General features: G+C 42.8%; 2 protein-coding genes across 3 annotated transcripts in view; both read left to right on the top strand.

Annotated features, from left to right (window-relative positions):
* The first annotated feature begins 5,449 nt into the window (after positions 1-5,449).
* GLG1 (golgi glycoprotein 1) lies at positions 5,450-84,025 on the top strand. Its single transcript, XM_054296284.1, has 26 exons — positions 5,450-5,761; positions 44,115-44,147; positions 46,851-46,937; positions 50,384-50,599; positions 57,201-57,404; positions 58,027-58,098; positions 60,254-60,437; positions 62,193-62,407; positions 67,431-67,552; positions 68,194-68,295; positions 70,162-70,315; positions 71,993-72,130; positions 72,916-73,002; positions 73,904-73,966; positions 74,641-74,754; positions 75,166-75,254; positions 76,092-76,209; positions 77,184-77,276; positions 77,814-77,951; positions 79,233-79,356; positions 79,701-79,843; positions 80,066-80,167; positions 80,810-80,917; positions 81,536-81,656; positions 82,567-82,673; positions 83,157-84,025. Exons 1-26 carry the CDS (start codon positions 5,450-5,452, stop codon positions 83,322-83,324), a joined length of 3,414 nt encoding a protein of 1,137 aa, XP_054152259.1. The 3' UTR covers positions 83,325-84,025.
* Positions 84,026-88,891: 4,866 nt separating this feature from the next.
* PDPR (pyruvate dehydrogenase phosphatase regulatory subunit) overlaps positions 88,892-103,897 on the top strand; it is a 22,424-nt gene continuing 7,418 nt past the window's right edge. The window contains exons 1-11 of one of the 2 annotated variants that reach the window (XM_054296126.1): positions 88,892-89,075; positions 89,466-89,762; positions 92,020-92,153; positions 93,158-93,239; positions 93,331-93,494; positions 94,471-94,592; positions 95,394-95,511; positions 96,908-97,057; positions 99,989-100,181; positions 101,963-102,087; positions 103,737-103,892. In XM_054296126.1, coding sequence (XP_054152101.1) covers positions 89,536-89,762; positions 92,020-92,153; positions 93,158-93,239; positions 93,331-93,494; positions 94,471-94,592; positions 95,394-95,511; positions 96,908-97,057; positions 99,989-100,181; positions 101,963-102,087; positions 103,737-103,892 — 1,471 coding nt within the window. In that variant the 5' untranslated portion in view covers positions 88,892-89,075; positions 89,466-89,535. Of the gene's footprint in view, positions 89,076-89,462; positions 89,763-92,019; positions 92,154-93,157; positions 93,240-93,330; positions 93,495-94,470; positions 94,593-95,393; positions 95,512-96,907; positions 97,058-99,988; positions 100,182-101,962; positions 102,088-103,736; positions 103,893-103,897 lie in introns of both variants that reach the window. The other variant, XM_054296125.1, reaches the window with a different exon arrangement.

Raw genomic sequence — 103,897 nt, 5'->3', positions numbered from 1 at the left:
GTGTGTGTGTGTGTCTGTGCCCATCAGGCAGGACGGGCCAGTGCTTTGCTCTGCTCTGGCTGTACCTGCTGCTTCCTGGAGGGTGAAAAAGCAGCTACTTTGTGTCCCAAATCAAATTGGATTGAACCATGGCAATGTAGCAAGTGAAACCAGCAGCTTAAACTGAACCTTGTTACACTGAGGGAGACAGAGCGTCCCTGTGGGATTTCGTTTAGTTCTCCTTTTCCGTTTGTGAGGAGACGTGACAAGATTTTCTGCTTTTGTAGATTTGCGGATTTTCTACCAAGGCAGTAAATTCCTTAAAAGAATCACCTTTCTGCTGGTTTGTGAAAGGGAGAATATGGGGGAAAACCAGTTCAGCTGCCTTGCAGAGTCACCTGGAAAATGGAGCAGAGGGGTCACAATGCCTCAGCAGCAGGACTGCCCTCAGCTGAGCTGCTCTTGGCCCCTGTGGGCACGCAGGCATGTTGATGTCAGCAGCCTCCCTCACTTATGATAACGATATTTATCATTGTTTATTTGCTTTTATGATAGTTAGAGATATTTAGACATACTGCTGAGGAGGCAGAAATGCCTCCTGCTCATGTTACTTTGTTTAAAGAGGTGTGCTGTGCTCAGATGGCAGCTGGAGCTGTGGGTGCCCTGGTGTTACAGAGCACTGTAACAGGGTTCTGTGGCCTGTGGGAAACTGTGCTGGGGTGCATCAGGCATGGGGTCACCAGCCAGGGATTGTTCTGTTCTGCCCTGCTCTGCTGCAGCCTCAGCCTGAGTCCTGTGTGCAGCTTTGCTCATTGCAGTGTAAAAAAGCTTTTAAATTGTTAGAGAGTGTCCAAAGGAAGGTGAGGAAGGAAAATGAAGGGCTTTGAGGGGAAGGCATATGAGTGGCTGAGGTCACTTGGTCTGTTCAGCCTGGAAGAGACTGGGGGGAAACCTCATTGCAGTTGCAGCTTCCTCATCAGGGGAACAGAAGGGGCACTGATCTCTTTTCTGTGGTGACCAGTGACAGAACCCATGAAAATGGCCTGAAAGTGTTTCATGGGAGGTTTAGGTTGGATGTCAGAAAAAGATGCTTCACCCAGAGGGTGATTGGGCACTGGAACAGGCTGCCCAAGAAAGTGTCACATCACCAACAGTGACAGAGTTCAAGAAGTGTTTGGCAATGGTCTCAGGCACATAGCGTGTCTCTAGGGCATGGTCCTGTGCAGGCCTAAGACTTGGACTTGATTCTTGTGGGTCACTTCCACCCCTGCATGTTCTGTGGTTCTGTGAAAATAGGGCCTTTAAGTGCAAAAGAAAAAGGAATTTGGGGATCTATGTCCTAGAAAGCTGATCTAATCCTTGGGACAAACTCTACAGGTAACGTGCTCTCTCCAGCATGTGCTGGTCAAGAGAAAAGAAATGTCTCAAACTAATTTCAGTAATTATCCCACCCTCTGAGGCGTAATTAATTTGAGGGTCCAGGGGCTTTGGTCTTGTATCAAGTCCAATTTGGTTCTTCCACCAGCAGCAGAGGCCACAGAACAGGGAGTGAGCCCCTTGTGCTTCAGATGGCATCAAGCTGGCAGCAGCACTGAGTGCTTGGGAAAGCATAAGTGGAATTGGGAAAGAATTGTGGCAGGTTGGAGGAGGGGCTGGAAAATTGCTAATATATATTTTCCTGATGGTAGGTGCTAACTGCAACCCAGATCTGCATCAGTATCGGGGGCAACCATCTCTGCAGCTATGGGCTGGGGCTTCTGAAGGTTTGTGAGGCAAAGATGTGTCAACAACATCACTCTTTGGGGAAAAACAAAGGTCATGCCAGGCTGAAACTTTGTGCCTGAGAGGCACAAAGCTCTCCTTGCGCTCAACACTCACAGGGTTGTAGCTGAAATATTGTCTCCTCTTTGTCCACAGCTTCCTTGGAAGTTGAGTATTTCCATAGTCTTCTTCTTATTTCCAAATGTGGATGAGCAGCAGGACTGCAGGACTCTGACCTACAAGAAAACCTGAAACAGTGGGACTGAACCTGTGTGTGTCCTGCAAATAAACCACAAAATACCAGACTGGGGCTGTTACCTTAGCCAGCAAGAAATAGCATTGAATGTCAGCTCAGCTCGGCTCTCTGCAGCAGGATTTCTTTGTGGAGAGGATTGTTCACTGGGAAAGGCAGTGCTGAAGTTTTGGGGGATGCAGCTGAGCTAGGCTGCATGCAAAGGAGAGGGCCTCAGGGCACGGCGTGGAGGCTGAGCTGGGATTCAGAACTGCCACATGGAGCAAGCAGTCTGTGTCCAATTAAAACTTGGAGCAGCTCCTTTGCATGGACTGAGGAAGAACTTTTGTTCTCCCTGAAGTGGTGAGCTGGAGAGAAGGACACTGCTGGGAAGGAGTGAGGGGTGTCCCAGCAGCTCAGCTCACCCTGGGCTCGCTCTGTAAAGCTGGAGCCATATAAATGGGGTTTATTATTTAAGGTAATGAGACTGAAAAGTGCTGCCCAATACAAAAGCAGGGAACTAAAATGCTTAAAATGAAGCAATAAGGGAGTTTCTGCCAAAGGAGAGAGGCTGTAGATGCGAGGAGCCACTGGGGTTAACACACAGGCAGAGATGTTGCTGTGCCCAAAGAAAAACTTCCTCCTTGTTTAACTTAGTGTGTGGACATGGTAAGCATAGGACTCTTTTATGAAATGCCTGTTTAACAGTGAGCAACACAGGATTAGAATAATCTAAGTAAAATCTCAGTAAAACCTTAGTAAAATCTAAAGTTGGGAGAAGGTGTTCCTTGAGGAAAAAAGTAGTCTCTGGAGACCTCCCAAAGGTGGAAAGAAGTGAGCTGTAACCCAGCTCCACTGCTCTGTTCTGTCTTCATCCTGTGATGGATGAAGGAGCAGAGCCAGCTCTAGCACTGGGCTAACTCTTCAAATAATCCTCACTAAACCAAATAGGCTGCCAAGCGCGGGCTGGATTTTGCTGGCTTTTGTTTTCAAGTGTTCCCAGCTGCACAGCCCCTGGGTGCCAGCACAAAGCCACTCTCCCAAGCGCCGTGTCCTAGTGTGACATTCAAACACAACAGCACGGACACTCTGCTCCTCCCTCTCGTGCCCTTGTCCTCACCTGGATGACATGGCTGCAGGTTGGTGGCCACACCAGGCTCAGGGTGTTCTGGTAGCTCCTGGGTTGGGTGAGACATTCCCAAGGGAAGGGTTTGTTCCAAGCAGGATGAGGCAGCCTGGGGCAGGAAGGGAGCAGCCCTGCAGCTCTGCTTCACCTCACCCAGCCAGGGCACACCCTGGGGCATCCTGGCATGCAGGCAAAGGCCTCTGACTTTGGCCTGATGCCAGCTGGTGCTGGGAAAACTGCTCCTGGAGTCACCAAGGAGTGAAATTAAGGTGAGATTCACCCTGTAGCCCATTTCCATCTGCTGTTGGAAGCAAATCTGAGATTTGGGGGCAAACCCACCCTAGGAAGATGCTGTGAGCTGGCCCAGTGAGATGCTGGCAGGAGCTGTGGTTGCTGAGCTGGTGCTGGACTTGTGTCCCACTGCTGCCACTGCCCCAGCACTTGGACAGGCACATTTCTACTGTGAAATGTTGGGTCTGGCTGGCTGCTCGGGCAAAGTGGGCTGCAGCATTCCCAAAACTCTGCTCTGAGGGGGCTGTGTGGCTGCAAACACTGCTTTTAAATCATCCATCGCCAAATTCAGCATCCAACCCCCACTTATTGCTCTAGGAGGAACTTGTCCCACCTACAATGGGATCAGCCCTTGAGGACCCTGTTTTGGAGACCTGATCACACCTACAGCCTATTTCTCTCCATTCCCATGGACAAAGCCCAGAGCCACTATGGGGTGTGACATGCCAAATCCCAGCCCACAGAGTGCCTGGCACTGGCAGCGCAGGGGGTGCAGCCAACCCACCAACCTCAAAAATGAGCTATCTCATGGCAACCCCAAAATGTGTTTTTCTGCTCCCTGCAGCTACCCCAGGGCTGGCCCAAGCTCTTGGGTTTGTCCCATCCCCTCCAGCCAGCCCAGGAGAGGGCAGGCCCTGCAGAAGATCATATAGGCAGAAGATCAATCCAGTTGATAATTTGGCACTCAGCACGGAGAAATGACAGCAGGAAAGTTGAATGTCAGCATTTTATTAAAGATTTCCAGTGTTTTAGCAGCCAGTCAATTTTTTGTCTTAATTCTTCCGTAGTTTCCCTTTAGTCTTCCGCATTTTTTCTTCATTCTTCATCAGTATTTTTTCTTTGGCGTCCTCTGGTTTGCTCTTCTGCATTTCATCTCGTATCTCCTGTATTTTTTCTTTGATGTTCTGTATTTTTTTGTTGATGTCCTGTACTTTGTCTTTGTTGTTGCGTACTTTTAGTTCACACTCTGCTTTTTCTTCATATCTCAGTATTTTTTCTGGATTCCTCGGTATTTTTAATTTGTTTTGCTGTATTTTTTCTTTGTTCTTGTGTATTTTATCTTTGAGCTCCTGTATTTTTTCTTTGTTTGTCCATATTTTTGTTACATTATCTCTTTGTATTTCATTGTTCCTTCTTTCCTCTTCGATCTCCCCATGTCTTCCTTTCTTCATCCGTATTTTCATTTCATTCTTCCATATATTTTCCTTGATCTTCTCTATTTTTGATTTGTACTCCAGTATTTTTATTTCATTCTTCTCTATTTTTTCTTTAATCTCCTGCATTTCTTCTTCAGTGTTCTTAATTTTTGCTTTGATCGCCTGCATCTTCTGCTCGTTCTTCTGTAACTCCTCTTTGTATTTCTGTATTTGTCCATCCTTGTCCAGACTCGGTTCCTCGTTCAGCTCACTAGCACTGTCATCCGCAAAGTTCAGTTTCCCCATTACGTCTCCTACCTCCTCAGCTCCCGGGCAGCCGAAGTGCGAGTGGGAAATGAGATTTCGGGCACAACCTCACCTCAGCTATCGGACACCTGAGGGAGATGCGGGACCGGCTGCAGCCTTCCCGGCAGGCTGAGCACGCCCAGGCTCGGTTCCTCGCCTCCCGGCACCGCCGCTGGTTCGGCAGCGTCGCCCTGCCCGGCTGTGGGGTCGCGGAGGCCGCTGAGGGGATCCGGGAGCCGTTGCGGGAACCGTTGAGGGGCTGCGGAGCGGCTGAGGGGGTGCGGGGCTGCTGGGAGGTGCCGGGGTCCCCTGAAAGGCTGCGGGACCGCCGAGGGGCACCGGGGCCGCTAGAGAGGTGCTGGAGGCCGGCGGGGCGGCGAGGGCCGTCGGGGCCGCAGAGCCGCGGTGGTTCCTGAGGTGGCGCCTCGTCCTCCTGAGGCGACAACGGCCGAGGCGGGGCCACCGCGCGTGCTGGAGGAGGGGCCAGAACGGACCACGCCCCCTCACCACGAAAGGGGCGCGTCCCGCTGAGGCGACGTCACGGGCGCGCTGATTTGCATACGCCGTGCGTGCCGCGGGGTGGGCGGGCGGACGGACGCCGGAGGTGGCGGATCCAAGATGGCGCCGTGCGGACGTGTCCGGAGCCGCTGCCCGGGCCCGGCGCTGCTCCTGCTGCTGGCGCTGGCGGCGCGGCCGGCGGCGCCCAGCCCTGCTGCCGGCGTTGCCGGTCCCGGCGGCGCTCTGCCCGCAGCGGGGCAGCCGGGGGGGCCGGGAGTGGCTGCCCCGCGGAGTGCCCGCGGCGGCGGGTCGGGCAGCGGGTGGAAGCTGTCGGAGGAGGCGGTGTGCCGGGAAGACGTGGTGCGGCTCTGCTCCAAGCACAGCTGGGCCAACAACCTCGCCGTGCTCGAGTGCCTGCAGGATGTCCGCGAGGTGAGGGTCGGGCCCCGGGCCGGGCCGGGCCTGCCCGCGGCGGCGAACAAAGAGCCGGGTCCGCGCCCCGCCGCGCCGCCGCCCCGCGTTCCCCTCATGGTTTGTGTTTTAAAGATCGGAGTTTGCGCCGCGGAGCTCCGCGGGAGGAGCGAGCTGCCTGCGGGGTGGCCGTGAGGACTCCGGAGAGCAGCTCCTGTTCATCCGCACCTCGGGGCTCCGCGCTGCCGCCCGCGCAGCGCCCTCCGGGCAGGGAGCGCTCTCGGGGGATGGCTTTGTGCTCTGCCTCCGGTGCCTTGCGGGGTCATTCGTTCCTGGAGGTCTGGGAGAGCCCAGCCCGCGTAGTGCGGAGTGGAGGAGCCGTGCTCGCAGCAGCAGTGACCTGAGATGTTTTTTTCACGTTCAGGTTCCCACCTTCGCCGAGAACTCGGCTGCAGAGGCGGCTGCTTTCCAGTCCTCGGTTGTGCGTGTATGAAACTCGCTATATAATCGTTAGACGTAGCTGACTCTATGGGGAGGTTAACGGGGCAATCTGTGTTGTTCCCAAACATCTGTCGTGAGTAGTGTTAAGTCCAGTTCAAGAAAAAACTGAGTTGCTTCCTCCGAGTCTTCCAGCTCCATCTTTTCATTCATTCCTGGGCTCATTTTGAAGCAGCCTGTGGGGGACGTGCCTTTAGTGAGCCGTCGTGGTCTCGAGGTCTGTGTATTCTTGGCTTCCCTGCTGCGGAGTCCGGGAATGCCAGGATGGGTCAGTTTTAATGGTGTTTTGCCCAATAGGGAACACGATTAGGAAACAACCTGGGCTTGTTTCTCATCCGTTTTTATGGGGACAGCAGATGGCAGTGGCAATGGTTACTCTAATCAAAGGGAGTCTTGAACCAGTAAGTGTCAGTGATTACTTCTGGCTTTAAATGCAAAGCTAATTCTGATTTTAATCTAACTTCATGTTTTAATTTTGGTTGGGTAGTTAGTAAGACACTCGTGGTAGGTGTTTTCAGTGCGTCCTGCTGCAACATCTGTCACAGGTATGAAATGCTCCCATTTGTGCTTTATGAATAACTTGCCCCTTGCTGCTCCTTTCCCCTGTGTGGGATCTTTTGGCCCCCTTTTAGGTAGGCATCCTGTCTGAGAGGATCTTGGAAGCTGACCTCACAGGCAGTGCCTCACAGGCTGCCAGCCTGCCAAAAAGGCAAGCTCTTGTTGTTCCTTTCTTTCCAGTTGCATGGCCCCTCCCTACTCTCTTCACAGTTCCAGTGCTTGTTGGTTTTCTGCCATTTTAGCGAGGTGAACCCTTTTGTGGTCTAGTTTATCGTTTTTCTGCTGGAATAGTTTTGTCATTTTCCTGAGTTACAGCACAGAGGGGGGTGAGTGCAGGGCTGGTACACAGGGCTGTGCAGGGAGAGGGATAAGATCAAATCCAAGGTGAAGGAATGTTTTGCATCACGCTTTATTTTCAGCAAGTACAAACCCTTATGTTGGCTCTGCATATCTCCTGAGAACTCCCCTCTTTGAATGTTATGTCTGCTTGTGGTTTTCCTTTTCCCATTCCCAAGCCTGCCTTGATGTCAGTAGTTTGCTGGCTGTTGGTCTTGTCTAGCTGAAGTGCTGCCTGGTGCCCAGTGCTGAAGGTGAGTTTTTTTCTGGGTGACATCCCAGGCATCAACAGGACATCTCAGGACTCTTTTGGATTGAGTTTTTTCTCTGAAGGTGCCACTCTGTCTTATTTGTCTGTCAGCCTGCAAAGAGCACTCTCAGCTGGTGTTAACTCTCAGCAGTTTGCCCAGTAACACCGATGTGCTGGGCTGCATCCTGACGTAGAAATGACTTCACAGGGTGCTGCTCTGAGAAATTAATGAAAATAGCTGACTTCTGTGTATCTCTACTGTTTAACACTTGATATTTAGACTGTGAATAAAAGTCATCAGTTGTAAACATTGGGTAGCATTTCAGCTGACTGGGAATGGGGTCAGATATTGTCTCAGACGTTTCCTTTGCATTGGAGGTGACGGCAGAGGAAATAAGTGACAATAAGTGACATATGGGCTGTTGTTGATATAACTTTTACTTTTGACTCCAGAGCATCTGACTGCTTGTTTGGACAATACCAGAAAAGTGCCAATTACGTTTTAAAATGGGTGAGGATCTATTCTGAGTCATACAGCCCACTTAAAACCAGTCAGGCTATAGCAAGTGGAGATCTGGGGAGTTATTTTGTGTGATGCTTTCAGTGAGGGCAGTGTGTGGACACTGCTGCAAGGAGCAGGTAAGATTTTTAGATGCAGTTAGGCTGCAGAAGCAGCCTTTTTTTCTCTAGGTGTTTAAGGTAATCTTATTTTTATCATAAGAAATGTTTCTCTCAAGTGGAGAAAATTCACTTTGAAACTGGGAATGTTACTATAAGGATTATCCATTGATTTTCCTTAGTGTGATACAAGCAGGCTAGGACACTTCTAAATATGAATAACTAGGAGAAACAATTATTTGGAACATTCTTTTTCAGTCCATAAAATATAGAGAAAAGAGGTGGTGTGCTTCTTTTGTTATTCAGTGTGAGTGCTATCTCATGGTTTCAGTATCTGGTGATTTCTAGGAGTGCCTGTCTTTGAAGTACATCTTCCCTTGCTTTCACTGAGTAGTTTTGAATCTAAAGGAGCAGGAGTGTTGAGTCAGTGGAGCCCAACTTGTAAGGCAAATGTTGTAAGAAGCAGTGTAACACAAATATTCAGTAAAGAACAGTCTGACACAAAGTAAATAGTAAAAAAACTCCAAACTCCATACCCAAAACTCTACACAAATGAAAAAAACCCACCTAAGCCAAACCCCCAAACAGAAAATTTTAAAGTGTTGGTTTTGGGAGGTTATTGGTAGGATGTCACTTTAAAGTGTTATCAAAAGAGTTATCTTAGCACTAAGCACTGTGTATTTTTAGAATTCTTGAAGAAAAAATAGTCAGATCCCCAGACTGATATCAAATACTTTTTACCACTGATTTTTCCACTGAGTCAAAGAAATGTTTAATTAATGTAGTGCAGAGTCCTCTTTCCTTTAGTAGTAGAAGGATGCTCCTTGATTGGAGAAGGAAATGGTCATGGTCAGAGCTACTCAGCTTAAACATTTTTGGCCATAATCAGAAAATAGAGTAAACTCCAATTTTTTGATGCATTTTGCAGATGAATTAACTTCCTTCTTGTCAGAAGTATTCATGCACTGGATATATTACAGTTTTGAGTGACTTAAATTTTGTCATCAAGATTTTAATTATTATTCATATAATTCTATGTCGTGGTATAAAAAGAGTAGAAAGGGGTAGTGTATGTGTATATTTTTAAAATTTGTGTTCCAAAGTGCTTTTTTTTCCTGGAAGGATTCAGGTTGCAAGCCTGTTTCTGGAAAGACTTCAGAGCTTGCATTTCACTGAACATAGACTGCAGCCTTTAAGCCCTTTTTTTGTGGGTTGCCTGTTAAACTGATTTGCATGGTGGTTCAAGTATAAATACACCCATGAAATATTAATATATTTGCTAGGTAACGATTTTTGCTTGATTAATGATGATTTGCATTTGAAGCATGACCAAGTTGTTGAATTTGAGGTGGGAAACATTAAAAGGGATGAAAATAATCTTATCCAATGTGAGTCTCTTATCTGGTTTACTAGTGTAGCATGATTTTACTTTTAGAACCTACATTACATCTGGTTAATTGGTGAGTGAACTTGATACCATAATTGTTGAGCATTGCCCTTAGAAAGATTGTGCAGTATTTATAGCATGATATTGTTCTGTATCATGTTAATGCATTAAAGGCTAAGTATTTTTTCTGGATCAAACAGTTGTGGTTAAAATGGGATTAGAGATCAAAGTTTTGGCCTCCTGCTACTTTCTTCATCCTGAGTGGTTCTGTTTCTTTGGTAACACCTTTATGGCAAAGACAGTGTAATTGAGCCTTAATGCTCTGCCTCCTGGAAAAAATAGGACTCTCCTGGTGCTGCAGATTGTATTAAGAACAAAACAAGTTATGAAGGCTGTGCATTTCAAGAATATTTCAAGAATAGTATTTTTCCTGTTATTTCACTGTTGTAGTTGGTCTAAAAGGCCAGAAAATTCATTTGATGTGACTTAATGGAGTGAGGAGTGTGTACCATTTGACAGGGTTGGGAATTGTCATATTTCTTCCATTTAAATGTTTTATTCCTCACTCTGTGTACCTGAGCTCCTTAAGTGATCTGATAAAACAGTGTCAGTGAAATTACTTGTTTTAAAATTATAGATGGAGAATAGAAACCAGACAGTAATGCATGCTTGGGGTCTTCATCTCTCTGGGTTATACTGTAATGGTAGGAAAAATTGTGTGTTCCCAGTCCTTGTCCTGGTTCTCTAGTGTTTCTACCTTTTTGGTAAATGGATTGGAAATGTAAAGGCTTCCCTTAATCTTTTTGCTCGCACTGAGGTAGATGAGTGTGATCTGTCACAGTAGCTCATTTTACTTTATTTTTCCTCTTTTTTCTCTCCCTAATTTATTGAATTCCAAGTGAAAGGTTCTGTTTGACTCAACGTGTGACATTATGTTATATTTGAGCACGTCCTCCTGTTGTTCCATCTCTCTGTTTTCCTGTGCACAGGTGGAGGCTGGCATTTAAAGTTCCCTTTTTGAGATGTCTCATTTGTGGCAGCAAATGACTGGTTACCTGTCCAGAGCTCTGACTAATTGAGGGCTGTGGGTTAAACAAGGAGTGAGGTTGGGCTGGATCTTAGGAAATGCAAGTGCTGAACACATTCCTGGCAGGGCTGACCATCTCTTTCAGCACTTGTGGGGTTTTTTCCCCAAAATCCCCAGGCATTCTCCCTGGCCTTCAGGTGAGCTGTTTTAAGAAACAGCCTGTTTAAGTTGTGGGAAGCTGCCTGTTCCTTGGGTTGATATGTCTGTGCTTGTGGGATGGAGGCTGTTCTGGTTCTCTAATCATGATTATTGCAAAGGAGCAGGCAGTTAGTATTCCAGAGGTACTCTTGCAGTGCCTACAGCATTACCATTGGTTCAGATAGCAACACTCAAAGGGTTGGGTTTTTTTAAAGGCAATGATCAGAAACCTGAAAGATGTACCTTAAGCCTTGCCAAGAGCTTTGCTTACATTTTCCCTTCTTTCTAAAGGATATTGACCTGGTGATCATTCACAATCTGAAAAGGACACAGGAGTTTAAGAACTGCTACTTTCCTGTGAAAAATAAAAGGAGAATTCTTACCAGTATAGTTGGAGTTGAGCTAACTTAAAGGAAAAATGTGTTGCAATTTTAAGAGATTGAGTTAAGTATTGCTCTGTAATTTGGCTCTATGAGTTGAAGCCTGTGACATCTGAATTAGAAATTTTCAGATACAGTTCTATCTTAAATGGAATTTAATGAAGAATTTACAATGCTTTGTGGTAGATGCAAATTAATTTGAATAGTGAATATAGTCCCTCCTGCTTTTAAAATTCATGAAATGGAAGATGGACTATCCAAATCAATGGAAGAGAATCGCTGGACCTAGGAGAAATGAATGAGATGATTAAGTTTTGAAAAACACATGAGCAACAGGAAGGCAAGGAGCACTAAAGGTTTTTCTCCTGAGGCTTGGCTTCTTACCCCAGATCAGCTGCATTTTTATTCTGAGGTTCTCTTTTTCCCTTGTGTTTGGATAGTGTAAGCCCAGTTTCCTCCTGGCTTTTGTAGTTAAGTCTTAAAGTAAAATACTAAATATACTTTAAAAGTTTGATTTGTTGTTAGGTTGGTTACTTTGGCATCAGCCTCTGGCTTCATCTCAGGATGTAGCAATATTTAAAAGTATTCTTTTCTTCTTGCTGAAGCCATGTGTGAGCTGAATAGAGGGGAAGATGGTCTCTCTCATTCCAGATGCTGGACTGAATGTCTTGTGAACAGAGCACTGAGCACAGGTTTAGTCCTCCATATCCTTTTTCTTATCAAAGAGAGTTATTTTTGTGAGGTTTTTGTAGGGGGTGGATTTGTTTTTCTTAATTCTGTGCTGTCCTTGGCAGGCTGCTACTTGTGGTAGCTGGTTGTTGTGTATCAGTTTGGCCTGGGATGTTTGGCTCAGGAAAAGAGATTATCTTACAGGTCTGCTTCCTCCAGCGAGCTGGCACTGCTGCCCTGCTGCAGCTCTGCATACCAAGGAGAAAGGAGGGGAAATACAGGGCAAGAATAAAGTTCCATGCAGGCTGTGCAGCCTGGGCTTGGCTCAGGGTGCACTGAGAAAGCCTTGAGGGGGGAGGTGATTTCCTGAGCCAGGCAGCTGAATGGATTGCAAAGCAAAGCTTGGTCAGTTGTTAGTACAGACAGGTACAGCTAGGCTGTGTTTTGCATGCACTCTGTCCCTCCCTTGTGCTGGAGGAAAGGAGATCTCTCTGGTGCTGCTTTGGGTTGTCATGGTTGGAACAGAATGTTTTGAAAAGGGATTATTCTTGGCAAATAAAGAGCTGGATTTGTTTTCCTGTGCAGAGATGACTAGGTGTTCTTTATAGTGGAGCTTTCCTGCATGCAGGCACCACTTTTCCAGTGGATTCTGCTGCTTTGGTCTTGGCAAAGTGCACACTTGCTTTGGAAAAAGCTTTGCAGTTATTCCTCCTAATAATGTACCCCAAAGAATTAGATGAATAAAAGGGCTAGGTAATTGCCTTTTTATTTGAAATCTTGCTTTAAAATAGTTTTTTTCTTTTTGATCTTCTGACTAATTCAGTTTTAAAGTCTGTGAAGTTGGTTGCTATGGCACTAAAATTTTTCAATTCTGTTAGCTGATAATTTTCTGTTATCATGGGATACCTTGATTTTCTGGATGCTCAGTTTATCAGTATCCATCACAGTGCATTAAGTGAAGAGCAGAGATCCTCTTTTCCCTGGGTGCTAGCTTGTGGCATAATTGCAACCTTTTTTCATCAAGACAAGAGATAAAAACCCATCCTGTTTCACTTCTGAGCAGGGGTGACACTCATAAAAACTGCCCTGGAATGCTGGTGTCTGAGTGTCTGCAGCTCTGAGCTGAGGAGTCTCCTTCAGCAGTTAGAGGTGTCTTTTTTCTCTATGCTGTCTTTAAGGAGTTTGTGCATGAGTTTATTTAATTTTTTTTCCTTTCCATAAGTGTGTCTTGTAGATCTTACAGCTTTGTGAGCTTAGGTTTCACCTGTTAGCATTAGAGTGCATTTCTTGTTTGCAATGTCTACAATTTTGCCTTGAGCTGAGCACCTGCTGCCTTTAGTAACAGTACCTAAAGCCTAATGGTACTCATGGAATGTCCCTTTTCCCAAATAACACCATAGAGAAAAATGGCCATCATCATGCAGGACAGAAATAACTGCATGCTGCATTTGGGGTTTTTTTTTGCATCTTTACCTGAAGCAATGCATTGCTGAGTATTGCTGATGTGGCAAATGGTAGTTAATGTAATGTTTTCCTGGCTTCTCTACATACCTGGAGTATTTTAGTCCTTTCTTAGTGGTAGAACTGTGTGCTCTTTTGTGAAAAACTTCTTTTAGTTTCCTTAGTTGATTCTCAGGAGTTTTGACTCTCTTTTTGAGAATGTAAGTGGTTATGCTGATGTAATTAAGTAATTATATGTAACAGTGTGGGTTAATACCAAATAGCTCTTATAGCCCTGCTATGCAAAATCAATCAGGCACATGTGCAGTCTTTTGTTTAAAAAATAATGACTAGCTTAATCTGGTAGCAAGTTTGCTGTCTAGATCTTTTGAATCTTAATAGGAAGCTCACCAGCCTTCATCATGCTCAGTAGTTTGCTAATTGAGGCTTTCTTTTCTACACTGTTCTGTTATTGCAGGGTAAAATACTTTGCACCAAGTGAACTGCAAAACAAACTCAGCAGAGCATGCATTCTTCTGAGTGTTGAAGTAATTGCCCTACAAAAAGGTTTTGATGGAATTAAACAAAAGTCAACAAACCCAAACCTGCTTGGCTTATAGACTTTCTGTGACAGTCCAGACTTGATTTGAGCTGAGTCAGCTTTTGTTAGGCTGTTCTCAGCTGAGTTGAAATAACATCTGGAAGAAGCTTGCAGTAAAGATCTTTCCTTATCAAGTTGATATTTAGGATTATATTGTCTCTGTGGCCTGTGTATGTTGCAAAGTCAGAAAAATTAACTACTTTCAAAGAAAACCACTGCAGCTCTGCAGTTGTCATAATTTGCAACAGGAATTGTTCATGAGACTGCAGTTCTTCAGCTGTGTTCATGGTGGTCTAAACAAATCAATATTAGTGTGATCCTCTTGTAAAATTCAGACAGGCTAGTCCAAATTGTCTCCATCTATATGAGGCCCCGATTAACTGCAGGTGCAGAGAAGTGTTGATTCTAGTTTTATGGGTTAGTCAGTCTTTGTTTTGTCATTCACTTATGACATTGTGTTGACTTGGATGCTCTTTTGGTGATAGAATTGTACAACCATAGGATGGTTGGAAGGGAGCTTAAAGCTTGTCTCATGGACACAGACACCCTCCACTAGATCAGGTTGCTCCAAGTCCCTGCACAATTCCAGGGATGAGGCATCCACAAATTCCCTTCAACCAACAGCCTCAATTCCTTTCTTGACTTTCCTTTTGAGCACATTATGGTTTTTGCTTCAGCATCTGAGGTGTGTGAGGGGTGGATCTCTGTGTGACACAGGTATTCAAATTTGGGTTGACATCTGTCTGTACCTTCTGAAGCCTATAGAATTGACTCTGCAGCAGAGGTCAAAGATTTTGTGAATTTAGTAACATTGCTTGGTTTTTAACTGGAAGCTTCCAGGCAGTGATCAACAGCCATCTTCAGTTGTTTCTGATCAGTTGTGTGAAGCAGCACCAGGTTTTAAAGCTAAAAAAAAGAAAGGGCTGAAACAGTTTTTTATGTTGTAAATCTTTCCTGCATTTTTATGAAACACAGTACTGGAATGGGACTCCCATGGTGAATGCCTGTCCTGTCTCTAGGAACCACCTGGGAGGGGATGCTTCTAGGGAGCATTTCCCTCTACTCATTCACATCTCTAAAGATGTACACTCATTTTAATGTTCCTGTTAATAGCCTTAATTAGATGTGTATGTCCTGCTAGCTGTAGGAGTGATGGGATTCTGTACTTCCCTCACAGAATACAAAGCTTTGCAGTGTTTGATGTTTTTGCTTTGTGGTCTGTGCTGTTGCAGACATACACATATGGTGAACCATCACTGATAATGCTCTCACCTCTGACTCCAGAAATAGCAGGACTGTCTTGGGCAGAGCTGCCTGGAATAATGCAGGGTTTGTTCCAGCTCAGGCACTCAGCAGTGTGGCTTGAGCTTGTCCACATCAAATCCTTCTCACGTGCTCTGGGGCTATGTTGGCTTCCTTTCCATGAGCAACTCACAGGTAATGCTTACACAAAGTGGAAAAACATACAGCAAACCACAAACTGCAGGGTTTTTGGTTTCCCTCCCCTCCTCCAGGCACTTGTGAAGACTTCCAGCATCCTCTTGTATGAAACCATAGTCTAAACTTGTTCTGCTAGGGAGGGTGCTGATGGAATTTAAATGCTTCTCTTTGTATGTCAGGTCTTCCCAAAGTAATTTCCCCAAATACTTTCCTCCCTCGAGGCTTTCCAGTGAAACCTATCATAACTTTGTGATGCTCTCCAAGATTATTTAGTAAATGTTATCCTCTAATGTCAATTTTACTCACTGGGGTTCACAGTATCTTAGAATACTTGAAAAAGACATTTTCTGAAAACTTTCTAAGAATGCTGGAGAGCTCAGGTAGGCTGTGTGGTGCTGGCATGAAGCCAGGAGGAGGATTCAACTTGAATTTCTCTGTTGTGTAGGGAAGAGAAGATGAGAATCAGTGCTCTGGTCACTTCACCTGCTGGGTTTTATCCTACCACAGCTGTGCTATCCAGTGTGGTGTCTGGATTGGTTTAGGGAAAATTGAATATCCAAAACTTTTCTATTGCTTAGAGTTGTACATCATGAATAACTTTAAATAATATGGCAGCATATTGTTGCCACCTTCAAGTGATCATTTGTCAGCTGAGAGATGGAGTCTGATCTCTGACTGTAAACATGTCTGCTTTGCCTGCTGGGATCTCAGATTTGGAATTAGGATCTTGCCTAGGAGATCAAAGTTTTAGGTTTAAAAAAAATCCCCTCTGTGAACCTAGTATGAAGCTATTTAAGCAAGAATGGTAAAAAAGGAAGATGTTAAGGGAAGATAGCAGAGTAGCTTAGGGGCTGTTAGGCCATTACAATATCGGAGAATCTTTGTATATCCTAAAATCTTTGTCTCAAGTTTTAAGGCAGAGTATTATTTCATACACTGTGATTGTTATGATTTTAAATTGGATCAGAAGAGTCTTTCTGAACTGAGCTTTTTTCCTCAGGAGCCATTTAAAATAAACTTGTGGAGGCTGCCTTATGTTATGATCCACTACTTTAGAAGCCAATGCTTCTAAAAGTACTCCTAAATAGCCCTTTTGGGCTTTGGTATGGTTTTCTAAGTTCTTTCTTTGTATGTTACACACTTCTTTTAGCATTAAAAGCTGTAAAATATGTCAAGAGATCATATTTGAAGAGTATCTGAAATATTGCCTCAAAACCATCACAACACTGCACATGAGTAAAATGTGGGCAGTGTGAGTACAGTGCTGTTTGCTCTCACATTTGTAGAGCTCATTGCTTTGTTCTGCCTTTGGATCAAACCATCTGCCAATGGGTCATGTCCCGTTCCTTGGCTGTTCTAATGGCCTGGAAAGGCTCGGGATGGCCTTGGGGCAGCCCGCGCTCCAAAGGACGAGAAGAGTCTTCAGGTTTTTTCTTGGTCTTCAGTGTTTATTAATTCTTATCTACAATATTTTCTCCCGGCCCGACAGAGGTCTGCACAGCACGTCAGCCATGAGCACACTGAGAGCCCCCGGGGCGGTCACTTATCTTTATACCCAAAACTACGTATAAGATATTTACCTTTTCTCCCCAATACCTTTCACCCCTATTGACAAGTGCACATTCAGTAAGAACCAATCCCAAAGTGCCACCGCCACCACAGAAGATGGACGACAAGAAGAAGAAGAAGAAGGAGGACAGGACATGCCCTAATTCCTCCATCTTGTCTCCCTAGAACCCCCCTGTACCGAGATTCTAAAACCTGTGTTTCACACTATAATTAATCTATCTCTTCACCATGAGATCCTCCCATCCTCATACAGGTGTCGTCTCCTGTGCAGGATCAAAGTCTAACCACCAAACACTTCTGGCAACGTTCCAGGACCTCCGAGCCCCCCAAGGGTTGTCTTGGTGACTCTGCACATCAGGACTGCTGTGCTGAGATCCCACAGGTCACACCTCTCTGGGGTTTGATCCATTGGTGGCACTTCAGACCTGGATCCAGGCCTTCAGCAGTGAGCTTCCTCCTGGTGAATCTGAAGCCCTGTGGACAGGGAATCTGCATGGGTTGTCAGGAGAGGAGAATCTTTGTCTGAGGAGGTTTGGGCAGATGGAGAATTGAACAGCACAGCCACTTCCCCTGTCATGAAGCCCCCTTGAAGCAGAGGGAAGGACAATGTCAGGGTTTTCTCTTCTAGAAACTGCTGTGCAGAGGCTGAGAGGATGCAGCCACAGGCAGACAATGCTCTTTGCCATTGTTTTCCAGCTGGGACTCCTGCTTTTCATGGGATACTAGAGCAGTGGGCTTGTGTTGAGCATCTGAGCCTGTAGCCATCATTAACAGCCGAGGTGGGCACTGTTCTTGTTTGGTTGTTGTTTGTTTTAGCTTGGAAATTTTCATATCCTTCAAATGAACAATCCAAAGCTATGCTAGTCAAGTCATCTAATTAAGGCTTTCCAGAGCAAAGTACAGGAACAATCATTCCAGCTTGTTCTTATCTGTAAAGTACATATTTTCAGAGAAATAGACTGTAATATTCCTGATAACACTGATAAAATCACAGAATTGGTGGTGATGGTGAAAGCAGTAGCTGGGAAAAATACTCATTTTGCAGAGAAACAAACAAGAGACTTTGATTTTAATTTCTTGGATCTCATAGCATATTGCTGGGATTTTGACCATGGAAGGATTTATCTTGAAGTTCCAAGCTTTTAAGTTGGACATGGTAACAACAGAAAGATGTTGCTTTTCTTTGGAAGAGGAACACAATCAGGTGAAACTTCCAGAATAACAGTGACTTGGAGAATACAGAAATTCCTTTCTGTCCTGCTGTTCCAGGCAGTGGTAGTTGTTAGCTGCTCCCTTACTAAAGCACATCTTGCACCTTGAGCAAGGTGTGTGAGCAGGAGAGCAGCTTCCACATCAGTTACCATTTCTGTGGAGTTTCCTGTGGAGCCATCCAGTTTGCCTGGGTGAGAGGTGTGTTAGGATCCTGTGGCACTTTGGGAGCTGCTGGTTCAAATAACTGTGCTTGGGTTTCCTGAGCTCCAGCACTTGGCAGCCCTGGAATGGTGTGCAGGCTGGGAGCGTGGGCTGGCAGTGTCTGTCTCCCTGCCATGAGCAGAGGTGAGGTTTGGTTGAGTTTGTTCTTGCTTTTCAGTGTGATATGTTCTGAAACAGTTGAGCTTTGCCCCTGCAGTCCTGGGAATGAGTGGTATCTCTTCTTAATCATGAGCAGACTGCATTGGGGTTTTTTTATTAGTCTCTCACCTGAATGATTTTATAATTCTTTGTTTGTTCTTCCTTACAGTAAAAGATATGAACATGTTTAACATTTTCTTGCAAGACTTTCTGTATCGAAAGATAACAGGACACTGTGTGTCAGTCTGAGTTACTTGTTGTTCCATATCCTTTCTCACAGTCTGTTGCTAGCTTTAATCCATGGAAATGCTTTGTAAAAATATGGAACAATTTCTTTTGCCTGCAGCATCTCAGAGTCTTAAAAACATTGTGGGATTGAAATGGTGCTTCATCCTTCTTTTAGAACAAATGTGCTGTGTATTTTAGTCCAAAAGAAATTTGAGGACTAAAAGAGTAGTAATATACTATTTCTCTACGAAAATGCCTGAGGCTCTCATGAAACAGCAGTGTGGAGGAATGTATTTGTTCTTAGTTTTGATACTCACATGCCTGGTAAATATTTAGGATTTGATTGCCATAGGCATTCTTCTTCCCTGAAAACTGCAGCTCCTCCTTTTAATGCGACAGAGATACCCTGGGAATAGTTGTGGAGGAGGGAAGGGGCACAGGCAGCTTGTCCTCAAATTCTCCAGACGATGTGTCTTGCCAAGTTTCTGGCAAATGTTGATGAAGTTGCTTGTAACCTGCAGCAGTCAGTGCATCTACTTGGGAGTGTAAGAGCCTGAGGTACATGTGTGATGAATATGCTCATGACTTTGGGAATTCTGCAGTGCTCCCTTGGCTGTAACACTCTGGATGTATTTGGGTAGTTTTATCAATGAAACTCCCTGTTGAGAAGAAAGTGCTTGCTGAGGAAAACAACAGATAAAGTTACCAAAATAACCCTTGCTCCCTGGAGAGCTGCTGGAGGAGGGAAGAGTCTTGTCAGTCACACTTGGATTTGAATAACATGACATAACATCCTATCAAATGGTTTAGGGTGAGTGGAGCAGGGGGGCTGCACTCCCAGTCCCTCAGGCTTGCTTTGTGTTCAGAGATTGGTTGCTTGGGTAGGATGTGTGGGATTGAAATGTTAAATTAAGTGTAAGAGTTTTAAATCTTGGCATGTGTCAGGCTTGTCCAAGTTTAAATAAATTGAGTGCAGAACTAAAATGATGTGCATCTCTTATGTGGATGAGAGATGCTGTAGTTGACTAATTGGTACATGTGTGAGTGGGGCTCAGCTTTACATAAGGTGTTTGATTTTTTGCAGAATACCCTTGTGAACCTGAGTATATTTTCTTCCTCTGAGCTATTAAACAAGTTGTGAGTTATCTGTTCTTTTTTATTGCTTAAAAACAAAAAGACTCCTCAGTTGATTTTATGCTGTTTGACCATTTACTTTTTTTTGAGGAAAGTGTATCCTAAATGTTGATTTTGGTGGGTGTTTCAAATAGTTTATCATGAAAATCTGAGGCAGTACTCTTGTAGAGAGCAGAGGCAATTGGCTCTGTCTGCAGAATGACATGAAGGACCATATTGGACCTTCCAATTCAGTAGTGAGTTCTGTGGCAGGTGGGGAATGTATTCTAGAGATGTGTCAGCAGTTAGAGCTAAAATTGCCCTGTGAGGATTTGGGATTTCCCTATTCCCAGAAGGAGAAACAGCTTTAGCTGGGATATCTTTAGTAACAGTCTTTCTTTTGTTTGTTTAGGGAGTGAGCTGACCTGTCTGGTCACTCATCCAGAAATGTTTCAACGAGTTTCTGAATGAGGTGATCCGCTCTTCTCCTGGGAGTGATTCCTCTGGATAAAATGGTGCATGTTTGGTACAGCTTTCAAGTAGGAGATGCAGCTCTTGCAGCCTCAGATCTTGCTGCAGTGGTTTGGAAACAAATGAGGCAAATCTGTTTGGTCACAGAGCTTTTCTCTGTTCTAATGCTCATTCTTCAAGAAGGGATGGTCTCAAAGATGTATTTTGCTGTTTTGGGGAAGCAGTGGATAGTGCTGTGTTTCAGCTGGTAGAAAATTAAATTTGTCCACTTCTAACACTGCACACTGTGGCATTCAGTAGTGCCAGTAATAATATGGGCCAATTATATATTTATTTTAGGCTTTTCCCTTCTGAACCAAGTATTTATTTATCCTGTATCAGGGCAAGATGATTAAAAGCTTATAATGAACTTTTACTGTAGGTTTTTTCTCCTTTTACTAGTTCCCTGTTTGTAAGGTCAGCATTCCCTGGAGGTTTTCATGCTTCAGCCAGCCCTTGATACACATTTGTTGCTCTTGTCCCGCTTTTTATGCTGTCTTTGTGATGTGTTAAAACCTCTGCAGAGTGGAGAGAGAGAGCATTCCTGGGAAAGCCATGTCTGGCTTTATTCTGTCATGCCTTGTGACACTCCCAGGAAGAATGTTTTCAGGAGAAGCTGAGGTGTGATGGCTTACTGGGTAAGCCAGGCTGCTTCAGGTGTTCACCTCTCTTAAGGTGAGGTTAAGAGTCTTGGAGCTGAGTGGATAGAGAAAAATCCTCTAAAAAAGGATTTATGGGTGCTCATGCTCATGTTAGCATGAGCACCAAACTCTGGAGGGGAAGTGGGGCATTGGTGTTAGGATTAGGCATTGCATGTTCCCATCATAAGCCATGGTGATGGGTAACAGTTGGAGTCTGGGCCTCTGATGGAGTGGGCACTGATCTGACTCAGAAGCAGATTAAATCCAGGAGTAATAAATTTCTAACAGTTTTCTGCTTCACTGCTCAAGGCTGCTGCTCCCCTGGCCAGGGCAACTGAACAGAACAACAGCTTTTGTTCAGGGAGAATGGGAGGGAGTTCAGTGCACGTGAATGTGAGTGCCAGTGCTTAGGAGTGGCTTCAGGTGGTTCAGCAGTCCCTGCTCCAGATAAACTCATCCTTGGAGAGGTTTGAACAGTGTCACCTCATCCAGGTAAAACCTGGGTGACTGAGGTTGCAAGTCCAGACCATGTGGGAGGAGTGTGGTAGTAAAGTCAAGGAGGAGATTTTTCATTTCCAGTGGAATGGAAATAGGGCAAAGACTTGGTGAAGCCTTGATAGGAAAAGATGTCCATGCTATAGGAAATTGGGCTTAAGGGGGTTAAAATTTGTACCTGGGGCACGTGGCTGGGTAAATTAATTCAGATTAAATATCTAGGGAAGCTAATGAAAACATGTTTTAATGAACCCTGGCTAATTACTCTATTTAAAGTTCTTGATCAATACCCAGGAGATCTCAGACTGCTTGCAGATTGTTTTTTAAAAAAACCCTGCACATATATGTATTTTAAATCTTCTGCATAAAATCAAAACAACTGGAGTCATTTGCTTTGTAGACTTCTGATTCACCAGGGCTGTGTAATATTTGGAGATGGTCTGTAAATTAAAGCTGAAGACTTCAGCATTTTCAAAAGTATTAACTGTGAATCTTCAGTGGGAAGTGGAAAGGAATAAATGGGTTTAAGGGAGCAGATACTAGGACAGAACAGAATTTCTGGAATAATCTGTGGTGTAAGAGTGTGACAAAGCAGCTGGGTGTGGTTTTTTAAGAGAGGAAAGAGCTCTTGTCAATACTTGCTGGTGCAAGTGACCTAAATAAAGACCACCTCTTACTCAGAACCTTCATTTTCTTCAGAATACTGTGTATGAATTTCAGTGGACTCAACATTAATATTAAACAGAAATGTCAGGCAGGCAGCCTTACCCTGAAGGGATAAACTACTGTCTTTGAATTGGTTCATATTAAGGAAGTGGGGATATGTTTAGTCTTTTCTGATTGAGCTAATTAGCAAAACTGCATTGTGTGTTCATAGTTAATACATCCCCTTGTGTGCAAGTGGATAATGAATGCATAACCAAGCTCAGGAAAGGTAACTCTTCAGCAAACAACCTGCAGCACTGTCTCCTTGAGGCTGCTTTGTGCAGTCTCCTGGTGTTGTGTGACAACTGCCAAGTCTGTCAGACAGAAGGATTTTATTCCTGCCTGTGTTCAACCCAGTGCAGCTTTTGGTCCCCCCTTGGTAGCAACACTGATTTTTATCAATGTTAAAGTATCTTTGCCCCCTGCTTTGACTGGCTGTGCACAGGAAGGCTTCAGCAGCTGTCACATGCACTAATGCTGTACCACTTAAAGCCTTGCCCTCTTGCTGTGCTTTGGTGGCACAGGGGCCCAAGGAGCAGCATGGTCCTTGAAAAAGGAAGTTAGGAGTGATCTCATTAAGGGAATCCCAGGTACTGTTCTCTGTATTGATGAAGGTCAGGTCACACTAACTTAAAACCACCCACAAACTCCACACTCTAGGTCTTGATGCAGGCTGTAAACCCTCACAGGCTCCCACTGAAATAATTTAGTGGTTATTGGGCTGACTGAGTGGATTCTTTGCCTGGGAGCTTTTCAGAACTGAAACTGGCAATTAGTTTGAGGAGCCATTTCTGAGGTATGAACAGCGTGCTCAAAAGCTTTTTAATTACATCCCAAAATTTGTTATATGGTAAAAAAACTTGAGATGGAAGTTGTCACTTGCAGCCAGAGAAACCAGAGCTTGGCTGGGTCTTGAACTTTGCAAGAGGGAAATTCCTGGAGCAGGCAGTGAGCAAACAGAGGCAAGGGATAACACAGAAATCATGGGACTTTGTGGCAGAATCCTGTTTTTCCCCCTTTTACAGAAAATCAAACACACCCTTCTCATAAATTTCAGATCCCCCACTCTGTGCTATCTGAAAGCTGCAGTTGTGTAATGTTGTGTTAGCAACTGTTTCCTTGAAGTTCTTGGAAAGATCACAAGATTGAAAAATAGCCAATAAACATGGTTCTCCATATTTCTCAGGAAAAGAGTGGGAAAGTTGGAATGTTATACTTTAGTGTCATTGTAGAGCTGGTTTTCCATGTTCTCTTATCTGCCATTTAATGTTGTTGCTTTTGTGCCTAACTCTTGTCTGCTTTGTTTCATTACTGATACATCTCTTGTTTAAAGAAGGAAAAAACCCCTGTTACATTATCAAGAGATTGCTCAAGCATGACTAGAGATAAAATTAACTAACAAGTCAGTTCTCTGTGAGGAGTGGCTTCAGATGATGGCTCACATTCCCGTGCTGAAAATGACCTGAGGCAGTGATATAAAAAGACAGGGGTGGGCAGGGGATATCAGCTGGAGTGAAACCTTTCATCCAGTGGTGGGTATGAAGGGACAAGATCTAACCTTAACCAGAAGATGTCTTTGTATGCAGAAGTTTAACAATTCTTTCACAATTATCATTCTTCAGGGCTTTCTGTGCTCATGCAATTCAAAGCCAGTCTGCCTTGTGGCCTTTATGGGGCCTTTATGAGCAGCCTCAGTAAATGATTGTAATCACAGTGATTGTTTCCTGCAATCTTGTTAGTCTCCAGCAAGAAGGTGGGGATCAGATACAGGCAGGTTTTCTAGCTGCTGGGTTTTCTGATTTTCTTTTTTTCTTTTTATTAATACCCTTTTCACCTCAATTCTCCTGGAATTTCTGAAGGCAAAGAAGCTGCTGTACAGCTGTGATCACATCAAAGCCTTCAAGTATACGAACAAATCTTTTGAGAACAAGCAAATCTGCTCAGTAGTTTTACTGCAGTGAATTCCTAGTGTAGATCCCAAGTACTGGCTGAAGGATTTTCTCTCTGTGTGATTTGGTATCTGCTTGGATTTCCAATGGCAGCTGCTGTGCTGGTGAAAAATCATGTTTCTTCCTAGGAAACATGTAGAAAAGGCCATAGCCATTCAGACTTCCTAGGAACAGAAGTGATGAGTTAGCACAGTAGCAGTACCTGGTTTTCATCCTTTACTGCTTAATTTTATGTAGATTTTATGTTTTTCCTCAACCTCTTAGGTAGTTGAAACAAATGTTTGGGTTTTTTTATTAATGGGTAATCTACTGGCAGTTGTATTCATTGATGTAAGTATTATTAAAGAGGCAACACAGCTGGTGTTCCACAGGTTGGTATATTGATGGTTGTGTTCAGATATGTGCTTAATTCAATGTTAAAACCAGATGTCAGGATGTGTCACTGTATGCAGACTCCTTTTGCAGATTGTCTGCAAGTAGTTCAAAAGTTAGTGCTTCTTAAAATCAACCTTGCAGTCAGCTCAGGTGGTATAAAATTATTTTCTTGAATCTCACAGCAGCTTTACATTCTCTTGCAAGGTTATTGTGGATCACATCTTTGAGTTTTAGTTTATTCAACTAGTTTGTGTTTGCATGCAATATTTCCTTTGCTGGATTTTGAGGCCCTCTTGTGCCATGTCTTGTTGCTGTGCTCAGTTAAGCCAGTTGAGCTGCTGGCAGGACCAAGCTTTGAACTGAACTCCTGGTGGACCCGGAGGTTGTAGGGTGGACCCAAAACTCTGATTGACCTTTAACTTGAACAGCCCAGCTCCTCAGGCAGTGGCACTGGTGATGGTGCTCAGGATGAACAAAGATGGGGATTTGTAAAGAGTGGAGCAGAGTGGATCCTGGAGCCTGGTTTGAGCTGCTGTGCTTCAGTGGGTTTGGTCTCCAAGCAGCATCTGAGCCCCACAGGCAAAATGGGCAAGGAGCTGGGAAAGACTTCTTAGATCAGTCTTAAACACTTGAGAGTGCCTGTTAGAAGCACAAAAGTTGTACATGAACCTCATTATCTGGAAGTCTTTATTCAAGTCCATCAGCTTATGGATGTCCTGAAAATTTAAGATAACAGTCGTGCTAAGATGAGGTAGGGCCTTGTAGTAGTATTTCTGTCTATTTTGAAATAAATTGAAAGTTATTGTCTGATAATGTTAAGTGACCAGTCTTGGAAGTTCTGGAGAAAATGAAATGATTTCTCAGAAGCTGAGGTGCCAGTGAGTCTAATGTATGACAAACAGCAGCGGTAATTCAGTTTTATTAGGCTTGGCAACATAACACCTCTACAACTAAGCTGAAGGGGCATTTGATTTAAGCATAGTACTCTTAAGTATTAGCATTTAAAAGAAGATTCAAAGAGAGAGGATGCTATAGAATGTGTTTCCAGAAAGTTAAAATGTCCATAACACCTTCTTTCCTTGCTGCCTCCTGTCTTCTTAATCCTGCCACTGCCAGTGAATGTGACTGCTGGGCAGAGCTGTGCAGGCTTGAGAGCTGCATAGACCTAACCAGTTGCCAAGCTTTCTCTCTGGCATACTCTAACAATGCTTTTCTTTCAGGCTTACTCTGTTTAATTTTGTACTGTCGTAAAAGGAGGCTTTCTGGTTAGACTAATTTACCATCATTTTCTCTAGCATTGCACAGACTTGCATATTTGTTTTGCTCATCTCATAAGATGTCTGATATTAAACCAGTTTTAGTTTTTCCAGATCTGAGATAGGCAGGTATTGAAATGCTTGCTCAGTCAGTGAAAGGATCACCCTGATATACTGTAAACTTCTGGATGGGAAAATGTCCTTAAAAGAAGGATATAGACTTTATGGAAATGTGTCGTTGTCCTTTCCAGTCAGTACAGAAAGGTTGTCTGGTGCAATTTTCTGGTGACCTGTTTCTAATTAACATGCAAATGAACTGCTTGGTGCTGGAAATCAGGATTGCAAATACAAAGTGCTAATATGGGTTAGGCTGGGAAATCCCCAGCATCTGTTAAAGCTCCAGCTCTGTCTGCCTTGTGTTTGCAGCTGCCTGCAGAGCAGTTCCCTCTGGAGAAAGCTACTGCAACCTGCTGTCAGACGGCTCCTTTGTCTCACTTTAAAGAGAACAGGTTTTAATTTTGTGATGTTGATGTTATTGCCTCACACAGGGAGTCGTTTGAGTGTACTTAGAGCCCTGGTTCACCAAAACTGGCTGTCGTGAAAACAGTCAAGATGAGCTACTTCAGTTATTTCCCCAGAGGAATTGCAGTGTTTAATGAAATAACTTACTTCTTTTGTACTAGTGTTACACGTGCCAACTAAACGAAGAAATTTGCATATTTATTAGTGCTTGTCATCACTTAAAATTTGGGTTTTCATTAAATGCAGCTGTATGATTTTATACTTAGAAAGTGACTTTGATCTAACAGGTAGAGATGATTAATTTAGTAAGGGTCTGGTCAAAAGTGGGGTTGTACATTTTTCCTTGAAGCATCTGTTTATTTGCATGCTGCAAAACATCTTATTTTTCCTCTTCAGCATCTTTGTGCCAACATTACCTACTACCAACGATTGTAACAGCTGATTTAGTAACACATTTTGGCACAAGCTGTATAAGGTACAATAAAACTCCACTTGATTTTTGCATCACAGCTTGTTTCTATGCTGGCAGTTGAGAGAAACCTTTTGTGCAAAGTGGGCAAATTTCAAGTGAAAAAAATGAAGCAAAAAAGTGCTTAAAACCCCTTTTCTTCATCAAAATGCAGCTGAAACTTGAGCTTTGTAGGAGAATTATGTTGAACCATCAAACTGTCCACAAAATTTGGTCTATTTTTAGGTGGAGGAAAAAATCACTTTGAGTTGTGCAAGTCAGTTCAAAGAGTTAAGAAATGTTTTGTTTGCAGACTCAGCTCTCTGAATTCCCCCAGAGCAGGTTGTCATCCTGTTTCCTGTGAGCTGGCTCTGGCAGGAACAGTGGGAGTGTGTGTGGTCAGTCCCAATCTGCCCCATCCCAAGTATCCCTAAACTGCACCAGTAAAGGTGTCTGGAAGTGAATCTGTCTGAAATTTTGTACTAACAAGGTGGGGTGAAGCAGTAACAAAATTACTTTTGTAAAAAAAAATGTAGCTCAGATTAGCATGGAGGCTGTTAATGAGCCTAAGTAAAAAGAAAGACTTCTGAAAATACCAGCATGAATTACTTTTTAATTCAGGGGTGTTCTTGCCTAGACTGTACTTTTTTTCAGGAGATGCTGTAAATCAGCCTGAGAAGAGTTAAAGCATTTCAGCAAACTGCCTGTCTGCACTTTGCACTGTGCTGCTGCTGTGTACAGCAGGAACACCCCACACCTTTTCTGCCTCTCCTGTCTTCACAGTGCAAAGCCTCACTCTGCTAATCCTGCTTCCTCTGAAACTTTAAATAGAAGGTGAGGAAGAGGGATCAAGTCTTCAGTTCAAATAATTGATGGATTAACTCTGATTTGCTTATCTCAGAGGGCAGTAAGAACTGGCTTCCAGTGGTGAGCCCCACCTGCATTAGGAGGATCTTGCTTGTCCTGACAAGGTTTCCTGCTGCACACTCATGGAAGGAGGCAGGCTTCCAGAAATGTGTGGGAAACTACCTGGGTGTTTAGAGGGTGTCTTAGTCCAAAAAGTCAGCAAATTTAGTGCCAGGACTGTGCAATTGGTTTTGTAGGGAAATTTCCTATCCCAGATGTGTGATAATTCCATGCTGAATCTTGTCCTCCAGCTCTGAAGTTGAACTGGGTACTTGTGGTAACTTGCTGTGTTAAAAATACACAGCTAGTGTTTCCCCTTAGACCAGGCAAAGCCTCTTGCATCCACCTCCTCCTTTCCTAAAAGCAAGCCACAATTAATCTTGGTTTCCAGAAGCAATTTTTATTTATGGAGTTGCAGAGCTCTCATTTGCTTACTGCTGGTTGCATGTTCATCAGGTTATCCTTGTTCAGCACTTCACTAGGAATGGGAGGCCTTGGAGCAGTGAAGGACAGATCACTGGAAAGCATGGGAGAAAAAGATATGTTTCAATTATTCTTTATCTTTCCAATTTTGTGTTGCAAGAACAAGAGGAGCAGCTTGATTTTCTGTCAGCAGTTATTTTCTTGTGCAGTAGCAATTGGTTACTGGAGGAGGTAGGACCATAGATTCTACAACAGGGTAGCACTGCTTGTACTCAGAGAAGCAGCTTTGCAAGTTGCAATGATCTGAATCCTCTGATATCTTAAATTACTTGCAAATGTGTGAATCTGTGGGAAACTACAGATCTAGTGCTTGTGGTAACAAGCCTGGGAGCTTAGTCAGAGCAGAACAGCCTTTCTGGCAGTGGTTTAAGTTGGATTTGGTGCAGGGGCTCCTTTGTGGTTGTTCTTTTTTTACAACTTGGTGGTTACCTGCAAAATGCTGGATTTGCAAGTCTTGTGCCCTAAAATGTAATGACAAATATAACTGATGAGGAACAAACCAGCTTTTTGGCCGTGCAGTACATTTAGCACAGGAAGGTGAGTTCAGAGCACAGAAGACTTCAGAATAAGTCCTGAAACACATTAATCCACAATTCACTCTCATTTCTCATCCAATTTGCCTGAAGAATTGGCAGTCACTTTGGCACACTGGGCCTTTTAAAAAAAAATTATTTATTTATTTACAAAAATTACTCTAGAGTCAGACAAGCTGTTCTGTCAGCCTGTAAGTGTAACTTCCTCACAGGTTTGTGGTCTTTGGTTTCTTAGGGTAAGAGCTGCTCCCAAGGCTTGAGATGGATCATAAGGATTTTTCTTGCTGGATTCTAGCCTGCTTTCAGGTTGAGCTGGGCCTGGGGATTGTTTTTGAGGGAGCAGGTTCATGATGGCTCAGGCTGATCCAAGTTAATGCTGCACTTACCCTGTGTCATTGTCTCCCCCAGCAGCACTGACCCTGGAGGCTGTTGTGCGTGAAATCATCCTGGTGGAAAGCAGGAAATAAAAACTCCTTACAGAAGTTTGTGAGGAGAAGCAAGGAGAGTGGTTTGAGGATTTTTTTGATCCTCCCTCACCAAGTGCTGCATGTTACAATTCACCAACTATTAATTTGTTTCCTGAGTTCTGACAGATTTCACTTAAAAGCACCAGAGACCTTTTGCTTTGTAACACAGATGCAGAGGAAAGCTCTGTGTCACTGGGCAGGGTTAGATGGACATTTAATTGTATTGCACCTCTGTGCATTGTGAGCCTTCTGTTGCTGCTTGCCCAGTGTGGGTGACACTGGGATGTCAGTGCTTCAGCAGCTGGAGAGGTGTGAGTGAAGATGATGGGCTTGTGAAGTGCTCTGCCAAGCAGTCGTACCACCTTAGTTGTGTAATACTCTTGAGTGTTTTACTTTGAATTTAATTGTTTTGAGGTTTGTCTGGGAAAAAAATAAAGATCATTTCTTGTGCATAAATAGGTGAAAATCAAAGTTATTTCACAGTCTTCTGTTCTTGACCTCAGTGTGTAGGCTGGTTTGGTAATTTCCTAGATTATCCATTATAAAAATATCCTTGTTAATCTGGTTGCCTCAGGTAATCTGGTAAATGCTATGTGATAGTCAGAAATGTAAACCTGAATCTCCTAAATTCAATTTTGCAGGCTTCAGGAAGCCTGAAAATGTTACTTTTGGAATGCCTGGGTTGTGATTAAATGAAAATTGTCTGATCATGGCAGTTCTTAATTTGCTCTAAGGCTTTTCTGTCCTTGCCTCTTGTTTTGGAGGGCAGAGAGGATGGAGGTAATGTATTGCTGTGTGCTGTATTCTGGGCAAAGAGCACCAAACCATGTCTGTTGATGCCAAGCCTGGCACTCACCAGGAGCTGCATATTTAAAAATCTAGCTGATAAAAATGCATACAAAGGAAAAGAAAAATCTTTAAATGACCTTTACAAGCCCAGACTATTCCATGATCCTGTAATCTTGCTCTCACTGTGTAAGTCATCTCTCTTCCTTATTGTGCCATTTGAGTTCAAAGTGAGTTTGTATAAGATTTTGTGTGATAACTTCGTAATTATTGGAGGATTGGAAAACCCCTAAGGGCTGTCTCTGAATGCTGAATAGGTGCTGGAGAAGATTTTGCTCTTGAATTCCTTCTCCATCTGCTCTTGTTCTTTTTAAGTTGCCTCAAACTCTTGTTGTGTCTCATTGGGATTCTTACCCAAGTGATTCCCTTGGACTGTTGAATGCTCACTTTTAGTACATATTTTGCTAAGACTTTTCACTAAAAACATAAAAGTAAAATCAAAAGTGTCTCCTAAGAGGTGATATCCATTCTTGTTGTGCCAGATATTCTTTCTTCATACACATTTATCAGGCATGCTCCTACGTCTTGATGTCATTTGGAAATATCTGACTTCTTCCTGAAGGAGATCTGTTTGATAAATGTTGTACCTCTGGTGTTCTGGGGTTTCTCTCTCCTTAAAAACTGCCTTGGGAGAATTGTGTGTCCATCCTCTACTTTGTATTGTGTGATAATCCAAAAATGGAGAGATAAATTAATAATCTGATGGGTACATTTTAAAATTTTATTTTGCTTTTGCATGGAGATTGACAAGGTTTTTCAGGCAACGGATTTGATTCTCACCCTGAACAAGAACTCCTCAAGGCTATTTAGAGAGATCTCAGGAGACCAAAGCAGGTGGTTCTGGTCTCAATGTTGGCCTGTTCTTACAACATTCAGATCTCACCTTGCTCTGAAAGTTGTGCTATCCCAACAGGCTTTCTTATCATGCAGATAGGGATCTGCATGCAAGGGATATGAAGGCCCACATGGGGTGGAAACCTGCTTACCTGAGAGTACTGCTGTCACCTCTGCCCCTGAATGTCCCCAGAAATTTGCCACTGCCTTTTTGTGGGTGTGCAAACCACGTCAGCTCCCTGTGCCACTTGGATAAGAACAGATCAAATTCTTTAAGTCCCATTCTCAAGCATTATCTGTTGGGGAAACATCTTTATCCTGCTTATTGGTTAGGACAAAATCATTTTCCCACATTACCAGGCTCTTCAGTGAGGATTGTCTGAGCTTTACCACCAGCTTACTGGAACTAATCCTGAAAACTCAGTATTGCCTGTTGGGCATTTCTGTGCCTTTAGAGATCAGAGATTTGCAGTTGTGTTTATTTCTTCAGCCACCACCAGGCCTCAGAAGTTCTGTACCTTGCTTGGATGTGTCTCTTCAGGTAGTTTAATAGTGTGTGACTATTGAAACCATCACCATTGACCAGAGTTTAGAATGAAGTGTTTTAATGCTGTTAAATGTTAATTGTTGCTGACTGAATCCTTAAACTTTGAAGTTCTCTTTTGGGCAGAATAGAAAATTCTCTTACAGCAAGAAGACAGCATAGTACTGCCTGAGTACTTGCCTGCAGCCCTTCCAGCCTGCCCCAGATTTTAGGTCTTTATTCCTGAGCTTTGTAATTGATTTTATTGTTTGTCAGGAATAATGGTGAGAAGGAATAACCAGCTGTTTCTAGAGCAGTTGAATTGTTGATTTAATTCCTGTGTTTTGACAGGTGAGGATTGTTCAGCAGTGATGTTGGTGGTGGTCCTGTGCAGAGCATTGTGCCTTGTGTTGGTACAGAGCTGTGGCAGTGATGAGCTTATTGCTGTTCTCCCCTCTGCCTCTCTCCCCCATTATTTTCTTTCTGTCGTTATTAGCAGAAAAGCTGTAGGTGTGCTCAGTCTTTTTAATTGCAGCTTGTCTTTATTCATAGCTTTTTAAGTAGGAGTTATGGAAACAGTAATTGGGGAGGATTTGCAGGCAGGTGTCTGGCTCTCCTGTGTCCCAGTAAGACATTTTTCTACTAACGTTGCTTTCCAGAATGCTCTTCAAGCTCTTTTCTAAAATCCAGCATCAAATGTGGCTTTTTCTTTTTTTTTTTTTTATTATTTTATTTTATGAAGTTGCTCATCAGTGCAAAGCTAGTCAGCTATAATTTCTTTGGCTTGAGGGGAACTGATACTGACCTGGCTGCTTACCATGGTATCATTTTAAATCCCTTGAATTACCATTACAGTTCAGAATTTTCAAGCGAAGTGCTTGGTTTTATGGCTCTATCTAACTATTGAGATGAGCAGTTCAAGCTGAAAAACCCTAGTGCTTTTTGGAAAGGAGCCCTCAAAACCACAAAATACATTTAAAGCCAAGCTTCTATGGCAGAGTAGACCATAGACCAAGTACCTATGGAGAAGTGTGCTGCACTCAGTGCTCTGGGCTTCTTCTGGGAGCAAGGTTAACAACTTAAATATGTATCTAACTTTGTAAGAAACTGCAGAGCTTTAAATAAGAAGATTTATGTACAATTTTCTTTATTTTTATCCTTTATTCCATGCAGAGAACTGAATAGAGGTACTTGGTTTGGTCCTGTAACAGGGCTTTTGTTTGCATATTCTGAAGGCAGGCAGAATTTTTATTTGGTAGTTTGTTACTAATCCCATGGAAGCCTTGCCTTAGCACTGGCTGTAAAGACTTATTAATCTTCATTTTTCTGTTGAACAATATTGAAGCAGTTTTATCCAGGGTTTGCTTTTCTTCTAGTTATATAAAGAAAATATTATGATTTATCCAGGTGAAAAGTTCTGCAGCTGTATACAGCACCATGCTGGTCCTGTGCTTTTGAGGAAATTATACCCAAGCAAAGGTGGGGAAAAAATACATTTAGTTGGCATTTCAAAAGTAGTCTCTTAAAATGCCTCATGGATTGCATCTGCCTTTCCCCTGTATTCCATACCCAGATTCCTAAATAGCTGAAGTGTGCCCTGTGCTGTGAATCAGGCCTGCCAGTGGGTTGATGACTCATTTCCTTATTGGTGCAGATGTGTATAGTAAACGTTTCTGGATAACTCTTTTCATATGAAATGTGTCTCCCCTGTGGGAAATGAACACACAGCAATGGCTTTCATTGGGTGTGCACAAAAACTTCATCCTGAAAAAAAAGCTCAAATGGCTTTTCTTGGTGAAGGAAAGGTTATCTTGGAAACTTCTGTGATCCCGCTTGATGGTTTTGGTTTTTTTAAATCTTTTTTCTCTGTCCATCTTCAAAACAAGCTGCCATTTATACCAGCACAAATCTTTAGGTAAATGCTATAAGCATTTATTTTAGTTTCAATAAGACTCCTTTTGAGTGGCATGTTCTACCTTTTGGCCAAGAAGGAATGAAGCCCCACTGTATTTTTCACGTCAGTAAAGGCATTGGCCCAGCAGGCTGGCTGAAAATTGTTTTAGATAAAATCTAGGTGTGTATTGCTGAAGCATAGCAGAAATTAGGTAGTAAAGTAAAATAAAGTGCATTAGCCATGTGGCACTGCTGGAGTCTCCAAGAAGAAAAATGGCATTTGTGGTTTGGTGCTGAAGTGAGTGACTGAGCCCTGCACCTGTGAGTCACCGAGCCCGGCCGCCTTCTCTCGCCAAGACATTTATAACTTGGGCTGGTGTTGTGATGTATAATCTGTCTGAATGCAGAATGCCTGATGATGTTGTGAATCAGCTGGTTTCATCTTGTCTTTCTGGTCTTTTTCTTGTCATGGCTCATGTGAAAGGAGAACCAGACACTAGGGAAATCAATTTACCACAACAATTTGTGTGGCTCCCAGGCAGATTGATTTAAATAAGCAAGGAGCTTAGATTTGAATAATTTCAGTCTTGCTTGAACACTCTAGTAATCTTTCTAGAGCTTTCTAGTTTGGTGATACTATTTTGCAGCTAATCTTAGCTTTTATTGCCAAGCTTGGTATGTTTCCTGACTAAATTGATATGATCTGTAATTATTTAAATGCTTGCATGTTAATGTTTCTATTTTTTTTAATAATGTTTTAAAATGGCAAGCCATTATCTACTGAATTACTTCTCCATGCGTTAAGCTGCTTTTGGATAGAAATGGGAAACTTAATTAAAATGCAGAAGATGACTATTGTTGAAGTAGAACTAAAAGTACTCAAATACTGGATCAGAATAGTTGTTTTACATGGAAAAATGCTTAATACATCAGTCTAGCTTTCCTGGTCATTGTGACCTTTGAGACTTGGGAACAAGGATTAAAAAAAAAATTCTTAATTATTAGAAAGGATTACTCTCTTAGTTCCTGTTCAGAGCCTCATCCTCAAAGAATTGATGTGAATGCAGTTGTACTTGAGAATCTATTTTGTCTGTACCTGTGGAAAGGGCTCATTTGTCAGAAGCTGGCAATGAGCTCACAGAGCAGAAGGGTTTCCCTCAAAGTGTGTTAGCAGGTTCCCAAGTGGTGCATTTATGGCTTCAAGAGCAGATTTACCCTCTGTGAGTCCCTTGTCACAGAGCAATCCTCCAACATCCTCATGAGTTTTGAATGTGGTAGACCTTGCCCAGTCTAGTGGATTGATGGGACCATGGGATGGACTTGGTGGTTGTTTTGGTTCTCCAGTGCAAGGAGAAAGGACTCCAATTCTGGTTGCTTGTGCTTCCTTGAATTTCATGTTTCTTGGTCAGAGGCAGGGGGCAAGTACCTCTCTATGACTAAGGCTTCAGTTGGCTTCTCCTCACCAGTGGTTTTTTGCCTGATCCAGAATGCTTATATCTAAAATTCGTTTTACTGAGGATGATGGCAAAAATGGTAACTAGAGCTGTTAAATTGTGGGTACAACAGGATGGACACTCTGCCTGACTGCCTTAAAGAGAGTTTCAGAACTTTCTGTTGAGTGCCTTCTAATTTTATTTATAAAGGATGGTAGGTTGCAAAATTGATGGTAGGTTGTTTTCAGCTTTTATATGGGAAATGCAGCTCAGTAGTGCCTTCTGAAGTGCAGGGTAGCATAGGGAGCAGCCTTTATCAGCTCTCTGGCCTCCTCCTTAGATGCCTCTGGGTTTATTTTAGATGTGCATCTCATGGGCAGCCCTTCCTGTATGGGAAGAACTTGGAGTGGAGGGGGGGGGCATTGTGCTCTTTCTAGGACTCCCTAAAAATAGCCTTCAGATCTTTCCTGCTGAGTTCAGCAGGCAATGGTGAGAATCCAGCAGAACAGATCTCATGGGAGAAACTCATCCAGGGTTGGAGAAATCCTGTGGACTGCTAAGGCAATGTCCTAATTCTCTGTTGCAGAGTGATGCTGCTTGCAAGCTGCTGTTGTGGGCTGTGCTGTGGACCTTAATATGTGTTAGCCCTTTGTGCTTATTTGCTTATTCCCCCTGTGTACAAGTGCAGTGTTGTTCCTTAAGTGAATTTATCTTGGCCTCTCCAGTTTAATGGACTGCTTTCTTTTGAATAACCAGAGAAGTTGCTTTGGAGGAATTGGAGAATGAATAACAGAGCAAGTCAGGCTTTTTCCTGGCATGGGGTGGTCTCTTAAAGTATTTTAAATCCCTGGCTTCTGGCCATTATTAGTGGTGTCAAGTCAAGAGCGTGTGTGGCTTTTGACTTGACATGGCTCTTCTCAGCTCCCATATTATGTCTGTCATGGTGAACTTACCCTGGGACGTGTCCTATCAGTGTTTTCATTGCTGTCACCACAGCCTTGGGGAGCCTCAGGCTGCCATTGGAGTCTCTGGGCAGCTGTGCAATCCCTACAGCTTTTCCAGTGAGCTTGTGGATGTTGTCATAAAGAGAAGATAGGCTCAGCTGAGGGGAGGGGTGGTGGCTGGCCCTGGTCATTGAGCATTTGTCAGATTTTTTTTTGGTGTTTGAATAGCACTGTGATCAAATTGCTACACACAGGGGATGATAAAGTCAGTGACTGTAGTTGGTGTTTAAGAGAGAGAAGAACTGAAACAGTTTATTTTAACAGCAGGGAGTTTCCCTGCTCAGGACTCTTGTTCTTCACCTGCTTCTCACTGCAGTGAAGTGAGTGATGTGCTGGGCCCCTGCAGATCTTCTGAAGAAAATTCCAGTGTTATATTTCAAATCCAGCTGCTAGGGGTGTCTGCCCTGGCTGTACTCAGGGTGCTCCTGCTTTTGAGGGAGACTTCCCCATCACACTTCATCTCACAGGCAGGACCAGGGGACTTTCCACTTTCAGGAAGTCTCTTGCAGTGTAATAGCACTGGAAAGCTGGTGTGTGGGGTCCCTTGTAAATCCTCTCCCTCTTGTTGACATTGCCAGATAACAAAACTGATGTTGAATACTGCATGGGAATTCTGGGTGACATACACCATGCAGAAGGTTAAAATAGTCCTGTTCTTGTGACAGCCAGGGACTAGTGCTGGGTGTTGTGTAAGAACCTCTACAGGCCTGTTCATCCATGTGTAATGTAATACCCATCATGTTTTGGGAGTAGTGATGTTAAATGTAATTGTTCCTCTCACCACTGTCCTGAAGGAAGAAAGGAAGACTTCAAATTAAAATTATTCTTCTTGTGGTTTGTGGTTAAGGCTGAAGTGGCTTTTCTGAGGCTTTTGATTTTTATTGCCTCTAAACAGAATAGCTGGCAGGAGTTAAAAATAGCAGAGTCTGCTTCCCACCTGTTTGGATGCTCGTCTTATTTTGGTTTGGAAGTGGAATGCATGAATGTAAATCATTAGGATTAAAGCAGTGCTGTTCATGCCCTGAGCACGGGCAGGAGATGCAGGAGATGCTTATTGTGCCTTGGTGAGGGTGGGTTCCTGATTGATGTGACACATGTGCCTTGGTGCAGGAGGGGGAGGAAAATGCTCCTGGGGAGGGATCCTTGGGAGCACTGTGCGGCTTTCAGTGTGGAAAATTGGAGTCACGAGCCTGCATGTTGAATAACAAAGACAAATATGAATATTGGCTGGTGGAGTGTTGAGAGCATTGTTCACTCTGCTGAATGAAGCAACAGCCCTTGGCAGGGGAGCCTGGTGCTGGTTAGAGGTGCTCTCCAGCAGTGGTGGTGGAATGGAGCTGTGGGCAAGGGGGGATGTCAGTGCTTCTTGGCTTTTCTCTGCAGCACAGAACTCCCTCCCCTGGCTGTGGGAGTGGGGTGATGAGTAAGCAGCCTTTGCTCTGAAACCTGCACTTCTCTGCTTTGGTACATGGAGCTTTTGGTGTGCACTGTTTTCTTGGCTCCTGTACAAAGCTAGTTTACAAAGCATTTCTCTGGTTCCAGGCCATGTGCAGCCAAAACATGATTCTCTGAAGAACAAAGCATGGTTAGAACACCATTTTCATCTTAGGAGACAGGGGCTTTACCCTTCCATGTACAACAGCTTTCTATTTTGTGTAAAACTGAATATTGCTTGTGAACTTTTAGTGGCTTTTTGGAAGCTTTCTATAAAGTTAAGTGCAACTTGAAGTTCTATGGGTACATACTGTCAAAAGATGTGGAGTCTCTGTATTGAGAGTAAGTCACAGAATTTGACTTAGATTATGAACGTATTTGATAAAAGCTCTTCGTTAGCTGCTGCACTGGAATTATTTTTTGAGGCCTCCATTTCTTTTTTGGCTTGTTTGTCCTCTGCATCACCAGTGGATGCTGTGCAGTACTGTCAGTGCTCATGCTATTGATTTTGCCTCTACTGGAATACTCTGAAGTTTACCTGGGATGTTTCTGGTTGGGGTTAAGGCAGAATGCCATCCAAAAAGGTTTGAAAGTAAAGTTGTCTCACCATAGCTTGTGGACTGCTTGATGCTGCAGATGGAGATGCCACTGTGTTCCCAGTAAGCTCAGTGGTACTGGGAGGACTCTTCCATAACCCCATTTGTACTAACCTGACAGAAAACTCTAAAATGAAAAACAGTTTTCTGTTGATTTGCTGAGTTTTGGATGGTGTGATGGGCTTGAGTCAACAATGGATGAGGAGGAGAGCGGTCTCCCTGTCACCTTGGTTGGTGGGATAACAGCTCTCCTTCCTTCTTTTATCCTCTCTTGTGGCTCTGCCAGCATCCTTGCATGCCTTTTGGTCTCTGAAGCTTTTTGCTGGCATTGTGAGAGAGCTTTCCAGGAGCAAATCCTGAAACCTCCTGGCAGGATCTGCAGCTCAGTGTCGGTGCTATGCTTAGCAGAGAGCTCTGTTGTGGAGGAGTGTTGTGGGAAACATTATATCTGGTAGCAGTGCTGCCAAACTTAGGTGGCAAACCCATAATTTCAAGGTCTGTCTTGTTCCACAACTCATTAGGACTGCCTGGAAAGCCTTTGAGAGGAGGAAGAGAGGGGACTAAGAGAAGAACAACCAAACATCTGGGGCAAATTTGCTTTGATTGTGCTGGCTGTTGGAATATGCTCTGATGTGTGGATCTGCGTTGAAAGGAGAAAGGCTGAGAGGGCTCAGGGGCTTTAGAGTCCCCTGTGCAGGGAGGCAGAAGCAGCAGGGACAAGCATAGCTGGTGTGAGAGGGCTGTGACACTTCCAGCACGGAGCAGCTGTGCAGCCTCTGAGCACCCACCCTGCAGCTTTGCAGGGGTGGCAACAGCCAGCTCAGAGAAAGTGATTTGCTGGTAGGAGTCAGCAAAGATATTTGCCCAGTCAGGCAAATGGAATCTGTGTTCCCTTAAAATTGCACCTTGGTCTGTGGTCACTTCTGATGCACCAGAATTAAAGCTTGACCATTTTCTGTGCTTTTCCTGCCTTTGGTATTTGGCCATGGAAGGGTCTCTGCTGTGCAGGAAAGGTGCACAACCTGCTGAGGACCTTGCTCAACGTCAAATGTGAAACAAGTAAAGCCACTTTTGACTTCTATCAAAGCTACAACAGAAAGAGTAGGACTTGCTGAGCTTTCTTGGTGTTTGAAGCAGATACTGAATAGTGGATCCTCAAAGTATGAGGGGACAAGGCCTGCTTCATCCTTGTCTCCTTTTTACGTGGCTGCTGAGCCAGAAGGACACACATGTTGTGCTGGGGTTTTTTGATGTTGCTTTGTGCTGTTTTTTCTGAATAAGCATACTTAGCTTAATAGTGTCATACCCCTGGAGGATATAAAATGTCAGCAAAGGTGGAAAAGTTTGTGGAATGCAGAATTCAGTTAAAACAGCTTTAAAAAGTAGCAGAATTTGATGTTTGTGGTGAAGTGCCAGTTGTGCTGTGTGTGTGCCAGATGACTAAAGAAATTGCTGCTGGTCCTGATAGTTTATTTTTTATGCACAAAGTCCTGTGTATGTTTTGGTGTTTTTGTATAACTTGGGCTAATACATTTACATAAACTAGGAACACCTAACCAATGTGGACATAATTATTTGGGTAAATGATTTGCTGCATTGCAGACTTTAGCTCTGTTTGTAACTGGGAAAAATTATTTATATGAAATAAGCAAAGTATATGGAAGCTAGGAGGGTACAGCTTTGGTGCATGGTATATCCACAGTTACCGTGCTTCAAAGTGACTCCTTTCAAAGCATGGATGGTAAATATAAAGTGTTTTTGCTGACATGACAACATGGGGTTTGTTTTTAGTACTAAGAGTTCACTGGCATTAGAGAGTATTTCAAGCTTGGCTTAACAAGTTTAACTTTCATTGCTCGCTAAATGTGTAATTAAGTTACAACATCTTCTCATCTGTTTTGAACTTAAATTATCACTGGTTTTAACTTTCCTGTCACACATGACTTTTTCAGGATTGCAGGATGTGTGAAAATGGTTTACTGTAGCCATATGCTTCTTGGCTCAGAACTCCAGGATGTTTCAGTAGGTTTGAAGCATGGGTGGTTGTGTGATGTGTGGTTTTTCCTTTACAAAAGCTGTGTTGATTCTTGCCTAGACTACTCTATCTCCTCATGTTTCCCGAAATTCTCCTGCAGAATATTTCCAAGTGGTTGCATTGGAAAGGAATCAGGTTTGCAAGAGGGTGACTCCACCAGATGTCTCCTTGATCCCTACCTTGCATCTGGCCTGTGCTGTTTCCAGGTGTCCAGCAAGTCTACCTAGCTTGGTACCTGAGGATTGAATCACTTTATTGTGAGTTTGCTGTCCTGGCTGGGTGTGTTTGCTGAAGAGATGGCTCTTATCTGTGGGAAGGACACAGCTAAGAAGCCAATTGTCCCTTTATCAGCTCTCTGGCCTCCTCCTTAGATGCCTCTGGGTCAGCAGGCCCATTCTACCATTTCTCTACAGATCCTGGCGATAAATGTATTTGTTTAGATCAAAGTGTAAAAACCAGAAGATGGGCTGCCTGCCCTGTGTGTCTGTGTGCACCATCCTCTGTGCCATAACTGACTGTGTGACCGTGCAGCAAACTGGGGACCACCTGCAGCCTGGCTGGGCTTCTGTCTACCCTCTCTCTCATATGAATGCAGCTACTTTCAGTAACATCATTTCCTAATTGACTTGTTTGAGGTTTTTGCAATCTTCCTGAATTTAGGAAGAGAACATCTGCTGGGTTCTTCCCATCCATAAGCCAATTGCTTTTTTTATTTTGCTGTCTTGATCCATGTTGGTTCTCGATGGCTTTTGCCTGAGCAGGTCCAAAGTCTGTTGTCTTCAATGTCTGAAGATTATCCATAGTTAGTATTTGAGATATGCCTGGTTCTTGCTTTTCAACAAGTTCACTGTTATTCTTGCCTTAAAATAATATTGGAAATGTCTGCCATCATCCCCATAAGAGTAGTGGAAATGTCTGTTGTTATCCCATCTTCTGCTCTCAGGAGAGATAAAATTCTGGACATCAAGGCACTTGAGCAGTTCACTTCAGACTCTTTCATTTGCATGACTTTTGCAAGGAAGCAAAGGAATCTTAGTGCTGGAGATCTGAAATAATTCCTGCAGAGTTTTCCCAAGACCTTGACTTCCACAGAGCTGTAGAACAGTTTGGGTTGGAAGGGACCTTAAAGGTCATCTCATTCCAACCTCCTGTCATGGGAAGGGACACCTTCTACTAGACCAGGTTGCTCCAAGCCTCATCCAGCCTTGAGCACTTCCAGAGACAGGTCATCCTCAGCTTCTTTGGCCAACCAACCTCACCATTCTCATCCACATCAGTTGATCAGGGTACTTAGTTTGCTTCTCAAAATCCCATGGTGTGAATTATTTTTCCTTAGGATGTGATGCAGTAAGACCAAATCGAGTGTGTTTTGTACACCCAGCTGGAAGGGGCTCTGGCTGTCCCTGAGGCAGTGGCTGTAGCTGCACCCCAGGCAGTGTGCTGAGCACTGGGTGGTGATGCATGACCCTGCTTCAGTCACCATTTCCTGTTCCTGTGGCTCCCAGCATGATGATGATCCATTTCTGCTGCTGAAGCACCAACACCTGGTGGCCCTTTGGGCCTGGGTAGTGGTGCTGGGCTGCTCACCTTGCTGTATAGTTCTGACCTATTTTATACTGCTGCCAAAGCAGAGAGTTTAGAGAGGGATGGATGACTGTCATGGTTTTCTTCAGTGAGTTCAGATCTGGTGGATGGGAAAAGGCACTTTTAAACACAACAGTGCCTTTGAATTTTTCTGTGGCGTTCATAACACTAATGCAATGTGATTTGTGGCTGTTGTTTGTGGTTGTATGGAAGAAAATGCTTTTTCTGCTCAGGTTTTCTTATATGTGGTACTTGTTCTAATCTCTGCTTTCCCAGGGAGGTAGGAAGTGGTGTTTGTGCTCTGGAATGTGAGTGTTAGTGCGTGAAGGAGCTTGGAGGACTTCTTAGAGAACTGTAAAGGGAGGCAATATATTCCCACTGAAGCTGCTAAACAGCAAAGGCTTCTGTGAGCCCAGAGGCACACACATTTTCTGTAAAGGCTGTTTTTAATCCTTCAGTTTGGAGATGTATGAGGAGTCCTTCTCTCTTGCTAATCAGTGGAATGTCCTTGCCATCAGCTTTCTCTCCTAAAATGCCTTGACTATCATGTGGTGCTGGTTTAGGCTGCTCTCTTCCTTCCCCTTGCCCTGGGGGTCTTCTGAGCATCCGTGTTCCACAAGCTCACCATGTGGGACTGACACAATGCAGCTTTTCTTGCTCTTCAACTTCCCTTAGTGGTAATTTGAAACTTGCTTTTTTTTCATGACTCTTACTGCATATAGTTCTGAAACTGCTCCCTTGGAAGGTTTCTTGGGTGGATGTAGTGCAGAGAGGGCCACAGGCAGAACGTGTATGGGTTGCGCTGGGGATATTTTTCTTCCCTTTCTTCAAACTCTCCCCTTCAGTTTATCAGACAGAAACTGAAAGGATTGTTTTTCTCATGTTGCTTCACTGAAATAGGGAGAAGCAGGTCAGCATTGCATGGACCCACCTCTCCAACACTTACAGTGGTAAGAAGGAAGAAAGATCACAGTTCTTAGCTAGCAGGGGGTCATGTTGTTCCACACTGAACGGATTATTGGCTAGATAATACACTTTGCATATTTAAGTACTGAGCTGTGAATGAATTCAGTACTAAAGCTTAGTGAAGGTCCCAGTTAAGTTCCATTACTCTTCTCAAAAGAATAAGGCTAGATTTTGTCTCACAGAGCTGAGTTTTGCTACAGAGCACAGGAAAATCTGGTATTTCAATGTGTAACATTTTATTGTTGTGTATTTCAAGAAAAGCTTGTATAGGCTTCTCAAGTCAGTGAGAACACCTGTGTTATATTTTTGGGCTCATCCTTCCAGAAAAAAAACCCTGAGCTTTAATCTTTGGTGGATCTGAAGCAAAGGTTACCAGCTTGGAGGGTGCAAAAATAATTGAAGTGACCCTGAAGAGTTTTGTGGGAGTGCTCTCTGACCCTTACAAATTCTCTTGCCTGCAAATGTGTTAGGAAGTCCTGTCCTCTATAGCAGAATTCCAGTGCTAGCCTAGATATTTTTATAGAGAAACTATCCTTGACTAAAAGACTGAGACAGCAGTTTCAGTGGGGGGCACTCTGCCTCCCAGCTTTTTGTAGTCTAAAACCTTCATCTGTTGCTGAAGGATGTGGGATGAGGGCAGAAAATTAAAGAAAGTACACTTTGTAAGTCACAATAGTGTTGGTCTTAGAGGCTGCTGTAAAATAAAGCAATTTGGGTGGCATCTTAGTTTTCAGTTGAAAGAATCAGTTCTGCAGACTGAGGATAACTAGCAGACATCTGCTAGTCTTTTAAAAAAAGTTGATATCCAAATTTCCAAATTTATAATTACTTTGGGAGATACAGTTTTAGATCATGTCAGTCTGACCAAAATGCAATTAATTGCTGTAATCTTTCAGGTACCATTTTTTATGTTCAAAGTGGAGAGGTGATTTCTGCCATTTACTGCTATGAAAAATCAAAGTCCTTTAGTTAATAATGGCTGTAATCAAGAGCTTGAAAACGTTTTCCAGGCTTGCTTTTTTCCTCATAAATTTGTGTTCATGTTCCCCAAAGCACCAATGGTACAAGTGTTGGTGTAGCAGATTGTGCAGCAGCAAATGTTGCACTGAAAAGCTTTGCTTGCTTCAAAACTGCTGAAATGCTGGTTCTCTGATGTCAGATCCCTGAGGTCTAACTCTGTAGTGTCAATGATGTGTTTAAGCTTAGAGTGGTTTTGTGTCTTGTGGCTCTTAAAGCGTGTCTGGCATCTTAAGTATCAGTAGAAGCAGAGACTTTGTGAGTCAGGGTTGACTTTGCTGTGGGTGTGACAGCCAGGTGATTTTGTCCTGCCTTTGTGCTCTTCTGCTGTGGAGAGGAGATAGGAGTTTGTGTGATTAACTTTTTTCAAGGAACTCTTCATTGTGAGAGCTACTCAGGCTGAAAGGAGAATGGGATGGTTTGCACTCAGAGTTCTTTCCCAGGAACTCCCCAGGAGAATACAGTGAATATTTTGAAATGATGTATGAATATTGGATGTCACCAGTTCTCACAGTTGAAAGTATAAATCTTGGGGCTGCTTTGAACCAGCCCTTTTATGTACAAGTGAAAGAAAAGATGTTACTTCTCAAATGGGGAATGTGAACCTTTCAGTCTGGGGGAGGGGAGTGAGTCCTGCCATTCTCCTTCAGTTGTATGCACCAAAATAAATTTTTCTTTAAAATCCTGCTCATACTTCTTTGTTTTCCCTCAGGTACTTTTTTGCCTTCTTAGTCTGGGCAATTGTGGCAGATGCCAGTGCATTCATTATGTTTTTGTAGTGTCTACATAAATGCTGCTACTCTTGTGCTTTTGTTCTGTTGATACACCATAGTGTCGAAGGTACCTGTTCGTCTTTTGGTAATTAGATATCATCACTCTTGTGATTCAGATTCTCAAATTTCCTGTCAATTGTGTCAAGTTGTTTATTACAGTGGAGAAGAGTTGACAGTATTTTAGTTTCAAAAGTTTAGACTCTTCTCTGTTAAATGCATCACATTGGTAGTAAACTGACACTCCTTTTCTTTCTCCTTTCAGCCAGATAATGAAATCTCTTCAGACTGCAATCATGTAAGTATTGCTTTGTTTATTCACTCTCTAGCTATGGCATTTGCACCTCCTGTCTCTTGTGAACCTGAGGTATTTTGCATAGTTTAGTACTTTGCAAAGGCTGTTAATCAGACACATTTGGGTTTCTATACTGGCCTTTGGAGGAAGAACACAAGGTCACTTCTTTAACCCAGTATAACAACATTGGTCTTAATGGAGACTTCAGAGTGGAACATTTTAAAGAACTTTACAAACTGTACTTCTGTATCAGGGGAGGATAGCAGACTTCTTTCCTGTTTTATAAATGGGGGGTGGTTCCCGTGAGTTACTGGGAGCAGTGTGATGTGTTCCTTTTGGCAAAGATGTGAGCAGTACTGAATTTCAACTCTTAATTTCAGCTGTTGACACCTTCTGTATTACTTTCACAGCTGCTAAATTCTTAGACTCGTTTGGAAAATGCTGTGGGGGTGTGATATTTAGAGGCAGTTTGAGACACTTGGCTGGTTTTAGAACAGATTTCCTCTCAGCACTGTGTTTAACAGTGAGCAAACTATTAGCCAGTTTTTGGGCTGTCAAGCTGACTCTTCAAATCCCAAGACTCTCAAAATAAGCATAAAATTCATTGCTGAGGTTGGTGTTAGGTTTCTTTTGGTTTTTCTCATTTCTATTCTGTCAGCATACACCATATCAAGATCCTTAATTGCTTGGTTAGCCCTGAACACAGACAGACAAGTGCATGCCTCAGTGACAGTCTTGATTTTGGATGCTTGAGAAGCTGTATTTTGTTTTATTATTGGAAGATATATTCCAGAGATGAAGCCCAGTCATGCTGTACAACCAGTAATTTCCAACTGTGTTTATAAATTAACCTTTAGCACTGCCTGACTTCATTGGCAGCTGTAATTCTCTGTTGTGCAGGGTTGGATCAAATGAAGGGCACAACATGTTTCTGTTTAAGTCTTTCTGAAAAAGAGAAAACTCCAGTAATTAAAATGTATCTGCCTGACATTTAAATGTGCCAGCAAAAATTACCTGAATGAAGAAGAAATGGAGAATTTTAGAAGTCAAAGTTGGATCTTTCTTCTGCTGGATTAAGTGATGGCATCTCTGCATCAAATATTGGGTGGATGTGGATTATGGAAGCCATTCACAAATAGGAACTGTGGGCTAAGTCTCATTTTCCCAGGCACAAATTGAAGGATACTGATAAAAAACTAGACCACAGAGAGATTGTCTCTTGTCCAAATGTTTTCTTTGCCTCTCCCTGCAGTACAATTGCTGATCATCCCCTGGAAAATACTGCCTAGTGGTAAAATCAGGAGTTTTAAGCTGCAAGTTTAACCTTCTTTCTATTTGTGGGAAGGTTCATTTGGAGAGCATCACATTTTGAGACTCTCCAAAGTGTGAGATTGCAAATGCAGAGATGTATTCTCATCTTGTGTCCTCATTCTTGTACTTCCATTTCTGTCTGGGAGAGACCTTCAGTGCTCTTTGCAAGGACAGGTTCCCCATTCATTCACTTTTACCTACTAAACCTCACGTTTACAATTTACTCCATCTGTAACACCCTAGCTTACCATCACCTCCTTTTTTAGCTTTTCACAGCTCCAAAGCCATGAGAGGTGTGGAAGGTGGTGCAGTTATGCTGATTCTGATTTTGGTTCTCTCTCTGTGCTTCCACCCTCCTGGAGTGGGTGTGAAACTCGTGTAGAGCATGTGATTGTTTTCCCAGTGTTTTGTGTACAATTGAAATGTCAAAGTAAAAGTTTGACCAAATTTTATCTTTTTGATATTAATTTATCACCAAGGCAGAGTTTTTAAAATGAATTTTTACGACTTCTTAATCTTTAAGTTAATGAAAACTATTTAAATGCAACTTAAGTTCCTGGAAAAACAGATGAGCTAATAGAGCAGTCAGGCAACACTTCAGCTATTGATTTGTTGAGGTTTCACGACCCTACCCTGTATTTTTACTTTATGGTGCCTCAGGAGGACATCTGGGATGTGTGTATGTATGTACAGGGTGTGACTGGCCCAAGACTGATTCTTGCACAATGATCCTGTGCATTGAGGCTCCTTCATGAGCTCCTTGCTGGCTCCTGGAAGAACAGTTGTCCTTTCAGAGGCATTTTTGCAGTCTAAGTTCTAATGTATTGTTTTGCTTAGCAAGAGTGGCCCTCCTGTAGATTTGAAATATATCTGCATTCAAAAAGTTGTCTGGTCACAGCCCTCACAGAAGGATCAAGCTGCTTTGTCTCCTGCCTTTTTTTGCTTGTTTTTTATAAGGTTTTTCAGCATGACATCTGCTCATATTGAGGATTTAATTTGCTCAGTTCACTTGCATCAGGCAGACACACCGTGGCACACAAAGGTGTGGTGGGCTAAAGGTGTTGCTAAGTATGCAGCAGGTAGCAAGTTAAACCTGTCATTGTTTTATCCTCTCAGCTATGAAATATTCTTCATTTGCTATCTTTGCTTTTAGTGAGTCAGCTCATGACCTTGCAGAGATTTCTGACAGCCTGAATTTGCTCAATATGAGAAAATTATTGCAGATATGAAGGGATAAAAGTGTTGTCAAGGAGACTTATTATTGATCATTTCACTGTAGAAGGATGATGATAGAGATTGAGTATAAATGATGTTTCATTGTTTACTGAAGCAAAATATTTGTATTTCTCCACGGAAACCTCTTCAACTCCCTTTCTACAAATGCTTTCTCTATAGCTCTTGTGGAACTATAAGCTGAACCTGACTACAGATCCAAAGTTTGAATCCGTGGCCAGAGAAGTCTGCAAGTCCACTATTGCTGAGGTAAGCCAGGAGGAAGGCATGGCTGCTCTTGTGGCACTGAGACTTTTCTGTTTTTTGGGGAATTAATAGCTAATTTGCTAATTAATAGCGAATTAATGTGTGAATAATGATTTGGGAAAGCTCTAGTATCACATACCAGATTTGTACCTGTAATTAATTCAATCTCCTTGCTGAAGAAGCCAAGTACCTTAGTGGTACCAGGCAAAGGGATGGGAGAAATGCTGAACTAGCAACCCACCAGCTCCTACCAGACCTTTTGTCAGAAATTGGTTGTGGATTGGATTTGTCCCCTCTTTATCATGTGTGTGACATTTATAAGTGTGGTGTTGGAGCAGGGCTTCGGCTAAATTTAACATAAGGCTGGTTGTGGACTGTGTCTTGCTAGCAGAAGGGGTAAGCACACAGACATCAAATGATTATCAACTTGAGGGGTTTTTTCAAGTTTTAAAGGATAGTTACTCCAAGGAGACCATGTTAGGAACTTCTTTTTAGGTTGTGCTAGGAGTCTGTGCTCTGTGTCTCAAGCATCCATTCTCCTTGGTACAGCTTCAAAGATGATTTGATCAATCATTGCTTTCCTTGTGCTCATGCTCAAGCTCTTGAGGCTGTGAGCTTATGCAGGAGCCAGCTGAGCTGAGGTCTCTTCCCCTGTTTGTGGTGGTTTTCAGCTGGACTTAGGGAAGCAGTGGAAGGAAGGCTCTCTGCAGCTGTACAGGCTGCAGCTGACTGAATTCACTCACTGAGCCATGCTCTCAAAAACATGGTTTGTATATCCACCAGTACAATGTGACCTAGCCATAAACTTGCCTTTTAAAAAAACATTTAGTCTGCTCTAGTGTAAGTTGTTTAGTGTAAGGAGAGATCAAAAAAAAACTCTTTAGAAGAAGGCTAGAAGATCAAAGAGTGGAGGACAGCTTGCATCAAAGGATTGTGTTGTAGTTGGAGTTTGGTACCTCCCAAAAGCAAACACTGCCAAATCTGTTGAATCCCACTTTTTTTCGATCATAGAAAGGATCATGTTTTTCTGGTTTTTATCATATGGTGCTGCAGAATTTTTACAACCAAGGCATTCTTGAAAATGCTCTTTTAATAGTCTGTTTAATTACCATTTTTATACAGTGGCAGTCTGGCATTGCTGCAAATGATGCCCTGTAAATCTGGGATATTACATTTAAAAGCAATGGGAAGAGTATACATAATTTCAGAATTTTGCCATTTGGTGAGGATTTTTTAGTTAAAGAAAAAGGTTAAATAAGGAACAATAATCTCATGTTTGATCTGGTGTTTAATACTGAGGCAGGTACATAAACCATTACTCTAATATTTTTTAAAGGTACTTCTACAAAACTCTTTTAAACAGATATATAGTGGGCATATACTCCTCCCATACAATATTAACCTGTTCATATTTTCCTTAAATTGCCACTAACAGGTATAGGTGACTTTTTTGGGTGAATCAGCTCTCTTTAAAGTATTGCTTTGCACTAAGAACAAAATACAACTAGAAGAGCAATTCCTAGAAAAAGTCATTTGGGAAATGGTGGCTGACCCAACTGGGTATGGGCATGTTCTGGAAAGTGCACCTTTAATTTTATCAGCTAAATACAGTTTAAAATTCCAATTTATTTTCTTCTCAGCTGTTGTGGCTTTTATAAGTTCTGGCAAGAGCTTTAACCTAGAATTATAGTTGGCTACCAGATAACAGTGATTGCTTCAGAAGTGGCCTGGCAATAACATGTTCACTTGGTCCCTTCTGCAGTTCAGTGGCTCAGGCCAGGGAGCTCTGGGGCTGTTTCCAAAGCCAGGCTCTTCCAAAAACAGCATGTTGCTGTTGTGGGCTGGTTTGGCTCACAGTTGTTGAGCTTAAGTAGGGCCAAACCAAAGATGCAGCTTTCTCAGAGAGCACTTACTCAGCTCTGTCCAGTTCACCCTGCAAGAATCCTGTGTGTTTTCACTTTAAAATATATTTTGCACCTTATCTGTAACAATTACATTGACTTTAGTAACTGTTTTTCTAGTAGCTATTTAGATTAAATATAAACTGTTCCACCAGCCCACATCTGCCTTCAAATAACGATGTTTAAAATGTTGAATGTTTTGTCACACAAAGTAATGGCCTCATAAGCTGAGGCAGAGATCTGTTTTATTCATCTAGTCTGACCTGTGTGAGTCTCTCACAGGGTGCCTTGAGTTATTCTTGTTTGAATTAGAATATATCTTCCTAGAGACAGCTCTCAATTTTTTTAAATTTCCAATATAAATATTCCAACTTGGATTTTGAGAACTGATAAAATGGTTTCCCGCCTGTTCCCTTAGCACTGCCCTTGCTTGTTATCTGGAACTGCCAGAATTATTGATTGCCATAGATCTTCCTTGAGATTGATGAGCCCTTCAGTATTTTTACAGGGACAAATCTTTGATGCAATCAAGTCAGCCCATGTATCTATTCCTTGCAAACCTGTCAGCACTAAACTTCAGTGTCTGCCTGCCAGGGGTTCTTCCTGCAGCATTATGACTGCAGTTTTCAGCACACTCCTGAGCAGGGGCCACCAGAACTGTGCAAGTATTTCAACATGGCCTTGCAAGGGTTAAAAAGTCTCAGTGCTCCTTGGAGTGAGGCATTGCACTGCTGCTATGAGTGATTTCTCCAGGGACCATCCCTAACTGATCAGTAACCATGTTTCCCCCTTCTTTTGGAAAGACACTGTCAAAGCTGCCTGCATCTTTTACTTGCAGAGGTGGTGGCTCTGGCCTGTCTGCTTCCCTGAGCAGTGCAGGCTGTGATTTATATTGGGGACCTGTCTGTTCTTGTATGCTGCTTTTCCAATCCCTGCACAGCTTTCAGCTTTGGTTAGCTGTGATTTTTACTTTTTTTAGACCACTGAGTAAAATGGTTTTAGTACCAACAATCAGTTCATGCAAGAGCCTCATAGAAAAGAATTTGATGAGAATTTTCCTTTATAGTATTTTTCATCTCCTAGCAAGTTATAAACAGCTCTATAAATAGTGTTGACTTTTGAATCAGTCTCACTTCTGGCCAAAATCTTATATTGTCCGAGGTCAGGTGGCTAATGGGGGTCTAAGTATGATTTAGAGATGTTGTAATATTCTCAGTTTTCTAAATAAAGGTTTGTCAAACTAGCATTTTTCCTACAAGTCTACTTGATTGCAGGGGTTCAGTGTAATTATAAAAGACGATTATTGAGCAATAGAATTTATAATCCTCAAGGTCGCTGTGTTTGCTTTTTTTGGATGCTGGCGCACATGAGATTTCTCATTTCTGAAATATTTTCAATTATTCTGACTTACTGGAAATCAAACTAAAGCCTAGAAGGTTTCTCTGCTAGCAGATTTTGAGGCTACAGATTCAAGTTTCTTTGAGGATTTTCTTATAAGGTTAAATTCATAAGCTGCAACTGCTGTAATTTTCTTTTTTTTTTTAACAGATAAAGGAGTGTGCAGATGAACCAGTTGGTAAAGGGTTCTTGGTGTCGTGTTTGGTGGATCACAGAGGCAACATCACTGAGTATCAATGCCATCAGTACATCACTAAAATGACAGCCATTATCTTCAGTGATTACCGCTTGATCTGTGGCTTCATGGATGACTGCAAAGCTGACATCAATCTCCTGAAATGTGGCAGCATTCGACCTGGAGAAAAGGTACCTGGAGAACATGTAGATTGCCAATAGACTTGTAAAAGTCATTCACTTCAGGAAACTGATGGGGAGGCTCTGCAGTTGTATTACTGTCTGACTTGCAACTGAGAAAATTCATGGTGTGTCTCATCTGGCTGAAAAGGGTGGTGTCCTGATTGTTTGCAGTTCCTTTTTAATAAATGTGCATTCCTTTCTCTGTGAGGAACTGCTGTGCAGAGACTTTCATTTGTCTTTGCACAGCCCACCACAGGTGATCTGGCAGGTAGTTGTCTCTTTGATGAGGCCTTCCAGAGCTTGACTCAGTACACTGAATCCAAACACTAAATGTAAGCAGGCTTATTTCTTGGCTTATTCCACAGTCTGGTTGGGTCTGGCAGGAAGGTTATCAAGGTGATGATGCCTGTGCTATAACCCTTTCTGCTTTCTCAGGCTGTAGTGGATTGACTGGATCAACAGCTTTTATCTGTTTGCTTCTCCTTTCCTCTGCCCCTACAAAATCAGTGGAAGGGCACAGGGTGTGTGGTATCACATTTTAGTAGTACACACTTTCCAGTACTGTCCTGGTTTTGCTAAATCAATGTTCTTTTGCCTGTGAGACTTCAGCAGAGGTTGATGCAAAGAACAGTTTATAGTGACTGGATGTGGGATTATTTTCAAGGGCTGTCTTTCTGTGTCTACTTCAGCATAGCTAATGCAGCAAATGTGTAGTGCTGCAGCAATGAGTGACTTTTTCTATTATAAGTTTTTATGTTTAGGGATAAAGTTAAATTTAGCCTATCAACTTCTTACAGTGCTTTTTAAATTATAGCTTTTATGCTCATAAAAATTAGTCTTATAAATGAGCTATTAATGAAGGGATTTGCAATAAGATACACATTTTTTGGTTAAACAAAGAACCTTTCCTAGTTGTTTGAGATATTCACAGCTATTAGCAGCTAGTGTATTAAATTTAATTTCTAGTGTATTCCAGAAGATTTAGCTGAGCCAGAGACAGCATAAAAATAAGGACTCATTTCTGGAAACAAGAACAAAAGCAACCACAAGCAGCAGGAACTTGGGTGAACTATAGGTTCAGATTGGTAACAGCTGAGTAACTTGCTTTCTCCATAAAGTAAAGGCTCTTTTCTAATACTGGGCTGAAAGACCTCATGAAACGAGAATGAGAAATTGCTTTTAGTAATCAGTATAGAACCAGAAATGTGACGTGAATCTGGTGTGTCAGGTCTGCATATTACCTGTGGCTTGACCAAATTTGAATAAATTAAAATACTTATGGTAGCACTGGAGGGATACAGCAGAGGGGATTTGTAAGCATAAATCAAATCTCAAATGGTGGGAGTGAAGCCAGTGTGGGCAGCCCTGTGTGGGTAACTGTGCACAACCCCCTGCATTGGTTGGTTCAGGTGGGTGGAGGGGGAGGATGGCCAGGGTGGCTGAGGCCACAAGGCACCAGAGAAAGGGAAACTTTGGCTCACCAAGTTTCTGTGGGCTAGCAAAGTGATCACTGACCAAACTTCTATGGGTTTTACCATGGCTCATGTATATTCCTCTCTTTCTTGGTATCCAACCCAGAATATTGTGCCTTGGTTTGAAAAAGTGTTGCAGCCTGTCATATATCTTTTGTTATGCTGTCATCCTTGGCACTCGGAGCAATTGAAGTACTCTGTACTGCTATGGAAACAGCTATAAATGGCTATGCAAGCATTTCTTTTGTTGGTGTTCTGTTCTATCCCTTTGCTGCTTCAGAGAAATCTAATTTGCTTCCATCTGATGCTGGTTAAGGTTTTATTTCCATGCTGTAGCTTCTGAGAGTTACCTGTGGAGAAACAGTCATTACCCTTTTGTATGACTGAAGGTAACTATGAATTTAATAAATAGGACCTGGACACTTGAGGAGGAGGATGAGGGAAGAGATTCTCTCTCTTTTTTTGTGGAAATAAGCACAGCTAGACCATGAACTCCATCTACATTAGGCAGCTAGGGGATTGCAGTATGATAGCTTCATCAGAGTAACTGGGATAAACTGGCATTTTTAACTGTGAAAGACACTTAGGTGGATAATCTGTAATTACCTTGCCCCTTGAAGCTTCTCTGCTAGCTAACCATGTTCCTTTTCTAGACTTCCTTTTTTATGTTTAAACTTGCTTGATACTTCCTAATTGAATTCTATTCTTATTGAGTTTGTTGCTTCTGTTGTGGTGGTTTCTGTGCTTTTTTCTCACACATTTCTAGTTGGATTTCTGCCCTGTAAGAACAATAAAGTTCAGTTTAGAAGTCTCAATCTGACCCTAGACTTCATTTTGCTCTATGTAACAGAAAGGCTGTGGATGTGTCATTTGAAGGCATTAAGTTTTCTAACATGCCTGTGTTTGGGGGAAGTATGTCTTCATCTTTTCCCAACTGGTGGAGAAACATTTAATAGTAGTTTCAGTCACCTCTCCATGTGGCTGTTGCATTTCATAATGAATTTGGTCTCCTGGTATTTTAAAGTTGTTTTATCTTCATGCAATAGGGATCTAATTTGAAATTGAAATGGGTAATTGCAGTGGAGCTTTTCTCCTTCAGCTACTGATTGAAATGAGCTACTTTCCCAATCCTGGGAAAGGACCAGGATTGTATCAAACTCTAGTGGGCAGTGTGTAGTTGCCAGGGCGCTATTTAGTGATGTCCAAGCTGTAGCTGATTATTTGCCATGATGAAGGCTACATAAGTGTCATTTGCAGATCTCTTGTAGTACTTTATCAGATAACAATATTTTTTCTAAAGGAAGACATTTTAGGAGACCATTGTTTTCTTGCTTTTGTTTTGTTTTTTACCTCTAAGTGCTTTGAGTGCAGTTGTTATCTTTCCTTAGTTTCACAAAAGTACTGGACACAGAGGGAGCTGAGTCTAAATGGGAAAAGATAACATTCAGCTCAGTCTTTGTTTATTCAGTGTAGCAGTGAACTATCATCTGAAATATTGGGCATTAGCTAATCCAAGAGACATCCCAGCATCCCTGGTGTGTGGGTTAGCCAGGTGGAATGCTGAACTGGAGCTCCCAGGAGATCTCTTGGGTGGTTTTCCATAGCCAGGCTGCTCTGGCTCCAGTGGGTTGGCACAACTGTCCAGTGCAGGCTGCTTGTGCTGATGAGACAGGTTATATTACTCTCCTGCCTGCTGCTTCATTTTACTCTTCATTCTCTTTTGGTCACTTTCCTAGCTTCTGTCTGCAAGGCTGCAGCTGGAACAGATGTGTACTTCAGGCATGTCAGGTTTCAGACAGGATAAAATCCTTTCTGAGAAACTTCTGAAAAATGACAAAAAATCCCCAGCAGTTGCAAAGCCTAAACTATACTGGGAGGAAAGTGAAATCTCTAATGGAAAATGAATAGTAAAGCCAATGTTTTTAAAATTCTGTTTTGGCCTAAAGCTGGATTCCTGGAGCTTGAATTTTAGTCATAGCAATTAAAATCTCCCAGTATTGTGCTGAAGGGGATTTGCTTGGGCATATACATTTAGAACTAAATTTCTTTCCTCTGTGGCTCAAAGTGCTGTGGGTCAGTACTGGAAAGGTGATTGTATCTTTGGTGGATCTGGGGATATCCTTTCTTAAGGCTATGAAGAGTATCCAGACTAGATAATTATCTAGTATGTTTTACAGATATTTGCAAATTTCAGTTAAAATCTTACATTTAAAATCTTGATTGTGGTGGTGAAGCTATGTTCCAGGAACCATATGTGGTTTTTAGATTTGATCTCTTGTATTTCAGTGTATTGCTCCAGAAAAAATGAGGCCTAGACTTTAACAGGCAACAGTTTTGTGGGAGTCCTGACTTCTGGAGTGAACTTAGGGATTTTCAACTCTGCAGTGGAGGTTTTCTGGGAATGAGTGCTGGATAGAGGAAAATGGTTTTTAGTATTCATTCCACAGCAGAGCTGCAGCAGGTGTTCCACCCTTGCACACACCAGGCAGCTGGTGCTGGAGCAGGGCTGGCAGAGCTCATGCTGTGGGATGATGACCCTTGACTTTGGTGCCTCTGAAGCTGAGCTGTCCCCCAGGACTGCTGGCACATGAATGCAGGTGGGAACAGGCATCTCCTGAGGTGGAGAGCTGGGTGGTGATGCAGGTGCCACCAATGTGTGTCAAACTTGTCCTGCCATCCTTGGCACGAGCATTGATTGCCTTGATTGCCAGCTGCCTTAGGGTGGTGGAGTGCAGCTGTACACACATTTGTTTTCCCTTCCAGTCTGCAATAAGGGATTGTACAATATTAAATACAGTAGGTGTTACCCTATAATTAAAGCTTGAAGTGATATTTCTCTAAACCATGTTTGTAGAGTCCCATGCTCTGTTTGGCAGTAGTGTGGGTGTCTTCCTGCACTTCTGAGGAAATGAAGAGTCAGACTCTCCTTAAAATTACTTAACTAGTCAGCACTAGCACTCCAGGGACCTGATCTGCCTGAAAATGAACCCCAGATTAGGCCAGTAAATCTTCTAAACAGGATGTGGGCACAGGAACCTTAAGGGCACCACAAGGAGGTGTGTAAATGCTTGATGGTTGGAGGAAAGGGTTAGAGGGGCCAGATGGGTTCATTTGTGTGTGTTTTTATTGAGTCTGACATATTTTAAAATTGCTCTAACACAGGACAGCAGAGTAGCCAGCACTTCAGGCTGATCTGCCCTAATGTGAAATCTCTATTAGCAAAAGAATGCAATAGGTGAGCCATTTCATGTTGTGTCCCTAAAGTGTAACAGCAAACACCCAGCACATGGAAACCTGCTTTCCAGATTTCCTATTAAAGATAGGTTTACTTACATATATAATATGATTCTGACCAGGAGTCTAAACCCACACTGCAGAAAACCAGGAAACTTCTGATTTTCCTAGCAGGAAAGGCTTGCCTTCTGCCCTTCTTGCTAGCTTGCAAAGGAAAGCTGCAGGTGAGTGAAAGTAACCTTGGTTTGCCTTCCCTCCCAGCTGCAACTTCACTTAGGCAGGAGCAAAAATGTGCCACAGGAGCTTAAAATGGTTGTTTTCAATCATTCACACTTGACATCTTCTCAGCTGTAGTTACTACCCGTGACTGACCAGGAGAGTTTGCAGAACAGTGTTTGTGTTTGATGTGGTTATGGATAAATGGCAATTTTAAGTGATGTGACCAACTTACTTCTGAGTTCTATTCCTCAGAATCCAGATTTGAGGATCAGTCCTAGAGGGACCGTAGAGATATAATTATATTTCTTCAAAGATACTTACTCAGCATATGGAATTGGCCAGTTCTCATTCAAAGGAGCAAACCAAAATAAGGAATTTTTGGGGGGTGTGGGTTTTAGGTTTTCTGCTTTCTTTTTTTTCCTTGTAGGGGAAAACTGCTTTTAGCCTTTTTAAACTGGTGATATTTCTGGGTTGTGTTTACAAGTTAACAAATAATCAACCAATTCTGCTTGTGCTCCAAGTGTAGCAGAACTAAGGCAGGAATCAAAGGCTGCCTGTGTAAGCAGACACGTCAGAACAAAAAGATGGAGGAGAGCTGTGTGGCTGTGTGTATCATGGACGTGTTTTCTGGAGCCTGCTCTCTTACTCATGCTCCTGCAGCAGCAGTGGATGATCTGCTTGACAGAGCAAGCTGAAGGGATGGCTCCTAAGTGGTGACTGCAAATGCCAGGCTGGGTGATTCAGCTGAATGTGAACATGCATGCCTTGTTGCATACTCAGACAGTGTAAGTTTAGTGGCAATATCCTCTCACAGCAGAGCAGCATTAAATAAGGTGGCCTTCACATGAAAAACTTGCAGAAGCCTTGAGAAATTTCTACCTATAGAGTCCTTTAGAGGAACCAGACCTTCTACAGGGGTATGGAGGGGGCAGGGTTCTCCTTGTAAACACATACTGAGGATATGGGAGGCTAAATGGAGCTTTGCTGAGCTTTGCCCTGCCTCTTCCAGGCTTTTAAACAAAGCACAGGCTCTCTGTGTTTATTGGCAGTTACTGCTCATAGTCCAATATTGTTTCCAGACCTGCAGGACAGTGGATGTGGTGCACAGCACTGGGCCAGAAGTGCTTTTTCAGAGACCTCTGTCTACTCTTGAATGCTTTGCATTTTTTAATTCTCCTAGGGAGGAATTGAGAAGCCTAGATTGGTCAAAGCTCCTTTGTGGCCTTATTTACATCACAAATTTTCACCATCCAAACTGAAGGCTTGTCTTGGCATGGCAAAACTATGATTTTTCTCTCCCCAAGCATTTTCTTAATGTGATGCTGATCCTTGCTGTTGCCATGGTGCCAAGAAAGCTGTGTCAGATTAAAGATAATTTGGCTGTTTTGGTAAACTGCTCTGAGCAGTGTGACTAAGTAGTGATAATCTCATTAAGTCACATTAAAACAAGCCCAGAGCATTGGAGGGGGGGATTTCATGGTGACCATCAGTGGGATAGTGATGTATAAAGTGTGGTTAGTACAGGTCTTAATTGTTGCCTCCTCTGAATTTAAATGAGATTCAGGCTGGATGTTGGGAAGTCTATATGTAGAGAGTTTGTTGCTTAATTAAAGTGGTGCTTAGCCAGAATCACAGCTCACTTGATTATGTAAAAGCTTGGATACAGATTTCTTGTTCTCCCATAGGATGCTCACTCACAAGGAGAGGTGGTGGCATGCCTGGAAAAAGGCCTGGTGAAAGAGGCAGAGGAGACTGACCCTCGAATCCAGGTTTCTGACCAGTGTAAGAAGGCAATTCTTCGTGTGGCTGAGCTCTCTTCCGATGACTTCCACCTGGACCGGCATCTCTACTTTGCGTGCCGAGATGACAGAGAGCGCTTCTGTGAAAATGTGAGTGCTTTCCTCTTCCTTTCTCTCTACAGGAATCCATTTAAAAAACCCAGAACCTCTCTGGACAAAGCAGTGAAGGGAGCTGTAGGCTGCAGCCTGAGTGATATTGTGTAATACTAAAAATAGACACCCTGTAACTGTCATTTTGCAGTAATTCCAGCATTAATTCATTCACCCAACAAACACACCTTATTCCCTATGGGTTAATGAACTGGATTGGCATAAATGGTTTAAGGGGCATGAGAGCTGGTGTGACAGGGAGTAGGGGAGGAAAGGCAGAGGTGAGTGACCACTCCTTTCTGCAGCTGTGAGCTGTTGCACAAAGCCTGGCCTGACTGTACATGCAGCACTTTTTATGCCTAGCATGAGCTGCATTGTTCAGTCTCAGTTAGCTTGTATTGGCTGAGAATTGTTACACTGAAAGGGTGATGAACATGACCAGATTATTTTTATGCAATAAAATTTAAAGGATTTTTATTGCATAGAAGCTATTGCTGTCATTTGAAATATTAACTCGAATATATTATTAGTTTAAAAAAATCTCCTCAGGTGTAGTTTAGCCTGCTTGTCAAATATTACAAATATTTTCTTTAAGGGTAACTGTTACTGTTCTGTTTCACAGACTCAGGCTGGGGAAGGCCGAGTGTACAAGTGCCTCTTTAATCACAAGTTTGAAGAATCAATGAGTGAAAAGGTAAGTACCCTGGTGAGACAAATCCTTACTGCAGAAATCATCAGATCACTCCTCAGTCCAGGCTGCATTATTCTTTTCCAGTGTTAAGGAAAATGTCATCTTCCTAGCCAGATAATCAGCTAGTTTAACAAATGCTTTTACTTTGATATTTTCGTGTTTCAAGTTTCAGTCTTTCAAGTAAAGGATTTAAATAAATCAAAGCTTTTGGGTGGGTAATTTGGAGAGGCAAGACATGGAGCTCAAGTGGTAGCATTGTGATTGACTGTTTAAAGTAGCAGTCACAGCATGCTGGGTTAAGCCTTGGATAAATGGTGTTCTAATTGTACAGATTAAAAACAAAAAGAAGCTGAGTTTCTTTCACTTGTGTTTTTAAGGCTGTTTTCAAGCATCACATTCTGTGTGGGAAGGATGCACAGTTCAGTGACTGAACAGAAGTTTTCCTTCTGGTTTTCTTGAAGATGTGGTTTTCAACAACAGCAAAAAATGTTGTTCTAGAAAGCTAGTTCTGAAAAGGTTGTGTTGGTGTAGGTGCTTTGTTAAGGCAGCAATGCCTTCAGTGATTTTGGAAGCAGCATCATAGTGTCTGGGATTATGTGGAATTGTAATCTGTAGGGAAGGATGTGAAGATGAGTATCTGTAAAGATCTCCTCAAAGAAGGTCTGCTGAAGGAGCCTGACTCAGAGTGCTGAAGGGATCAGACTAATTTCTTTTTTGTTAATTGCATTAGCTGTCTGACAGCTTGGTTCCAATTAACAAATTCAGATCTGAACAAGTGATCTCTGAGGGCTTTAAACAAAGCTCCATTTTGTAGAAGTGTGTTACTGCCTAAGCTCTGTTTAGTTATACTGAGACACTGGTAGTTCGTGAAGGGTGTTTTCCATGATCAGCTGACTGAGGTATGAATGTAAGATGCAGAGAGGTTACACTGAGCTGCAGCAGATGACTTCATAGAGAGAGAGAGGGATGGGTGGATGCTCTGAGGATGCAGTTTGCAGAGCAGAAGGAGCACTAAATGTAGTTCTCACTCTTGTAGCTGCCAAGGTTGGACCATCTGCAAAGTCACTGGTTTTGTAGAAGCTGTTACCCAGCAAAGAGTCCCTCCTTGCCAGCTGCTGCACACACATGTAGCCAGCAATAGCTGCTGGTGGGTGGCTTGCTTTGTGTCATCCAGAACTGGCTCCTGGGCTGTGTCCAGCCTTTCCCTGCTTCAGGTGATCTGCAAGCCTGTATCTCCCTGTGTCCAGAGCTGGAAATTTGTCCAGTCCCAGGGTCTGGGACTGCACAGGAGGATGAAAGATGGAGTGGGAATATGCTGGAGTAGGGTTTTCCAGGTCCTCATGTAGGTGTGGGAAGAAGAGGATGAAGTCAAAAACCTGATATAAGAAAGTGGGGAGCAGGTTCTAGGACTTTCCTCTTCCTTGTGCCAAGATTGCTCCCTCTTTCCCCTACTCTACATATTCACTGTTTTCCTTCCTTTCAAGTGGGCTGGGAATGGACAAATTTGCTTGAGCTATTCTGAGTTATCTGCTGCCCTCAGATTTAATTTTCACATAATTTAAACCAAAAGCTATGAAGCGTAGCAGTGTTTTTACAGGTCCTTTTTTGGTTGAAATTTAGAGGGTTGTTCTTGCAGCTGCTGGGTTCAGGTTTGGCCACAGTGCATCCTCATGAACCTCATCAGTTGTGGAAAATGGCTGGAAATTCCCACGGTTAGACTTTTATCTGCTTCATCTGCTCAGCGTGTTGCAGAACAAATCCAAGAAACACATTATTTTGTAAATGCAACTGGAAAAAGTTATTTCTTGAGGGCATGGGGTGAGCATGTACCACAGCTGGGCTAAATGTCAGCAACTGCTCCTAGTTACCACGAATGAGTCACGCTCTTCACAAAAGGCTGGATGAATGTGCAGTTCTGAGAACTGCTCTGCAGAGAGTTGCTCCCTTTGAAACCCCTGATCTGTTGACCCTGGTGTGCGTTGTTAACTGTGTGGTTTCTATGAGACAAATGAAATTTAGCTGCAGTCGAGCTTAAATTCATGAATTTAAAAATATCGTTTGTTTTCTGAGATGCAACTTGAAAACTTGCCAGCAGCAGGTTCCAGCTCTCTGCCCCCAGCACAGCAGCTCATTCACCACCCCACTGTGTCTCCTGCAGTGTCGTGATGCTCTCACCACCCGCCAGAAGCTCATTGCCCAGGACTACAAGGTCAGCTACTCACTGGCCAAGTCCTGTAAGAGCGACCTGAAGAAATATCGGTGCAACGTGGAGAACCTGCCCCGCTCGCGGGAGGCCCGGCTCTCCTACCTGCTCATGTGCTTGGAGTCTGCTGTGCACAGAGGTAAGTGCAGTTCAAAACTTGCTGGGACCTTGATTTTAAATTCAGGGACCTTCAGCTTCGATGTGTATTTACAGTCCCCTTCTCCTCTTTCCAAACTTTGTTTCCAAGGCGAATTTCCTCATCATGGTGCTTTCATCGCTGTTGTTTTGATGATCAGAATAGCTGAGTAACCCCCTCTGCCACTGACTCCTTTTGTGCAGACAAGAAGTTTAAAATGCAAAATAGCAAATCCCACTTGGACTGCTGATGTGTAGTTGCAAATCCTTCTATTCACTGTGAATTCAAGCAGCTCTTTTCCTCCATTGTGTAGTAAGCATTAAATATGCTACAAGGTTAAAACACAGAATAGAGAACCTGTTTATCCTCACTCAGGGAAAACCAGGGATACTAAGTCCCCTGCCTGTTGTAAATAATGTCTTTTCTTGCAGTTCAGTAGCTTGGGTAAATGCCTTAATTTCTTTGACTCTGGTTTTTCCCTATATAGAAAGAAGGGAAGTGTGAGAATATTATTTTTGATCATTTAAGTTAATGTAAATTGGAGGTGTCCTAACATCAGCTGCTGTCTCCAAAGGCATCAGAAGGCTCAGTGCAGCTGGACCGTGCTAAAGGTTCTCTGTGAAATTGCCACAATGTGAAACAATGTGTTACATCCTCTAGATCTGCACTGTTTGTTCCTCTAGAACTGCTTGTTTTCCCTCCTGGCTTGCAGCTGGGTGGTTTCAGAGTGAGCAGTGCATGCTGCAGTGCCTCTGGCAAGGGATGGAAAGGCTGCCATAATTCCATAAGCACTCTGCATTTGTGAGTTTGGATAACTCATTGCTTCTGATTGATGTGGAAATGATGTGCCCTGTTTGGAGAAAAGTTGTGGTTTGGGGTGTTGGCTTTTTTTTTTTTTTTTTTTTTCACTTCTCCCTGCAGTAGGGCAGGTGGTTTCCTGAATTGCATGCAGAAAACTGCTGTTCAGCTATTCAATTTCATGGTGGAACAGGTTCTGCAGTGTCTCATGCATGAGGCATAGCCCAGGAGGAACACTAATTATTCCACACAGCATCATGTACATGTGTTACAGCACCTGGCAGCCCCTGTTGGGGTGTCCTCTGTTCTGTTGGATGTTGTGCACATATAAATAGGTTGTGATGGGGACTGCAGGAAAGCTTATAGCAGATCTAAGCATTTACTACAGCAATATTCCTGTGCAGCTGCAGTGGTTTGTTGGACACTATATGCACTCTTGTTTAAATCTGAGTTTTGTCTTCCTGAGCATTTATGTACTATTGCCCTAGAGAACCTTTTCATTGGAGAAAATGTTTAACCTGCTGTCCAAACAAATTCCTCTCCCAGTTACATACCAAGCTGGCGAGCCTACCAAAGGTGACTTCTGTGAAAAAAAGGAACCCTTGAGCATGTGGGGAAAAGCTGACTTGTGCTAAAAAACTGGAGATCCATGAGTGCTTTCAGCTGTTCTTCAGAAGCCACTCCTGTAATGTGAAATCCAAAATCAGATTCACCTAATCTTTCAGGCATTAATTTTTTAAAAATCTGTGTTAAATTCATAGACTGGCTATATTTTATAGGGTTGTTGAAGTGACAGGAGCTACCACAACCACCGGTTTATTCCCCAGCACGAATGCTCCAGCACCCTCTCTTAGTCTGGTGTTGTTCAGAGTGTGGACATGTCCCCGCTGGTAGCCCAGGTCTGCTAAGGAGAGCTCTGCTAAGCACTGCTCCTAAATCACATCCTCTTCTCTTGCCCAGGTCGGCAGGTGAGCAGTGAGTGCCAGGGTGAGATGCTGGATTACCGGCGCATGCTGATGGAGGATTTCTCGCTGAGCCCCGAGATCATCCTGAGCTGCCGCGGGGAGATCGAGCACCACTGCTCGGGGCTGCACCGCAAGGGCCGCACCCTGCACTGCCTCATGAAGGTGGTGCGTGGGGAAAAGGGCAACGTGGGCCTCAACTGTCAGCAGGCAGTAAGCAGCTTCTTATCACTTCACTCAGTTTGCTCAGTTGGTAAAAGCACTGATTTCTGTCAGGGTTTTGCCTTGTGATGGAGGCTCTGCTGAAGTCAGCCTGGCTCTGCTGGGTGCCGCTGAGCACCTGAAGCAGTTGTGTAATTGCCATGCTGTGAACTTGGTGTGTAACAAGGGTAAGAGTGGTGGTTTTCCCCTCAAAAAATGCATTTTGGATTGTTGTGCCCTGGGCTTTTTATTGGATCTTCTGTAGTTCTTCTCCACCAGCTTTGAAGTAATGGAATTCTCTCCTGGGTGCAAGGTGTGCCTTTTATAGTTCTAAAACATTCCTTGTCCTTCTCTTTTCTCCCTCTCCTTCCCTTTCCCCCCTGTGCCCTGTCCTTGGAAATGCACAAAACCTTTCAAAGCACCTTCCCATTCAGTTTTACTTCTGCTATTTCATTCAGCTTTAATGATGGAAATGGAAGTTTAGGGGCAGGGAGGTACAGCAGACTGCTCTGTGTTGATGTACTTTCAGCCACTGAAGGAAATGCCATTTTCCTCCAAACTACCTCTGTAAAATAGGATATTTCCTTTTGCCTTCTTTTAACTCCATTTTGGCCCAAATACATCCTGCTTATCATTTCTTTAAATTGAAAACAATTTCATTTTGGTTCAAACTCATTAGTGCTTTTTTAATATGAAATTACATTTTTGTACTTATACTTGGGTTTGGTTTTAATGACCCATGAGCCAAAAAAGTGACATCAATGATAAAAATGGCAAGGGAGCATTACTGCTGATGTTGGAATATGGGGAGATGTATGCTCTTGACTTCTTTTAATGAAGAGAGCCACTGTTCTGTACATTATTGTTTTAAATGTAGCTTAAAACTTGAGCCTCAAATGATGCCAGTTTTTGTGTGTTATCAAAGATAAATTGATAGCTGTTAAAATTTTGTAAGTCATAGGGTGCTTTTGTGATGAAGCTTATTTCTGCATAAATACCAGGTGTACTGGTGCAGCAGCTGTACAGTTTGAGTCATTCCTGCAGGGATCTGTAGTGCATGACTTAAGCTTTGCAGCCTTTGTGTGAAAAACTGAATATTTCTGTTTAAATAGGAAAGTGAAACTGCTGCTTCAGAATTTCATTATTTGGAAATATTCATAACATCAGTTAATATTGGGAGTAACTTTTAGATCATGACATGCATGTTCAGAACAAGTCATTAATCAAAACAGGTGTACCCCAAAAGTGTTATGGGATTTCAGCTTTCAGAGAAAAATATCTTTAAAAATTTAGGGCAAGTTTGGAGGTTTTTTAGTTCTCTTATACTTAAGCTACTGTTTTATTTTTTTACAGTAAGTTGATGCAGTAGTAAATAGAATTGTCCATGAGTCCCCCTTCAAGTGAAATGTGTTTTGTTCTCTGGTCAAAGGACAGGAGAAAGCAAATTAAGTGTTTGTTTTATACCTTCATTAAGTTTGTCTGGATTTTTATGGGCAAGAGGAAATAGATGATTGCAAGAACAGGATAAGCATTCCAATGTTCTGAGTTTCTGAAGACTGACATGGTACTACTATATAGCTGCCTACAACTTTTGAAGTACTAAAGAATTGATTGTTCTTAATTTTTGTATTTGAATGGTAAGGGTTGCTCAGCTGTCAATGGCTTTGTTGTGTTTTGACTTAATGTGTTAGAATTAGCTTTCTGCTTTTACCTTTAAAGGTAGGTAAATTATCTTTGCAAGGAAGAGAATATTGTGTGAAGCTCTTACAGATACTGTGCAATTTGGGCTGGAGGCTTCAACTGCTTGTAACATGAGGTTGGCCCGTATGGCAATCCCTGAAGAAGGGAAGTTAGAGATCCATCCTTCAGAGTAAGCTGGGGCCATTTCAGTTCTTTTTGGGTACCTAGAGAGAACCTTTGGTGTGTGGTTTGCTATGGCTCTTGATGATGGAGCAGTTGTCTGTGGTGCCCCTACCTTATATTTTCACTTGTAGAAAGAGAGGAAAACAGCATAAGTGCTCTGGGATGGTCCCAGCAGAGCTTGCTGCAGTGCTTTGGGTCCATCTCCAGATGTTGTCTTTTCCATAGAGTAAAAAACTCACATCCTTGTGCTTTTAGCAGTATCATTAGCTAATGCTAATACAGCACCTTGATTTCTTGACTAACTCAAAACAACAGGTGTTGTCCTGAAATTCTTCCTTGTAGAAGCTCTATGTCCAGACACACCTGCCTAAAAAGTTTGCCAGAGGCAATTGGAAGGGGCAACCTCTGTTTTGGATCTGGTGTTACTTCCTGTCCTGTCTGTGAAGGTTTGCTCTGATTGTGCTTGTCCTATGAAAGGAAGACATCAGCCCATCTGCCAGAAACAATATAAAGAGTCCTAAAACAACAAAGCACAACCGAAGAACCTCCATTTCATTTTCCTGTAATAGCATTGACTAGATCTTTTCCTGTATGTGGATTATGAGTGATTATTTGTATTTAAAATTTTGAACAACATGCACTGTTAGATATTCTCAAACCCTAATGTTTTAATTTCAGAAGTTCCATTTCTTATGAGACACCTCAGCCAGAGTGATCTTGCATGTGGGAGTCTGTGCTCACACCTATCTGCTGTTGTGCAGGAAACACATCTAGACCCAAATGTTAGAGCTGTGTGGGGGCTTAGTCTCAGTTTGAGTGGTGAACTTGCCAAAATGCTAAAGCTCTGTGAATGGTAGAGGAGCAATGGCTTTCTGTAAGTTTTCAAGTTTCTAAGTTAGAATGAGGGCCCCTGGCTGTGTGCTGAGCCTCATAAAGGATCCTGCCCACAGGGGGGGTGTGTGTGCTGTGGTAAGTCATCAGATAGGAGATAGTATCACTTAATTGTGAGCATCAGCCCTTCAAAGGGCTCCAGCTGTACTGGCAGGGTCTAGCATCTCTGGTGTTGCTTGATGGAAGCAATATTTTATATTAGAGCTGTTGATAAATTGTTTTTCAAATAAGTGGCTTCTATGTTGCCCTGGTCTTACTTTTGGGGTTTTTTCAATTCAGACCTTTGAGTGTTTAAAACTCCAATCCCTCCTTAAAGGGCATATATTTCTTGCTTCCAATTTCTAAGCTGTTAAATTGGTAGTTCATTGTAAATTTAGTTCCATGCCCAGGATAAAAGTTCAGATCATTGTAAAGTTTATCCAGCTGCTTTTCAGCTCTAACGGTTTGTTGTGTGAGGGAGGAAAAATCCTATACAACCTTCACTTCTATCACTGGTGCCAAATTATTCCTCCTTCCCTGCAGTCAGGGCAGCTGGCTTGGTGCAGCACATCAGGCATGTGGTTGAGCATTAAGGTCAGGAATTCTGCAGTAGTGCCCAGAGCAGGGCGGAGGGATAAGGAGGTGTTTCAGTTCTTCTGAGCTGTTGTACCTGGTGTGCTTTGGCCTCTTCCACTTGATAGCAACAAAAATACCAATTAACTGAAACCTGAGAAAGAATCTGCCTACATAATGCTCTGTCCAGTTTATTTTATCTCTGTGTGTAAGAAAGTGTTGGGTTTGAGTTCTATTCACACATCTTGTAAATCACCTGGCTTGAAGTAATCCCAGAAGTTTACACACACAGAATATTCCTCATCCATGCAGGCTGTGTGAGTTTCTGCACCAGCAAAACCATAATATTCTTCTTCCTCTTGCAGTGACTCTTAGAAAGTTTGTAAAGAACACATCCAGTTAAGGTTTGACTTTAAGGTTCTGTTTGACCACTGTCAGAGATGTATAAAATGCTTCTTTTGTTATTATATTTATAAAATTAAAATATCTCAAGAATTTTTGATAAATAGTGCTCTTCTCAGGGATGCTGCCTGCATCCCTTAGAGGCTGAGGCTGGGCATAATTAAGAGCAAGTTGCAGGAAATCCTGTATTCCTCCCAGGCAATCTGTGGTCTCTCCTCATGACTGCAAGTTTCCTATTGGATAAATAGTGCTAGCTTGTATTTTCTCCAGTTCTCTGATGCTTTTTTCTTGCCTGTGTTTTGTGATGTTAGGGCTTTGCCCCTGAAAGTTTCCTGGGTGGTGTTTAGGTGCAGACTTTGAAAGGTGGAGGATGAAATTGTAACTGTGCTTTTGATTTAGTTGAGCTGAGGGCCAGTGACAAAAATCATTAACTAAGTGTCAAGACATTAAGAGCATATAGACCATTGGAGGTTGGTGTGCAGTTGCCTTCTCAGCAACCTCTCTTCCCACCCCCCCCCCCTTCAAATTTGTCAGCTGAGAATATTTGCCTGCCAAATGATGATACCAGTCTGCCTTCCATCAGTCTTTGGAAATCTACAGCTTGATGGAAAATGAAGTAGGGCATAGGGATCCTTGGCTGAGTTAAGGTCCAGAAGCTATCCTTGTCCCAAAACTGAGCTTTACCCAAATTCTCTTCCCCCGGCCCAGCAGACACCTCCCAAATTAATGTTCAGCTGGTATGGACTGTGTCCACATTTGATTTTGTAACACAGTGCTAAATATGCTAAGTGATATTTCTTTATTAAAAAGAGAATTGTTTTTCTGCAGCTTTTGTCGGAATACTTGTTTCACAAGAAGAAAAGATAAAAAATGGTTTAAACTTTGTAGATAGGCACACTATCTTAAGACATTGATTCAGGTTTCAGTTGTAAAGAGTATTCAGGAAAATACAAAAAGTTTGTGCGTTTGATATTGTCAGCCCTACGGTATGAGGCTACCATCAAAGCTTAGGACAGATCAAAAATACAGTAAGCAAATAAAATTTGACCTGTTCTGTTCTGTAAATTGGTATGTAAGTAGTCCAAGCTCATGGCTGACCTTCAGTGTGTAACTGGTCTCATACAATGTTCCTGGGCTACTACATAATGATAATTAGGGTCCAGCAGTGCTGGGGTTGGCAGCACAAGCTCTTAAAATAAAACACTGCAGAGCAGAGTTCATACATCATGGTGTTGTTACTGGCATAGAATTACCACACTGAGAGATTGTAAGTAGTCTCATTTATGTCTTTAACATTTGTTTTCCTGTCCACAATTCCTTTCTTCAGCTTCAAACCCTGATTCAGGAGACGGACCCCGGTGCCGATTACCGCATCGACCGCGCGCTGAACGAGGCCTGCGAGTCGGTGATCCAGACAGCCTGCAAGCACATACGGTCTGGAGACCCCATGTAGGTGCCTCTCACTCAGAGCTGGGGCTTTTTTCCCTGTTGGGCATCCATGAAGGTTGTGTGGCTGATCTGTAGAGACACTGAAACCTATCCAGACTAGTTACTCCAGACCAGTCATACAGAGCTGCACTGAGATGTTTCCATTCTTGCTGCACAAGCAGGCCAGTGTTTTCCAGGACTGGTTGAGCACTGGTGAAGGATGTAACTTTCACAGGCACTTAGACTTAAGTTTGTAACATTTGATGTGCTAATGTCTCTAACCATGTAAGTCTCAAGCAATATCACAAAGTGACAAACCTGGAAAGGCCAGATAAGCAAACCCATACTGCAGAGACAGGTTTCTCCTTTGTCTTTAGGTCTGATAATGTATTCTCCCCTGGGCCAGATTTTTGATGGAATGCTCCTTATGATTTTGTTGTATATCAGACTTGCTGAGATAACTAAAACAATGGAACATAACAAATACAAATCTGATATACACTTGTTTTAGATGTAATCTTTTTGAAGGAAGAGAAAGATCTTCACTGAGTTTCAACATCTTATCTCTGGTTCACTGGACGACTGATTTGGCAACACCAGCTGTTACAGGGAAGCTCAGCATTATTTTAACAGTCTGTGGCCTGACTTTTTCTTGTTTGCAGGATTCTGTCTTGCCTTATGGAGCACTTGTATACTGAGAAAATGGTGGAAGACTGTGAGCACAGGCTCCTGGAGCTCCAGTATTTTATATCTCGTGACTGGAAGTGAGTACTGTAAAACAAGATTTATCTTCACTTGTTGTTTGTAATAAGTGTTTGTATGCATTAGCAGTTCCTTGTAAAACAGTAGAGCTTGTGGTTGTTCAGAAGAGGACTTTCAAGTATGCCAGGTCAGTAGGGTGTTAATGCTTGTATAGAACATTAAAAGCAAAAGCTGCTTAGAAAAGGTGTGATGCCACTTAAATCAGGTACTTTTTTAGAAGTGATGCAGCCTTAAAAACTCCTCAAGTTTGAGTTCTAAAATTTGTTGCATCTTTGATTAAAGAATTTTGTCTGACGCTATTGAATGCGAAGGTCACTTTCTCTGCAGGTGGCAGCCAGTTGTATCTACTCCAAGTGCTACAATATGGAACTTAAGGAAACAAAGTTTTAAAGTATAACAATGACTCACTGTGTGAGAAGCTTCCTGCCTCCTTTTCTGGCTTTTTTCAATTTCTCTGTGTGATTACAGCCTGTGGAGCAGATGTAATACCCTTCAGAGCACTATTTTTCCATCTTTCTCATCCAGAGATGGCAGTGCTTTGTTTTAAATACATACAAAGCCCCTTGTGTCAGTGTTGGTTAGGATGAGGAGAGAATAAATTTGATAAACGTGACCAGTGAGGAAGGAATAAGTGTTTGGCTTGTCTTCTAAAGAAGATTGAGAGGTGAGGAAATAGAGTACATTAAATGGGGTTGCTGCAAGAAATTGAATAATTGTTCTCAGTGGCCACAAAGAGTGTAAGGCAAGAAATCCTGGACTTTGATTACTGCAAGGAGTGTTCAAATCAAACATTGAGAAAATCTTGACTCAGAGCAAGTCATGTATTTATGGACAGCATTGCCAGTAGCTGAGAACAGATGTGCTCTGTGAACCTTCTGCTTTTAAAGATGGAGCAGGGAGTTTAAGGCTTTTTGGCTGTTCATTTAGTCATCTGAATAATTATCTCCATAGGTAGACAAGAATACTTAATTTTCCCCCTCTTCCTGTTTATCTTCATTGCTGGGTCTCCTGCCTGTACTGTTTCCAGGAGGTAATTCATTGTTGGAGTCAAACTTAAATGATTGGAAGAAGGAAGACTGATTATTTGCATTTTCCTGGGAGTAAGAATAATTCTAATTCATAATGCAGGCAGCATTTTCTTATCTTTGTTTAACCACTGTTCCCCAGAACTGGCTTATGCATCTGTTGCACTGACTTTGTGCCTCAGACAGATGCACAGAGTAATAGGGGTTTTGTTGATACCTTTATCATTATCTATATCATTGTGTCCACTGAAATCACTTGATTTTGTTTTCCTGTAGTGTTTTATAAATATGAAATTTCCATTTTGGAAGGCTAGCAATATCTCACTTAGCTTTCATGTAATTAGACTTCATCTTAAGAGATCTGCACTTATATGCAAAGCAGGGGCACTGAGTTTGCAGTTGGCTCAAATGCAGGGCAGACAGAATCAATCCAACTCAGATTTTTATGGAAATGATGTTTCAGAATGGCAGCAGTACAAAGTGTAAGATATTACACCAGCAAAATGTGGTATGTACCTGCCTTTCTGCTGCTTCAGGACATCAAGGAGGTGATTTCTTTTCTCATGTGTCAGCATTTGGCTGGCATACTGCAGAAGAAAATGGGAGGTGCTTCAGGAAGTGTTGAAAATTTGATCTGTAATTAAATATTGTGGTGTTACTTAGGGAGTTGATTCCGAATTGAGTTGAAGCCACCTCTTGGTTCAGTTGGTCAGACACTGCTGCTGCGTGGTGTCCTGGTGGTGCCTGAAACTGGAAGTGGATTTTCTGCCTCCAGAGCATTTTGGGATATGAAAAACATTCCATGTTTGAGTGAAGTGCCAGCACTGACTCCTTTGTTTGCAGGTTGGACACGGTCCTTTACCGCAAGTGTCAGGGGGACGCCTCCCGCCTCTGCCATACCCACGGCTGGAATGAGACCAGTGAGCTGATGCCTCCAGGGGCTGTGTTCTCCTGCTTGTACAGGCATGCATATCGTACAGAGGAGCAGGGAAGGAGGGTGAGTGCTAATGGACACCTTGTTGCTGGTTGATCTGTGGTAGAAGGGTTGCACACCTCTTTGGAAGTTTGACACGCAACGCTAAAACTGCCAGAACTCAGACAAGCTACTTGAAATCATTTACTGTAGGTGGTGGTTGCACTGCTTTGGGTGCCCAGCTCCTCCTCAAGGGTGCCCTGAAGGTCTGGGTGGTTGTTCTGGTGAGGCAGAATAGGCCCAGCAGGATGACTGACCTGTGTCACGGGCCCATGGAGAGAACTGTGTGCTGACACCAACTTAACATTTCAGTTCAAACCCAGTACAAGTCCTCCCTCATGTCTTTCCAAAGAGGAATTGTGATTCCAGATAGCCAGCATATATGCAAAATTGGTTTTATGTAAAAAGGAGTTTCATGATCAGCTTTCCTTGGCTGTTGCTACTTAAGTTTTGATTTTTGCCCAGCTTCAGATTATATTCTATATAGTTCTTCCTGTTGATATAATGCATCCTTCCAGTTCTTTGGAGCATGCTGTACTGGTAAATGTGCTTATGCTGTCTTTGAAGACGACAGTGGGGATCTGACTTGCTGCCCTGCAGTCTGGAGATCCACCATAATCACATTTGTGGTTGAGAGCTGCTCTTTTCAAGTTTGCTGCCCTCTCGTGCCTTTAGCAGGGCACTCAGATGAAAGCACCTGGGTACTCGGTTCCATTTCTTTTGGCACTGTAGTGTACACAGTCCCTAGGAGTTGATGGGTTTACACAATGGCCCAGTTTAAAAATTAATTTCCACAGCTTGATTTAGAAGGTCTTTTGTGGCAGAGGTCAAGTATTGATTGAAAGCATCTCTTTTAGGAATAATTTTTTTTAATGCGGTTTCTTAGTCTGCTGAGTTGAGACTTTTTCATTCCATTTTATATTAATGCTGACCAAAGAAATCAATAGCCACCCTGCAAATAATCTATCAGAGAGAGAAAAGGTTTTTAAATGTGTTTTTCTTTTGGAAAGTAGGCTAAGGGAGCAGCTGTCATTTTGAAATTGAGTCTTGGAAGCAAACCCATGGGAGGTTAGACCTGTATTTGTTTCCAGTGCTATTGACAGAATGCTAGGTAACTTCCAGGGGTTTGGATTTTTAAATGTATGAAGCTTTAAGCTTCAACTGGTGCATTTTAGGTTGGATAAGCACCACACCAGTATCCCTTGGTTTCCTACAGTTTGTTTCTTCCTGTCTTGCAAGTGCTGACTCTGATATGCTGCAGTGGGGATTGCTGAGCAGAAATTACAGCTGGACTGTGTTGCCTTATTCTGGGCTTCCCATTTCATATTAAGGGCATGAGCTATTTTGACTTTCTTCTCCACATCTGGTCTCTAGCCTTGAGTGAAGGTGTAGCAGATAGCCTGGGGACCTGATCTGACATCTCTTTCATAAAGCAAAATAGAGGTTCAAAAATATAAAATTAAACTTAGTGGAATGAGAGGAGCATCTAACTAAACTAAAGGACAGAGCTCCAAGCTCTTTTGGAGCCCTCATTTCTGTGGGGGTCCTGGCAGGCCTGTGCTGAGCAGTGCAGGACTTCTGTGCCTTCTGGGATTGATGATGGCATTTGTGGTCACTCTCAGAACCTCACCTGACAGCATCCTGTTTGCCCTGTGTGGATGTAGGGACCCCATATCCAAACACTCCCTGTTCTCTTTGCAGCTATCACGAGAGTGCAGAGCAGAGGTGCAGAGAATCCTCCATCAGCGAGCCATGGATGTGAAGCTGGACCCAGCCCTCCAGGACAAGTGCATGATTGACCTGGGGAAGTGGTGCAGTGAAAAAACAGAGACAGGGCAGGTACTGTACACAATATGTTACTTTGTTTGCAAAGGGTGGGAAAGATATCAAGGTGATAGAAGGATGTCTTGCTGCCTCTTGATAGTGGAAAATGTGTTAAAAATTAGTGCAGTTTGAAACACAATCTGCACCAGACTGAGACAGGTGGTGCAGAAAAGCTTTGCATGTTCAGATGTTAGTAGAATGAGAAGGGAGAAGGGGATAGTTTGCAAAAAGGGCTTTAAAGAAGCAACCCTACCTCCATCAACCCTCTTATTTATACTATTCTATTACAAGCTTGATATTTCCCACATAAACTTTATCCCATTTCCATTTGGCAAGTACTGACGTGCTTCCTGTGTTTGTACAGAACTGAACTAACATCTGCAGCTACTTAACAAAGTTTCAGCAGATACTTTCATGTTAAACTGCTGTGCCTGGAGGGCTGTAGTGAAGGGACCATTCTGCAGCAGGTGCTGTAGACACCCTGTCTTTCTGAAGTGCCCATCATAGGCTGGGTAACTAACCTCTCTTTAAGGTTATGGAAAGGGCAGATTAAATGGGATATTCCAGAAGTGAAAGCACATCATGCAGCTTTTGAGAACAAGTGGTAAGGTAACATCCTAGACCACCATTTTCAGTAATTACTATATATGTGTGTTCTGGGAGTGCTAGTGGAGGACTGGGATTAAATGAGATTTAGGACTTTACAAAAAGGAGGGCAGTTTCACATGTATAACAATGTTTTAACCCCAGAATTTCAGCTTAGGTTCTTGGATCACACATGAAAATGTCTGTTTCTGTAGGAGCTGGAATGCCTTCAGGACCATCTTGATGACTTGGTGTCTGATTGCAGAGACATAGTGGGAAACCTCACTGAGCTGGAGTCTGAGGTGAGTGGATTTCAGCCTGGGGTAAAGGGAATAGATGAGCATGTCTAGTTAAGCATGCCATTTTAATAATGATGAAGAAACCTGAGGTTAGAGGAGCTGTAGAAATGCAGCTAGGGTCTGGCATCAAAATACATCCTTTTTACCCCATACAGTGGAACTTTTCCTGGAGGTTCTTGAGGAAGAGAAATAACCAACAGTTCAGGATTTTAGGCTGTTGATGGCATATTTCCTGCTTTAAAGGTCACTTACGGTACTAAAACTAAGATTTGCAGAGGAACCCAGTTAACTTTAACACAAGTCAAGATATGTGATGGGACTTGAGATTTTGGTCTTGCTTGCAAGTAGTTTTAAGTACTGTATTGCGGCTTCCCTCCCAGCCACAAAAATTTGGCAAGCAATAACCACCAGGTACATCAGTAGAGGTTTCCAGTGACTTTGGCAGCTTTACTTCTTTTATGAAGCTGCATATTTGACTGTTAAGACCCAGACTGTTCCCCATATCTCTTAAAATTTACACTAGGGAAAGTGCCCTAGGGAAAGTTCTCTTCCAGTGGTTAGAAACTTGGTTTTATCAGAACTATGACAAATCTTCAACTCCTGTGTAGATGTAAGGTGATTTCTAATGCTCTACACCTAGTTTGGAGGAGAATGAATGAATTATCCAAGCCAGGAGTTTCTGTGGAGCCCAGGCTCTTCCCTTAAGCTGGAAGGCTTGTCTTGCATTTGCCATGTTGGCAAGAGTGAACCCCAGGATTTCCAGAGCTAAAGGGCAAAGCTGTCTGGATTGCATTTCTCAAAACCCTGTAAACTGGGTTGAGTTTGAGTTGTTATCACAGGTTCTTTCCAGAGTCTTTTTCTCTCATGCATTCACTGTGAAAATGAAAAACTGTCTTTTCTGCAGGACATTCAAATTGAAGCCTTGCTGATGAGAGCATGTGAGCCCATTATCCAGACATTTTGTCATGTGAGTAGAGTACACTGTAATCATGTGAATATCTTTGAGGAAAAACTCAGTGGGAAAGGTTAGAGAGTTTTAGTATTAGTTCTTGCTACACCTCAAAGGTAAAATCAGAGGTAATGATTTCCAAAAGTCTTTAATTAAAATATCACCCTGAAATATAAATTCTTAGTTCTGCTTAATGTTTCTGCTGCTATCAGAGCCTTAGCATCAAAGTTAGTTTGAAGATGAAAATTGCTCTGTAGTTGGCAAAAAACACTCTTTACAGTGAGTTAAATACTAGACTTTTTTCCTTCTCCTTTACATGCAGGCATGTCTAACCATTGCACTCTGTTCAGCTGCTCAGCACTGCTGAAATAACTTCACTGGTGTAGGGCTGAGTAGCTAAAGAGCAGTGGAAGTCCCTAATTATAATATGTCATGTAAGCACTGAGTCTTTGCAGTGTGTTCTCCTGAGTCTGAAGTGTGTCTGTCTCTGAGATGGTTCTTTCCTGAGCTGTATAAACATAGCTGTGTGCTGCAGTTGTGTGGTGCAGCTCAGGGGTGGTCAGTTAATAGTGAGCTCACCATGGAGAGTGGAACTGCAAGTTCCATATTCCCTGGTCACAGTGGGCTACAAGAGTGTAAAACCCATGACTTGCAAAAGCAGTTTATTTTTATGCCTTTCCTCTCTTCTTCAGGAGGTTGCAGATAACCAGATTGATTCTGGGGACCTGATGGAGTGTCTAATACAGAACAAACACCAGAAGGAAATGAATGAAAAATGTGCAATCGGTGTTACTCATTTCCAGCTGGTGAGCAACGCTTTTTTCTGCTATCAGTGGAAGCCTGTTCTGTTCTTTCAGGGTATTGCTGGGAATTAGCTAATTATGAAATTAGCTCCATCTTTGAAATTGATTTTTTTACTGTATTTAAAGAGCTCTTGTGAATTCAGGCAGTTGTATTTGCAGGCCTGGTCATAAATGGTCACTTCTGGAGATGGTATTTTTTTTTCAGCCCTTCCTTCCTCCCTGGCATTTGGTAGACGGGGTCCCAACTTCTTCAGCAGTGCAGCATTTTCCTTACTTCCATATTACTAAGTTTGAACAAAAGGATGTGCTAATTGTGTGATTCAGCAAGTGTTCTTTTGGCCAGCACTTTGCTTTTTTTTTTTTTTTAAACCCTGGATGACTGAAGTTGTTTTTCTCCTCATTTCTCTCTTTCAGGTTCAAATGAAAGATTTTAGGTTCTCGTACAAATTCAAAATGGCTTGCAAGGAGGATGTGCTGAAACTGTGCCCCAACATCAAAAAAAAGTATGCAGCTCCTGCCCAAAGAGTATAAATGTGTAATTAAGTGACAGAGTATTTCATGATAGGACTGAAAACTTCCTTTAAAGACTGATTAGTTTGTATGTGTTCCCTTAGTGACTATGTTCTGGTTAAGGTAGAGGCCTGCCTCTTAAAATTACTTCTGCTTTACTCCTGGATAGAAGCCTGTCCTCTTTATTTTACTTGCTGTGAAATTAGCTAATTATTACAATTAGTGGATTGCATATCCCAGAATGTCTTATATCCTTGCTAGATTTATTGTCTTCTAAGAGGCAGACTACTTTTGTTCTAGTTGCTGATCTGGGAAGGGAAAATATCCCACTTGTTTTATCTGGTTTATTCACTGCAGTCTAAGGGATTTTTTTTAATGTCCTACTGCAATAGTGTAAGGCTAAATTACACACAAGGTCAGTCCTGTTTGTGGATAGCAAGACTATTTACATTTTATGAGGTAAATGCCCTTCCCATAGTGTAAAAGGATTGCTTGCAATGCTGTGTAGGTATTCACCATCATCTATTTCTGAGATGAAGCAAAGCTTTTCTAAAGTGCTGACATGACTTAAGAGCAGAAGTCTTGCTGGGCAGAGGGGTTGGTGGCATTTTGAATGTCTTCCTGTGTGCTGATCTAGACTCCAATTTAGATTTCAATTGTGATACAGTTACTTTACTTAGAACTGTACCCAGAAGTAAGCACAGATGCACAAGAATTTTATGCTATGTTTGGATTATTGGAGTCAGTTTCTCTGGTGTGGTAATCCAATATCAGCCTTGGCTGGTCTTAGTGAAGGGTGAATGAATAAAAGGCTGTTTTCCTTTCTGCAGGGTGGATGTGGTGATCTGTCTGAGCACAACTGTGCGCAATGATACTTTGCAGGATGCCAAGGAGCACAGGGTCTCTCTGAAGTGCCGCAAACAGCTGCGTGTAGAGGAGCTGGAGATGGTAAACATGCCTGAAACTCTTGTCCTCCCCACTCTTGTAGTGGGGGCCTTCCATTAAATCTTCCTGGTTTGTCCACCTTTGGGGCAAAAAAAAAGGAAGTTTGTTTGTAAGATGTATCTTATTTATTTTTTCCCCTTTTCTTACAAGGGCTCAATTGCCCTTCATGGTGAAAGTACTGATTGTCTGCTTTAATGCCTTTAAATATAGTCTTGTGAAGGCTAAGGCAAGCTAAATGGTCATTTGAATTTCAGCTAGAAGTGATTATGTTTAGTGTTAGACAGCAACGTGCTACACATTCTGATGTCCTTAACATCCTCTAGGAGAGAACAAAAGCTCCATTTTACAGACTGAGGAAACAAGCACAGATGAAGCAACTCGACTCCAGCTGCTTCAAGTTGCTCAATGGATAAATAGGAGTAGTGTTTGTTCTGGTAGGCAAAGCTGCCTCTCAACTTCCTGCTGCAGTGCTTGCAGTAATAAACTCTTAAGTTCTTTGTCCTGTAGATACTGTTTAAGTGTCAAAGCTTCACCTTAAGTAGGTCCATATCAGAAGAGGCGGTACTCTTGCCTTTGTATGAAGGAATTCAGGAAACTTCATTCACATCCTCCAGATCACCTACTAGATGGGTGGCTGTTAATATGTCCTTTAGTTTTCATGTAGAAAGATTTTAGTTGTCTTGGACAATTGTGATGATGCCCTTTTAGGAGAGGCATTGGAAATAACTTGTTAGCTCTATAATTTGATTTAAACTCTTTCTTCAGTCTAAAAAGCTGAGAGATTGCTGCAGAGAATTCCTAAGTTGATTTCCTAACACCACTTCTCACACCCAGGACCCCCCTTATATTCAAAGAAACTCAATGCCTATTGTGAGGGTTACTTACTTTTTGTGAGTAGAAGTCTTCAGTTAAGAGGTTAAAAAAGTGAAATAGTCTCAAGTTTTACTTTAAGGCTCATGTTGTAATTTTTCCTGCAGACTGAGGATATCAGACTTGAACCAGAGCTGTATGAGGCTTGTAAAAGTGACATCAAGAATTACTGCCAGAACGTGCCCTATGGCAATGCTCAGGTAATGGAATTTATTAATAATTTACAATTTAATTTGTACTTTCATTTCAGAAAACTTTTGAAGAACACTTTTGCCCATGTAAGTGCAGCTTGAGATTTTCATTTTGATATCAGTCAAATATTTTGGTAGTACTTTGGAATGTTAATTTCTTTCTTTTCCACTGGCCCACTAGCATTAGTACTGGGGGAATGCAATGCTGTGAGCCCTTCATTCTTCAGTTTATGCTGGTGTCAAGCTATTAGCAGCTGTCTACTGCAAATGTTGCTAAAGATTTCGTAGGCATAATGTCTGCAGGATGAGATTTGTGGTTCTGGAATAAGTCCAAGAGACCCTCTTCATCTCATTAAATCTTTGTGAGAAAAGATGAGCTTAAAGCAAGTCCTGTAAATAAGCAATGGTAATGACTTTGGTAAAATCTAGGCATTGGGAACTGAACTGCCCAAATGAGATGAAAGTGGTCATTGGGGGAGCACATGGCTGTGTATGACAGAGTTATATCAACAGTGTGTCCATTATGCTTGCAATGTTGTGTTGTAGATTATTGAATGCCTGAAAGAAATCAAGAAGCAATTGAGTACACGGTGCCACCAGAAGGTGTTTAAACTGCAGGAGACAGAGATGATGGACCCAGAACTGGACTACACACTCATGAGGGTCTGCAAGCAGATGATCAAGGTAATGGTAGTGTGCTCATTTGAGAGGGTGAGTTGGGATATAAGAGCTCTGTCAGCTTTGAACTTCCCATAAAGGCTTGTTACAACATTGCTGTGCTTTTTTCAGAAATACGATTGCATTTTTGCAAAGTAGTCTGTTTCTTAACTCTGAATCAGGCTGAGGTTTCTTCAGGGCTCTTCTCTTTCAACTTCCTGATCAAAGTCTATGCACTAATAAATTTGTCTTCCCAACTGCCTGCAGAATTGATGAGGGAAACTATGCTGAGGCTTCTAATACAGTTTTCATCCAGTCAGTTTGGATTTGGATTGGGTGAAGAAGTTATGATTACAGAGAAGAGTAAAATCTTCAGTTCACTCCTGATCTGGTGGACACAGACTTTTATCAAACTGATAGAGCAGGCAAAATCATGTATAACTTAAAATTAGAAATGAAAGCTGGAAGTGGCACCATGTAGAAAGCAGCAGTGAATGTTCATATAAGACACTGTTTTACAGTAGCCAGAATTCCAGGCTCTGGAACACTAGTATTAGTGGTCTGTATGTAGTGACTCCATATTTTGGCTGATGAAGAACATCCTGAGAGTTATTTGCTCTCCAGTTCAGACACATGTTTTTAAGAAGAGATCTGGGATCTCATGAAAATAGTGGGGATTTGGAGATGTAAAAGCCTTATCTTAGACCCACAGAATTAGTTTCTAACAAAAGAAATTAGTACTTGGTTTGAATATTGGGTAAGCTGGTTCACTTTTGACTATCTGATTCAAGGTGGGAATGGACTAATTATTGTAATGAGCTCCTCTCTGCTTTCTCCTTGTGTGTGGTCTTAGTTTTCCCTGAGTGGCACTAATGCACTCTTTACTGTTGTGTTGTCCAAGTAGGATTTACACAGGACAGCAGTATGTGCATAGATTTAAAAGATTAGGTTCTTAGTTTCTAAAATAAATGGGAACAAAAGTAGTTGAGTATGAGACCTAATTTGGTGGGTATTTCTTTCCAAGTGTACTGTTTCTTAAGAATAGAAGATAAAGGCAATTTGCTTTTGATAAAGCCAGTCAGGACTGCACAGCTCAGTGCTCAGTCCATAAGCAGAGACATTAATGCCCACAGTCAATTCAGAGAGTAGCACTGAGATGTTGGAGCTGGGCAGGGTGGCTCTATACCTCTCTGTTGGGCTGGTCACTGTTCCCTTCCATGAATTGGAAGCTTGTGGTTTGGTTTGGGTTTTGTTTTATCAAGTGCTTTTAGTGATGCAGCTTGTTGTGTTTTGGGGATTTTTTTGTAGCGGTTTTGTCCAGAAGCAGATTCAAAAAACATGTTGCAGTGCTTGAAACAAAACAAGAACAGTGAAGTGATGGATCCTAAATGCAAGCAGATGATTACCAAGCGCCAGATTACACAGAACACAGGTATCTCCTTCTGAAACAAAACCAGAACTTGCTTGCCTGAGATGTTCTGCATGGCTGGAAGAGTATCAGTTTTGTTTTGTTCTCCTTTGGTGTTTTCTGTGTACACACTGACCTTAGTCAGGTTCTTGAGGGTCAGCATGTGTTGTTGAATCCTCCTAATTCCTGAAGCTCTTACCTCACAATTTGAAATTCTGTTATGAAAAAATACTGTTTTCCCCGAAAATTATGTTCCTTGATGGTAAAATGTCATCCAGGAAATTTCTATCCCACTCTTTCTGAGTGCTATGCTCTGTAATCTGAAGAGATGTGTGCTCTAATGAAGTTCTGTCATCTCTCCTGGTTAGATTACCGCTTAAACCCCGTGCTCAGGAAGGCATGCAAAGCAGACATACCAAAATTCTGCCAAAATATCCTGAATAGGGCCAAGGATGATACAGAGTTGGAAGGTCAAGTCATCTCATGCCTGAAGTTGAAATATGCAGACCAGGTGAGTAGAGCTGGTATCTGCAAAAGAGAAAATGTGCAGATTGTGCTGATCAACAGTTGTTAAATGACAAATCTAATTTGGGCTTGTGGTGTGTTCAGCGTATATAACAGGCTAAAGGGGCTTTTTATGTTCCTGCAGAAATATTATAGAATACAGGTTAGGGTACAGGTGGTTGATTGCCAAAGGTCATTGAGTGAGTTAATGACTGTCTCCTCCAAACAGCGTCTCTCTCCCGACTGTGAGGACCAGATTCGAGTGATAATCCAGGAATCAGCCCTTGATTATCGGCTGGATCCCCAGCTTCAGATGCACTGTTCTGATGAGGTAGGAGAGCAACTCCATTGCTGCTTTTGCAGATGAAAGCTCCCTTTGTGTAACAGGTTTTTGTTTCTCAGAGCATGCTTTCCTAATAAGTAAAACAAAAAATTCCCTTTGAGCTGCTTCTTGCTAGTCAGATTCTCTGCTGTGACTTTTGTCCGGTGCACAAGAGTTGCAGTTTCCTGTGCATTGCTAATATGAAGGTAATTATTTCATCTGGGATCTTATCAGTACTTGTGGCTACGGAAAAATCCTTCTTTCCAGTTGTCTAAAAGAAGTCAGTTTTCTGGTCTTGTCAGCCTTAACTGGAATACAGTCAGGCTTTTAGAGTTTTTACTTTTGGTAACAGAGTTGGTCATGCTTCAAGTGTTACTTATTTCATACTTGCACATTTTTTCCATGCTGTTTTCTTCCCTGCCCTCCTCCTCAGTACAGTGATATTGACTTCTTGCTGCTGGCTTTCAAAGGGTTATGCATATTGCATGAGCCAGGCTGCATTTGGCTTTGGGGATTTTGGGGGGGAAGGAATCTCATCATGTATTCTTCAGCTGCACCCTGTGATGAACTAACATATTGAGATATAAAAGTGCTAAAAGGCAAGGATGATTGTTGTGAACTACTTATGTTAAAATACCTCTTTCAAAATAGATTTCCAGCTTGTGTGCAGAAGAAGCAGCAGCTCAGGAGCAGACTGGGCAGGTGGAAGAATGTCTGAAAGTGAATCTTCTGAAAATAAAAACTGAGATGTGCAAAAAGGTAAAGAAAATAAATTGGTTGTTCTAAAAAGCTTCCATCCCTGCAGAAGTCTGTGATTTTTTCCAGATCACATCCTAGGTCATATTCTAACTAGTATGAGGCCAGAGTGCTGAAATTCCCCTATATGTCTTGGTTCTGGCCTGCAGTGATTCAATTCAATTTCATTTTGCCAGTGAAAATTATGTTGAAAGTTCCTCCTTTGCAATTCCAGACTTGAATCCTTTTTTGATGATGGTTCTTGTTACTAACCTGTTTCTTGTGCTATCTCCATTGCAGGCTTTCTTAGGCCCAGGCTGTGTGCTTGAGGGCTGTATGAATTGTGCCATGATTATGGCACCTGATTTCAGTTCTAACTGAAATAGTCCTGGCATACTGCCTTTGTCTTTTAGATTAATATGAGTATTTTAAGGAATGTTACAAACCAGGACATTTAATTAAGCCTAAACCAGCATTCATATTATGTCCATATCCATATATATGTCCTTATCCAAGGACAGTGGTGGGTTTTCTCACCATCCTGGCTTTGAAAAGATGATACACCTTTCAGAGACATTGATCAGCGTGAGTTTTGTTCTGTCTCCTTTTCCTGAGACTTCCTTGTAATTTCCTCCTCTGCAGGAAGTGCTCAACATGCTGAAGGAAAGCAAAGCAGATATCTTTGTTGACCCAGTGCTCCACACAGCCTGTGCCCTGGACATCAAACACCACTGTGCTGCCATCCCGCCAGGGAGGGGACGCCGTAAGTGCTCGTGCTGTGCTTGTGTAACCTCTCAGCCTTGAGATACTTAACCTGCATTTCTTACCAGTGTAATCCTCCATACAAGGTATTTCCACCAGTCATTTGTAGACACCAGGATGGAACAGCAGCAGAAGTGGTAGATGAATGGGAGTTAAGAAGTCTTTCCTTGTTTCCAACTCTGTAGCTTAGAGAGGGCTCTGCCTGCAAGTGCTTGATTGGCAGTTGTGCATTAAAAGTCTGGAGTTGGTTTAACTAAGTCTGTGGTCTGTTTGCTACGAGCTAAGTAATTCTTCACTGCAAAGCAGAAAACATCTAATTAGGGATTAGTAAAGTATGGTAACATAAATAAAAAATACAAAATTTTATGCCTGTGTTTTATATGAGCATTTAAACGAGCTTATGAGTTAGTTGGCCAAGTCCCTCTGTGGGCACCAGAACACTGTGATCCCATTTCCTTTTCACAAAACTGTGTGAAAAGTCAGGAAGTTAAACCTTTCAAAATGTATTGTTGTTCAAAAGAAACACCTAACAAGCCTAAGGAGATAAGGCTGTGTTTTTTCCGAACTGAATTTGATCTTAGCTCTTTCTAAAGGCTGGTGGCATGGAGTTCAGAGTGTACAGCTCTTTGAAGGTGCAGATTTATAAGACTTCATAAAATCTCATGTAAACCACATGAATTATATATTGGATACGTACTGTAGTTTCTTTTTGGAAGTAAAAATTCCTTGCATCTCCAAATGCAATACTGATCATGAATCTTGGTGAAATTGCTAGCTTCAGGCATAGTCTGCCAGGTCTGTTTAGAAAGCCTTGTAACCATCACCCTTCATGAGAATGGAAGAGCCCTCTCTGCACCATATTATCAGAGCCACTCTTTCTATTTTGTAACACCATCTTCTGCACATTACAGAAATGTCATGCTTAATGGAAGCTCTGGAAGATAAGCGTGTGAGGTTGCAGCCTGAATGCAAGAAACGCCTTAATGATCGTATTGAAATGTGGAGCTATGCTGCAAAGGTGAATATGTAAATGATTTCCATTTTTTAATGCCTTAGATATTTCTGTTGCAAGGTATTTATGAAAAACTTCAACTGTAATGAAATTCTTGTTTCCAAATGAAGTTTATTATTTTGAGTTTGGTCCAGAAAAACTGAAATCAGGTTGTCTTCTTAGAACTTAGATCTTATTTTCTCTATGTCTGGGATGTGTCCCTAACAATGCAGAATTAAACTATCTTTTGTGCACACAGGGCTTAGTCTCCTGCAGAGAAAGTGTGGGGCAATGAAATAGGGGCAGGAAAACTTCCTGTTATAGAGGTGTCTCCTGAACAGCAGCTCCTTCAGGTGAATCATTGCAGACATGCTTTTTTCTGGTTCAGGCCAATTCTAGCAACGACAGGACGCCGCAATAGCAGCACCGGACACTAAAGCTGGTAAATGTCACAGCTGAGGATTGCATGGAAAGCACAGCTTGGCTCATTTATTCCCTTTTCACCTCCAGGTTGCCCCAGCAGAAGGCTTTTCTGACCTTGCCATGCAAGTTATGACCTCTCCATCCAAGAATTACATCCTGTCTGTGATCACAGTTGGCATCTGTGTACTCTTCCTCATCGGCCTGATGTGTGGACGCATCACCAAGCGGGTGACAAGAGAGCTCAAGGACAGGTAGAGCCTGGATTGCCTGCTGAAGAAATGCCTGCCCAGTGCCCAGTTTTGTACAGCCCTCCTCTGTATAGTCTACCCACCCCCTCTTGTGAGAGGAGAATTAAAAAAAAAAAAAAATTAAAAAAAAAAAAATTAGAAAAGCAGCAGGTGTTGGCTCGGTTTTCCCATCCTGGATCTCATCCATGGCATCTTCATCCTATGAAAGTTTGTGTGCAACATTGGCAGCCCAGCCAGCAGCTTTTGTTACCCCTTTGTTAGCAGACTCTCGTTTACCTGCCTGTAGACAAGTCTCTGTTGTACTGTTGGAACTGCCTTCACTCTCCAAATCAGACTGATATGACCTGCAGCTCAAGCAGTTTTTAAGTAAATTTTTAAAGACAGACATATTCTGCATACCGACTATATGATTTAGGTAATGGTTCATACTGAAATCTAGTCATCCTCTGTGGCTGGGTGAAGTTGAGGCAGGAAATTAAAGGGTAAATTGCATCTTACACCACAGCTGGCCTTGTTTTGGACGTCTTGCTCGTCTGTGTAAAGCATCTTCAGAGCATAGTCTTGGACAACCTAAGGACACCAACCACTGGTGTCGTCTCCTAGTGAATATCCTGCTTATGTGACTGTGGATTTTTTTGGCTGAAAAGATGTCCTTCCTTTCTTCCTCTGCTGCTCACAAGATAGAATAAAATACTGACCAGGATTGAATACTCATGTGAGCTATACAACTTGTGTTTCAGTAGATTAAAGGCACAATGTAGACACGAGGTATGTAGAGCCTGTCAGTAGTGAACAGTGTCAGTGGGCAGGAAGTGCTCTGAGCAGTTACTCAGTCAACTTTTTTATTAGCAATGATGCAGTAAAATTCTAACACTCCTTTTATTTTACCTTGCTTCTGCTAAGCTGTTACCCTCCCAAATTACCTGTGTGTAGATGGTACTGGCACACTGGCAGTGCAGTGCTCTGTCAGTGATGCAGAAAGCACCAGAACACCCATTGTCCTCTCTCTCTGTGTAATGGTTACTCATGGGTTAGCACTGTGGTTTGTAACCACACTCGGGGTCTTAATGGTTTGCATGGTGGCACTGAGGAGTGGCTTTCATCTCCATAACTACAATTGATGGTGATAAGACCTGGCATTTTCCTGGGATGTAGGACACAGGTGCCAGTCCTGCCAAGTGGATGGAAGAATGATAGTGTGGTATGAAAGGCAAAAACATCGGGATTTTTAAGGGAAGTAGCTTTTAGCTCTTGCATAGTTACCATCAACATGTGCATTTGTGCTATGTGTAGTTATACTTCCAGAACCTGATACTTAGACCCAAGAGCCCAGAGAAGGTGTTTTGGAAAAGCTGCACCAGTAGTTGTGGCCTCTTCTTACCATTATCTGTGTTCCTCAAGTACAAGGAGGTGTGGAGCTCATCAGGCAGGTGCTTTGACTGAAACATGGGGTGTGTTGATGAAATCTAGAAGATGCTGCACAAGAATCAATGTGTACAGGAGGATATGTTTGATTCACCTTTAGGACGTGCTTACCCATGGGTGCTGTGGTAAAAACCATGTGCCTGAAACTGTCCAACTTAGGCTGATGCTTGAACCATAACTTTATTTTCCCACTTAGCACACTCCTATGTAAGACCTGGCATTTCCAGTTCTCCCCATTGTTCTCTAGAAGAACAGTGGAGGTGGTTTTGAGACACTCTGTAGTGTGGACCAGCTGATTCTGGTGATGCTGTACACACAGAATGGCATATACCAAATACTGTGAGCTTTGGCTATGACTTTTTGCTGAAGCTTTTTGCAAACATACCTTCATCCTGCTCAGAGGATGGTGGCAAACTAGTATGGGTTCAGACTTGCTATGCTAGTGAGTCTCACAAACACTTCTGGTTTTGTAGCAAAGTACTGTGAACACAAACAAGCAACAGCAAAAGCCTGAGAAATGAAGTTTCAGTGGAGAGTTGGTGTATGGTAGGATTGCAGTTAAGTGGTGAGGTAAAACTGAATTTAAGCCTGAATTCCTTCTCTTGCCCCTCCTCCCTGATGCTAAGGGAGCTTGCCTGGCTGTCAGTCAGCATGAAGTGGAGCAGAAGAGAAACAGTTAATTTGGTCTCTTGAGGTAGCACAGGTGTGTAACTCCACAAATATTAGTTTGGCAATCAGAAGTGTGTGTTGTGTCACTTGAGTGAGTGTTGAAATGACTGCTGTCGAGATGGGTGTGCTCACAGAGCTGCCAGCAAGGGAAGTGGGATCTTGGTGCAGCCTTGCTTGCTGGCACGAGTCCTGCTTCTCCAAAATGTCTATCTGGCATTATTAAATTGCCATTGGAGGGCTTTTTTTAAACTGTTGTGACTTTTTGAGAAGGCATTTTGTAACTTGATTAGCTTGAAAGGCCTAATTAGATGGTTTATTGTCTAGGAATAGCATCTTCCACTAAATTCCGAAAGACATTGCAGTGAAAATTGTAGGTTTGTAGCCATAGTTCCAAATGTAAACCCTGTTCAGCTCTGAAGGTGACTTTCTTTACTTTCAGATATAAGGCTTGCTGGGTTTTTTCCTTTTAAATTTGGAGGAGGTTATGGTAAGGGTGCCTGAAGCATGGCGTTAGGAGTCTGTGCTCTGCAGTGTATTAGTCTGTGGTTGGTGGTGTTTCTGCCAGTGTCAGGCTCACAGTTTGTGTGAGTGCACTGTGATGCTGTTAGAGGTGTGTGGCCCAAGGCCTTTGGAAGAAAAAGTAGGATACTAAATAAACCTTTTGTCACAGTAGACACACACCCACCTTTTAAAGGTTGGCAAGGGGTCCAGGCCATTTTATCATTCAGTATGTTATCTTTTATTGTTTTAAAAAGGGATCTGCTACCACTGGTGATGACCAAATCTGGGTTTTTTCCCAACTAAAAATATACAAGTCACAGTCTTGAAACATTCTCCTCCTTTTCATGTATACCTAAAAATCTAGAGGTTTTGCAAGCAGAGAAACCCACAGGAGTACTCTTCCAAAAATAACCTGGTTGTGCTGTTGCCAACACATCGTCTTGCCTGCAGGTAATCATTTTCCACTGCAGGGAAAGAAAGAAAGAATCATAGAACAGTTTTGAGTTGGAAGGGACCTTAACACTCCTCTCATTCCAACCCCTGCCTTGGGAAGGACACTTTGCACACTAGACCAGGGTATTCAGAGTCCCATCCAGTGTGTTCTTGAACACTCCAGGGATGGGGAGTCCCAACCTCTCTGAGCAGCCTGTGCCATTGTCTCAGCACCCTGGTAGGAAGCTGTGAGCAGTGGTTGTAAGAAACACTGCTGTTGCTTTGAATTTGAGAAAGCCTTTTTAACTTCTCTGTTTAACAGAGTGTTAGCAGTAGCTGCAGTCAGCCAGGACAAGTGGGTTGCTGTGGAAGAGCCTGTGGTAGTCTTTCCTTTTCATGACCCTTTCCTCTCACTGGAGAAGCCTGCCTTCTACTGAATGAAGTTTAGGAGATGGCTGTTGGCGAAACTTGTTGCTGGTGCTCAGGGCGTGGATGGAAGAGCTGGATGTTTGGGATCTGGCAAGGCATTCAGCTCTTTATTTGCTTCCTGCTGCTGCTGCTGTGAGGGTTAGCAAGGCTTCCTAAAGGATGGCATGTGTGTCAGGAACTGTGCATGATGTGCACCTCTATTCTCCACTCCTGCTAGCCTGTTACAGTTCATTCTCATTCCCAGTAATAAGCTTATTTATTGTTTACCTAGGGAGTCTAATCAAGTCCTTTTGAGAATTTCAGCTTGGGATTCTCCTGCCTCACTTTTGTCATTAGGCTGCTGGAGTAACTCATCTGGGTGGGAACAAAATTCCTGGCACCTGAAGTATTGCCCACCAGACTGGGTTGAGTATATCTGTTTATCTGTGTCACTGCAAAGGGCTGGAAAGACCCTAGTGAAGGTTGAATAATTCTGTAGCAAAATGTTAGCATTTCCTCCAGAATCTGACACTGTGATATAATCAGTGTTGCTCTGAAAGAATCCACAGTTAAGTGCATTGTATGGAAAATAAGGGTTGTGATTGTCTTGAGTACAGAATCTAACTGCAGGTAGGTACAGAGGGAAGAAATGGGATAAGCCAGAGGGACTGCTGGAATCCCACAATGTTGTAGAGGAATTGTGTTGAAGCTGGATGGTGATTTCGGTTAAAATACGACGTTATTACTTAGTGAAAGAAGATTGTAGGGTTTTTTACTTTATCGGTTTTGTTTAGGAAAAAAAAAAAGGTAGTTTTGAGGTGTGTATGAGTGCACAAGTGTGGTATGAAACCAGAATATTTCATCTAGCACCTCTGTCCCTATTTAAAAGACAGCTCTGTGGACTTAAACAACTCTAGTGTGGGTTTGTGTAAGAGCACGTTCCTCATTCTGGGGTTCAGATCCTCCAGGCAGCTCCCAGGTACTGATCTTTGTGCAGTGTCCATGTTTGGGAGCCAGATCTGCCATTTTTGCTTCCACTGATGAGTCATGGTTAGGGGAGACCCAAATCACACACGTGCCAGAGAGAATTCAGCTGGCACTGCCATTGTCCTGTGCTGGTGGAATTCTGCATCTGCTCCACTGAGTTCCTGAACGCTGTCTGGGATAGGGAGGACTAACAGCGTTGCTCTTCGCTAGCCAGAGGCGAGATTTTCTCCTTGCACAGCACCCAGATTTGATTTCGTAGCTGCCCAAACGCAAAGATCCCTGCCGGGGTGAATCGCTGCACCCTGAGCCCCCAGCCCTGCTGCCCCTGCGTTGACTGAGTTAGATAGAAGTGCTCGCCTGGGAATCCTGAACTAGGAGCAAAGGGAAAGGGAAAGGTGTGCCTGCCCCGTGGGAGGGAGGATCCATGGCTGTGGGTACGGGCCGGGTGCGGGGGAAGGGGCTCCCCAGCACCCGCAGTGTACAGAGCAGAACCAGCGGATTCCTGTTGTACAGCAAATGCTGTTTGAACGTAGTCTCTTTTTTTTTATTATTATAATTATTTTTAAATGTGACATTAACGAGACTTTTTTTTTTTTTTGTAAATTGTTTACCCTTTCTGTGTATAAATCCTGGCCGCTCCTTGTTTCAGTTTGGTTTTTTTTGTTTGGTTTTTTTTTACATGTCCATGCTGTGTAATTTTGAGATGTTACTGAACTTCTGAACATAATAATGTGCATTTTTTTTCTGTACAGATGAAATGGGAGAATTTAATAAAAAGAGTCTGCAGGTTTGTACTTGTGGTGGTTTATTTCTGAGGGGACGCGCGCGACGGGGAGGGGCCTCGCTTGGCCGCGCCCCCGGGGCCGGTCGGGGCGGGTGACGCACGCGCAGGGGCGGCTGTCGCGCGGCGGCCGCGGCCGTAAAGCGCGGAAGGTCAGGCCGGCCTCCCCCTGGCCCAGGTGAGCCGGCGCGGCCCCGCCGAGCCCGGCCCCGCTCCGCGACCCCGGCGCGCCCGGCCCCGGCACCGCTCCGCGCCCTCACTGCCCTCCCGGCCGCCCCGCAGCGCGGGGGCGGGGGCGCCGGCGGGGGCGAGCAGGCCGAAGCGGGGGCCCCCAGGCCCGGGGCTCACTGACACCCCGCGCCCTGACACCCCCGTCCCTCAGGCTGCCGGCACGGAGCGGAGTCTGCGGGCGGGGGAACCTCCGGTGCTGCTGCTGCTGGGGGAGCTGCCGCAGCAAGGCCCTGGGGTAAAGCTTGTGGTAAAGCTGTTCCCGGAGGGGCCTCTCCAGTGCCCTGTACCAGTTACTCTGACCACAGACTTCGTTTCCTTCTTCAGGTAAAGGCCTGGCAGCGTTAATAATCAAGCTTATTTGTGCCCAAATGACTTCTGGCTTTCGGAAACATTCCAGAGCATGATCTGTGCCTGATGGCCGTTTCAGCTCTCCTTGTCACTGGTGTGAGAGCTTTTCCACCTTTCGTTTGGTTTTTTGCTCATTGTCAAGTTGCACTGTGTCAAAACCAAAGGGGTAATGCTCTGTTCCTATTTCATAGTCTAAGTTTGAATCTTAACGACAAGGTTGTTGTTTCAGGAGTAAGTGCCCTCCTGTTTGTTTGCTCATCAGCTTTCTCATGTCCACTTATACCCGGCACACCACGTGATGTGTCCTGCTGCCAGCCCTGTGTGTCATAAACGGTAATGTGAGTCTCATCTTTTCCGTCCTAGAAGGAGTGGTGCTGAGGTAACATCTGAGCACATCTAGGTGGTGCTTTAGGAGAAGGGAGAGAGAGCAGCCAGGATGTTTCTCCGATTGCTGTCTGATATCCAGTGGCGGGCGGCTCACCCGAAATGGAGGAGGATGACCGGCTCCCAGCGCAGCGCCTCCACCACAGCAGAGCCTCACCCGCTCTCCCTGCCAGCACAGGCACAGGTTGTCATCTGTGGTGGTGGAATCATGGGCACCTCTGTGGCCTATCACCTTTCCAAGATGGGCTTTAAGGATATAGTCTTACTTGAGCAGGGCAGGTAAGGATTTCTGGTTAAAAACCCAACTAAACAAGACTTCTGTGCAGAGCTATATCTGCTGTAATGTGTTATTTCTATCTCTTCACCTTTTCCCTGGGGGAAATAAGATTATACTGAACATTAATAACAACACTTACTGCCCCTTCCCAACACAGGGCTGCTGTGCAAGGTGAAGAGTATCCCTTGTGTGATTGTGGTGGGGTGGCCATGGCTCATGGCCAGACTGCCACACAGCCATGCCATTTCCCTCTGCAAGACAGAGAGAAATTAAGCCAAGAGAACTTGTGGATCAGGTTAAAGATGTGGAGATTGTACTGCCATGGGCAAAACAGACTTATCCTAGGGAGAACTAATCTAAAATAATGACTTTATTTAATGACAGTTACCATAGATTCAGGTAGTGAGAAACAAAAAGCAAGCATTAAAACACTGCCTTTTTTTCCCTCTACTTCACTCCTGCACTCCAGGGTCTCCTACCTCCCCACAGTGCCCTGAGCAGCATGAGGGTGACACAGTGGGGTGTGATCAGTACTGGGCTCCAGTGAGCATCCTGCATGTGCTGCACTTCCCATCAGGAGAACTCTGCTCTGGTGTGGGTTTTCCATGCACCACAGTTCCTTTGGGAGATACCTAGCTGCTCTGCTGTTATCACAGGTGACCATGTAAAACAATGCAGCTGACAAAGATGATGGACCATTTTAAAAGAACTAAAAATCCACGTTACTCCTCAGCCCCTGTTGACCTCTCAGAGCAGGATGCTGTGTGTGTCTGAAGCATTACAGAGCCAGCAAAGCTCCAGAGATTGCAAGAGGTTATAAGCAGGCATCACTAAAACATCACCCTGTAAGCTGGTTAAATGCTCAGATTATCCACTTTGTTGGAGGATTTAGTGGCTCTCTGTAAAATAGCCAAGGCTGTTTTGGTTTGGCTGAGCAGAAGTGCCCTCAGCGAGTTTGGTCAGCTCTCTGTAGCAGAGCTCAGAGTTCTTGTGGAAGGCTGTGCATCCCAGCATTTCCCCTGTTGTTTTAGATGTCCATTTCTGAGGGTCATTCGTGGTGTTTTAATTAAGCAGTTTGAGGATCCTGGGCATGAGACACCACTGAGACTTTAGGGTTTGAAGAGGTGTTTATGGTAGCAGCTTCTAATGCCCTAAGTAAGTGCTGAACTGTATATTTATCATCTACTTTAGAGCTTCCCACCTGATATGCCTTCAGGAATAATTAGCTGTGGTTCCTGAAGTCTATGTGGCTGGGAAGCAGCAGGTTCTTTCTAGCTGCAAAGAAAAGGAATTGGGTATTCTTATCTGAGACCTTGTGAGTGGGGTCCTTCTGAGCAAAGTGGGGTGCTGGGCTGTGTTTGCAAGGGAATGTCTTTTTTGCTAGCTTGGAGCAGGGTTTGAACAGCCCATTAAAGATCTGCAGTGAATTAAGATGCTGTGTAGGCTCAGTCTGTGCATGCTCAAGGAGAAGGAGGAATATTGCAGCAGCAGAAATCTCTTATGAGGAGCACAGCATGGCCAGACTGTGCTCCAGGTCTTTGGGTTGTTGTTGAGTAGGGGTGTAGCAAATATTCCTTACCCAGCTGAATCTTAGGTTGAGTTACTGAGAGAATGTAGATGTGCTAGGCTGAAAGCAGTTGTGTCAAATGGAGAAATGCAGGATGGCTTCAGCAGCAACAACCTGGAATTGTTGTGGAAGCAGGCTGCAAGGGAGATGCTTAAATCTAATTGGCTTGTCTTCCCCTGTCCATGCTGCATGGAGTTGTGTAGGTTTCTGTCTCTAGAGCAGCTCTTCACCAAATTGCTCAATGGTTAAGGGACAAGAAACATGTGTCTGTCTATGGCAGTTGTTATGGAGTGAGAGGGACTTGCTCATACTGTAATCTTCAAAGATGCAAGACTCAAAACCAAGTTAATTTTTATTTGATGGAAATCGTACTTTGGAGAAGGAAAGAATCAGGCAGCTCAACTGAAGTGTAAGATTTTATTTTTGTTTTACAAAAAGTGCTTTTTTTGAAAAATGTCAGTTTTTAGGACTTGTTAAAGAGAAATTGTCCTGGAATGCAGTGTGTTTTCAAAAGTGAGTGAAAGGAATATCATTCTAGAGGTTGTGTCAGCCCTGCATCGTCCAGCATAGTGTAGTTCTGATGTGTTTGGGGGAGAAGTTGCTGTGTGGTTTGTGCTGCTGGAGAAGCCTGGTGTGGAGTGTGTACCTGGCAGCTGTGTGATCATGGCCCTTCTCTGCACCTTCTCCTGCAGGTTGGCTGCAGGCACCACTCGATTCTGTGCTGGCATTGTGAGCACAGCCAGGCCCATGTCCATAGAGCTGAAGATGGCACACTATTCAAACAAGCTCTACCAGCAGCTGGAACAGGAGACAGGAGTGCAAACAGGTACTGAAAGTGCCAGAATGGAGTAATCTTTGGGAAACTGAAGTACTGACACTGAAATATGTGTGAATAAGCAATAAAACCACACTGTCTGTGGTTTTACAGCATCTTAAGGCTTGAAAGTCCTGTTCAAAGACAATACATATGGAGCTAATCAGATGCAAAGTGATGTCACCAGTGTAATCAGAATGGGGAGAAGAATATCAGATGGGCAAACTGAAGGCAGACTACCTGCAAATTGTGACAGTTTGCACATTGTCTGTAACTTGAGCAGACAAGGGAATTTTCACAAGGACATGGAAAATATATTGCAGTGGCTGCAGCAAGTTGGCTTGTTCTGTGCACTGATTCACTTCTCAAAAAGAAAATGTGGTTAACAGAAGCACTGAAGCATAGGCAAAGCTGTGTCTCTTACTGCAGTCTAGCCCTGAAAATAACAAAAAATATTATGTTTAGATTCTCCCTCTCCCTCCAAAATGTCTGGGCATGTACCTGATAGGAAGAACTTGATCACTAGAAGTTTTCTTCTGATAAGAACTTGCCATGTATGTCAGACAAATGAATACCTCAATAGAGGTTCATAACTATGCCTGCAATTAAGATGAATACTAATTTAGTGCAGGTGTTGGAGTGATATTATATCTGCTTTTAGTTGATGAAGTTTTATTCTTCTGAGTAGTCAGTAGATCACTTTCAACTTCTCTCTCTTTTAATAGCTACCATGTGTGAAATTCAGGGGTTTTTTTATAAACAGTATAAAAGAATATGGAGTATATGAAGTAGAAAGAGAACACAATTAAAAATTCAACTGCTTTTTTGAAAAAGTTTTCTCATGCACTTTTTAATTACTAGCTCATAAGTGTTTAAAGTTGTTTGAGGATGTGAGATTTCCAGGCTCCTGAGTAGTGGAAGCAACAAGTCTGCAATTATATTAAAGCAGTGAGTCTGAGATGGAAAGGAATTGAAGATCCTGTCCAAATCTGACTTGACTTTGGTCATTGTCATAGGGTACATGAAGACAGGCTCTATTTCCCTGGCTCAGACTCAGGACCGACTGATCTCTCTGAAGCGCATTGCTTCATCGCTGAAGTACGTATGAGCAGGAAATCCAACTCAGCTTCTGTGTGCACCAGCTCTCCTGCAGGGCAAATGACCTCGTGTTTCTTGTGTTCTGTGGCAGTGTAATGGGAATACCATGTGAAATTATCAGCCCAAAGAAAGTGGCACAGCTCCACCCACTGATCAACATCCATGACCTTGTGGGGGCCATGTATGTGCCAGAAGATGCACTCGTGTCGTCTGCCAACGTGAGTCTGGCTCTGGCAACCGCTGCCTCACGGAATGGTAGGAGCTTTTTTTATCTATAGAGTGCTCTCCTGCATGATAGCTGTGTTTGCATCTCTTTTGATAGTCTAACTGAGCCCTGAAGACCAAAATTCTCTTATTTCTGTGAAGCTTGGATTCTTTAAACCTGTTTATTCTGAAAAAGCAGGCTGATTTTTTTTATGTGCTGAATGTTTACAGGTTTCCTGGGATAGTTCAAGCACCTCTTTGATGTCCATAGTGGTTACATATTTACACCTGTTTGTTGTCCTTAGTGGTTACATATTTCTCTGAAAAAGCATGCACTCTTTCCTTCCTAGAATTGACTCATAATTACACATCAAAACAGTTAATTACCTACAAATGAAAAAGAGTGGCTGAGCCTTGTAGAGTATTTAATTGAGTACATGTGCTTTGGAAATAGGTTTGGAAGTGTATTAATAAATGCTGTTTGACCAGTGTGTGGTTTAAAAGTCAGGGGAAAGGTTAAATAAGGTAACAGGAAATAAAGATCAGTAAGGATGAAAGTCCATCAGATCAGAAGAAGCTGCTTAGGAAGATACCTCTCAGTTTCTTTTAGCCCAGGTTGATCGCATACTGCTTATTGATTTTTTTTTCCCCACAAAATTACTTATTTCCCATAAAAGAACCAGTCATGCCATCTGAAACTACAAATTTATTGCATAAAGGAATTGTAATAGAAAGAAGTCCATAGCTGGGACTTTTTTTTTTATGTTGTTGATCCTGGGGATCTATTTATCACCCAGATTGTCACATGGGAAGATAAACTGTAGCTCTTCACAGTCTCAGCCTGTACAAATTGTACATGTGATGTTTTACAAATAATAGGGTTTTGCTTAAGAATTACTGGGTCAAGAATAGAAATTTTGTCTCCAAGAGAAAATAAGCATTTTGGTTGAGTGTAAGGGTTTAAAGCTAGCAGTCTGACACATTAGAAAGAAGGCTCATGGCATGCTGACTTTGTGATCCACTGCAGGTGTCCAGATCCACGAGCGGACGAGTGTCAGTCATGTCACGATCCAGAAGGGCCGAGTGACCGGAGTCGAGACTGACAGAGGAAGGATTCAATGCGAGTTCTTCGTCAACTGTGCTGGCCAGGTTGAATTATTTAAATCTTTTCTTTCTTGTTTCTGTTGATTAAGAATACGTGCACTTCCCTCTGGTTCTTTTTTTGGTTTTGTTGTTTTCCTTTTGGGATTTTTAATGGTTTGTGCTTTGGCTTGGTTTGCTGGAGTAGATCAAATCATGTTACTCATCATGTTACCCACCCAGCAGGATGAGGAGGAAAAGCAGTGCTTGCTATTTGCAGCGCACCAGAGGCTGGGTGTTGACCTGCTGAGCAGTACCTGCAGCTTGTTGGTACAGCTCTGTCCATGGTCTCTCTGCTGGGAGGTTCACCCTTCTGACAGGAAGAATTTTGCTTTGGCTGTTAGGGAGACAGACCCTTCTTTCTCACTTCCCTCATGAAAAATTTGTTTGTTTTTACTCCTTAGTGTGATGTCTTCTCTGCTAGAAAATGCACCTGATAATTGCAGTTTCTCAGCTAGCAGCTGTCCCCCTTGTTAATGAAGGATCTTAGTTCAGGCACCTAAATGCTGACTATTCTGCTTCTAGGTGCTGAACCTAGTACTGACTTGGTCTACAGATCTTATATTGCTTTTGTTTTGTAAACTGGTACTTCTTAGTTTTGAATTGGGGCCCCACTTTTCTAGTCTTTATCCAAAACTGTTCAAATTCTAAGAAAAGAGAAAAAAATTGTCTGTTTAATGTCCCAGGGTCTGAACCAAATCTTGGTCTTTTATGAAAGCAAAATCAGAGAGGTGCTTATGTCCTGCTCTTTTCCTGAAGCTGTTTTGTTTTTTTCCTTTTCCATCCTGACCTGCACTTTTTTGGTTTCAGTGGGCCTATGAGTTGGGCCACTCTGGGGAGGAACCAGTCCATATCCCAGTCCATGCCTGCGAACACTTCTACCTCCTGACACATCCTTTGCAGGAGCCTCTGTCAAGCAGCTTACCAAGTAAGGATTCTTCAGCTCTTCTCACTTTTCTTGGTGAATTATACCTGCCTTTCCAAGGTGACCTGTATTTTGTGACAAAAAGGCCAACCTCGGGCTATCGGTCCTCAGCTCATTTGGGATTGTGAAGTTCTTCTGTCTGAATTGCTTTGAATATCCTTTTTCAGTGGTAGAAAGAATATCTTTCTTTACTCTTGGGGAAACTTTTCCTGCAGAAAATGACTTTGAGAGTTCATCAGCTTAGCAGGAGAATGACCTTGACTCTAGCTCGAGTAGTAGTTGTGCCTGAGTCTTGGATTGTTGCATTTCTGGGCTGGAGAGTGTGCTAGCCTTGGCACTATGTTTTCCTTGCAGGCTGCTGGCCCCAAATGGCCCATCTATTCCTTTCCTCCAACTGAAGCTAAGGCTTTACAATGGCATTTACATGTCTATGAGCTGTAGGGGCAACCAAACACTTGAGGTAATTGCTCCTCCCCCATGTTCTAGCTTTTTGATCTTTTAAAAAAAAGCCTTTGTGTTTGAAAACTGTGGTTGAGAAGTAGAAAGCTTTACTTATTTACTCTCAGTTGTTGGCAAGATTTTTGGCTTCTAGTGAGTAATGGATACACTGTCCAGGGAATTGAGATCTCTGGATGGAGTCCAAGTGCTACACTTTTATTTGATGAATTAAAACCTCTGTGTGTAGATATATATAGATACATGTATGTATATATTCACATATGTGTATTCTCAGCTTTTCTGAACATGGCAAAAATTGCTGTGGAGCATGTCAGGTAGAGTAACATAAATACTTCAAGTTGGCACACTACCTACCAGTGGAAGGAGCAATCCAGTCCTGACTGGTGCTTGTCCTCACCCCAGTGCTGCCCACCTTCTTTGTGCTGGTGGCCTGCTGTAAGCTGGATCTGATACAAATTAGCTGTTCTTAGAATAGGAAGAGAAAGAAGGGCAGGGTTGGACATGTCTTGGTGGAAGGGCTGGTCTTGGGTGCAGTTTCAGTGGAACTAAGGCAGTATAATAGCTGCCAAGTGTAATAGCTTCTCAGTGCCACAAGGATTCTGAATCCCTCTTGTGTCCTCTCACTCCTGGGAACACTGTCCTGCTGGGGCTCCTCAGGTTTAATTCAGTTTACTGTGCTGTCCAGAAGTTAACAATCCTGCATGGCTGTGGTGGGAGCTAATGGTTTAATCTAAACTGGCTCACAGGGGTGTCACATGAGAACCAGAATGGTGTGACAGCATGGGGCTGGGGAGCTGAGACTGTCCCTTCTCATGCTGGGTGACTGCTGGCTTGGCCTGGCGTGTCACTAGCCCTCCATCAGTGGTGTTTGTGGGACAACAGCCTGAGACAGATATCCCTTCTCTCAATTCCCTTCTCACCTCTTCCCTTCCCTCTGCAGCTGTTGTGGACCCCGATGGCAGGATCTACATACGCAACTGGCAGGGTGGCATCCTCTCAGGAGGCTTTGAGAAAAACCCCAAACCTCTCTTCACGGAGGGACGGAACCAGCTGGAGATCCAGAACCTTCAGGAAGACTGGGATCATTTTGGTATGTTAGGGAAGAGAGGTTCCCACAGCAGTGAAACACGTGCTTCAGCAGAAGGCAGAGTTCATGGCAGTGCCAGCTGTCATTGATGTGTGGGAAAGATGAATGTGCTCTCAAGTTCACTCATCTCTTCATTTGTCAGTAATTTGCTGAAAAACCCTTTACCAAGGGCTGCAGTATCTGAAGGGAGCCTACAGGAGAGCTGGAGAGGGACTTTTGACAGGGAGTGCTAGAACAAGGGGAAATGGCTTCCAAATGACAGAGGGCAGAATTAGGTATTATTAAGAAATTTTTCCCTGTGAGAGTGATGAGGCACTGGCACAAGTTGCTCAGTGTTTAAGGTCAGGTTGGATGGGACTTGGAGCACCCTGGTCTAGTGGAAGGTGTCCCCATCATGCCAAGGTTGGAATGAGATAAACTTTAAAGTCCCTTCCAACCTAAACCATTCCAGAATTCTGTGATTCTTTGATATATGTGTAATGTTTAAAAACACCTTCTAATCTTCAGCATGTATTACCTTCCTCTAGAGCAGCAAGGTACTACATCAGCTTCCTAGCACTGCTCTGCCATTTCAGTTGTTGACTGTCAGTGCCACATGCTGCTCCTCTTGTGACACAGTAGATCAGCACTGTTGACCTGCCACATAGCTGTGGTATTTTATTTCTGCAGCTCTCCATCAGGGACTGACAAGTGCATTTCTATCAGTGGCAGTTGCTTGGTGGACAGAAGTTGGTATTGTGGCTTCCCAGACTTTGTCCCACTATTGACAGTGGTTTATTATATTCCAACTCTTCTGTCTTTCTCATTTTATTTGATTCTGAGTTTATATTCTGCATGTATTTTTACATGGAGGGCTCTTTCTCTAGGAAAGAGCGTAGCATGATCTGTGAGTCCCTTTCTTCCCCAGCCACTCCTGTCTCTTTGATACCTGGTAAGTTGGTATGTGCCCTCTCATCTTCAAATTTGCCTTGTACTCAGGAATCCAGATTTCCCTTCTGTCAGAGCTCTCTGCATCCCTTGTGAATACACATGCCTCTGTGACCCTAGGCATGGATGGAATTTCACTGATTTCTTTCTGCAGTCATAATATGTTCTTCCAGCTGTGCTTCAAGTTAACTTGAATAATTTTACTTCGATTTCTGGAAGACACATACTGATACTGTAAAAGTTTAAACTCCAGGGGGTGAAGCCAGGATGGGGTGCTGTTTTGTGCTGGCATATGCTAAAGGTTTTTAGATCCCTAGATGCCTAAAGACTTGCTTGAAGATATTAGCTTCAGTAATGAGTCGCTCAAGCTCTGCACCCACTTCATTTTTGGTTTTCATTTGGATAAAATGAAAAGGCACTGCTTGCTGTCACCCCCAGATTGCCCAAGCTTCTGAAGCAGCTGCATGCTATGTTCCAGCTTTGCCCTTTTATCCGTTCAAATGTGCTGAACAGTTGAGCAGAGTCAGAGCTAACTCAGGCAGTATTTGATCCTTTTCTAGGGCCACAGTTCCTGGGGTTTGAGCTCTTGTATTACTGCTTTGATCTTTGTCGTTGGAACACCTTTTGATTTTAAAATAGTCCGTGGAGTTGCTTAAATTGGGCTAGATAGGAGAACAAATCTAGCACTGATCTCTCTTTTTATCAATAGAAAAATAGCCTGTACCACCAGGCTCTCATTCTGGAATCCTAATGCTTGAGAGAGGGAAGAGAGAGAATGGGTCAGTTCTGTTTGTAGCTTCTTAGGTGATGTGAAATCTGATGATTTTACTGCTTGTGCATAAAGCTCAGGAGTGTTCTTGAGGGCTTTTATCTGGAGTACTAAGCAGAGGTAACTTTTGGGCAACAAAAGCCAAGTAGATACCTTATCCATTTATTAATGCTCTCAAATGTCAGACTGTGAAGAGTTGCTGAAGGACTTTTCCAGCGTGACTGGGCAGTGAAGCAATGAGGAAATCCAACGAGGATAAATGTGAAGTGACACAAATGCATGGGTGTGTGTGGGGATGGTCTTGTTTTCACCATGTGACATGATGGGCTTTGAACACACCTTGAGGGGTTGTATTAGTTTTGTTAGTTCTGTGAAGGCATCAGTGCAGCAGCGGTTAAAGCAAAAGACAAGTTAGGAATTACTGGGAAAGGAGCAGAAAACACTGTTCATTATGCAACACTAAATCCTTGTTTTGCCAGATGCTAGTTCCTGTTCTAGGCTCCCTCTTTCCACAGAGTATCATAGGACTGGAGAAGGTCTGGTGGAAGAGCAGCAAGAGACTTATCAAAGCTTGGAATAGTTTCCAGGAATGGAGTGACTGAGAGGGCTGGGGAAAGGAGATGACAGAAAGGAAATAGAGGTCTATAGAATCTGGAGTGGGATAGACAGGCTAGAAGGGGGATTCCTGACCACTGTCTCTTCTAATGGTAGGAGACATAAAAAGAAATTGAGTGTGAGCTTTGAAACAAAAGGCAGTGATTCCTCATACAACAGATTTTAACACATGGGACTCCTTGTCTGTGTCTGTTAGATTTTTTTCATGAGGCTGGGAAACACTGGTCTAGTACTTAAAAGAGAGACCAATTTATGAGTTTCTAAATACAGAAAAATATACCAAATTTTTAGGAAATCCTCTGAGCTGATGATAGGTGGAGGTTTGCAGAGTGCATGTGACAAGGCTCCTATACATTTGCCTGTTTGTACTCCTCACTATGTATCTATTTGATGTCTGCTCCTATTTCCCCAACAAAACTGAACAGTGCCCTTGCACTGTTGAAAATAATACTGGGCTCTTGGTCTGGATCAATATGGCTGCTTTTATTGTAGGCTGTGTGATCTATTTTGAGTAGTGTAATTCCAGCAAATAAGCCATTTCTCCTGTGACTATCAAAACATGAAAGCAGTTTCCACCTGAAGCAGCTGAAATGTGTTGAGACTGTTTTTTTCTTGGTTCCTAGGGCCACTTCTGAGTGCCCTCCTGCGCAGGATGCCGGGTTTGGAGGCTCTGCAGATCATGCAGTTGGTGAATTGCCCAGAGTCCTTCACCCCAGACATGAGATGCATCATGGGAGAGTCGCCCACTGCACGAGGCTACTTTGTTCTGGCTGGCATGAACTCAGCTGGCATCTCCTATGGTGGGGGAGCAGGCAAGTAAGTGGTCTATCTCTGTGTGTGTGTAAGTAAGGCTTCAGCCAAGACACTGCACAGATAATCCTCCTATGTAGAATGTTCTGGTTGGTATTTGTCATCTCCTCTGATAAAGGCTCCTCTTTCATTTCTGACCTGAGTGAAGGAGAGGAGCAGTTGCTGTTTTCTGATCATGTTCTCCAGTGTGTCTTTAAAACCTGTGTTGGATTCTCCTCCTGTCCTGCACATCTCTCCTCTGGCATCACATCTCACTGAGCAGCTGGGGATCAAGTAAGCTTCATTAAAGCTATGTCAGAGGAGGTTTAGGTTGGATATTCGGAAAAGGTTCTTCACCCAGAAGGTGATTGGATACTGAAACAGGCAAGTGGTCACAGCATCAAGCCTGCCAGAGTTGAAGAAGCATTTGGACAATGGTCTCAGGCACCTGGTGTGATTCTTGGGGTTATCCTGTCCAGGGCCAGGAGTTGGACTCAGTGATACATGTGCATCCATTCCAACTCAGGTTATTCTGTGATTCTATGATTCTATAACTGGTATGGTTTTTTTTTTTTTAAACTACCACTAAGAGATGGTAAAGCTAAAAGCTTAGCAAAGCATATATTCCCTCATCTCCTATGCTTCATGATCCCCTTTATCATTTGATTGAAGTCTTTAGATCAATCAAATTGATACAGCAGTTAATTCCTCTGAAAGCAGTGTGAATCTGTTGCTGATGAAACACCATGTATGTGATGCCATTGCTGACAGTAGTTTCAGACTGTCCCCTACAGTAAGCTAGGGGTGTAATAATTTCTCAGGAAAATCCAGTTCCTGTGTAAATGCAGATTCTTAGACAAGCATTTAAATGTGATCTCAGCAGCAAAGTTGCTGAACGATCATTTCTCCCTCTGACTGCCATTTAATTTTGGTGACTGAGCATTCCTTCTGCCACACAACCTTCTTAAAGAACTGCTTGTTTTTCATGCTGGTGTTAGTATCTACATTTGTCTTCACTAATTTGTCTATTGTCTAATAGTTTAACTCACCAGAGAAACAACTCATAATTATTTTTTTGTTGTCACATGAAATACAGAGAATCTTTTCAGTGAGGTTCTCTTAAGAATCAAAGTCATTTCTGGAGGTAAAAGCACTGTTTGTTCATTTGTTGCTACAGTCCCAAAATAAACAGTTTAGCTTGCTAATGTAACTTTTCATGATCAGTTCCAAACCCCTTTGTTTTGTTCTCTGCTGGCTGTGAACAGAACCTTTTGCTCTTCTAAATTCTGAGTTGCCTGTGTCCATTAGCTCTGGAGAATGCCTTCCTCCTTCACTGCTGGAAGTGTAGCTAAACATAACTTGGCTGGCCCCTCGTGCTAAATGAATGCTGTCAGTGGTAGTTTGTGGCTGAGCCTACAACAGGCAATGAGAAATAAGAAAGCAGAAACACTAAACTCCATCTGAAATGAATTTGCACCTTTTTTTGTATCAGAACCCAAGCACTTGACACAGTGTCAGCCAGGTTACCCGTCAAGGCTCTGGCTTAATTTAGCACATGTCCTGAACTTCTTGCTGCCCTGTATGCTTCATCCTAATGGGCAATTAGTAATTTAGAAATCTGGTGGGTGCATTTTACAAAGGGAAACTCTCCAGATTCTGCTAGTATTTAGAATACCGTGTTACATGTCTTCTCTCTTGCTATTGTAAGAAATTCTCAAGTCCAAACTGCTTTCCTTCTTACTTCAGAGCTACACTTTTCCCTTAAGACATTGGCTGATATCTCAGTCTGTCTTTATTTCTTCCATCAGGTACCTGGCAGAGTGGATAGTAAATGGGTATCCGTCGGAAAATGTCTGGCCCTTGGATCTGAAACGTTTTGGAACCCTTCAGAGCAGCCGCACTTTCCTCCGCCACCGTGTGATGGAAGTCATGCGTAAGTGAGGTCTCTGTGTTTAGCTCTGGACAGGCTGTCCAAGTTTTTGCCCTTTGCTACACTGTCTCTCCTCTGCTATCACTCTGAGAAACATTTTCCTTCTTCCTGACCCCCTTCCTGGCAATGCAGCCTCTTCCCAGGAGAGAGGAAATGATGAGGGGTTTTTTTGTGCAAGCATTCTTATTAACTTTTCTAAAAAAATGCTGTTGGTACCTTGCTCTCTGCTATTTCTGTGCTTTGCCTCTGATATAGGGAAATTTGTATGTATCTCTGTAGAATTTCAGCCTAAAAAAGCAATGCCAAGGTCTTAACTGGGAATGTTACACTGTCTCAAAGATTGTTATTCTTTGCACATCATTACTGTGTGGCAATACCTTCACTTCCAACTTATGGCTGGGTGACCCAGTTATCTTGTATAATTCAGAAGTCTTCGTAGACATAGTGCTTTCTCCTGTCAAAGTTTGTGATAAACACCTTGCAGAATAGATTAGAGATGCCATTTTTCTTGTCTAAAGCCATGCTTTGTTACCTCCTGTTGTTTTAATATCTGTCATATTGTCTGAATATTGATGACTTCTTTTCAAGTTCGAAATAGAAGCATGAAGTGCTCCGCAAGTTGCATAACAGGAACAATTACTTGAATACCAAGTCTAAACTAAAAACATATGCTCGGGTGAAAGCAGAGAAGCTGAGTAAACCTCTTAGCCCTGCTGTATCTGGGGAATAAAAACCTTATGCTGCTTTGACCTTCTTCCCAGAAAAAAATCACTTTATACTCTGGGCATTATTCTGCAGTCGCTTTCCAATACAAACCTCAGTTCTGATAGGCACAGTATCCCTGTAGTTTTTACAGAGTGAACAATGTATTCCCTTTTTGAAGTGTTACATTCCCATGCTAATCTAGTCTTCCCAATACCCTCTCTTTCAGGAGTACCAATTTGAGATATTGTCAATAAATTCATTAAATTGTTAGCTATGAGACAGAAATTATGGAAGTGTTCAGTAAGAGTTAGTTGGCTTATCTTCAGTTTTAAACAGTTTCTGACCTAGGTAGAATCTTAAGAATGCTTGAATACTACTTTATAAATATTAAGTTATTACTCTCCACTGATAACTGAGGAGGATGCTTAATGTTTTAGGGTAACTTGTTTTCTAAATAAAAATATTCTATAATAGCTGAACAGACAGAGAAGCCATTTGGAAAAGCTTCAATGATTACAAAAGGCTGAATTGCCATTATTTAAGAAGGCAAATGAGATGGTCCTTGTATCTATGCGCTCTCTACCCCAGCATTAGCATTGTCAAAATACCTGATATAGTGCACTGCCAGGGAAGAATCCTGCATAATTAATGCTAGTCAGCATGACTTCATGAAAAATAGAGTTTTTGTTGTTCTTGCAGAACTGTCATGAGACCATAAGTATCTATAAATATAAGTGTTCTGTGCAAATATTGTTACTCTGATTTTGAAGAGCTATAAATGGATCAAAACGGATTTGTGGATTTTCAAAACCAGGAAAAGGAAGGTTGGAGCTGTTTTGAGGGAGTTTTTTAATGGTTCAGATATTAATGAGTACTGATAATCTGGAAGAGAAGTTTGGATAAAGATAATCACTTTGCCTAATAAAGGATCCTTATGACCATTGCAGCCCTCATGTATGATCTGAAGGTTCCCCGCTGGGACTTCCAGACTGGCCGGCAGCTGCGCACGTCACCTCTGTACGACCGCCTGGACGCGCAGGGAGCCCGGTGGATGGAGAAGCATGGATTTGAGAGAGTCAAGTATTTTGTCCCGCCTGGGAGTGGTAAG

This window comes from Melozone crissalis, unplaced genomic scaffold, assembly GCF_028551555.1.
Source record: "Melozone crissalis strain CALT ecotype California unplaced genomic scaffold, PUWL_Pcris_2 ptg000007l_1, whole genome shotgun sequence".
NCBI lineage: Eukaryota > Metazoa > Chordata > Aves > Passeriformes > Passerellidae > Melozone > Melozone crissalis.
This window is presented reverse-complemented; position numbering and strand designations above follow the sequence as displayed.

Excerpts from the sequence above, each read along its gene's own strand:
- GLG1 (XM_054296284.1), top strand. The coding sequence starts at position 5,450 with ATGGCGCCGTGCGGACGTGTCCGGAGCCGCTGCCCGGGCCCGGCGCTG. Across the intron at positions 60,438-62,192 it reads GGAGTCTGCTGTGCACAGAG|GTCGGCAGGTGAGCAGTGAG; the intron begins GTAAGTGCAGTT and ends TCTCTTGCCCAG. Across the intron at positions 79,357-79,700 it reads CCAGATTACACAGAACACAG|ATTACCGCTTAAACCCCGTG; the intron begins GTATCTCCTTCT and ends TCTCCTGGTTAG.